The 144,179-nt window shown below is 31.8% G+C and overlaps 5 protein-coding genes across 5 annotated transcripts in view; 3 read left to right on the top strand and 2 right to left on the bottom strand.

The window, feature by feature from the left end:
- LOC134694314 (uncharacterized) overlaps positions 1–587 on the bottom strand; it is a 4,227-nt gene extending 3,640 nt beyond the window's left edge. Inside the window, exon 1 of the mRNA XM_063555319.1 lies at positions 441–587. Coding sequence (XP_063411389.1) covers positions 441–587 — 147 coding nt within the window. The remainder of the gene's footprint in view (positions 1–440) is intronic.
- Positions 588–47,662: 47,075 nt separating this feature from the next.
- Positions 47,663–51,677, top strand: LOC134694313 (uncharacterized). The gene is made up of 2 exons (XM_063555318.1): positions 47,663–47,768; positions 49,869–51,677. The coding sequence occupies exon 2, from the start codon at positions 49,878–49,880 to the stop codon at positions 51,675–51,677; it is 1,800 nt and encodes a 599-aa protein (XP_063411388.1). The 5' UTR covers positions 47,663–47,768; positions 49,869–49,877.
- A 5,769-nt stretch (positions 51,678–57,446) lies between these two features.
- LOC134694732 (uncharacterized) lies at positions 57,447–126,060 on the bottom strand. The gene is made up of 4 exons (XM_063555778.1): positions 126,042–126,060; positions 61,983–62,139; positions 60,144–60,278; positions 57,447–58,400 (listed from the first exon to the last, which is right to left on the bottom strand). The coding sequence occupies exons 2-4, from the start codon at positions 62,127–62,129 to the stop codon at positions 57,945–57,947; spliced, it is 738 nt and encodes a 245-aa protein (XP_063411848.1). The 5' UTR covers positions 62,130–62,139; positions 126,042–126,060; the 3' UTR covers positions 57,447–57,944.
- LOC134694730 (uncharacterized) lies at positions 112,159–115,248 on the top strand. Its single transcript, XM_063555777.1, has one exon. It carries the CDS (start codon positions 112,160–112,162, stop codon positions 113,957–113,959), a length of 1,800 nt encoding a protein of 599 aa, XP_063411847.1. The 5' UTR covers position 112,159; the 3' UTR covers positions 113,960–115,248.
- Positions 126,061–131,910: 5,850 nt separating the features above from the next.
- Positions 131,911–140,658, top strand: LOC134694729 (uncharacterized). The gene is made up of 5 exons (XM_063555776.1): positions 131,911–132,308; positions 134,119–134,268; positions 136,006–136,165; positions 137,126–137,398; positions 140,454–140,658. The coding sequence occupies exons 1-5, from the start codon at positions 131,917–131,919 to the stop codon at positions 140,628–140,630; spliced, it is 1,152 nt and encodes a 383-aa protein (XP_063411846.1). The 5' UTR covers positions 131,911–131,916; the 3' UTR covers positions 140,631–140,658.
- The last annotated feature ends 3,521 nt before the right edge of the window (positions 140,659–144,179 follow it).

Below are 144,179 nucleotides of genomic sequence, written 5' to 3'. Positions count from 1 at the left end.
AAGAGTTCAAGTGTAAAAGAGAGGTAATAAAACAACCATAAGTTTGTCTGACAAGGGTCCGGCCCCTTTAGTTCTCAAGACTGCTTAATGAAGACTCCAATATGACAAACAAGTTCTAGTGTGTTCTTTAGAATTTGTTTTAGCTTATTAAATGCATCAACATGTTGAAATAATGGCACATAGTCTTTTAGATTAGCAAAACATATGGAACGCAATGCAATGTATGGTAATGTCACAATACAAAAAGAAATGAAATTCGTCATCTATGAATATACATTTTTTTATAATTTTTGGCTCTTGAATTAAACAAAGAAAACATTTACTAGCAATAAAAATTATATTACTCACCTGCACAAAAGCTATAATTTAAAGCAATGAATAAACAATTACATCAACTAGCTGTTAACAACTAAAAACGAACGAAAAATATTCATACTTACAAAATTCTGCTGAAGTTTATCAGCCTCATCGTGGCTTTCTTTAAGATAAGTTGTCAAGTCATTGTATGTTTCTTTACGATCTAGATTTTGATTAGATCCTTCTATAGAAACAGAACCAACTTTACCAAGAGAACAGCAGAGCCCCATTATTTACTCCTAAAATTAGATATAGTAAATCAGCGGTTAATTTAGTAAATAATAACTTAAATTTCATAAAATATCAGACTGAAAATAAGTCATATTAATGCCGTGTTTTCTATCTTTAGCTTTGTTTTCGTCGCGTAATCTTCAACCAGTTAGCGTACTGTAACCTTTTGAAATAAGTAAAATTAACAAGTTGGTTGCATTGTTTGCACCTGTCCTAGGTCAGGAACCTGGCGGTCTGTGGTTGTCGTTTGTTGATGTGCTTCACAAGTGTTTTTCGTTTCTCGTTTTTGTAAAGAACGGACCGTTGGTTTTTCTGTCTGAATGGTTTTACAGTCTTATAATTTCTGGCCTTTTATAGCTTAATATTCGGTAAAAAGTAAAATCACAAAAATACTGACCTCCGAGGAAAATTCAAAAAGGAAAGTCCCCAATCAGTGGCAAAAACAAAAGTTCAAACACACCAAACGAATGGATATCAACTGTCATATTCCTGACTTGGTACAGGCATTTTCTTATGTAAAAATTGGTGGACTGAACCTGGTTCTATATCTAGCTTAACCTCTCACTTGTATGACAGTTGCATCAAATTCCATTATATTGTCACCGATGCGTGAACAAAATAAACATACACAATAGGTAAAAAATGTCCACATTAGGGGTACCACAGTTAACATTGTGTTATTATGTTAATCACTATAAAAACAACAAATATAACGAAGAAGCACAAAAAGGCATACATGAAATTTAACATCCTCATTTTGCATACATTATACGATCTTATTTATCTATGTAAAATGTAAAAATAAAGGTAGACATGAAATAATTTTGTCGTTCAAAGTATGACGGGATACTTAAATACAGTCACGTAAAATAGATATAACAAAAAACAGACTTAACAGTAAAATTAATAATGATAAATAAAATAATAGTGTGGTTCAAAGTATGACAAGATACATAGGTACAGAGTCACATCATAAAACAATTTGCGAGTCACGGATCCGTGTTTAAGGCCGTACATTGACCTATAATGATGACTTGGATTGAGAGTTGTCTCATTGGCACTGACATCACATCTTTCTTTATCTAAATTCATAGTTATTGACCGAACCACATTTCTATTTTCAGTTTATTTTTCAAATATTAAACTATATTATTCATAAGTAACTAAAGTGACCCAATTCGAAGTCAGTCAAATTTTGAAAAAAATATATGGGGTTTTCTAATTGTTAAATCCAGTGCCGTGACTAATAATTGCTTATATCCACGTCATATGACTATCTAAGATTGTTTGAAGTTTTTAATATATTCATGGATTAGAGATTATCAATAACCGTGGATAATTCTGTTTGAAAAATTCTTATTCATGGTTGAAAGCGGTATGTTGACCTATAGTTGTGAACTATTATCATTTTTGGTCTTTTATGATGAGTGGTCTCATTGACAATCATACCACATCTTTTATTTTTAACCGTCTGTAAATCGAGAGAAACCATATACATTAACTACAACTGTTAAGAACTAACGGTTGTAGTTAATGTATATGGTTTCTGTCGATGTTAATTAAAAAGATTTAATTGCAAAATGCATATATATTTAAAGTTGAAATACATATTTATACACGTAAAAAATGAAAATACTAGTAACACTTAATAAGTTCTTTGAGACCGTAGCGTATTCCTGAATTTACCTTCATCAGGATCGCAAAAAGCCATACATTTAAAAGCAGTAGATGAGCAGAAAGACACGAAGAGATACTTGACCAAAACGGAAATGAGGTAATATCCTAACCCATTTAAGATAACACTTTGAGCGAGGGAGCTAGAACCTAAGATTGTCGATACTTTCTTCGATTTATAAAGCAACAATTTCCGTAATGTTTATTATACATTGTGTTAATATATTTCATTGAATCGGGGGGTGTTGCAATATATATTTATTTATAAAAAGGGATTTAGATGTTAATGTACAATATTTGTCACCCGTCGATTGTCGATTGTCGATTGAATAATTTCTTACTTACACTATTTAGCTCGAAATCCGATAAAGTATAATTTGTCTAATTTGGGTTGTGTCTTTATATAGTGAACGGGACGGGTATCCCTAACGTGAAACAAACAAATACAGTCTTTTGTTTAACATGGGTATTTAAATATACATATTTTTTTTACACACTGCTGATCAATTACAATTAAGGGTAGAATCGTCGAATACAAAACTATATTTATAGGAAACACAATACTACACTTAATTTGAATTAATATCAACGTACACGGATGATGTATATAAAACACTAATGTATAGATCTTTATAAACCCGTTCATGCATTTTGAATTACTATTCAAAAAAAAATATCTATCGCTAAGATACATGGAACAATGCCATCTCATACAGGATCTTATTTGTATAGTTATTGTTCCTTGAACTTATCATCCCGGTGAAGGTCATGAAGTTACGATTCTGTATTTACTTAACGATTATCGTGAACGACTAATTAGATACGCCCACTTAAAAACGGGGGTCAGAAATAGGATCGGACTAAACCGACTTTCAAAATACTTCAAGTCACAATTTAAAAGCATTGACGGAATTCGAGTAAAAATTCAAAACTGATAACAAAAATTGAGCCAGTATGAATTTATTAACAAAGAAAATGGCATATCTCAGTTACCTATAGTAACCGTTATTGCCAGTAATTTTATTTCGTTTTGTTTTGGACTTCTTTCCATGGAATGAATGGGTCAGAAGCTTAACTAAGGATTTTGCTCATGGTTCAACTTTATTCTAAGAAATTGAAAACAAAACGTTTTATAATTCTATGCGTCCGAAGCGCATTAATTTTCTGGATTTACCTTCATCAGGAACGTTCAAAGCCATATATTTAAAAGTAAGACATGCATACGTTGTATCTAGTCAACGCTCCATTTAATTTAAGTGTCATTTTAAAAATGTTAATATGTGTTGCTCATGTTGCTGGTAAACCCATTTTGCATCTTGTCATGAGTGTGCATGACATTTTTTCCTCCACTGAATGTTTAAAGAGCAATCTATTACTCATCTTGATTAAGGTGGTACCTAACACTGCAGGGAGATAACTCTGTAAAGTCAGCTAAACGTTTTAATTACGTTGTGTTGTAAAAGGAGTATTAAGCTTTTCAATGATCAAAATAAGTGTTTATCAAACTGCTATATAACCAGTGTAATTTTTCTGATAAAACAGTTGGTTCCAATCTTTTGATTTTTTTATATTTTTGTCAAAGGGTCAAAGTAGAATGAAATTCAAACAGTGTGGCTGTGGCCATTGATTGACACATTAAATTCATCCATTGACTGGGACAATTTAGGTGAACGTTTGTATGTAACGACCACTGCTCACTGTGTACTTTTTACAGACACTTAAACTATGGGGTCACCAAAGGTTCTCAACACCTTAATAAAGTTATTCGAAAAATTAATCGGAAATAACACGATGTTTGATTTATACCAATTATATAAATCAAAACATAAAGGTTATTCCTGATTAATTTTTCGAATTATTTTATAATTTAATTAAAGGCGTTAAGAAACCTTTGGTGACCCCACAGTTAAAATGTCTATCGTAGGTACGTCGTTAACAGTGGGCGTTACAGACAAACGTTCACGTAAATTGTCCCAGTCAATGGATGAATTTAATGTGTCAATCAATGGCCAAAGCCACACTGTTTTGAATTTCATTCTAAATCCTTTGTCAAAATTTAAAAAAAATTAAACGAGCCAAATTAATTTTAGTTAAAGTGTTGGGTACCACCTGAAGTGATGTGTAATAAGTAGTTTTCAGTGTACAATTGTCTGAAATAGATTTCACAACATCCGTTTTTTATTTGGAGGTCTTTTGATTATATAATTAGAGTTATCATTGAACTTTTACATATTTAAACCAAGTCGAATTAAGCAGAAATTGACAGACGTCAGTTAGTTTTGTTGTCGTTATTTACTAAAATTGATAATTTTGATATTACGCTATTTAATTGATATACATTTGTCTAAGTCGATTAAAGAGGTAAATAAACTCATCGTAGATACCAGGACTAAATTTTGTATATACGCCAGACGCGCGTTTCGTCTACAAAAGACTCATCAGTGACGCTCGAAATCAAATAGTTTAAAAAGGCCAAATAAAGTACGAAGGTGAAGAGCATTAAGGACCGAAATTGCTAAATGTTTTGCCAAATACAGCTAAGGTTATCTATACCTGAGGTAGAAAAGCCTTAGTATTTCAAAAATTCTTAATTATGTGAACAGTAAATTTATAAATATAACCATTTCAATGATAATTCATGTCAGCACACAAAAGTGCTGACTACTGGGCTGGTGATACCCTTGGGGAAATAAACCTTTTTAAACGTCATATATCTACGTCATTGACAGTACTTAGTAATGTTATTATGTGAATGAGGGTCCTCTGTAATATGGGCTGCATGTGACAATCAAGTTTAAAACTTCAATTGTGTTTTGGACAACACCAGACATCACATGAACTGTCAAGAACAAATGCATGTATAACCGAAAACGACTTAAGATCAATTAAAAATACAACAAAACCAAGACAAGAAAAACCTCATTGAGTTAGTTGCAATAGTTGCAAGTACCGCTTACATATTTAATACTATTTTCTCTGAGGTAGTACACACCTTGGTTAAGGGGCAGCTGAGGACCGCGTCCGGGTGCGGTATTTCCTCTCTGTGTTGAATACCCAGTGTTGGACTTCGGCTGTTGTCTGCTCTTTGGTCGGGTTGTTGTCTCTTTGACATATTCCCCTGCTATTGTAAGGAGGCATAAGATATCAATTAAAGTCAATTAAATCGCATGTCACGATAATAAAAACAAACGCAACATACAGACCTGATTGAAAAATAATATTTGCCCCAGGCGCTCATTTTGTCTACAAGAGACTCATCAGTGACGATCGAGTGAAAAAGGCAACATAAAGTTCGAAATTGTTCCAACTTTTTTCATCAGAGCTTCGCTGATTGGTCTTGTGTGGACGAAACGCGCGTCTGCCGTATTAAATTTTAAACCTTGCATTTGTTTTAGCTATTATTCGTGTGTTTCTCTGTCCTATATGTTCCCCCATTTATTTGCATTGTACTCCTATCATGCTATGTTGACATTTTAATGTTATATTTAACATTGCCATAAAAGTGGGAGGTTTTGCATGCCACAAAATTAGGTTCAACCAACCATTTTTTTTTTTAAAATGTCCTGTACCAAGTCTGGAAAATGGCCATATTATAGTTCATTTCTGTGTGTGTTACATTTTAATGATGTGTTTCTGTTGTGGCGTAGTTCTCCTCTTATATTTGATGTGCTTCCATCAGTTTTAGTTTGTAACCCAGATTAGTTTTTTTCTCAATCGACTTATTAACTTCGAACAGCGATATACTACTGTTACATTTAATCAAGTGCTTTCAAATTAGGCTGATATAACATGTATCAAGACATAGGGCTCATCAGGGGTGTGCTATGAGAAATGCAATATTATAATCTTTAGCAGCCTCTGAAATATGATATTCACCGAGGTAAAAGTGACTCTTTGTCATATCTCATGGGTTTTATGAATCTTTGTATCAACTGAAAATAAAAGCGAACAATTGCTTTATTATATTACTTTTTATCTAGAGCCCTGCTTTTTATTTTTCTAGTTTTGTTCAAGATACTTTTAAAAATGTTCCGTTTGTAAACTATATATATCTCGTCTGCTTTGCGTTTGTTCATTTTTCTAAGTTGTAATATTCAATAAAGTTGACTTTGCAAAATACACAAAAAACAAGATAAAAATTAAAAGCGAGAACTTACGCGACATCATAAACATAAGTCATTGACTTTACCTTGGAATAACTATATGAAGGTACACAGACGCTGTAACAAATAATTAAATTACCTCTTGTGATTTTTCCGCGTTGAATATAATGTTTTATCACATTGGATTTTCTACGGTTTTAAACAATGAGGACACAGTAATTTTATAGTCATATAATACATTTGTATATTGATAATTAAAGTGACAATGAACAGTCTTTTGTATCTGCGAACATAAATGTGTTAGTTTTATATATTTTTCGAAATGGTAATTTGCCAATAACTGTGAACATTTCTAAAGAATGTGACTCGATTAAAATTCACAAAGAAAAAAGACAAAAAAGGTTTTTGAAACCAATGAGATTTTTTCAATACGTGCATTTTTATTTTTTCAGTTAGAGATTGACTTTTAGTTGCATTGAGTGACCACTGACATGTTCATGTTGTTAAGTCTTTAGTTTTCTATGTTTTGTTATGTGTACTAGTATTTTGTTTGTTTGTCTTTTTCATTTTTAGCAAGCGTTTTCAGTTTATTTTCTAGATGTTTGTCAAGATTTTTTTTATATGAGTGTGGCTGTCCTTCTGGTATCTTTCGCCCCTCATTTACTCTAATCACATTCTGTATGTGCCCAACTATATACAGGAACGTGTAATTCAGGAGATGATGTTGATGCTGTAAATCAATTCTTTTTATTATTTGTACATTAATCATCGGATTTTAATGAGACTGTTTGTAATGTTATTCAAGGTCGTTTTGAAACTTACTTTGTGGTGTAGGTTTGCCGTACTATGACCTTCTGTTGCTATTGTCATACAAAGAATTGTTTCACTGCAGTTATAACACAATGTTTTAGTTATCAAAGGTACCAGGATTATAGTTAAATACGGGCGTGTCGTCTTGAAAAGATTGATCAGTGACGCTTAGATGTAAATAGTTATGAAGTACAAAATTGAAGATCGTTGAGGACAAAAAATTCCAAAAAAGTTGTGTCAAATTCAGCTAAGGTATGTGAATCAAAGTCACATGCATTAGTGAAAACAATAACATACCTTGGTTAATTATTTGAAGCAATGTATTGCCTTTTAATATTAATAAGAAATTTAGTAAGTTATGTTATAAAAAAACGAAAAACTATTTCGAATTCAGTTTGGGCTCATATGGTATGGATTACAAACACATTTCCTATTTAAACAACTTGCTTCTTGTTTTAATTTGTGGTCTTTGAATCTAAGAGTTCCTGTAACGTTCATATATGATGGGTGTTTTTAATTTTATTTTGGTAGGCACATAAATATGAATACACGTTGAACTATATAACATACTTTCATTATATTTAATTCTTTCTTTTTCATTTTCACATCTCTAATTCTTTTAGTTGGCTTACATAGTAGTCTCTTATGATATAATAAATATAAGGAGTGACAATGAGATGACTTTTACTCCTAGTATAAATTTATTAAAGAAAAAACTATTGAAGGTTAAAGTACTGTCTTAAATAGAAATGTGTTATCGAAAGGTTCGAAATATCGTGAGCCTAAATCCATCAATTGGAAATACAACTTTAGAATTTTGATTGATTCAGTCGAGGATTATGTCAGGCAATAGGCTAAGCGTGAGAAGGAAGATGTAGACACTCCATCCGAATGGATTAAGGTAGTGAGGTCTTCAAAACAAATCAGAATTAAGAAACTGAATGGGTTCATCAATGCCAATGCTACGTCAATCTTGAAAGACCCAAATGTTGTTAAACACCTATCCGACCTCCATGATAAATATGTTGTTGTTCCCGCAGACTAAGCCCCAAATAACATCGTTTTTGTCTGTAAAAGTCATTACATTAATTGCTTGATAAACGAATTAGGTATAGACAATTCACTTGGAAACTCAATATATCACGACACTTACCAAAGAGGAAATCCTGGATAATCATAGATCTGTTCTTCGTTCCTTTGGTATTTCAACCAAAAATGAAGAACTGGATCTTCCATCACTGTATTGGATACCTAAACTACATAAGTGTCCTTACAAACAACGGTATATTGCTAGGTCTTCCAAGTGCTCCACGAAACCTCTTTCTAAATTTTTAAAATCTATTTTATCAGCAATCAAAGACGGGCTTCAAAGTTATTGTGAAACTGCCTATTCTAGAGTTGGCGTGAATCAGATGTGGTACTTAAAAATTCCAAAGATCTTTTAGAGTACATACAATCTAACTCTCTTTCATCTTGTAACAGTATTAAAACATTTGACTTTTCTACTCTTTACACAAGTATTCCACATTCCAAACTAAAAGACAAATTAAAAGAGTTTGTATTACTTTGCTTCATAAAAAAGAATGGCCAACGTAGATACAAGTATCTGGTCTTAGGGAGGGATAAATCCTACTTTGTAAAGAATCATTCTGAGTCAAACAAAAAGTTCTCTGAAACCGATATTATCAAGATGCTTGATTTCTTGATTGATAACATATGTGATACGTTCGGAAGACGTGTTTTTCAACAAACTGTCGGCATCCCAATGAGAGCACACTGTGCGTCTCTTCTTGCCGATTTGTTTCTTGATTATTATGACGCTGACTTCATGCAGGAACTTCTTAGGAAGAAAGATAAGAAGTTAGCAATATCCTTTAACTCTACTTTCCGCTATATAGATGACGTTCTTTCACTAAACAATTCAAAATTTGGTGACTATGTGGAACGCATCTATCCCATCGAATTGGAGATAAAGGATACTACAGATACAATTATGTCGGCTTCAGATCTTGACATACATCTAGAAATTGACAATGAGGGTCGGTTGAAGACAAAACTTTACGACAAAAGAGATGATTTCAGCTTTCTAATTGTGATCTTTCCATTTCTAAGTAGCAACATTCCAGCAGCACCTGCATACGGGGTAAATATCTCCCAATCGATACGATATTCCCGTGCTTGCATCTCCTATCATGATTTTCTTGATAGAGGGCTACTTCTTACAAGGAAGCAATTAAACCAAGAGTTTCAAATGGTGAAGTTGAAATCAATCCTTCGTAAATTTTACAGACGCCATCACGAGTTGGTTGATCGTTATGGAATAACCGTTTTACAAATGATATCGGATATGTTCCTTACGTCGTAAATACAATCCCCTTCCCTTTCATGAATGTGACCTATCGAATTAGACTATTTACCGGATTTGTAATCACATAAGCAACACGACGGATGCCACATGTGGAGCAGGATCTGCTTACCCTTCCGGAGCACCTGAGATCACCCCTAGGTTTTGGTGGGGTTCGTGTTGTTTCTTCTTTAGTTTTCTATGTTGTGTCATGCGTACTTTTGATTTTCTGTTTGTCTTTTTCAAGTAGCCATGGCGTTGTCAGTTTTTTTAGATTTATAAGTTTGACTGTCCCTTTGGTATCTTTCGTCCCTCTTTTAAACACGGCATCTTGGCTCATACCGAATCACAAGCTACAAATGACTAGTGTTAAACCATTCAATCGGGAAACCACACGGTTTAATTTACATAAATACGAAACATTTATAAAGTACATCAACAAACGACAACTAATGAACATCAGATTTCCAACTGAATAAAGGTGCAAAAAAAAATGCAGCTAAAACAATAGTATAACATCACAACATAGAAAGATACACTATACAATATCAATTGAAATAGCGTAACTCAACCAAGAGACATATTAACACAAGTAAACAAACAATAAACCGTTAAATTTGATCTATCAAATGAACATAATTTTGTTGTTGTGTATTCAGCATAAAAGGAAAACGAAAATATTTTTTACAAAATAAATAATTTTGTTGTCTACAGTACTAGAACAGAAGTGAAAATGTGTAGTCATACTAAACTCAAAACTGGTATATATCAAAAATTTTGAGACGAGATATAACTAAATAAGTAAACATTAAATTACAAAAAAGCATTTAAATCGTATCAACAGGTCAAATTAACAAGGATGTACGATTTGAGCTCGAGGGTACTCGCAGTTACTGAAAGCTAGTTAAAAGCCAAAAACAATTAACACAATAAAAAAAATGCCTTAGGAACTAAAATCAACTAAAACATATCCAAGGAAGATAATAGTTTAACGTAATGGACAGGCAAAGAAAATAAATTTAACTTGTGGTGTTTCGTGGTCTTTGAGTCTTAGAATTGCTGTTCTGTTCATATATGTTCTTTGATTTTTTCGACAGGTACATATATATGAATAAATGTATAACATTTGTATTAGACTTTCATTATGTTTATTTTTTTAATTTCCATAAAACCTGTCGATAATTCGTTTGCATGGCTTATGTAGAGGTGTTTAAAGATACAAACATATATTAGAAATGTTATCGCGTTCTGTTTTCAGTATCAAAGTACATGTAAAAAGCAATCTAAAAGTCTCTGTTTGCTCATCATAGGGGTCCTCAATTGGTCTCTCTGTTTCACTTTCTTCTGTAATTTGCGCCTTGTTTATTTCATTATCTAATTGCCGAATTCCAGTATTAATCATCTGTAGAAAATCTGTGTCTAATTTAGAGACAAGCGCCTTTAAATCTGCTTGTTGATCGGAACTGACTTTGACGTCTTTTAGCCTGTGTAACACACTTGTTATTATCTTTCTAGAACGTTTGTACCAATATCTGTCCTGTTAATTAGAGTAACATGAATTAACCTGTCTATTTAAAATAACAAATGCTGTATTTTTATTCTTTTTTAATCTAAAAACCTTTCATTTAATGCATGCAAATATTATCTTCAAACAACTAAGTATCATTCTTCTTTGTGGTTAAAACTTACTCCTAGGCCAGGTAAACAAATATAAAGCACTCAATAATTTATACATAGTTCATACATTTTATTTTTGAGTATAACCAACACTTCCATTTTTTTCAGATTGGAGTTTTTTTTATAATGTGTACCTGTATGGTTGCAACTATTCGGATTCAATAAATGTATCGAAGGAAAATTTACTTATAAATGTTTTATTCGAGCATCACTGAAGAGTTTTTTGTAGACAAAACTCGTGTTAAAATGATGATTTTATCTACATGTGTAAGTAGTGTCACAAGGGGGATTATACACCATAAATTAAGCATAAAAAATCAAACTTAAAATATAAAATTTAAATGCATATATTTTCAATTAGAGTAGAAACAAAATACGGCTTTCGTTAACATTGACAGAGATACCTTAAAGGGATCTAATTATAGAGTAAATACAATTGACAACATGGATCCAATATGAAATGTTTTCTTAAAAGATAACGAGAAGTATCATGAGGATAAAGATACTACCCCAACTTCCTCAAAACCAACAATGTTGCAACAATACTAAATTGAAGATATAGATGAAAGAACTAAAATGTGTCAGAACTGTAGTACAGAGGCGCTTCAAAACATTTAGAATGCTACTGCCCCAGGATTTCAGGCTTGTGGTGCACTATTAACAAGACAAAAGGGTCCGTTTTGTAAGAGTAAACCAGGAAGAGATGGACACTGCTGGCGAACCAACAAAAAAATTAACCCAAAAGGAGGATGATAACAAAACTCTAATAAGGGGAAATAGTTGTAAAAGAGACTATGAAAAGCTTCGACAAACTGCAAAATTGAGGGTTTAAAAAAGTGAAAATTGTAAAATAAATATACGACAAAACTACCCATAAATATATTCGCGTAAAAGGAACTAAAGACTATAGCAAAAAAACAACAACAGGGAATTACCAACTATTATCGAAATGGAGCTGAATTGATTAAACAGATATCAAAAATGCCTCCACGGATAACAAAATTCAAATTTGTAACAAGCAAGTTGCATTAACAGATGTATTTAACACAATTGCTATAAAACCACTTAAACATTAGGATTTGAAAATGTTTTATTCGAATAAGTCAAGACACCATTTTTAATAATGTTGAAAGTACCCTCACCCAATAGAAATCATAAAAGGTGAAAATAGCATAAACAGTAGACTAGTTAAATCAAGTCCTACAACCGGAGATAATATTTATGTACATCAAACTTTTAGATCATATCAGGTTCAATCACCAGACCTTAATTTTGAGAATTTACTTACGGTAGAGAAAGTTACAGAAAATTTAGCAAAATATGTCCTAGAATATAGTCGATTGACATTTTGAAAAATTGATGAATTAGAAAATCATATAAATAAGTTTAAACGACGTGCCGTTAGCTCATTTATACCAACTAAAATAGCAGTAGCCAAAACGAAGGCAATTGTAAATGTTAAGAATGAAGACAATTAGTGCTTCCAGTGGGCGTTACTGTCAGCCCCACATGAAAATAAAGATGATAAAAAACGCTTACCGACTAAACCAATATGAAAAGAGTATAAAAAATAAAAAACTTCAGCTTAATTTTGATGATATTACGTTTCCAGTATCGCTTAAGGCTATTGATAAATTTGGGTGACAAAATTAAAACTTAAATATTAATGTTTTTGAGTTTGATGGTACATGTGAAAACAGATGAAGATGGAGAAGAAAATTTTTCAAATATCTCCGTTTAGAATTTTTAAGAATATTGGCAAACAACTTTTGGATTGTGAGCCTTTCACGCCTTCTAGCTTCTCAAGTGACAGGGTACAAAGAATCAGTATATTTTTGCCGTAGATGTTTGTGCAACTATTCTAGCCAAGCTATTTTAGCAAACCACATGGAATACTGCTTTAAGAAAAAGCAAGCTCCAAATAAAATGCTAAAAGAAGATACCGTTTTAGTTTGAACAACTACCAACGCCAAATGAGGTTGCCATTTTTAATTCATGCAGATTTAAAGTGCTTTACTGGAAAATAGCCACTTGCCAGCCAGATCCATCACGAGCTTACACTAATAGTTATCAAAGGTACCAGGATTATAATTTAGTACACCAGACGCGCGTTTCGTCTACATTAGACTCATCAGTGACGCTCATATCAAAATATTTATAAATCCAAACACGTACAAAGTTGAGGAGCAGTGAGGATTCAAAATTCCAAAAAGTTGTGCCAAATACGGCTAAGGTAATCTATGTCTGGGATAAGAAAATCCTTAGTTTTTCAAAAAATTCATAGTTTTGTAACAGGAAATTTATTAAAAAGACCACATTATTGATATTCATGTCAACACCGAAGTGTTGACTACTGGGCTGGTGATACCCTCGGGGACGAAACGTCCACCAGCAGTGGCATCGACCCAGTGGTGTAAATAGTTATCAAAGGTACCAGGATTATAATTTAGTACGCCAGACGCGCGTTTCGTCTACATTAGACTCATCAGTGACGCTCATATCAAAATATTTATAAAGCCAAACACGTACAAAGTTGAAGAGCAGTGAGGATCCAAAATTCCAAAAAGTTGTGCCAAATACGGCTAAGGTAATCTATGGATAAGAAAATCCTTAGTTTTTCAAAAAATTCATAGTTTTGTAACAGGAAATTTATTAAAAAGACCACATTATTGATATTCATGTCAACACCGAAGTGTTGACTACTGGAAGGGATACCAAATGCACCAACCATCTGGATTTTGCTACCGCACAAAATATACCCACGATTACAACGATTCAGTTGTTTACTGTGGAAAATATGTTGCTAACATATATATTTGTTTGGAGTAAAAAAAAAAGGAAATTGATGAAATTGCTATAATTTATGAAACCAAAATGGCAATGGTGATGACGAAAAAAGATGAAGATAATTTTGCTGCAAGCACACTTTGTCACATTTGTGGTAATATTTTAGGTTTTAATAAGGTTCGAGATCCCAATCATCTTACTGGTACTTATCGGGGTACAGCTCACAGTGAGTGCAATTTAGCGTTTACACTACCCAAGTCGGTTCCCATTGTATTTAATAATCTAAGTCGGTACGACGCCCATTTATTTGTGAAAGAATTAGTAGTTAGGTAATGAAAGATTAATTGTGTTTTAACACTTGTGAAAAATATATTAGTTTTTCTACGAAGATTGGGAATATATTATTGAGATGAAGTTTATTGATCCCAACCGATTTTTATTTGCCTCTGTCGAAAATTTGACAAAGAATCTTACCAAGGACAAAAAGCAACGCAAAAGTGTTTTGAGAATAACACTGAACTAATGCTTAGAAAGGGAGTATATCCTTATGATCATATAGATAGTCATACCAAGCTTTAAGAAACACAGCTACCATTCAAGGAAACATTTTACAACAAACTTAGCTGTGAACATATTTCTGATAAGGATTACGATCACGCTCAGCTAGTGCTTAAGGGCATAGGATACAGTTTTGATCCTGTTTTTGCATTTTGATAAAAAAAATCCATATAGGGGTAAATTCAGTAAATAAATATACGTCATCAGGGACCGCCCATTTAGGGGAGAGCTTTCTGTATAGCACTGAAGTTATATGGTCTTCTGATTGGCAGATAATGTTTGTAATAAATATTTTTTGGTAGATGGATCAAAACTAGAGTTGAAAAAAAATAAAAAATGAATGCTGAATGTACTAATTTTTTTCCCTTCAGGGTTGAAAAGTAATGGGGGTCAGTATGGGAATTCAGTGCGAATCTACATTGTTTGTAAACAAGGCCATGTGAATGCCCAAAAATGCCGCATGACCCCATGTTTTTATTGTTGCAAAAGATAGGGCTACATTTGTACTTTCATGAATGATATATGAAAGATTTTAATTTCTAAAGGTAAATCAGGTATAAATTTATTTCCACACATAGATTAGCATTAAAGTCAATGGGAGATTTTTTACTGAATTTACCCCTATAGGAAAAAATGCACTTTTTCACTGTACTTGTCACAGGCCACACAATAATCACAAAACTCATTTCCTGTAAATGTTAATGTAAAAGAAGGATTTTGGAACCATTTAAAGCTGTTTTTTACACAAATTTCTATCTTTAACTGCGGCTATCCAGGATGCACTCAGTGTACAGTGAGAGAAGCATGAAGTATATTGTAAAAATCAGTTTTTGTGTCCAGATTGAAAGAAACAATAGAAATTACACTTGAGAGTTATGATATCAATGAAAGGCATGAATATTCTCCCCATTTACATCACATTTTACACATATTTCTTGTCATAATGTATATAATCATATGAAAAAAATGGATTACTTCCCTTTGACGGAGTGGTTTTTTTTTAGCTGTGTTCCCCATGTTAAGTTGTAGACCAAGTGGTAAATAAGCACTTTTTCTAGTATTTTAACACTGGAATAATCTGACCGCATGAAGGTATTCATTTATTTTTACATAACGCTTTGCGTTTCTTTATTTAAAGAATATACTAGACAAGTTTTCATGATTACAGGTCCTTCATCTATGAAACAAGTGTTGAAATGTTTGTAATTGGATTTTTAAGTTAAATTATTGCTTTTAAATACTCTAAATTGTAACTTCAATCTCCCAAATGTAAATTTTGGTCATACCTAATCTTATTTTTTCATATTTGGCATTTTTTTCTACTTCAGTTCTAGCTGTCTAGTTTTGGCGAAGAACCCATCCTGATGTTGGGGTAACAGGAATTTCTGCAGAGTGATTGTCAATGACATTTTGTGAAATTTACAAGTAATTAAAACACAGATTTAGTATAATGAAACATTATTGTTGTTTTATTTGGTATGAAACTGCTTCAAAAAGCCTTCGAAAAGTCTTTTTGTGGTCTTTTCATGGTATTTAACCAAAAACTTCCATATAAGGAAAAAAACTAGCTAAGAGTACACCAAGACTTTAGTTTCTAGATGTACTTGCAATACTACTCAAAGCAAACACAGAAAACAATTCATATTTATTAAACATAGTATTTTACACCATTCCTTTAAAAACAGTCAATGCCCAACTGTATATACCAAATATACATTGGCCGCAGTATGGGCTGTAGTATAAATTTTGCTCTATCTTTACAAATTTAGCATTTTTGAAGGTTGTATTGAAACTGGAACTTGAAAATTGGATACATTACATGTTTATTACAAAAAAAGATGGAAAAGAAGTAAAGAAGTCTCTTATAGGGGTAAATTCAGTAAATAAATATACGTCATCAGGGACCGCCCATTTAGGGGAGAGCTTTCTGTATAGCACTGAAGTTATATGGTCTTCTGATTGGCAGATAATGTTTGTAATAAATATTTTTTGGTAGATGGATCAAAACTAGAGTTGAAAAAAAATAAAAAATGAATGCTGAATGTACTAATTTTTTTCCCTTCAGGGTTGAAAAGTAATGGGGGTCAGTATGGGAATTCAGTGCGAATCTACATTGTTTGTAAACAAGGCCATGTGAATGCCCAAAAATGCCGCATGACCCCATGTTTTTATTGTTGCAAAAGATAGGGCTACATTTGTACTTTCATGAATGATATATGAAAGATTTTAATTTCTAAAGGTAAATCAGGTATAAATTTATTTCCACACATAGATTAGCATTAAAGTCAATGGGAGATTTTTTACTGAATTTACCCCTATAGACTATTTGTTACCTAACTCAATCAAATATGTAGTGAAAAAATACCTTCATGTGCTACTTTTTGAGTTAAATGAGCTCGAAATTTTGTATATTTGCTCAAAATTCGGATTTGTGGCTGTATTTTCCGTTTCGCAAGAAAGACATAACTTTTTTGCTTTAAAAGATAAAAACAGTTTTTTTTTTGTTAAATCATTTGTAATTTCTGTGTTCTATAAGCATCATTAAAACTTATACATTTTTATTAAAAAATAACTTATATTTATCAAATGCTCATGAATGTACCAAAGAACATCATGTTTTGCTGTATATTTATCAATTTGTTTTTCTCACTATTTACGTTTTCCTCAAAATTGGCACACATAATCTTCTCGTGTAATCAAACCAAATGGCATTTTAAAAAAGAGGGGTCAATGAACTCGTTTTCAAGTTAAATTAGTTTGAATGATAAAAATCAGTCGAAAACTGAATCTTTTCCCGATAAGTCATACTTTGACGTCTCGAAAATAACAATTAAGGTTACTAACGTCATGACCTCCCCTGTAACTGTATCGTATGCCCTTAAGGAATTTGATTGTCGAACAATGCAAAATTATCACAATCTTTACTTGGAAAGTGATGTGGCTTTATTAGAAGATATTTTTGATGATTTTAGGGATGATGGTATAAAAACTCACAAACTTGATCCCGCACACTATTTTACATCCCCATGACTATCTTATGATGCATTGCTAAAATTTACTAGGATTCGATTAGAACTTTGTCTGATCCAGATATGTTTATGATGTTTGAAAAAGCAACTAAGGGAGGTGTATCCATGACATCTCACCGACTTTGAAAGGCCAATCATCCATACATAAGCAATTATGACTCATCACAACCAACTAAGTTTATACCTTACTTAGATGCAAACAATTTATATGGGTGGGTTATGGCACGGTCTTTTCCTACAAGAGGGTTACACCACCGGCTATAGATAAGGAATGTGTAAAAATTAGAAAAGAACGAAATACCCCGAGGTGCTCAAATTAGTTCTTCCCCGCAAGCCTATGTCGAATAAGGAATTAGAAAGAGCCGTCATAGCCCTAGGAATCTCAAGTTTCAGAGGGGTGTTTATGCGAGATACCCTACCACCCAACTGTGGAGTGTGAACACGTTTGCCTCGTGTTCGTGTTGAAAATGTTTGCAACTGGAAAATCGCTTAAAGATGCAATGTTCTCGCTCTTTAAATAAAATTGACAAGTATGGATCCAGTCCAGGAAACCGCGTATCCCATCGGCGGATGCTGCAGAATTTTGATATGAACAACAATCGCATTACAAGCCTAGGATATCCTAAGGATAGCTCGGATGCCATAACAAAACGTTGGGTGACCCAACAGACGATGATGGTATACAAGACAACAATGAGCAATTTCTGTCCACAATTTCGTGGGAACGCGCTCCTTAGACACTGCTTGGAAAGCGTGCCACACCGTTAAACATTTCTTGTTCTTGAGTTGTATTAACCAACCGTATTTGGAGAACATGTCAATAATGATCAGGATAAGTTTGAATCCCTTGTTATCACGAAAAAAAAATGTACTGCTGTTGTTTTTTCTATGGTCGGGTTGTTGTCTCTTTGACACATTCCCCATTTCCATTCTCAATTTATCTCATGTCAACGAGATCAGCAATCCAAGTTTCATCTATTCCACGTACCCTCGCTTGACGCCTCTGAAACTTGCGTCAAAGGGGTTTGTGCAACTCTTCAGATAACTCATCGGTCCAGCGAAATTCTTCTTTTAACACCCAGCCCGAATCGTGCTTTGGTACCGACGATGAGTCTTACGATACTACGTTTCATTTTTTCTTGCATGGTGGAATTTGAAAAAGTATCGAGTTAAGCTAGCATCGTTTTGTCACAGACGGGGATTCGTAAATCGGTATTCTTAGCAGAGGTCTTGGTGATATGCAGCCTGATCGACTCGGTTGGTCGGTTTGGATTTGGCACCACTTTTTGGAATTTCGGGTCCTCAATGCTCTTCAACTTTGTACTTGTTTGGCCTTATAAATGTTTTGATAGGAGAGTCACTGATGTATCTTATGTAGACAAAACGCGCGTCTGGCGTACTAAAGTATAATCCTGGTACTGATGTTTGATGATTTGATACTGAGCAAGCAAAATGAGTAGGGAGACTACTATGTTCGCGGTCCTCACAAAAACGTTGATTGTTTCTATCTGTGCCAAAACTACTTCAAACTACCCCGACATTCGATCCTTGGGAATGCCAACTTTTCTGTCTCTTTCGGCAAGATGCTCATAATCTTGACCATATTCGGCGCTGTAACGATCTTATCCAAGGAACAATTTGACGATCTGTGTAATCGTTGCTGGGACGAGCTCTATGAATTGTCGATCATCGACCTCACGAGCCCCAGGTCGACTGGAAAAGACAAATGCAAATTCGATGAATTCTATGTGGTATGAACAAAACAATGGATCAGGTCGATGATTTCTTTCTGGAGAATAAAGATTTTTTTTCTTTGACACAGAGGAAACATGCAGGGTTTGAGTGGCCCTGCAAATGTAAGTACGAGTAGGACTCAGTCGATATTAGAAGAATGTGTTGGAAGTGTGGTCGCGTGATCCTCCACATGATCTATAGTGGTGAAGATGATTTTGACGCATGCAACTATGGCCGCCAGTATGGTACGGTGGAGCCTTTTTATCAACCCCACCGTCCCATCAAGAATATTCGCGGTTACCAGTATACATACCCATGCCACCCCTGTAAAGATCTATGCCTTAGATACTTCAATCTTGAAAGGAAAAAGGAGGCCGCAGCGATTACGGACGATAAATCTAGATATTGGTAACGGCGTCTGGACCTCCCCCGAGGCGCTTGGGAACGTTGGGAAAAATTCATGTTAGTAATATGCAGCATCGCCCCGACAAGATTGGACTCAGCCAGGACCTTTCCAAAGTGGTCAAGTCTGCGGTTGCGGCTCAGCGAGAGACAGCTTTACAGATCAACAAAACGATAGTACACCTTCTTGTAGCAGTGACAGTCCTCCCTCCTCCACCGCCCGAGTTTGTCGATCCACAGTATTACTCCTTTCGCCGACTACACATTTGGATTGCGATTTGAAAACGATTGTATCTTCATCGGACGCTCACCATTTACGTTTGACGGCGATGATATTTTTGTGGATGGTGTGAGGTACAGAAGAATCCTTGAGCTCTTGGAATTCATGGTGAAAAAAAATCAAGAATCGTTCGATCCTTACCACCTTGACGACAATGTACAGATCCGAAAAGTTCCGATGCCATGTATCAAGGCAATTCTGCCGTCTTGAGAACCCCGAATGCAAATAAGAGTTACAGATGGAAGGAAATTGTGTCCCACATCTACAAGAAGGATAAGTTCGTCAGTGGGCTGCAAACCGTGTTTTGTTCCTTCCAACTTCAAACAGCTTCTCGTTCATTTATAACTGTGTGCCACAGCATACCGAGCAGGAAATAATGGTTTGAGCAACGAAATTGTGTCGATTATCGATGCAATAGAAAATGGTAGACATACCAGCATCGAGAAATATAAGGCGCTTTGTCATAACGTCATTTAAACAATGTTAAATAAATGTTACAAATCAAGAAAGCATACGGTAGTAGAGGACTGTATGACACAATGGCTGGACGCATGTTTACTTCCTCTGCCGCTAAAACCCTAGGAAGTAAGGCCATAAGTGCTGCTACTAATGCAGCCTTGAGAGGTGTTGAAAATGTCACCAACAATATCTGAGTAACTACCACAAGCCGGTACCCAGTTGAACAATACCGGTGTTGAAATCCGAATCAACATCGAATCCCAGGATTTGTCCCTACACACCGCCGAAAGTGATCTTGTGGTGGAAGGTCGACTTTTAAAGAATTTACACAAGATATGCCTATGCCGATTTTGTATCGCTTGCCTATAATGTCATTATGTATCTCAAAGAGCATCAGTTACAGGCTTTCCGGTCAGCAGATCAAACATTAACGACACTGGCATTGTCACCTCTATGCTGGGAATGTTAACCGACACCGACGATTTTTCAAAATCGCAGAATCTCAGTCAACTGTGGTAGAAGGATTATTCCACACAGTTTAACTGGCGCTTAGCTCCAAAGAGTGGTAAAAAAATCTTAGATATATCATGGTTGCCTTCCAAACCGACAAAAGTGGTGACCTAACCATATATTTTCCGTATTCGATCCCTTTCAATTGCGAAATATCCATGTCACCCTGGATAGTCGACTATAATGCAGCATTGAACGAAATTAGGGTCGCCAGAGTGTTCTAAGAGGCCTCCGACTTTAAAAAGAAATTTTACAACATGGACAATCTCCTCGATGGTCGAGGCCGGGAAAAAAAATTAAAAAAAGTAATGGTAGTAATAATCCCTCGATAATCGACTTGAACCCCTTGCTTGTTATCGATGTGAGTCGTTAGTCTGAACGTCTCAAATAATCTACGGTAGGTATTCAGATCTGGTACAAATTCATCCGCAATGCTCTAGTCCACACCGAAGCGTTTGCACTTGTCATTTCCGACAGAATCCTGCAGTTTGAATCCGTTGACACTTTTGCAGCGAATTGTGAAAAACACAGACCCCAAACAAGGATTCTCGTTCATAGTATACGAAAACGATAGCCAAATTATCACGAGCTTCAATCTACCTTTACAACTGAGTGATGAATGAGTGATGAATAGAGGTATGAGAGACCATTGATAAATATTTGGACCCGCTATCAAAAGTCTCACGCCATTATACTCTTTTTCCGCCATAAAAAGTATAACGCTGTAATGCTCTTTTCTCGATGTAAAAGTTTCACGCCGTAATATACTTCTTTCCCGCTATAAAAAGTATCACGCGGTAAAATCGTATCACGCGGTAATACTATTGTACCGCTATAAAAAGTATTATGACGTAATACTTTTTTCCCGCTATAAAAGTGTCACGCCGTAATACTATTTCCCGCTATGAAAAGTCTTACGCCGTTATACTATTTTACCGCTATAAAAAGTCTCAAGCTGTAATAATATTTTCCCATTATAAAATGTGTCACGCCGTAATACTATTTTCTCGTTGAAAAAAAATTGTGATACCACAAGATTTAGACTCTTTTTATAATTGGGGTGGTCCTCAAGACAAAGATATTAATGTATTGTTTCAATCAAAAGTCACCATTCAAGTATACACATGGAAAAAATTATTGCAACACCTTATCGCTGTGGCAATTGCTCGCATTGTTGGTTATTACCATTCCAGAATAAGTCATTTTGAGAATAAAAATCAGGCAACAAACGATGTTATACACCTTCCAATATCAAGAAGACCCCCTTTAACATTTGCTAGGGGAAATCAAGCATAATGAAGGCTGGTTAGAAGTATATCCATCGCAACAATACAATCCAAAAAAGAGAGTGATGGCCATACAAGCGCCCTTAAACAAGTACTGTTCGAAATAGACTCATCGCTACTGGTTACTGTGCGATAAGACCATGTCGGCGACCTTTGCTTACGAATAGACAATAAGTTGCCTGTACCCAATGAAGTGCAAAGCTTGCCAAAGTTCGAAATGAGCATCCTGGAGGAAGATCAATTGTTCCAATAAAATTCTATTTATCTGTCTTGGCTCGATCGTAGCCCGGATTTGACCATATTGTGCATATATGGGACACAATTGGGCGTAAAGTGCGCGTAAGGACACCCCAGTTCAAGCACGTCATGAAATAAACAATGTCCTTCATCAGGAATGGTTGCTGATACCTTACCAACAAATAAGTAAACTTTAGTAGGAATCAGAAGACGTTAAGAGGCGGTTATTCGTTTGAATGGAGGCTGCGCACAAAGTACTAATTCTTTGGCGTATGACGATCAACCATGATGTGTACATTCGTCTTAAGATTCATTTTGAAATGTCTGACATTGTAAAGTTCAACTACAGTAGAAGTTTTTAAGAGCATTTTTTTGTACAAAAAACACTTCATTTTGTTATCCAAATTGTTGCTCGATACATTTTTGGTTCATTTTGATGCCAATGTTATCATAAACGATGTTTCAATATGATTTTACTATTATTTTATTATATTCCATCTAAATTAAGAGGCTGATTTTTCAATTTTTAAAAAATTAAGGTGTTGCAATATTTTTTTCCCATGTTTATATAATACATATATCATGTAACATGCTTGAAAATATCTCTTACTGGTAAGTTAAATTTCAATATTTTCTGATATAGATCAGCAATCTGGTAAAATGTAAAAAGTTTATAAATATAACTAGCAGGATACACAAGTACGTGCTTTATGAAGTAGAGACACACCTCATCCTTATAAATAGCTTCAATTTTTGTTTCAAAACAAAAATAGTTTATCCTTGTCCGAACGTATAGAACAGTTCAATTCGTCTTGTGTGATTGACTTTCTTCTGTAGATTTTTAATTCTAGTAATACAGTCTTTTTCGTTTCGCAAATCAAAAAGAAATTTTGTTAAATTATCATCTTCTTGTTCTACACTTTCCATCAATTTAAGTTTGAACATTTCCCTTTCGTCATGCTTCTATAAAAAAAAAGAAGATGTGGTATGATTGCCAATGAGACACCTGTCAACGAGAGACCAAACTGGCACGGACATTAACAACTATACCGTACCGCCTTCAACAATGAGCAAACCCATACTGCATAGTCAGCTATAAAAGGCCCCGATATTACAATGTAAAACCATTCAAACGAGAAAACTAACGGCCTTATTTATAGAAAAAAAATAAATGAAAATTAAATAAGTAACACATAAACAAACGAAAACCGCTGAATTAGAGGCTCCTGACTTGGGACAAACACATACATTAATAATGTTCATTTTCCCCCCTCTCCTTTTCACATTTCGATATTTTTGCTGATTGCTCAGCAAAGCGCTCGAGTTTTGTCCAGAACTCGTTCAATTCCTGATCGCAAGGATAAACGTTGCATCTGAAGTTTTTGAAATTATTCATTATAATTGTACAAAAATACCTTTCAGTCTTCTCCATTCATTGCTGTATAATCCAAACGAGACTACGCAACAAAGGCAGTTAGCAACACTTCAAAAAGAAAACGACTTAGGGCTCGCGTCTATTGATGTACTGACTATACAATGAGGGCATTGTATAATATATTGTGCGTATCGAATGCGCATGCGCCGTAAAACGACATACATCATTCCGTTTGTTTCACTTCAAACATCGTCAGAAAATGTCGATTTGAAAATATTTTTTTTGTACTCCACCCACCATTTTTTTAAGTTAATTTCTCAAAAGGTCATAAGAAAAGTACTTCTTTTTAGTCTTTTTACTAATTTTAAAACCTGCACTCCTCATTTCTCCGTTAATAATTTTCAAGGTAACAGTTTTACTTCCCCCAAATTTTACAAATTCTACAATTTTATAAAATTACTCCAGTTGTAAGTTCCTTCCATTTCAAATTTTCAAAAGTTCTGATCCTTTCGGTCTATTTCTGAAATTTATTCTTACATGCTTTTGATTTTTAATCCTGTACGCTAACATTGCCTATGTGAAATTTTAAAATTGTTTTTATGTACATTGAACGACAAATATATGTGACGTATAAAATTTTCTGACGCCAGACACGCGAATCAATGAATGTGTTTGTAGATATATGTTTTTGTGTTCTGTTAAATTGTCCCTTTTAAAATTGTTACACGATCATGACTGCTGTACCCATATGTTGACTATTTTTATTTATTGTGTCTGTATAGATCACGCATCATTGTAGATATAACGGAATTTGATGAGACTGTCATCAAAATTAGAGGGTTAGCGCTATAAAACCCGGTTTAATCCACCATTTTCTATATTTGAAAATGCCTGTACCAAGTCAGGAATATGACAGTTCTTGTCATTCGTTTTTGATATGTTTTTTTATTTGATTTTGCGATGGGATTATGGATTTTCCGGATGAATTTTCCTCTAAGTTCAGTATTTTTGTGATTTTACTTTTTACCTTATCCTCAAAGATATTATCATTCATAAAATCTTCATCCATCTTTTCTATAAAAGCCATATTTTTGTTTCTACCCTTAGACTAATTAAAACTCTATTTATATTTACATTTTATATCAGAAGTTTGACTTTCATTCTTAATGTATGCAGAGGTGGTGAAGAATCACCCTTTTCACACTACTTGTATATCTTGAAAATTGAAAAAAAAAGGTCGTTTCATGTTTACTTACCAGTATTTTGTTTTCGCATCCGGCTATTTCCTCTGCCTCTTCGTCTGTCAGTAGTGACATCATTGAGTATTGAGTGACTTTCCTTTTTACATTCTTAATCATCGTTGAATTTTGCATCACTTTTGCTGCCTGATAAATAAACATCACAGTAAGGAAGTGTGCTTCTTACATGTATAACACGTCATAAATGTGAATCTCAATCTATTCAAAATTTTGCTCGATATCATACATTTTTCTGCAATATTCTGTAATTTTAAGACAAAGGTAAGGTCTGAATGACTAAAGAATGTATATCTTAAAAGATGTTTTTAATTATCAAAACTAATATTTAACTACAATCGTCAAAGACTACATTTAAATCCGATTGAGCAACGAGAACCCGACCCGAAATCGTTAATGATATCAGATGCTCACTAGGACAGTGCGATCCGGGTCCACGTGTGACACTATCGTCCAATTCGTTGATGGCAGGATTGAGGAAAACATAGAACCAAAAGCATGATCAGCACAAACACCAACTCAGATGTTTAACAATGGTCAACTAAATGATGTTCACACCGGCAGCGCTTTAGATGTGCTCACTTTAACTTAACTTTGCTCAATAGCTTTAAGGGTATAAGTATCATGATAACAGCCTACAACATGTTAACATAATGTCCATCAGCGATAATATTTTATGAAGATGAAAATAAATTTCATTTGACTGGTATTTGACATGTACAACGTGTCCTGTTTGTTGTGGAATCACCGCCATGAGAGTTATACACTAAACAATAACAAAGGGTACCAAACCTGAAGTGCATGATCGCTTTTTAATTCAACTTTTGTAAGTCTGACAGACACATGTGAACAAGATAAACAGTACGATTGTTTTGTTGTGAATTGATTATAAACCGATTAAATTTATCGTTTTTTAGTTATCCATGCACAAACAGATGAAAGAAGATGTGGTGTTAGTCACCATGGACAATTCTTCGGCATGTCACAATGTGTTAGAACAGTAAACCATTATAGGTCAAAGTACACGGAACCTTGGCTCACACCGAGTTGAAAGCAATAAAGGTCCCAAAACATTTAAACGGGAAAAACAACGGTCTTATCTATATAAAAAATAAAAAAAACGAGAAACACTTATAAACAACATCAACAATACGCAACCTATGAATTACAAGTTCCTGCATAAGGACAGGTGCATACAATTTCAGCGGGTTTAAACGTTTTTACAGGTGCAAACTTCAAATTACATGTGACAACAGCACAACATCACAACCAAGAAATATACATGTAAAGTATCAAATGAAATAGCCTAACTCGATCAAAATGCATATTAACAATGTTAGGAAACGTACACTAAGCAAATAAATTTGATTGTTAACACAATAAAGAGACAATAATTATGTAAAAACGATGTAAACCAAACTTAAATCTGGGACTTGATGAAGTTTAATATAGTTTGAGATTTTACGTTAGCGAGTTGTGTGACGGGCGTATCATGCGCTCATTGTCTAGTTTTTACTTTAAAGCGTTTTGAAGTTTATATTCTTCGGTCTTTGGTTTGATTTGTTGTGAATTAAACGATTTCTGATTTTGCTTTTTAAACCTGATTTGTCGATACTTTACTTATTAGCGTTTATTCATTTCATGAACAACGATACAGAATGTTTACCTTTTATTTCTTGCTTAGAATACAACGTGGACGCATAGCTTTTTAAAGCTTCCGTTCAAATCGATGATTTCACAAGTCTATTCCAATTACCTCATGAAATTGTCAAGTCATGGAAAAAAACTTGTGTCAATCAACTGTAAACTAATGATAATCATTCGTACTTACAAAATTCTGCTGAAGACTATCAGCATAATCAAAGCTTTTACGAAGATAAAGTTTCAAGTGATCATAAATTTCTTTCCGATCATATTTTGGAGAAGGAGATGTTAGGATACACCCCACTTGTGTAGGAGTGTCGACACAGTTTCCCATTTCTTTCGCCTAAAAATAAAAACAATGAATCAATGGTAAAATGCTTTAAATTGTGTTAAAGGTCATACTTTGACCGATAGCAGTTTACTTTTAATAAAGATAATACGTTGTCATATGTGTTACTATTTCTCTGTTTAATGTTTTTTTTCTTATTTGCATAGTACTATGTCAGTTACTTCAGAATAAATATTTCTAAATTAAAACGTTCGTTCTAATCATTATGTAAAATTAGTTTGTAAAACAAGATGTATTCTGGTTGAGCATGCATGAAATTGTCATTTCATAATATTTGCATAATTATCAAAGGTACCAGGATTATAGTTTAGTACGCCAGACGCGCGTTTTAAAGTTAAAGAACATTGAGAATTCAAAATTCAAAAAAAGTTGTGCAAAATACGGTTAAGGTAATCTAGGTCTGGGATAAAGAAGTACTACATCAATACCTTATTAATGGGAATGCCGCTTGGGTTCTGTTACCTCATCCTTTTCATATAATTTTTTAAAAATGTATTCCATTTCATATTTTGCGTAGGTAAAAATATAACCTTTTCCCACATTGTTTGGGTTTCATATGGAGTGTAATGGTCTGTAATGTAAGAGTGCAATACCAAATGTTCAAAAGAGTAACATTGGTTGATAAAAACAGCCGCGAACACCAAGCAAGATGACAGACTAAGAAGTTTTTGGAACTTTATTGTTACAGCAATTTAGTGTACTGAGTTTTCTGTTCTGATAAAGTACTTAGAATTTTACAAAATTTATATTTTCTGACAAATAAAAACTTGATAAAGTTAACGTATTTATAGTGTGTCTATGGAAAAAATTGAAAAATTCATACTGCATTTTTGCACTTTTATTAATAAATATATAATAAAGTAATAATCTTGACTTTGATATAACCCGTGTAAAAATAGTATTTCATCTCTTTTTTTAAATTCTTATTTATTTTTATGCCAAAATTCTAATAAATTTAATTAAAGTTTTCCAAAATCATATTATTAAAAGGGCAAAATTCCGACATGAAAATAAAGTTTTGTATAATCCCTCCTTTCCCCAAAGAAAAACAAATTGTATATAATTATAAGCAACGGAAATAACACTTTATATGAATGTATGCATCCGAACCGTTTTCTGAATATGTCTACCTCAGGAACTGTCAAAGCCACATTTCAAAAATATTTCATCATTTAAATCGTGATTTGTTGCAGTATGTATTTATTTATTTATTTTATACATTTAAAAGGCTATTGACACGATTGTAAATTTCAATATGGTTATCATTGTTATCCACAAATTATTCGCCAAATCAATTTTAACTTTTACTTACAATATTTGGCTAGTCTCCGAAATTATACTAGTAATGTGTGTAATTTCGAATATTTATATAGTAAGCGAGAATAAAAAAAAACATGTGTTTTTATGTCAAAGAATGGATGGGGAGTTTACTAAATATGTGAATTTGAATATTCTGAATGTGTATTTTCCACACTGATAGTTTATTACAAAAGACTCCAATCATCGAATGCACCAAGACTGATATTGGAAACACGACACTTTTTAAATTGATATAAACGCACACGGATGTTGTATATATAGACCTCTGTTTTCATTATGTTGTTTATTTACCTTTAATTGGTGAACTTATTTATTGTTTGACTGTCGTCAGTACACATTATTATCTTCCTGCTGTCAGGGAGTATATTATCTACACAGATTGTTTGTGAAATAGTTATCGTTAGAACGAAACACATGTGACAAAATATAAAAAATGTATGAAAATCATTACCTCGTTAAAATTATCTTTGTAAGTGTTAGGCAGTATTTCGTTATTCTTAAGTTGTTGAATTTGTTAGCATGTACAAATAACGTTATGTCTCGTACATTACTTTACCACCAGCTTATCTCTAATGAAGATGGTAGTCATTTTTTTTTCCATTTATTTTGGTTGTGAGCTATACCCTACTAGTATGATACTTTATGTTTCTCATTGCACACACATTATATTGCCACTTCATTTTAGAAAGATGTGTGTAAAAACGTATTGAATATACTTCGGTTCGCTAGACGCCAGGTTTTGTTTAAAAAATGTTAGACATATAGGTCAATGAATTTGTTCAAATATACAATGTTAAACATAAGCCTTTTAAAGATGACATACTTATACGAATCATCTACTAAAATGTAATATGAATATTGTTTACATTTTTAGTTCAGGACTGAATAGTTAAAATATGCAATACTTTATAATATATTATGTTTGAAAGATATTTGATATATATAACAGTTGCTGTACTTCATTTAATTTTCATTTAAATGGCTATTCGATTTATGGATTCAATAAAGTGTTCATCTTTTTTTGGTAATAAGGTGTATGTCGTTAGCGTGTTTTTTTTTATTCATACGTATATGTCATTGTGTTTTGTTCTATGCAACAATGTTTTTGTAATAATTGTATAAGTATAAATAGAGGCAACAGTAGAATACCGCTGTTCAAAATTTATAAATCGATTGAGAAAAAAACAAATCCCAAGTCTAAAACATTAAAATGTCACACACACAGAAAAATATTATTATATAACAATGGCCATTTTCCTGACTTGGTAGAGGAAATTTGAGGGGGGAAATTGTGGGTTGAACCTGGTTTTGTAGCTAGCAAAACCTCCCGCGTTTATGGCAATGTTAAATATATAATACTAAAATGACAACATTACATAACAGGAACACAATAAAATTAAATGGAAGAACATACATGACAGATAAATACACAAATAAACAAAAACGACAATGCAACACTCACAGAAAAAACAATTTTCCTGACTTGGCACAGGACAATTTTCTGAAGTGAAAAATTGGTTTTGTGGCTAACCAAATCTCCCGATTTTATACCAATGTTAGATATAACATCAAAAGGACAACATTACATGACAGGACTACAATACAAATAAATAGGAGAACACATGGGACAGAGAAACACACAAACAATAGCTATCAAAAGGTAACAGGTTTATAATTTAATACGCTTGACGCGCGATTCGTCTACATAAGACTTATTACTGAAGTCCAGATAAAAAAGTTCGAAAGCCAAAACCAGTACAAAGCTGAAAAGCATTTAGGACCAAAAGTTCCCAAAAGTTGTGCCTAATACGACTAAGCCTTTCTGTCTGGGATTAAAAATATCCTTAGTTTTTAGAATAATTCATACTTTTGCAAACAGTAAATTTTAAAAAAAATGACTATGTTATAGATACACATGGTAACACTCAGTCTGTATACTTTGTTTCTGTAATAATTGTATATCATCGTGTTCTGGTATAATCATATGTCACAGAGTTTTTGTAATAATATTTGTCATTGTTTGTGTGTTTTAAAGATATTTCTAAATTTTATATTCTCATACATGTAATAAGTCAATGTTTATTATAATAAACATAGGTCATCTTCCTTAAAACGTCAAGAAACAAATTCGGAACATTGACAAAAAAGCAAAATGTGAACTACAAAACGTAACTATTAATCATACCCAACAATTTCTATATGTAGAATATATATAGTTAATATGCATGCAAATGAGTATCTCAACGTCTGTTTGACTCTTGCCATACGCTGGTTCAATTCCATAAATATTTTCCTATACCGAAATTGATGTCTTGATTGAAAGGGTACACATACTTCAATAAAATAAGTCTACCTTTATCATGTTTATACAGACCAAGCTATTTTTCATATTTTTATATTTTGAATTGAAAAAGACAAAATGCTCAATATTTATATGAAATGTGACAGTTTGAACATGTATAAAATATATCCCAGTGGTAAAGAATAAGATCACGAAAATACCGAACTATGAGAAAAAATCAAAACAGAAAGTCCCTAATTGCCAATCAAATTAAAGAATTGAAATTTTATTTAAATAAGTTTCCTGTATTTGACAAATCAGCCAACACCTCAATCGAATACACAATTATTTTGTTTGAGGAGACCAACTTGGATTATACATCAATATATATATTTAAGTCAAATAAGAATGCACTTAATTGATTTGTTTACCTATGGGAATTTTAGAACGGATATAAAATTCTAAAATTTTTAATTGCTTTATCTCACGGAATCTATTATGCCAATTGTGTCTGCAATATAATAGGCGTTAATGCATTTAAAACAAGTATGCTGTTTTAAAGATTATTTATAGCTGTTGTCCCTAAGGAATAAAATATTATCGACGATTTGACAACGAACCGGATATTGATAGCATTTATTGATTATGTTGATATCAAAATAAAGGAAGTTTAAGTTAAAGTCGTCAAAATTTACCTTGGTCTTAGAAGCAAGGAACTATAATATAAGTTTGAATAGATTTGTTGAATAGTTTTGACCTGACATATCTGTTAGCTCGACTACTAAGTCAACAAGAAAACCAAGGTCACAGAGAATCTACGATATCGACCAAAAAACTAAATGTAACCGAAAGTCAACCAATTCTGAAAATATTGATAACGAGTGACAACGACAGAAACGTTTTGGTCATTAAAACATTTAAAAAAAACTTACTTTATAACAAACGACAGTAAAAAAAAACAAAATATAGGAAGTGTGAGTGCGAATGAGACAACTCTCCATCCAAATAACAATTTATGAATTTTAAAGTAAACCATTATAGGCCAAAGTACGGTCTTCAACATGGAGCCTTGGCTCACACCAAACAGTAAGCTATAAGGGGTCCCATAAATTACTAGTGTAAAACCATTCGAACGGAGAAACCTAACCTAATCTATACAAAAAAGAAGAACGAAAACACGTTTGAACCAAAATCAACAAACGACAACCACTGAAAATCAGATTTCTGATTTAGGGCAGGTGCAAACTATTGCAGCGGGTTTAAATGTCTTATGTACTGTAACATATGTAATTTAACATATTGAACATGAAAGGCCTGATTTATCATTTTTTACAACGCGGAAAACAAAACAGTATATTAACTTAAAGGTTGTCCCCATAAAAAAATACAGAATATTGTTGTATATAAAATCTTGTCACGAAAGGATTTACATATATTTATTTATCATGAATTAGAAATACATGTATATGTATTCCATTTTCTTATCATTCTTATTAATCTATTTAGAAACATTCGTTGTCATATAAAAAAAGAAAATGTGGTATGATAACCAATGAGACAACCCTCTACAAGAGACCAAAATAACACTGAAATTCACAACTATAGAAAAAAGTAAAATCGCAAAAACACTGAACTCCATAGAAAACTCAAAAAGGAAATTCCCTAATCAAATGTCAAAATCAAAAACTAAAACACACATAACAAATGGATAACAACTGTCATATTTCTGACTGTATATAGGCATGTAGAAAATGGTGAATTGAACCTAGTTTTTTAGCTGGCTGAACCTCTCACTTGTGTCAGAGTCCAACGATGGTCATCGTACGGCATTCGGAATGATAAATATTTAACAAATCAAACGAGAAAACTAATGGTGGTATTATATCAACCATAATGTTTATCGATTATTATCTGTGTTGTGGTCTTTGACGGCACACAAAAAAATTACACGTAGTTACACTTACGTTTAATAATTTCCAGGTTGATATTTATATATGAAGAAGTTTTCTGCTTCCTAATCCTATCTTCAATATGGTTAGATTTTCCTTTGGGTAATCCTTTGATCTGATATTTTGAGGTTTTGGCATACCTCACAAAGGTAATGCATTAAAACATCATTTACTTAAATAAATGAAGGGGTGGGAAATAGATATAGGAAAGACTATATTTTTTCTCATTTTTTTATTCTAAGTATAAGAAAAATATATAAAAAGTATTTTCCTTTTATATAGTGGTGACCTTTTTTTTTAGGTCGATCCCATGCTTAAACCGCAGTCTTTTGTTAGTTGTTGAATATACAAAAAAAAAACATCCGTTTATCAATATGTCAAAGTTAAAATAAAGATAAGTATAAGACTCAAGGTGAAAGTTTCGTCTTATTATATACTATTGATACATTTGGAACTCAATCCTCAACATTTGTTCTTAAATGTCCTGTACCAAGTCAGGAATATGGCAGTTTTTTGCGTTTGTTTTTGCTGCATTTCAGTGTTTCTGTTGTTCCTTTTTTCCTCTTATAACTGATGTGTTTCACCCGGTATTAGTCTTAGTTTGTAACTAGGATTTGTTTTTCTCTCACTCAATTGATGGCCTTTGAACGTCAGTATACTGGTGGTGCCTATACATACATAGTGTTAACGGAAACATTGGATTGATGATTGCGTCTTTATCATTGAAATTTTCAACTCCGTTGATCGTCATGTTTTGACGACTTTTTGGGCCATGATATTTATTTGATGGTATATTGCTGTATTTTTCGTAAAAGTTATTGATCTGCTTCTCTTTTTTATAAGCATTTTATTTTTTTACTGTGCGCATTGGTAAGAAAATATAAAGAGATGGGATTATTTTCAAATGATCTCAAATAAATAAATAAAACTTCTACGTTTATTGGTTAATCTAAAATGATTCGTATTGTTCCCTTTATTTATACAATTCTTTCTATATTAAAGGTATGAATTCGAAATGGTGCAGAATGGATTGTCTTATGAGTTTGAAAGGTGATTTGTTTTAATTCAATTTCGTTACGTATCAATATAACAAATATAACAAAAATAACAAAAAATCCGAATTCCGAGCGGAATCCAAAACGGAAAGATCGTAATCAAATGCCAAAATCAAAAGCTCAAATCCATCAATCGAAAGGATAACAAATGTCAGATATAATGTTGCCAAAGGGAAGAGGCGTATAAAGCCCTCTACAAATGAGTACGCATACAATACAGTAAGCTATAAAATGTTCTAAAACGACAATGTATGAAAACATTTAGAGGAGACATCTAACATACTGTTTTGCACTAAAAATGATTATCAATAAAAAAAAAATACATGCTCTTGGACATGGGCTGAAAAGGCATATGTTTTTCTTCTTCCGGAAACGTTGAGCTATTTCTTTGGCAGTGTCAAATGTTAGTTCATGTATATTATTGATTAAGGTTGAAGATGACTTCGATAATTTTTACAAAGTTGATAAAGCAAAAGTTTCAATCTAGGCAAGTTCTAGTAGACGAAAACATATTGTAAAACAATTTTCACACATTGGCCAATGTTGACCTTTTCTATTTAGTTTACATCTATTATACCCTGTCGGTAAAAACTCATCGTTAACAATGACAGTTCACCCAACAGTAGGAATGCCACACACTCAAAGTTTAATCGTTAAAATCTTATTCTGCTTTTGTAAGTTTTAGGACAGGAAATGCAGGATTGCGTAAAAGCTTGCGTGTGTATGTTCCTTTCAATGTTTTATAGAAAAGGATATCTTTAGATAGATGTATAAAAGAATGGAAATATAACCTCATATTTCGAGATTTTTGAATATATTTATAGATTATCGTTGATCATCTCAACGAGATTGAATTTCTCGCTTGAGCTGGTACAGCGAAAGTGAGAAAAGCAATCGAGTTGAGATGACCAATGATAATCTATTTATCGCTATTTCACCTATGACGACGTTGTCAATTTCATGTCAATTTCGTTAGCAACGCCACGTGCATGCTTAGTTTCTAGTGATAATTTTTCCATCTCAAGCGAGAAGCATGATATGAAAATTATCACAAAAAAAGATTAAAGGAAAAATGCACAAAATAGCGATAAAACATATTACTAGTATTGAATGACGTACACTGGTATATACCTATAAAATTTATTAATCAATTTTATTTTAGAAAAAAATCCTTTTTTTAACTACCTTTATGTATTGCTGGTACACTGCATTTAAAAAAATTCTTTATTATAAAAGACTGTCATTGCAGACTGGACCTGCGATTTGAGTATATGTTAAGGGCAGGATGACAATGCATGTAAAATAATTACCGATATCCCAAAATTAGAAAAAAGAATTCCCGGATCCCGAAAGGGTCAATCCCGAAATCACGATGATAAAACACCAGATACCAAAGTCCCTCTAAAGGTCATATCCCCCTCAAATATAATATCAAAACTAAATACATGTATTATGGATAGAAAAGTACCTTGACTTGTGTTTTTTTTAAATTGCTATGTCACTGTACCTTTTGTTTTTGTAATAGTTTATTATCATTGTGTTTTTGTAATAATCATATGTCATAGAGTTTTAGTAATAATTATATGCCATTGTTTGTATGTGTTTTAATGATATGTCGAAGTTTTTTTTAAGCCTTAAACATGTTATAAGCCTATGTGTATTGCTATATAAAGCATATTTGATCTTCTTTTTGATTCATATTTGAAGGACCGATGGTTAACGGCAATTGTCAGGATCAAACGTCTTTACAGTATATGCCTGAACCACGTCAGGATTATGACAGTTGTTATACATTTGTTTGGTGTGTTTGTGCTTTTTATTTTGCCACTTGTGTAGAGAAGTACCATTTTTAATTTTCTTCATTGTTCGGTATTTTTCAGATATATTTTTTTTACGTATAACTGATAATAACATCATAGTACAGATTGTTGACCCGATGCGCATTTGGAAAATATTAAACAAAAATAACCAGCAGGTTTGATGAATTCAGAAAAAAACGCAATAAACTAACAAATTCAAGAAACAAATTATGAATATTGACAAAAAAGCAAAATGTAAACTATAAAACGTAAAATGTAATCATACCCCAAATGTAGAATATATATTTAATATGCGTGCAAATAATATCTCAACGTCTATTTGACTGTGTCCAGAAGGTTGTTCATTTCCATAAATATTTCCCTTTACCGAAATTGATGTCTTGATTAAAAGGATGCTCAATAGATGTACACATACTCCAATAAAATAATTCTAGCCTTATCATGTTTATACAGACCAATCTATTTTTCATATTTTTATATTTGGAATTGAAAAAGATCAAAATGCTCAATATTTATACGAAATTTTTACAGTTTGAACATGTACAAAATATATCCCAGTGGTAAACAGTAAGGTCACAAAATTACTGAACTCTGAGAAAACGGAAAGTCCCTAATTAAATTAAGAGTCAAAAGATTATTTAAGCAAGTTTCCTGTATTTGACAAATCAGCCAACACCTTAATCGAATACACAATTATTTTGTTTGAGGAGACCAACTTATACATGCAAATATATGTATCAGTCAAATAAGAAAAGAAACGAAATAATATGCACTTAATAATTGATTTGTTTACAAATGGGAATTTTAGAACCGGATATAAAATACCATAACTTTCTATTGCTTTATCTCACGGAACCTATTTTATCACTGGTATCAGCAATATAATGGGCGTTGATACATTTCAAATAAGTACCCCAATTTAAAGTCTATTGAAAGCTTGGTTTTCCTGTGGATTAGTATATCATAGACGAATTTCAGTAATAAGAGACTTTGTATTGACAACGAACCGGATGTTAATAACATTTAAAAGGCCACTTGAGTAACGAAGAGATTTTATATTCATAACAATCCGGATGTTACTAATATTTATTGATCATGTTGATATCTAAATAAGGAAGTTTAAGTTAAAATTGACCTTGACCTTAGAAGAAATGAACTATAATATAAGTATGAATAGATTTGTTGAATGGTTTTGACAAATTTACTAGCTTGACTACTTAGACAACGCGAAAACCAAGGCAACACAGAATCTAAGATATCAACCTATAAACTAAACATAAAGGCAATATATTCTTAAAATATTAATTATGAGTGACGACGACTGAGACACTTTGTCTTTAAAACTTAAAAACCCTTACTCAATAACAAACGACAATACAAACAAACATTTCATTATGTACTGCAATATATTTCGTTGAACGTATAAATATATAAACGGATTTATCAAGTTTTTACATCGCAGTAAACAATACAGTATATAAAGATTGTCAAGAAAAATACAGAGTATTGTTCTGTACATATAATTATGTCATGGAAGTAATTTAAATATATAAAAAAAGAAGATGTGGTATTATTGCCAATGAGACAAATGTCCACAAGAGACCAATATATTCCTATACATTTATCAATCATTAATTAAAATATGTTCAAACTCTTTAAGGGAAATTTTTAGTAGCGATAAACAAAAGAACTATGTCAATTGGACATGCTTTTATACTATGTCTGCACTTGGATTTTTACTTGATAATATTTTTGTTCGCTTTGGAGATTCCGTATATCGTCAAGTTATTGGAATTCAAATGGGGACTTACTGTGCACAAATTATTGCGGACCTGTTTTTGTATTGTTATTAGTTACAATTTATGACTAAAATTAGCAAAGACCTATCGAAACAAGATTTGATACAAACATTTAACAATACTTTTAGATATTTGGATGATATACCGGTATTGGCTCTCAATAATGACGACTTTAGTATGTACACTAAAGAAATTTATTCTGTTGAACTTACTTTAAATAAAGCTAATACTAACAATCAACACTGCCCTTTCATCGATCTTGATATCTATATCATTCATTTCCTATCGTTAATTATCTATTTTTAGATGGTGGCGTTCCCTTGTCACTATCTTATGGTGTTTATATATCTCAACTTGTACGATTCGCTCGTGTATGTAACAACGTATTAGATTTTAGCGAGAGAAATTGATGTTTGTCTGAAAATTATTACACCAGGGTTTTCGATATCACAAACTAGTCAAAGCATTTACTAAATTTTATCATCGGTATAAGGAAACAATTCGTAAATATAACTGAACATGCAGACATCTTATACATTCAGGTATTTCACATCCAATATTTTATGGTAATATTCTTTACAAAGCACAAAAATGTCAGTATTCACCCCAAAAACTTACAAAACCTTTAAACAGACTTATTAAGAAGGGATATAGTTACGATACTGTTGTCAGATCATTGAAGATTTCATATTTTGGCTTTAATATTTATTCACTTATAGGGTCTTTGCAACGGAACTAAACACATTTATTTAAAAAAAAGATAGTTGTTGGCATGACACGGGTTATGTTCTTCTTATATATTTGATGATAGTATGATACTAAACCCCTAACGGGAGGGATTGTGCCTGATAATCATATGATGAACACATAATCTTTCAATCAGTTAAATTGAGGTCTGCAGCTGGCATTTCAGTTAACTGCTAGTAGTCTGTTATTATTTATGTATTATTGTCATTTTGTTTATTTTCTTTTGTTGCATCTTCTGACATCGGACTCGGACTTCTCTTGAACTGAATTGTAATGTGCGTATTGTTATGCGTTTAATTTTCTACATTAGCTAGAAGTATAGGGGGAGGGTTTAGATCTCATAAACATGTTTTACCCCGCCTCATTCGCTTTAAGAAGTTAATGACAAATTAGGTAAATGTTGTGTTATATAACGTATACATTGTTTATTCTTTACCTTTTACGTACTGCTTCAAAATAGTCAAAAATACACCTGATAGTGATTTTTTGGTGATGAAATTCTCAAAACAAATTGTATATAATTTAACAAATGGTTAACAACAAAATAAAAACACAATTAATATATTACATGATTAATGTGGATTGCATGGTAAATGAGTTAGTAACCTTGCAACAAAAACATTAATTTCTAGAGTAGCATTTAACAGTATTGATTGAATGCTCAAATTGAGGGGAAGGTAATTTGGTATCACTAAAACAATATGTTGTTGAAATGCATTTTATTAGTATCTCACATATATTTTTTCATTAACTACTTAAATCAAACGTTTAGCTGGAGTCGCATATTCACGATTTGTACTGGCGTCCTTGACAGGACCATTCCCGATTAAAATTTATCAAGATCCTGTGAATCGTGGCTGGAATTTGAAACTTTAATCAAAATTTGTAAAAACATTTATTGAATCACGACAGCAATCAGATATTGTTCAGGAAGCGTCCAAATTCAGCCGTTTCCAGCCGAATTTGTCCCGATTATACGGTTCTCAATCCGATATTAATCCGATTTGTATCTCTCATTTGGTATAAAAACAACCGAATATGTCCCGACATCGATTATACAGAATGCGATCCGACAGAGATCCGACAGTGACAAGACAGTGAAGCGACTCTGACGGAAGATATCCGTTAGAAAACTGTGGCCATATTCGGGATGATCAGGTACTGTCGGAGCACAATCCTGTCACAGTCTGCTGTACTGCATTGCTAACGGCTTGGTCTGGACTCATACGAATTGTAATCGATTACAGCTGATTAATGATTACAATAAATTTTTCAAGTAATCATTGCAATCATTAATCAGTCAAAAATCTGTTTACATGTTATTTAATTTAAACAACGTCTTTTCAAAATACCCTGTAATCCTGATTACTTTTTGATTACATTCTGATTACAATGAAAAAAAAATCATAAATGTGTGTGAACATATTTAAGTTGTACAGATGTTATATCTGGACATACAAAGACAATTTCAAATTTTTTGACATAATTCAAGATAAAGATTATTATCATAATATGTTTGATTTATTAGATTTATTTGATATGGATGAGGAAAATGAAGACCATGAGTTTAATTGTTATTGAATAAATCAAAACAAATATAAATATAATTTATAACACATTTATAGGATTCATTTCTGATATAATTCAAATTAGAAGTGAACATGGTGAAAGGCTTAACCATGATGTTATATGTGTTATTCTCATAGGATTTTGTCTAATGCTTAGTCCGTTTCTGTGTGTGTTACATTTTAATGTTGTGTCGTTGTTCTCCTCTTATATTTAATGCGTTTCCCTCAGTTTTAGCTTGTTACCCCGATTTTGTTTTTTGTCCATGGATTTATGAGTTTTGAACAGCGGTATACTACTGTTGCCTTAATTTAACAGTCTGTTTTTTTTTCTATAAAAAAATAAAATGTTTTCACGGAATAACTACTAGTATTTTATTGAACATAGGTTTTTATCGTAAATAATTCTTGCTAGTTTTAGTTTAGGCTTAATTGATTCATTTACATCTTTAAAAATAAACGGTAACAGTATTGAAAGTGTTTGTAAGGCTAAGTAAAAGTATTATACATACATGTATATTCACAATTAAAAGATGGATATTTGATAATGAACATGATGAATGTTTTATTCATGTTATACTTTTCTTTAACCCTTATTTATAATCCTTTTTATTAATATTATGATTGTTGACACCTTTGAATTGTTAGGTAGGAAACCAATTCAAATATATTTTTATTTCAATTACCTATTCTGTACTTAATTAGGGCAATATGATAAAAGATAAAAGAAAATTTATCTAATTAGCACAAATAAAAATTGGGACAAATATATTGGTATATAATTAAATGTAAAATGAAATGATTAGGAAACAATACTATTGCAATCTTAGATACGTTTTTAACTGATAACTGAAATACTATAAAATCTGTTAGATGTCAGAAAAACTATAAACAAGCCGCTTTACAAACCTTTATTCAATCGAAGTCAAAATATTTCAAAGAATGATAATTATATAATGGTAAAGTGTAAAGGACCAAAAAAAGGACTGTTACTGAACGGTTTCCGACAAAGACTGTTCACATTTGGCAAGATCTGGTGGCAATCTGAACTCACTGATGAGTCTTTTGTAGACCAAACGCATGCATTGCATGTCTGGCGTACAAAATTGCAAGCCGGGTATCTATGATATGTTTATCGTACGTTCCACGGAAAAAAATTAGGAATTTGGATTTTGTCATGGCCAGAATTATAAAATGTTTGAACACATGAAAAAAAACGGAAAAAGAATTGTCTACATAATACAATATATTTTCGTTGGAGAAATATAATTTATGTTTACATTGTACCAATCACTAACTTATCGTTTCTCTGTGACATATGTTTTTGCGTGTGTTTGTGCTGTATTTTTGTCACGTAGTGTTGTCATTTTAGCGATATGTTTAACAAATCATAAAGCAGGAGGTATGACTAGCTATAAAACCAGGTATAACCCACCATTTTTTTCCTTAAAATGTCCTGTACTAAGTCAGAAATATGGCACGCGGGTAGGTTAATGCTGTATTTTCAAAAAAATGAAAAAATGATACTAAAGTTTCAACTTTTGATAAAAAGACGTTTTGACTCATTTATAGTGCAATTTGCTATATTTTTTAGTTTTGCTAAAATGTTGACAATATGAATTTTCATTTTCAAATTAACATGTGGTTATCACGTGACACTCAAAATCTATTTATAACCTTGAAAACAGAAAACTTGAAAGTGCTAAGGTGTAGACAGTGGATTTTTTAAGTATTGTTATCTGTGGATAGCTTATGTACCAAAGTAATAGAAAAGTGCTACTCGCCTCTTGGAATGAAAATATTTTAAGTAAATAAACTGAGATTTTTGACTGAACTGCGCCAAGAAAAGCTATGACCTTCAGATACTATAAAGTCTGATACTCAGACGGTATAAACAACATGAACCGAGTAGCAGTATTCGTAAAATATTGATATTAAGCTTTCTGTAGGTTAATTTGACGCGAAAATTCATCATTTATACACGCTAGCACTTTTTTGGTCAAAGTTAACGTGAATCACAGGTTTTCGGGTCCGACATTGTCTACAAACGCACAAGCGACTTTCAAAGGGAAGTAGTTCTGTGAACAGAAATAAAAAATTCACACATCGGAAAATTGTTGCTGATCTTTATTTTTAATGTTCTTTTTGTTGCATCTTCTCCATAATCAATTGATTCAATTAAAAAAAAACAAGCTGTTTAAATATTGTACTCGGAGAATTGATCATAATGATTATAACAGATCATTACACATCGACTTGGGGTATGAAGCCCCCTTTTCGTTCTGCTTGGTGATTATTTTTTACAATAAAATTATCAATTTTTTCTACGACTACGCACACTGTAGCTTCATCCACCAATAAAACGCGACAACCATGTAATCGCACATCAGTGCCGTAAGCGTTGTTAAACACCATTCAATCAAACAATTCTTTGAATAGTGTTTTCTATTTTGTCAGATGGTGCCTCTCATCTCATGTTTGGGTTTTGATCATCGTTTAAAAATTATACAGAACCATACATTGTACATCATTCGGTCGTTGGTCACAGTGGCAATCACACCATATATGATGACAGCTTGGAATTTTCAATTCCCTGCTTTACATTTTTCTCAATACATTTACCACATTCTGAAAAAAAACCAACATATGTTATAACATGTATAAGAAAAATAGATGCTGATCTCATAAAAGAAAATTTATGATGGTCTTACTGTAAGTATGGGACTATTAAATCAATTTATACCAACTATGATAGTCCAAGAGCAAATGAAAATGTAATAATATTTCAAATCCAGCAACCTTAATAATTGTTGACACATACCCTTACACCATGTACACATTCAATGAACATTCTGTGTCACCTAAAAGCACACTTAAAGTCCAGAATATTTTCTTTTAATGTGTGCCTTCTTTTTAAGGTACAGGAGACATGTAAATATATATAGGATGTGGTGGTTTTCTTTTAAAGAATATAGAAAAAATCATTTTGCAGATTAAAGGGTAAAGAAAAGATGATATTTAGAAAAAATGAATAGAGAAAAATTCTCTAAACAATTAATTTACCCCTCCCCAGTTCAGACCATCATTTATTTATCAGTGGCTTAAATTTATATAAATTAGAAAAATCATGAACTGGAACAACTGTTTTGATTATCTATATTTTATTCATATCAATAATATATTCTCTTTTATAATTGCAATAATAACCATCAATGGTTTGTTTTTAAGGATAAACAGCATAAAATTGGCAGACATCAGTTTAAACACATGTTGAATTAAATAAGAAAAGTGATAATATTTCTCATCTTTGTAAGCTTCATATAATTAGATAATTGAATTATTAATAATTGCTCTTCAATAAGCATTAATACTTGGTACTTTCTGAAAAGGGGGAATTAATGTTTTTTAAGGGAAATTATGATCAGTGTCTGACAGAAAAAAAAAATATCTGCAAACCCAAAGTTGTTTCATTTAACTCCAGGAAATTAAAAGTACACATTCACTGATTGATTGATTTGAAATTGTGTATTAAATGCAGCAAAACTGACTTCTTTTCCTTCATGTGGTATGATTTCCAATGAGTCACAACTGTCCACCAGATCAAAATAACATAGAAGTTTTTGTTTATGTTACAAAAACATGTTTCTCAATCATTGAAATTAGATCGTTCGACTTACAATACAGATTCGAGGATACTATTTGCTTTTTATTTGTTAATCTGAGCCAATCATTCTGGGAAGTAACTAATCCTTGAACATCTTAACCATTCTATGTCAAACTCACTGTACTTAACGCTACTCAATATGACGACGTTACTATCCATGATTTCCTTATGTAGAAAATAGTGGAATAAACCTAGTTTTATGGCTAGTAATACCTCGCATTTGTATGATAGTTGCATAAAAGTTCATTATAGTAACATCAATTTGTGAACAAAACAAACATATATAATAGGTAAACATGTCAAAAATAGAATAAGGGGTACATCAGTCAACATCATGTTATGATCTAAATCACTATCAAACAAAGAAATCTGTAAACAAGGAAAACAAAATAGCAAAGAGACAAAGCACATAAGCAATAGACATCATAGGCAAAAGAGTAAAAAAATAGGGGTACAGCAGTCAACATTGTGTTATAATCTTATTCACTATAAAACAAACAACTATACGAAGAAAGAAAACACAATTGCATATTCACGAAGCATATAAGCAAAGATGAAAGGCAAGAGAACCATAAATGACCACATCACAACAAGAAGATGTTACCAAACATGAACTAAAAAGTAAAGGTTAAAAATTTACGAAGACAAATTTGGCTGTACAAACGATACTTCACATCCTAAATACTATTGTACCAAAAGCGCATAAATCAGTACGTGATCCGTAAAAAGTCATCGAACCTTTAAACAAACTTATTAGTAAAGGTTATCTTGTTAATTTTGTAAATGAAGGCAACAGTAGTATACAGCTGTTCAATGGTCATAGGTCGATTAAGCGAAAACAAATCCGGGTAACAAACCAAAACCGAGGGAAACAAATCAACTAGAAGAAGAAAACAACGTAACAACTGAAACACTGAACTGCTACAAAAACAAACGCCAATATACATAGAAACGGGACTTCTTGACATCGATTTTGTCATTAGCAAACTAAAACATAATAAATGTATTCTTTTCGAATGCTATTTGGGATGCATAAATACACAACCACGTTTAGTTTCTATTTATAGATTGCTTTATCTATATATAACATGATCCGCATTTATTATCAGGTTTAATCCTAAATATCCTACTGCCTGTCGATACTTTTATAGTATCATTGCAGAAGTGATGTAATCTACGACTGTAATTGGCGTTTAAACACTAAATACCTAGGATGTGTTTTAATTGATTTGAGTCTCTGATAAACGATTTTTTTTATTATTAATTGGGTCTTTTTTCGGCTTTAAACGAGTTTTTTTGCAATTTGATAATGGACTTTCCGTTTGGAATTTTCCTCGGAGTAATTTTTGTTATTTTATATATTTCAGTAGCTGCAAGTACTCTCAAATCGTACTGTCGTGTTAATTTGGCACAATTTGTAATGCTTTTCTGTAATTCAGTGTTTACTTATTTTGTGTTATATCTCGTCTCACTTTTTTAATTTTAACTTCTTTATTTATACTGTAAACAGCAAATTTAGTAGTTTTGTGAATATGTTTACCTCTGTTATAACAACAAAATAAGTATATTTAAATTTATCAGTGTACGTTATCTTATTAAGCACAATTTTGTCCCAGGTAAGAGTTGTCTTTTTGACATTGTTCGTACCTCTTTTTCTATTAAAATTGAATTTATATTGTGTCATTGATCAATCTTAATCGTTCAGCTATGTTTACTTGTTTTTGTTTAAATGTCTTTTAAGTCGATAAGTCGAGTCAATGTATATTTTAGAGTGTATCTTTTTATGTTTTGATTTAAACTTATGTCACGGGTTAGGGGAATGTAGACGCTCTGTTAAAAACATTTAAAACTGTTGCATTGTTATGCACTTGTCTTAAGTTAAGAGCATGTTGTTCATTGATTGTTATTTGTTGGTTTGGTTCATGAGTGTTTCTCTAGTATCTACTTTAAGTGTAAGTCATTTAAGGGCCCGTTATAGCTTGCTGTTCATTGGGAGCCAATGCTCAGTGTCAAAGCCCGTTCTTTGATCCACACCTGTTTACATTTTATACTTTGGGACTAGGATGGAGAGTTGTCTCATTGGCATTCAAACCACATCGTATTTAACATAAACAAGACCATCATATATCATTTGTGAAGTTGATACGGAACATTTATTCTGTGTGTCCTCGCAACAAAACTGATTGATAGCCAATACACAGTTGGGCATTGTTTAATTTTGACCAGACATTTATATTGAATATAGATGTTTAAGAATCTTTAATTTAACCTGCTAAACCAAACATAAAAGAATTACACTTTGAATAGAGGCTATTTTGTCACCTTTTTTCCCTCTTTCGTTACGAGTGTTATGCTTTATGGGTAGGAAACACTTGACCTTTTACCTTTTATATTATACAGTATTTATTTATTTATTATACAGTATTTTATTTATTTATAACAGCGCATTATATAATATCACAAATTACCCTACTTAACAACATATTCATATAGATTTACAAGTATTAACAATAAAATATGAAAGCCCATGTTATGACATCTTAAATAACAAACATATCTAAAATAAATGGCATACAAAACTATACTATTAAGTTAACTGATCAACAATCAAATTTAAAATAAATGGGCATGGTAAAATAAAGGAGACATTGAACCCGTATAAATAAGAATAAGTTATAAATATTTGCTTGAAAACAAATTCCAAAAATATTTGCTGAAAAATTCAGAAAAAATATTTGCTTTAAAATTCCAAAAATATTTGCTTAAAAACAATTCAAAAAAAGTATTTGCTTAAAACTTTAAAAAAATTACAGTGATATAAAATATTTTAAGAACTATAAAAAAGCATGTCTGAATAAATGAGTTTTCAGGTGATTCTTAAAAGCGTTCACAGAATGGATGTTCCGGATATCACTTGGTAAATCGTTCCATAAAACGGCTGCTGCTTTGTCGAATCTCCTCTCCCCATATGTTTTTGTTCTCACACGCGGTGTTGTTAATATCATGGCATTTTCTGATCTGAGTGGTCGCGTTGGTTTATATATACTAACGAGTTCTTGAAGGTAGACCGGTGCCTCCTCGTGCAAAGCCTTGAACACATTGACGAGGAGTTAATATTGGCATCTGTATGTTACGGGGAGCCAATGTAGACACTTTAGGATTGGTGTTATGTGGTCGTATTTCTACGCACTCAGTACCACTGACAACGTTTCCACCAAAATTAAGATGCAAGTTTGAGAGGTTCTTCACTCGGTTTTTTGGAGCAAACACTATCAGCTCCGTTTTGTTCTCGTTCAATTTTAACAGATTCGAGCACATCCACTTGCTGATGTCAGCTGCAGCTACGCAAGCTTCGAGTCGCTTAGATATATTTGTTCAATTATCAAGTGGTTTTAACACGATAACAGTGATAGCACATACATGTATTATGTCGTTTACATATTTCGCCAATTGGTCTTTTACACAGGAATATCACAGGAAGTTATTATTTCGACGCACATGTATCCCTGTGTCCTATGGTAGAAGGCAAATATTCATAATCGGATGATAAACTGTCAATGATTTTGGAAAGAAAGTTCATCGGATGATACCATGACCTTGTTGATAGTACATGATTGTCTGGAAGTATAGATTCTAAGAACTGCCATTGTATAAAATCTTAATTACATATTATAGTGTTCTTTTATTTGTCTTCGTAAATTATTAACATTTACAGGTTTAGTAATTTTTTGGTTATATCCTTTTGGCGTGGCTCGGTACATATGCATCCAGCCAATGTGTTGTTGTGCTGTTGTCACTTTTTGTATTGTCGTCTTTCATTTTTGCTTATGGGCCATTTTGTTTTTCTTTGACCACATATTTGTTTTATTTTATAGTGATTACGATTATAACACAATGTGGACTGCTTCGCCCCTTTTTAGGCATTTTGATCTACTTGGTGTGTTTCTTTTATTAGTTCACACATTGTTCATGTTGTTGTCAATATGTTGGAATTTTATGCAACTGTTATATAAGTGAGAGGTTTATCTAGATAAAACCAGGTTTAATCTACCGTTTCTACATAAGGAAATGCCTGTACCAAGAAATTTGACAGTTATTGTCCATTCGTTTAATGTGTTTGAGCTTTTAATTTTTTGCAATGTGACAGTGGACTAACCTATTTAAACCTTGGAGTTCTGTTTATGTAATTTTACTTTTTCGGTTATTTTGTCAGATTTTTTGTTATAATAACAATATAAAATTAGTATAAGGACGGAAAAGAGAAGTAGAAAGTATAGGGAAGTTAAATATAAACCTTGTTATTGTATTCTATGAAACCGATACTGAGAAAACTCGGTCATGATATATTGTCGTGAGTGATGTGCGCTGGTCAATAACAATAATAAAACATACATCATTAATTGTGTGCAAAGGAAAATTTGACATCGGAAAAAACAAGAATAAAACAAACGTGTCCGTTTAACAAGGTAGGGAAAAACATTTTCAGATGGTGATATTCTTATAACTGTTATTCAAATCAAATACATTTTAATAAAAATTAACGTTTATATTGATTAAAAGCAAGAGATTGATTTTATGCATTGTTGAACAGCAGCGAAATATTGAGGACGCTTTTAGGTGACTACGATGGCAAAAAAAGTCGAAAACGTTGACAAATGGTAACATTTGAACATGATTGTGAGTTTGCTCTTTTATTTAAGCAAAAGTGTTTTTTTTATTGCCGATGTAGTATTTTCTGGTATAAAACCAATAGACTAAGTTTAAAGCAGGTGGTAAAATGTCATAAGAGTAAAGTAATCCTTGAAAATATGCTTTTACAAATGCAATGAATTTATGTTTAAAGATATACTAGATAGTATGGCCATTTGAACTACCATTGTGTTAGACATAACTGAATAATTCATATCTAAAAATTAATTCATATTGATGTCAACTTTTATATAAAAAAGAAGATTTGGTTTGATTGCCAATGAGACAACTCTTCATAAGAGACCAAATGACACAGAAACTAATGCATTTAGGTAACCGTCCAATCTTTAACAATGAGCAAAGCCCATACCGCATAGTCAGCTCTAAAAGGCCCCGAAATGACAATGTAAAACAATTAAAATAAGAAAACAAAACGGCCTAATTCATGTTCAAAAAATGAACCATACAATATATTTAGAGGTCATCATACTTTTAGTTGTTAGTGTGTTGGTTTAGTTACGAATAATGTGAATTTATTATAATGACTGTGATATCTTTATTGGAAATTGCATCTTAATTTTGATTACATTTAACCCATATTTTACATTATGCATATAGTAAGGTGACGTTAAATAAAAATAAAAAAGGAGATAAAACCCAACTGTATTTGTAACTATAAGTCACGGTCTACAACAAAAAGTAAAATCGGTACCGCAAAATTAGTCAATGCTTATTTAACAAATTAAAAAGGTAACTTAAAAACACAATGTAATTATATGTAAGTAACAGGTACAAGTAGTTCAGATAGCAAATTAAGAAACAATGAATTAACTTTACATTCGATTCAACTTAAATTACAGACTAAATTTTGGCACAATATTTTTCTATATTGATACATGATTGTTTTCATTCTAATCTTATTAAATCTAATCCTTACTTCAACTTGATTTAATTGTGGTTGTTTTGACCAACTGATATAAATGATTATGTTCAACATAATATAGTTTTCTCGTATACATTGATATTAACTCACAAATATAAAATATTCGTATAAAATTTAGGGGATGCGGTATGATTTATAATGAGACAATTACCAATCAGATACTAACTTTTATGGGATGTTATAAACTATAAGTCACCATTCGACCTTCAACATTGACAAAGGGAATACCGTGCGTATAACTATGTATTAAATGTATCGCCATGATGAATTATTAATCTATTCATACGAGAAAACAAACGGCCTGGTGAATACTTATTATATATATATAATAGACAATAAACGCAAATCAAATAAGGACAACAGTAACTTACTTCAACCAATGAATTTGTTTTAACTGACATGGACTAGGCACAATCAGTACACGTTCAACAGATCACATTAAAAGACCAAAAAAATCAATAAAGGCCATACAATCAGACAAAATAGTGGTTATTTGTGACAAGTTAATTATTAGTTTTTTATTGTTTGTATTTTCTGAATCTCCAAGGCCAATTTTCGTTTTACATGAATGGAATGATAAAGTTGGGTCGTTTTTAGATCATACACTTATATTTTGGTCTTCAGATATGTAGATTCCATTTAGTTTGAGATTATTGAGGTAATTATTTATATCGTATTTATATTCATTTTACCGATATAAGCAACGTACATGTATAACGACAGTCTTTATGTTTGTCCAAAACATCTCATCAATAGACATCCAAGACAACGTATGATCTTTAAAACAATGGAAAGACAACCATTGGTATTAAAGGATAAAACAAGATCCAACTCTTCCAATACAACCAACAGTTTGTAATTAAGACAAGAATAAAACAATATTGTGTTACACATAATAAGTAGTAAGAAATTGTATTTGCTTTATCTATTTCAGGTTTACAAGATGAGTCAAACGGACAGAGAACTGTCTCTTAAGATTTACCCGCATTTATGTAATATATTTGGGACTGAGGAAGTTGTGAACACAAGAAGAAAGCTATTGTGTGCATATGACAGTGTTCTACGAATTCTAAACTTCACAGTTATAAGCAGTGGGAGTAAAGCAGAAGGTTTAGACCTTAACGGAAGTGATTATGATCAAATGTTTATTCATCATCTTTTCCAGGTTTATGAAAATAAGGAAAACGTGTCATCCTCCGCAAAAAATACACCTATAGTAATGGACATCAGTGACACAAACCCAGGATTTACGAAGCTAAAGCTGTATGAGCAACGACACATGTATCATATAAACCAGTGGAGAGAGACTGTTAATGGAGAAACATACATTTCAAGTAAATTATTTCGGGAGCACGGTTTGCGAAGTAGTATGATAATTCATGGACCATGTCAATCTTTCCCGGGTGATATTTATGATTTGGCATTTTGTTTGAGGTGTAAGGGATGGGTAACACCTGCTCATCAATGGGTTTTCAGATCCAGATCAACCTGGCCAGATCATGGGTTGGTTATGTCTGTTATAAAGGAAGGCGTTTTATTTGTGCCTATTGGTTGTAAAGGATCATTGGATGAAGATTTAGAATGGCGAATATCATTTTCTATGGCAGAGAAGCAACTTATTTTTTCATTTTCTCATACTCAGTTATTATGTTACGCCTTACTGAAGATAATTTTGAAAGACATCATAAAGGGAAAACATGGTGATCTGATTTGTTCTTATTTTCTTAAAACTATATTATTCTGGGTATTTGAAGAATCAAGACCTTCTGATTGGCATCCTGGTAATATAATTCCTTGTTTTATCAACTGTCTGAAACGGCTGATTTACTGTGTTCAATATAAAACCTGTCCTCATTATTTTATTCCAGAAAACAACTTTTTCGAAAGCAGATTTACTAATTATCAACATAAATGTTTACTTAATACATTACATGATATATACAATTCATTATGGCCCTACATTTTCCATACGGATACATTTCAAGGGTTCATTAAAGAGCAAATAAATTCGTCATTCCCTTATTTGACAGCATCTTCAATTTCATGCTTATCAATGACATCATTTTGGTTTCTTTTTTTGAGATCTACAAGCATCACTTCTATTATCAATATAAACGATAAAGAACTATCTACACACATGATGTCTCTGTTTGCCATCAATTTGATGCAATCATCAGTTGAACTCAACTTTGAATCAAGTAACAATTTAGTGTACTATCAATACCAGATACAATTAAAATGCTTTAAGGCAGGGTTATATTTCGATGCTATTTCCACTTGGTCATTGCTTGCATCGTTATTTTATAAACAAAAGAGATTTCACGAATGTAAAGATATTATTAACTATACTTTGTCAAAATTTACTCCCGATAAAATTGTGTTACCTTGTAATAGTTTGCCGGAACAGACTTATTTCCAGAAAGTCAAAGAAGCAGTCGGAATGTTGTTAACATGCAAACATTTAATCATTGGTATGTTGCTGTTTAAAAAACCTTATTATTTATTGCCAGTAGAATTGTTCCCATTAATTCAACATAGATTGGCAAAGTACGCATTCAGAATCCCTGCTGTGGTGTATTTAAATATGTTATCGTTTTTGTGTGTATATCATATTGGAGATAACAGAGGCAAACTAAATGCACTGAGGGATCTAGAACTTACTATTCGAGAAAGATACTTTATTTTACCTTGCGACAAGGAAATGGTAATTCAGTGTTTCCAAATTGTTAAAAGTATGATGTAATTGTAAAACAATAAACACCTTAATCTGTATTATTCAACAAAAACAATGGAGAGATCCAATAATGTCTTTTTAATGTTAACAAATTTCCGACAACCATTTAAAATGGCATTGAAATAACCATTATACTAAAATGTATTGTACCGTTTGCGCAATACACTAGTTATAGTTAGTAGCCGTATATATTGAAAGGATCAACACCATTAAAATAGAATTTATATTTTAAATATATGATTATATTGAAGAAACTGTGTTGTATTTTAAGCTTGCCCATCGTAAGACTTGATTTTACCGTCGCAAATATCCGTTAACCTACATGTAGCTACGCTACTCGTCTATAGGCAATTTCAATTTGCGACTGAACAATTTACGTTTTACGGAGACAAGATTAAAAATGCAATACAGTTATTTCCTAATTGATCCTCAATGATCTTTGTACAACGTTACAAACATTCAATTGTGTAAATAGATAAGTTTATATATGACACAAAACAAAACATAGATGTGTATTCTTTTCGAAATTATCAAATGCAACCTATAACTGTTACTGCAATTTGTATTTTAAAAGTAGAGTGACCTATTTAAGCAGGAACTTCTTTCTACTCCTGTTTCTGGTTGGTGTTTGGTGCTCAATCTTTGAGTTTCTTTGTTGTGTGCTGTTAGTGTTGCTTGTATCGGCGATTTTCTATTTAATTTCTGTTTGACCGGTGTTATGATGGTAATATTTAATTTCACCTTGGTATCTGTTGTCTCTTATCAGCATTACTATTTTGTGAAAAGATGTTAAATATTACCAGCCGCGGTTACTTATTGTTTTGTACATATACATGTTTATTGAATTCGTATTTGTTATAGCCAATTAGGCAGAACTTTAGTAACAGTATTGTGTGATCGAACTTTCCAATTGCCGCAAGTTTCTTGTTTCTATATTTTTCTTCCGGTTTATATAATCCATTCATCCAATGTTGACTCTTTAAAATTCAAGAGTCTTATCTAAATTGAGGTAAATTAAATGGCCTTCCAAATACTTTTCGATCACTAACATCACTGAAGAGACATCAATTGTCGAAATCCGGATATGGTTTTAAAAAATTTAGCACCTCATGTTGTAGTTTACCATCTTTTCCGCAAGTTTATTGTTTTCTACTTGGTATTTAAATTAATAGAGAGATCCATTTTGTTACACCTCGTGATCATTTGATTTGGCAATCATCAATGGCCGTCAGCAGGGTTTAAGAACATAAGTTGTTCAACCTGTTAGTCAAATGCGTTTTGTTGAAATATATTTTTTCACTCTTCTGGTCTGTTGAAAAATTTGACAATTTGAATATACCACAACTGTTTTATAACAGCTGTTACTGATTTATAATACCGAACATATATTGGCCTCACCGTTGGTGAAATTTTGGGTTATTAACCGAATGATGAATAATTAGTTTCTTCACCGAACACGGTACAGCTTGTCGAAGTTGTTCATTGGTCCTGTAAAATTGAAATGAAATATTCACGTCATATGATCTTTCATTAATCAGTAGATATATTAAATGATACTGTGAAGTATGATCTTATAAACAAGTGCATCTGGCTTAGTACAAAGTCATGCAAAGGAAAATACATGTTAAAATGTAAGATCATGCAACATCACATACAATATATGTATAAATTGTTATGCTATATATTTTTTGATACAATTGTTTGAATATTAAATTAATGAAATCATTATCTTTTTATTAAAATACGAATGTTAAAAAAGATAAAATGTTTTGGTTAAATTCCTTCATCTGTTTGTTATGGGAAGACACACAAGTTTGCTGTATATTACCAATGTTATTTCAACTGAGCGGGTGGAGCTTACGTTTTGATTTGCATAAGGACAGTCCATTTGAGGATGTGTGTGAAAATAATTATTGTAGTTATAATTGTTACTGATTTCTAATCACCTATTTGTGTAATTAACACGGCTGGTAATCAACACACGCAGAACATTTGGTTCTGCAATGAAAACCATGAGAGCCGGTTGTGCATGAGTGGAGTAATTGTCACCGCTTCAAAAGGTATGTACATTTCTAAATCTCAATTTTCTTATTCAACTGATCAAAATATTGAAAATCGGAGAATGCTATGCTGTGGTGAATACTTTAACAAAGAAATACATGTATCATTTACTGTTGTACGTAGAGTTCAACTCCTACAAAATCAGTTGTCCCACGAGAAATTGCCTTAAAAAAGTGACATTTCAATTTTGAAATGGTTCTATTTACAGACCTACAAGTTCAAATTTAGTTTTTTTTTCAGGCAATGGGTATGAATGTTGTTTTTGACGGAGTGTGCGCTTCCCTGTGTCGATAGACGTCTTAGTAATTCCAAAAACTACAGTTTTCATTAAGTCATGCGTGAGGGGATCGGTTCTGATTGAGGACATCGTGAATGCGTGAGGGGAGGTAAAAGTCATATCTTTATATTCAGGCTATGAGTCGTTGAAACTTACCTAAATTTTGCTACATTGTTCATGAAAAAACACATATGTGAGTGTGCTTAAAAAAGTGTATGAGATTGGATTTTGAAATAATTGTAGGAACCTAGGTGTAATAATATGTTTCACGAAGAATAAAGACATAAAATGTTGTCAACGATTTTGTTTTCTTGCTACAAGTAAAACCTAAAAAAACGATTATTTGCCCACATTTGCAAATATGGAGACAGATTTGCAATCCAATATTTAGACTTTATTCATATAAAGAATATTTGGTGATTTATTGTATAAATCAAAATATTTAAACAATATCAAATTTTGTGTTTTTGGAATCATCTGTATATCTGCCTGTGTTGTTTCGAATATTTCGTGATTTTGGGCGAACAGATTTCGTCTAATAGGTGTCGAAGTTTTCATCGACGATATAATTTTCTTAGATATATGTGGTGATCTCTGTGACGTATATTTGACGACAGGACTACTCCCAGGGGGTTTAGTTAGCTTCGAGGGCGGGGATAACTTGTATCTCCATGGTTTTTTGTAGAGAGTCAATTTCAGTCCCCTTTTCCTTTTTCCTTTGAACAATGGCATTTTCTGAATTGAACACACAATTAATAGTTTGATTTCATTAACTCAGTGATCAGTTAACATCTATTAAAGTAAAAGGATAAATCTGTGCTTTTTAATCAGCATTGATTTGATCACATTTATTGAGTCAACAAAAGTCACAAAGCCAAAGATTAAAAAAAATGTGTGTACTTCCCCTCACGCATTCACGATGTCCTCAATCAGAACCGATCCCCTCACGCATGACTTCATGGAAAAATGTTGTTTTTGGTATTATAAAGACGTCTATCAACACCGGACAGCGCACACGCCGCCAAAAGCAACATTCATACCCATTGTCCGAAAAAAAACTAAATTTGAACTTTTAGGTCTGTAAATAGAACCATTCAAAATTGAAATGTCACTTTTTTATGCAATTTCTCGTGGGACAACTGATTTTGTAGGAGTTCAACTCTACGTACAACAGTAAATGATACATGTATCTCTTCGTTAAAGTATTCACCACAGCATAGCATTCTCCGATTTTCAATATTTTGATCAGTTGAATAAGAAAATTGAGATTTAGAAATGTACATACCTTTTGAAGCGGTAAAAATTACTCCACTCAAGCACAACCGGAAAATCCTCTCACGGTTTTCATTGCAGAACCAAATGTTCTGCGTGTGTAGATTACCAGCCGTGATTAAAGGAATTTACAAATCAATGACTGGACACTTCATTGATGAGTTTATACTAAAACACCTATCTATAGATGGACTGGTTTATTATGAGCGAACCGGTTAAACTCCGCCCAATCAAGTGAAATAAATCGAGTAATACCAAAGCTAAAAAAAGGTTCGTTCAATATAAAACTAAACTCTCTTGTCAAGATGAAATTTCGTGAAGACACAGATTAATTCATGTGCACCAATCTGACGTCAATAAACCCATAATGGCATATGCTAAATCCGTAAAAAAATGAAATTATTTCGAAAATATAGTTTATAAAACTTGTTAAGACATTAATTTTAAAAAAACAGAATGTTGATACAAATAGATAATGTTACAGAAATCTACTATTAATTCGGAACGTTAAGAAATATGTTCAGAAGTAATCAAAATGAAACGTATCTGTTGAGGAAAATTTAGAATCTTTTATCAATTAGTGCAGAAGAGTTGAGAATGTACATTATAATCCGGTCAGACAAATGTTAGATATTTATACTTTGCCGATTTTTAAGACAAAATTCAGACAAAAAGTAGTCGTTTCGAAATGTGATATACTCATGTTAACGAGGCCATTTTAATGTACTGGTAATCCATGGTTGTTCGCTGAAACATGTGTAGTAAATAAAATACAAAAATTAAAAACAATCTACTACATATAGTATTCTTTTCTTTTTTTGCTCTTTTGTCTACTTAATTTATATCTTTAAAACACATGAAGCATAATATACAAATTGTATATAAATTCACATAGCTTTTAATACAATGTCAGATAGTTATAAGTACACATTTAGTTAATCTTAACAATACCTACAATAACTACTTTATGACGAACATTCAAAAATTTTCTGGTGCAAACTAATTCATGCTTTTAAAATTTTTTTTATAGTAGAGACAATTTAGATAAGAAGTTAAAGGAAATTGGCGAACAAATCAAAACACGTATGAAATGTAAGAGAAAAAAAGAAAACCAGTAGTCATTGGTGGACTGCTCTATACATCACTGCATTTAATACATCACTGCATTTATATGATACGTGTTTCAAAACAGATGAAAAATAAAAAGCAAGATTTGTATTTTTCGTTAGTAAATTTTGAGACAATTCTCAGCCTCTGTGTCATTGTTCTTTCTGATAAACACAGAAAGTGCAAGCGAATCGATTCGCTCTAAAAATGTTTTTGTTCTTGTTTATAGCATGTATAAATAGCGACAGTTTTCTTTAGTACAATATTGGTCATTTAAATTTTGTTTGAAAGCCTGTAGTGATAACAAAAATTGGGCAACGACTTGATTAGATATAATATTTGATACAAACCATTATCTTAGTTTGTTCAATAAAGTTTACAACATCATTTATACCAAATATAAATGTCCTACAGTTATAGTTAAGTATTATGTGTGCTATGGTTCATGAATCAAAATTCTCCGAACAGAAACTGTACTTTTTCACATACCAACGATATGTGCATAATAGTTTATGGTTGTTTATTACAAATAGTGCAATGAGGACTTGAAACACGTTCGATCTTTACAGGAATTAAAGCTCCAAAGCTTGCACATATCAAAGAAATGGAGAACAACTGTCATATTATAGTCCTAGCTTGGTACACGCATTCCTAGAGTAGATTACTTGAATGAAAATCTAACAACGAGTTCTATTTCATCATCAGTGACATCTCAATTTTCAATTATTACTTTTTTTTAATAGTTAGTTGAGCAAGGTGTTCTCTCACTATGAGGTACCCATCTTAAGAACCTGTTTTGTGATTTAAAATAATCTCGATGTTGTTAGGAATATTAGTAACAATTTTTTATTGAAGATTTAGCACTTGTTATTTTTTTTAATCAAAACAGGTAATCATTTTAAGACGACCTTCAAAATAATTTCTTTGATGATTTTCTCCTTCTGATCTCTTTACTTTACCAGCAGGTTTTTGCCACACAAAACTTAAACGACAAGTTATTAAGTTCTTGAATAATTTGGTTGTCTGGATTAAGTAGTGTTGGAAACAAAAGTAAAAAAGTATCGTGTTAATTATTTTATTTCTAAAACATAAGGTAAACATCAAATATCGTGAAAATGCAAATGAGAATCAAGTAGATAAATAAGAAATATTTCAAATTCAGAGGTATTTTTCAGGGCAAATTCAAAACCATAAAAAATAAATGGATAACTTCAAGAAATAACTTGCTACAAATGTCTTTCTCATTATTATTTGGAAATCTGTAAGTTATCTTGTAGATAATGAGCTATCTTGTGTTTCATCGCTTCAAATTCAGAGTCGTGCAATATGATATAGCAGGAAAATAAATGTGATATCTGCACAAATGGTTCGTTTGGGTTTTTTTTATCGTTGAGTTGGTTGCTCATACGCGGATAATGCATCACCTTTTATAATTTTGAAAGATTCATTGATAAGTATTTTGGAATCATTCATTAGTATTAGTTAATATACGATTCTATCTCATATGCTAGATAAATGATACGGAATGTTGTTTACCTCGATTGACAACTCTTGAGTTTTTACTTGCATATGGTACCCTTTTGTATACATGAGTATATATTGGAAAAATCTTCCATTTCTGTTTTCAATAACAACGAACATTCATAAAGCAAGGCATAATTGTGCATCTGTTTTTTGTAACGATCAGTTAAGTCACCAATTTCAACACCATAATGTGATCCATTTTCACTAACTAGTTTTAAAAACTGACTAAAATCATTACAACTTTTCTCATGATCACTTGGCCCCTCTATTTCGCCGTCACCAGAGCTTTCCGCATTACCATTTGGTTGGTTTTTAATTTGGCTGATTCTATATTCAAGCATGTTCATAAAATCTGGTTGTAATTTACTAATAAGTGTGTCGTAGTTTGGATGTTTTTCTATAAAAGAAGATTCATCTTTACGGACTTTCGTAAGCTTCCTTAGTACATGCTTGATTGTTTCTTTTGATCTTTTTTTTAGCCAATCCCTTTCCTAGAAAACAAATGTTAAAACATTTGAAATAAAAGAAAATGAGCTTGATATTTCTATATCTACAAAATAAATTAAATGCATGAAACATGTGAAATGCGGCTATATGGGGATCTTTCAACTTCAAACTAAGTGACCAAGTGCTTACATGTACAGCTTTCTTTTTTTGTTATTTGTAAGTTTTCCTATGTAAAGGTATACTTATAGAATATATATATTCATTCTTACTAATTGATCAACAATATATATGTGAATATGTTTGTAACGAATGAGTTTTATAATCTGGTTCTTTTATATTTCGTCCTTTTTACGTTGATGAAAATTCGGTTAATAGTTTCTGCTCTATTTTGTTCCATTATTGTCTAAAATCAGGGCAATGAAGAACTTAATGAATATCATATGCACTTGTTTATTATGAACACTTGTATTGTATATATAGTCAATGCTTCGGTCTCTAAATTTTGTTAGTATCATTTGTAATGGTTGTTGAGTTGCAAGCTTGTACGCAACCATTCCCATCATTCAAACACATTGAAGATTAATTTTTTAAAGTTTACTGCAAAAATAAGGAAAAAACTAATTTTTCATGAAAAATAACTTCTGATGTCAGAAGAATTTAGGTAAACAACAAATTAATGTAATTAAAAGATTTAAAAACCTTATAGATTACTCGCATTACGCACAGGTAAATTTGCTCTTTCTGCTAGCTCTCCATTGTAGATCATTGTAAATAAAAATTAATGTCCCTCATAAAGGTAGACAAAAAAAATAAAGGTCTCTAATAATAGGGTCAATTACGGGAATTGCTAAATAGCCGATTGGGTTAAATTCATTTTTTTTAATTTCTTTTTCCAATGATGGACAATGTCTTAATGTTTAAAAGTAAGCTGAATGTGATGTCATCTAAAAACATGGTTACATTGGTTTTTTTACGACATCGGTACATGGTTACAATTATATTCTCAAGATTATTCTAGCTTAAAAAAACACCTATAAAACAAGTTCAATGTGTCAATCAACGGAAAAGATCTCAGTGAAATTTGAATAGATACTATCAGATTATTACATGGCATTTTTCATATCGCATGTATTATCAGCCCTAGGTTCAATATCAGCCCAAAAGCCGCATGGCTCGAGGGCTGATATTGACCGTGGGCTGATAATACATGCGATATGAAAAATGAAATGTTATGATCTTTTTATCATATGCTTCAACAATGATGAAAAAAAAACAGATTCATGTATTGATCCTTTTACGTGGTTCCCAAATAGAAGTTCTAAGAGTGAAAAGGATATGGACAAATCGACAAAAAAATAATTCAACAATATACTTAAAGAACACTGTTTGGAAAGTCTACTTTTTTTAAAGTAGCTTTCAAAATTAATATGTTTGAAACTTTAAAAAAAGCATTTATTTATTTTTTTTTTTTATGTTTTTTGTTTGTTTTTTGTTTTGTTTATTATTTTACACAATATACTTTCCAGTATCCAAATAATTGGTTTATACAATACTTTGTAATGTTTTTCACTGAAAACGTAGCATTGATATGTATTTTCCGGAATTTGCCGAGTATCACCTGAATGCCATGTGATAACAATCGAAGCATGTGATAAACTATTCATATCAGCCCGCTAAGCACCAATTCGAAAAATATGGAATTTATGTAAATTTTAATACTATTATCATACAGTAAAATTCATTTGTTAATTAGTCTAGGTAAATGATAATTTATAATATTAACCTACCTTTTTCGGTTGATTTACTATTTCCGATACTTCCTTATCTGTCATCACTGTTGCCTTTTTCGACTTTTTTAATTCTTCCTCAACTAAGCGTCTTATTAATGCAACCACACGGTCACTTTGTATCACGTTGGTTGCCTGAAAAATATACACATTAATGCCAAATCAATGAAATTGAGAATGGAAATCTGGAATATGTCAAGGAGGCAACAACCCAACTAAAGAGCAGACAATGGGTCCTCAACACTGTGAGAAAATCCCGCACCCGGAGGTAGTCCTCATGTGGCCCCTAAACAAAATTGTGAACTAGTTCAGTGAAAAAAGACGTCACACGTCAAACATATAAAAGAGAAGATGTGGTATGATTGTCAATGAGACAATTCTCCACAAAAAACCAATGACACATAAATTAACAACTATTGGTTCATTTGGTTGACTGATTCGATCGACAAATCATTCTCATATAGCGTAAACGAAGATCAACATATTTTTTAACATACAAAATCAAATCAAAGAGTCATAGGAAAATACAATTCACCCGCTCGGTACTATTTATAATTTTATTGATATCAGGTTATATTGTCCCATATTAAAGTTGTGTTTTTGAAAGTATCCTTATTAAATTATAATCCATGGATTTTTTTAATTATTTGCCAAAATGTAGTTCACACCATGCTTTAAAAAAAAAAAAAAAAAAAGATTGGGTCACGGAGCTTATTTTCATGCTACAGGTTGTTCAAAATTGACAAATTTTGTATAGATGATGCTAGTCCAAATAATTATGACGTCTTGAAAGGCTATGATAATTTTTTTCTTTGACGCCTTAATAAGATACTTTACAATATAATAAGTTAGGAATTTCTAAATTGTTTTCTTTTTCTTATCTGAAAGCATACTATTAAAGCTATTTTCTCATATTTTATCTTAAAATTCTATGGTGCAGTTTTTGTTTTATGACAGAAAATTGGATATTCCATGCATCATTTTAGTCCAAATAATTATGACGTCTTGAAAGGCTATGATAATTTTTTTCTTTGACGCCTTACTTGGGCTTATACTATCCATTATTATAACAATGCTTAAAGTTTCTCTGATAAGAATACAAAAATAGATGAATAACTTTTCTGTCTAGTTTCAGAGACTGATACTTCAAATTGACCAAATGCATGGATTTAATGTTTGCTAAGATAATCTATTTACGGCAGGTTATAAATCTGTCAATAGAGTTAAATCATATCATATGGCAATATAAAGTAAATCTGATACTTGTGTAGACATAGTCAAATCAAATATATAACTGAACGAACGTTTGAAAGCATAAGTTTATTGTAAATTTTATTTTTGTATGTTTTCTTTGTACTTATATCATACCAAACTTAAGCTTGAGCACCACTTACAGAAATCATATTTAAACGAATGAACTTTTAAGCTAATCAAGCTAATCAAGCTGTTAACTTCCATGAACAGATCATTATTAAGTATTTTGAAGCATTGTAAGTCATTTGCTGAAAAAAAACTAAAAGGTCTTATCGTGTTCTGAAACATTTTAGTAGTTTGCTTAAAACGCTAGCGCTTAAAGGTCTGAACAAAATAAATTCAGTACATCTGGCTGAACATGAAGCAGCTATTGACAAAGAACAAATCTTTCCAAACCATAAGTAAGAATTGTTCACTTCATAATCAGATATAATAATAGATGTCGCGATTCCTTAACGAAAAATTAATAAAAATGTATTTCTCATCTATAAAAGGAGACGCAAATTATAATTTGAAATAATGGATAAATATTTAAATGAATCAGCTGTGATATGATAAAAGCGATTGAAAGAAATGTATACTTACGAAATCACTCTGAATTTCATCAGCATATGTATAGCTTTCACTAAGATATATTAGAAAGTTTGTGTATGTTTCTTTACGATCTGGTAGAGACGTTAATGTGAGATTGTCTCTCGACAAAGAGCCTACTTTACTCATACATATTCCCATTATTTTTTCCCTAAAAATAGGTATAATAAATCAGAGGTAAATTAGATTAATAATAATTAAATATCTTAAATGTTAGAATATCTAAAACAAAAACAACCTTTAAAGATAATAAATAAAAGTTTTTTCATGTTGCTTATGCTTTGTTTTCTTCGTGTAATCATTAGCCAGTTACTATTTCGTAATCTATATGCATAAGTAAATGAACAAATGCATTGGCAAAATCGATAACTCAGGAACATAATTAGAAGCTATGTTTATTGAGATCTAACACCAGTCAAAAAATAAATTGAAATAAGTACTGACGAAATTCATTCAATTTTACACATAGGTCATTTAGCCAACTGTATTCTTCGTGTTATACTCAATTAGTAGGTAAATGAAAGCATATGAAAATTGTGTTTTTGATTTAATTTATATTTATTGTGATTTTTACAGGAACGTTGTCTTGTGAATTTATAGTAAATACCTTTCTTGATAATACAAATGTTAAAAGATCAAGTTTTAAGTGTCTGGAAGGGAAGTAATATTTTGACAAAATATTTACATAGCTATTAACCATTTTTTTCTCGTTTGATTTCTTTATATATCAGACTATAACATGAAGTTTCTGCTGATTGTTGAGGCATGTACGATAAGTTATTGTACTATACGTCGATATAATTTGGACTATGATAAATAGCTGTTTATAGGCAATCATACCACATTATTTTTTTATTTATCCGTTATCATGTTTTATGTACTGAATATTTGATGGATAACAACCTATCTATTTGCCATACAATAGCTCATTATTTACCATATAGTTTACCATGTTGACTGCTGTACCCCTATTTAGGATATGTTTACCTATTGTGTCTGTTTGTTTTGTTCACACATCGTTGTCTATACAATTGAATTTTATGCGACTGTCAAACAAGTACATTTTAAGAGGTTTAATCCGCAATTTTCTACGTACAAAGATTTTTGTACCAAAGAAGGAATATGACCTTGGTTGTCAATTCGTTTGATTTGTTTGAGCTTTTAATTTTGCCTTTTAAATAAGGATATTCTGTTTTTAATTATCCCCGGAGTTTAGTATTTTTGTGATTTTTACTTTTTTCAGTCATTGTACTGTGACCTTTATTAATAATGAAAATGGATAAATGCGTTGCGGTGTTTATGTAATATTTTTATCACCATTTATAAAGGGTATACAGTAAAGTTTTTGCTAATTGTTGAATTCGATCCATACGTTCACTATTTACTTACATCATCAGCATGACTGTGGCAATGATAAAGAGTTCACACATTAAAAAAATATACCACATTCATTGTGTTTGTATTGTTTAAAGAATGTTTCTTTTTAATCAGTTTTTATTACATTATGTATAATATACAATAGATTTTTTTTTATATTAAGGACCTTTGACCGTAAAAAGAATAAGTCTTAATAGATTGATCATATTGATATTCAGTTATGTAAAAGCATTTAAATGCATAATATAAAAACAAAAAGATGTGGTATGATTACCATATCGTAACAAATGATTCTTTTTGTTCGAAAAAAAAATGTCACTTTTCAATACAATTAAGTTTTACTCACAATAATTCGCTAGGCTCTGATATAGTATAATGTGTGCAGGCTGATGTTTGTGTGTTTATATAGTGAACAAAATATAAAAACGGTTTTCCAAATATGAAATCTTCATATGGATAGGGCGTTTTATTTGAATATTCTAAATGAGAATTTTCCAAACAGCTAATCAATAACAAAGACTCAAATCGTTGAATGCAGCAAGACTGATATTTTGAAACATGACACTTTCTTAATTGATATAAGCGTACACGGATATTGTGTTTAATAGACTACTGTTTTTTTGATATGTTGTTTAAATGCATAAGACATGTTACACAAATCATTATATAACATCCTATATGACAATTGCTTTTGTGATATCATCGCTGGCCATCACAAGACATGAAAGGTGTACGCGTGCAGGAGTGGGTGGTCTAGAAAAATGGGGGCTGAGAGTTGTACAAGTTCATTCGATTCTAGATTGAATATATATTCATAGTAAGCCAGTTATATATTAGTTTTATTGTTGTATCACAGCTCCTGAAAAAGTTTACTCTGTCGCTTAACTAGTCCCACACAAAGTTCTGGTTGATATTGTGTCTCGGGTGTCTCCATCAGCTTCCAATGACTCTGAAAGTTTTAGAGCGTCTCGTAGCGTGTTCGACATATACCCGACACTCTGATATACGCAAAATCATTTGTTTACATTTTATTATTTCTGTTCTAGCATGGTTTAACTGTTTGTTAATGGCGTCTGTAGGGGTAACGAGGGTCGATGACACAATTCTGGTACAATTAAAGGCTACATATTATTCTGTTTGGGCATCATTTTGGTGTCCTAGAAAACTTCTTTGAATGATTTCTTTTGTCCACAATCACTTTTGTATGAATGTAATGTCCGTCTTTGTGATTTTGAGGCTCCGCCTGAGGTCTGTATAAATGTCATGAGAGGTTCCGTCGATAGCAACTAACGCTGCTACGGCTAATATATGCCACCCATCGTGTAGTTGGTGCCATATTTTCTCGGATGGCCAAGAAATATTGGGGCATATTTAACTTCCAAAAGAATGAGAAACAAGACATTAATTGGTGCACTGACAGCATGTATAGAAACGTCAAGGAGTAAAGAGAGCATTACATAGCAAGGATAAGCTTCTCAATCACAAAATTACCATCATTAGACGGTTGATTGGAAGTGCAATTGCGCCTAACATTTCTGATAGTGTTTCTAGTGTCACAAACCCTTTATTGTTCTGAAAATGCATGAAATATATATATATAAACTGTTATATGAACTTAATTAGATGGATACGAAGGAATTTTAACGGACATAATTTCAAGATTTTTTTTGGTGCTTTTTTTAAAGAATGAATTCTTTTGATGTTTTAGTCTCGTTGACATCCCGTTAGGAAATTACTTTCAAAACATGTAATACAACGTGGAAAATATTGAAGAATGAAAAAGAATTATCTAAATAAGACTAAACTCTATAAATGTGTAGTTATGAAAAGAAAAGAAAGAAAAGAGGTATCTAAAATTGACAAATTGCAAAATTAACAGAATGGTCAACTTGACACGTAAAAGCAACACCTTTTCATAAAAATTTCTAATATTTCTACCTACCATAAGTTTTTTGTAAGATTATTAATAAATAATTAACGTCTATTATAGTTGAACTTTTATATCAGTCTATTCAATCTTTAGTAAAAGTATATAAATAATCTAAATGTGAAACTGTGTCTTTTTCTAAAAGAAATAAGCACAAAATAGATAAAAATGAATTAAAAAATGGGAAAATTTTTAAAGATCGATAGGGTACTTTTATATTGTCGAATCAAAATCAAAAGTGCACAACCAATTGGTTTTCTACTTTAATTTATTTCTAACATTTATAAAAACTTAAAAATCAGTTATATAGGATTGATATATCATAGAAGAATTTAAGTCAATAAGATACTTTGTATTGACAACGAACCGGATTTTACTGACATTTTAATGACAATTCGAGTAAATAATAATAAATTTATATTGCCAGCAATCCGGATATAACTTTATTTTTTGGTAAAGCAATTTAGAACGTTTAAACGGACATCATTGGACATAGTTAAAATAGAACTTAATTTTACTTAATTCATTAGAAATACTAAATTATAATTTTGAATTAGATTTGTTAAATGGTTTTACCATTAAATAACATCGTACTTTATTTGAACTTTGTTTTTTAACTTCCTTTTTTAAGTCTTTACAAGACAAAGTTTCGTCTGGCCGACAATGTATTTTAGCCTTGCAATGATAATTAATTGATTCTACAATTAACAACACTCGGTTGTTGAATAAGGCATAATTTCTACAAATAAAAAAAAACATACATTTGGACGAAAAAAAACATGTATTTTTTTAAAAAGCCCTTGACATCTTATTTGGTCTTCAGATATACATAAGTAGGAAAAGGGTTGATTCACATACTGTTTCAAATTATCGCACAAAAACGAGAGAAAGTGCATATTTCAAGCGACCCAGAGTCATATATTCCACATTTAAACGACGTTAATATCGTCTATTCATTTCTTTATTTTCTGACATAAAATAATCCAATTTGAAATTTATTGTACACTTTCAAATTTTAAGTTTGATAGACGAATTTGCAACTGATAAATTTACCTTGCTGTATAATCGTCAGGAATTGATGACCGAGGTTTCGCACTGGTGAACCCTGTTTAAATACAAATGTGTTTTTTTTTAAATAAAAACTAATTAAAACAAAGCTTTTATCTCCTATTTCAAAAATAAAAACGACCTTTTTTAATCAGTATTTGCCTAATTGATACAAAACTCGCCTTAGAAATTTTCCAAGTAATACTGTGTTCACAAAATTTACTGGTGTGATCAATTATCAAGCAATCCAGTCCAAGGTGTATGGCCTTTTTCATGATTGATAAAGTTTATGAAGGTTTCTAAGTTCAGAAATCATCTTTAACCACGCCATATTATTTGTGTATTGTTCCAAATCGAAACTCTGTAATCCAGTGGTGGTCGTTTGTAACTGTATAACATATTTTTTCTCTTTACTCTATAATTTATTTTTTTAGTTTAAACCCGTCATTGTGTCCTTGGTTGAATTGTGTTACATTTGTAAAGTCATTAAAATTTATATCTAACGATAAAGTGTAGTTTTAAAGCTTGTCGAAGGCCGTACAGTAACTTTCAGGTGATAACATTAAAATCATTTGATCGTTGGTGATTTTGTGTTTCAAAAGAAATCCTACAACATCTTCTTATTTTTTTGACACACAAATATAAGGATATATGTCGTCTTACAGATACTTTTAGAAAAGAAAAACAGGGACACATATACAACAGCAGATAACACAGAAGAAAACATTCACATTGATATTAAAACAACTAATATTACGAAAAAGGTGGAACATTACATGAGGTAACTTAAAATCTTAGGTAAAAAGAGAAAACCAAACATTTTACATACTACATTTTTGTACTATTCTAGTTAATACCATAAAAAATTAATACAATTAATCTTTGATTTTAAGATAATTACAAACCTGAACTGCACTACTGATCAATATAGTTCAAGTTGCATATGTTACAACACTATACTTTCAAAATATTCCGCAGATCAGTTTCAATGATGGTGGATCCGACAATCTTTAAAATGTCACTCCTATAATTTTTTTACTGACGAGTGATCAATTTGATGTAGTACATACTTTACATATGTTATCTCATTTACAATAAAACCATAAATCTCAATATAATACATAATGTAATAAAAAGTATTTAAAATTTGCCAACTGCTGAACATAATATTGAGGTCAGCAGATTTATTGCCATTACCAATACAGGAACAAAACATTATAAAATGTGTAATATTATCATGAAAATTAATGACTGAAGTATACTCTATGATATATATGAATCTCTTTTCTTTATCATCCTGCTAGCTAAGGGAAAAAAAGATCATTTCGTGTCAAACTACGTTTGCATGTTTTGTTATATAACTATATTTTTTTATGTATATTTTCTGAAAATATTACCATTTGAGTAATTAATGGAAAGGTGGCACATTGTTTTGTCTAAGTTATATTATTGTAAAAAGGATTTGGATTTGTATTCTTATTGTAATAAGCTTATTTCAAAATGCAGTTTCTACTAGAAAGTATAAGCGTAAACGAGCATTTGTGTTGATTTAACTTGATATACAGATTTGACACAGTTGTGTAATATTTACATGAATTTTACAGCACTTTATCGATAGATTTAAGAAACACAAACATTAGCAACCTGAAATTTAAATAAACAATCGTGTTGATATTGTTTACGATCAATAATTTATTGCTTTCAAATCTACATTGTTGTAAAAGAGAGACGAAAGAGCAGACAGTCAAACTCATAAATCAAAAATAAACTGACATCGCCATGGCTAAAAATGAAAAGGACAAACAGACACTAGTACACATGACACAACATTGAAAACTAAAGAATAAACAACACGAACCCCACCAAAAACTAGGGGTGATCCCAGGGGCTCCGGAAGGGTAAGCAGATCCTGCTCCACATGTGACACCCGTCGTGTTGCTTATTTGATATCAAATCCAAAAATAGTCTAATTTGGTAGGTCAAATTCACGAAAGAAAAGAGATTGTAGTTACGACGTAATGAGCATATCCGATATCATATGTGAAACGGTTATTCCATAACGGTCAACCAACTCGCGATGGCGTCCGTAAAATTTACGAAGGGATGATTTCAACTTCACCATTTGAATTTCTTGGTTTAATAGGTTCCTTGTGAGCAGTAACCCTTTATCAAGAAAATCATGATAGGAAATGCAAGCACTGGAATATCGTATCAATTGGGAGATATATACCCCGTATGCAGGTGCTGCTAGAATGTGACTACTTAGAAATGGAAAGTTCACAATTGGAAAGCTGAAATCATCTCTTTTGTCGTAAAGTTTTGTTTTCAACCGACCCTCATGGTCAATTTCTAGATATAAGTCAAGATATGAAGCCGACTTAACTGTATCTGTAGTATGGTTTATCTCTAGTTCAATGGGATAGATGCGTTCCACATACATGAAATAGTCACCAAATTTTGAATTATTTAGTTAAAGAACATCATCTATATAGCGGAAAGTAGAGTTAAAGGATATTGCTAACTTAAATTACAGTACTTAATATGAGTACTTAATTTCATATTTAAACAAAAGTAGTCATTTTGTAAAAATTCCTTTCGATACAAATAAGTACATGTGATATTAGTGCCAAAGAGACAACTTCCATCCAATTTACAATATGTGAAAAATGAACAATTATAGGTCTAAGTATTGCCCCTTATACAGTGCATTGTCTTACACCGAACAGCAAGCTATAAAGGGACCCTTAATGACTATTGTAAAAGAATTCAAACAGGAAAAACAACAGTTCGATCTGTAAATAAAACGAGAAATGAGAAACCTGTATTAACCACTCCAATAAACGACAACCAGCTCATGAGTAGAGTTAACACAGTCTAATAGATATTGAATATTGAATTTAAAAAAAGAGAGTGCATGTTTGTGTTTGTGTATTGGCTGTTTGTTTTATTCGTTTTTTGTTTTGCATCTTTATATGATCGTTATACTCGATTTGCCAAATCTTATATGTTCATTTTGTTCTGAATATGTATTTTTCTTTGAGATATTTCATAATTAACTCATAATCTACCATCTTCTATAACTTAATAGATACCTGTGCTTATGAAACTCGTCATATATACAAGTCTTAATTTTTATTCGTCAAATAAACCCTTCTTTTACAAAAAGACTTGTTTACGCTTTAATTATTTTATGGATATAGCATAATATCTGACAAAGGCATACTACTGTTTTCCAGAAAGTCAAAAAAGAAAACATTCACACCCGGTAGAAAATGTCATTCAAATAAAGGCAACAGTAGTATACCGCTGTTCAAAACTCATAAATCCATGGACAAAAAAACAAAATTGGGGTAATAAACTAACACCGAGGGAAACGCATTGAATATAAGAGGATAACAACGACATAACACTAAAATGTAACACACACAGAAACAGACCGAGCATCAGACAAAATCCCACGAGAATAACAAATATAATATCAAAACCAAATACATGAATTTGGGATAGACAAGTACCGTAACACGTCTTATCGCAATGTGAATTTACACTCACAAATAAGAGAAAACAAACGACACAACGTTAAAATGTGTGTTTATGACCCTAGTAATCCCTAGTTAATCTTAGTGACGAGCTGTACCGACTTCAATGACAAAAACGCCGAAGATTATATCAGAAAAATGCTATACTTTATTACCGTTGATATATGTGTTGAGTTGGCTGTTTTGCTATTTCAACAGCCAGTCGGAGTCTTATTGGAAACTTATTATCACCCTACTGGCCTAATAGTTGATGTTTTTCAGATGGAGTAAGATTAATTCAGAACCTTTATGAATAATATGAAAAATAACATCTGCAAAGTTCCCAGCAATATTGATCCTTTCACTGAAGGTGCAAAACCATATCATAGTACGTCACATCCAGTCAAAGAAGGGTCGAAAAAAAGTTCTTTGAATTTGACAGTTGTAAGACATTTATCTTGCATTTCATTGAAGTAAATAAACTCATCATAGATACCAGGACTAAAAATTGTATATACGCCAGACGCGCGTTTCGTCTACAAAAGACTCATCAGTGACGCTCGAATACAAAAAAGTTAAAAAGGCTAAATAAAGTACGAAGTTGAAGAGCATTGAGGACCAAAATTCTTGAAAGTTTTTCCAAATACAGCTACGGTAATCTATGTCTGAGGTAGAAAAGCCTTAGTATTTCAAAAAAATCAATATTTTGTAAACAGTAAATTTTTAAATATAACCATATGAATGACAATTCATGTCAGCACAACAAGTACTGACTACTGGGCTTGTGATACCCTCGGGAAAACATTTCTCAGTGATAAACATTTATCTTGGGTGTTTCAAAGCACCATTCTGTTTGGTCTTTCTATAAAAAAAAACTATTGGTATTTTGAGGTTCTTAAGTTACAGAAGCTTGTACACAGAAAACGAAGAGGTAAACATTGCAATTTAGTACATTTGTTTAAAGTCCATGCTTTTTAATTGAAATATTCAGAGTGGATTTAGTCTCAAAAACACATTTTATGAATAAAGTTGCCTTGAACATGTTGAAAAAGGACTCTTCCGGAATTTAAAGTGGCCAAAACAAGACTTCTCAGTTTTTTGGGGGAAATCCTTTCTCACTTATCTCCGTATCACTTATATACACATGGAAAAAAGTATTGCAACACCTTAATTTTTTAAAACTTGAAAATACAGCCTCTTTTTTTGGATAAAATATAATAAAATATTGTATAATATTATTGAAACATAGTTTATAATAACATTGGCTTAAAGAACAAAAAATGTTTGAAAAAAAAATATCTATATAACCACAATCTTAATAACAAAATGAAGTGTTTTTTGTACAAAAAAATGGATTTTACAACTTTTACTGTAGTCGAACCTTACAATTTCAGACATTTTAAAATTAATCTTCAGATGACTGTTCACATCATGGTTGATCATGATCGTTATACGCCAAAGAATAAGTACTTTGTGCGCAGCCTCCATTCAAACGGATAACCGCATTTGTAAACGTCTTCTGATTCCTGCCATAAATTAATTAATTTGTTGCTAAGGCAGCAGCAACCATTTCTGATGAAGGGCATTGTTAATTTCATGATGTGTTTGAACTGGGGTGTCCTTCCGCGCACTTTCCGCCCAATAGTGTAACATATATGTTCGATATGGTTCAAATCCGGACTACAATCGGGCCAAGGAAGATGAACCGAACTCCATTGGAACAATAAATCTTCCTCCACGATGCTTATTTCTAACTTTGGCGAGCTCTGCACTACATTGGATACGAAAAACTGTGTGTCTGTTCGTAAGCAAAGGTCTCCGAAATAGTCTTATCACACGATAACCAGTAGCGATGAGTCGATCTCGAACAGTTCTTGTTAAAAGGCTCATGTATGCCCATCACCCTTTTTTTTAGGATTATATTGTATGCAATAGGTTTCCTTCTGACCAGCCTTAATTATGCTTGATTTTCCCTAGCAAATGGTTTAGGGGGTCTTTTTTTTTTTTTTTTTTTTTTTTTATCTCGGAAGGTCTTTAACATCGTTCTTTGCCTGGTTTTTATTCTCAAAACGACTTATAGTGGAATGGGTATGACCAACAATACGTGCAGTTGTTACAGCGACATATCTGCTTCTCTCATGCTTATAATATGCCTTCTTGCTGCAGTTTAGAGTTGCCTAGAACCCATTACAAGGTGTCAATTACATAACTTTAAAAACTTGGTTATTATAAGTGTTGAAAACAATGAGGATACAAACATCTGTTTTGCTGTTTACGGGCACAGTAGCTACATGTACAGATAAAAACTTATCGAGTCGATATTTATTGATTGAACTCAGGTGATATTTAAATAATGTTTAACCAGTTCTTTTTTACAAAATTATATCACAAAAAAATAAAGAATGTTTATTTAATTTCAATTTCAATTTGCTGTTGCAATACTTTTTTCCATGTGTATATAATGATATTAAAAAAAAACTTTGTCCTCCGTATTACTTTAATGAATATACAGTTATGAGTAAATGTAATTATTTAAGAAGCAGTAACAACGAGTTATTCACTTAAAGGGAAGAGCGATGTAAATTTAAGTTTTGCATTAGGACCTGTTAAAACCTTAAGTAAGTTAACTTTTATATAGACAGTTCACTGAGCTCGACTTCTTCAATGTCTAATCTATTATTACATTTCTTTAATAAATGAATCAAAGTTACCCCAAAATGTTGGCCTAAAATGTTGAAATTCTGTAGAAAATGAGGTATGAATAGTTATCAAAGGTACTAGGATTATAATTTAATACGCCAGACACCCGTTTCGGTTACATATGACTCATCAGTGACGCTCTGATTGTAATATTTATAAAGCCAAACAAGTTCAAAAATGAAGAGCATTGAGGATCCAAAATTCCAAAAACATGTGCCAAATACGGCTAAGGTAATCAATGACTGGGATAAGAAAATCCTTATTTTTTTCGGAAAATTCAAAGTTTTGTAAACAGGAAATTTATAAAAATGACCAAATAATTGATATCCTGTCAACTTGGAAGTACTGACTTCTAAGCTGGATATACCTTCGCAAACATAATGTTCACCAGCAGTTGCATTGACCCAGATGTGTAAATAGTTATCAAAGGTATTAGGGACCTAATAACGAAGACAAGAAGTTCAGTAGTTGTATTCATAATTCTAAAGTTTTGAGTTTTTGGAGAACTTGGGCTCGAATTCTTGTAGATGTCATCTTACTTTATACTAGATCTTACTCAAACTATTGAACTGTTAATGACAAAACTTGACAGTAAAACATGAAATTACCAGTATTACAAAGAGACAAGATTCATTCAGTTTATTCAGCAAAAAAGTATTTTCAATAATCTACTATTCCGTGTGTGCTTGCAAATCTGTTATCACAGTGAACTTAAGATTAAGAATACTGCCGATATTAAAAGATATCCTTTAAACTGATATTGCCCCAGATATTTTAAAGTCGAACGACATCGAACTTTTTCATTGATAACTTCACCTATTGCAGCAGTACTACCTGCTCCTCCGTTTGATGTTTACATATCTCAATTGATAAGTAACACTGTTTTATGTTTAAAAAGTACGAACTTCATTAGCAATGGTGTGTTTCTTACACAAACACTGCTTCAACAGAGTAACGAGAAAGAAGATTGAAAATGTCACTCCAAAAGTGTTATGTTCATTATCACGAATTGATCAACCGATACGATTTATATATATATATGTCCTTTCTAGTGGCCGACATGTTTTTGTAGTCTGGATTTTGAAAGTGGTGTTATTCTATAAAGATAATAAAAATACAACCGAGTGTAGCGAGACTAAAAATAATTTTGACGATTTTATGCAAAAATACGATACGTTGTCCAATCGAAGGGTGAACGACCTATACGCCCCAACCCCCGAAATTGGCATTTCCCTTGAAGTTACGACAAAGTTGAATTTTGTAATTAGTGTCACCAGAGCCGTGCACATAAAATCATATATACCGTCTTGCTTGGTCAATTACTATAACATATTCAATATATGTAAATATGTTTGACGTCTTTGTTTAATTCCGATAATTCCGAGGATTTTTCTGATAAATTGTTTGATTATAAAGTACATAAACAAAATGTTTCAAAGAAAATAATCAAATGAATACAATGACGAGATTGTTCTTGTTAGACCCGCTTCAAAAAAACACAACTCCTTAATACTGAAATAATTCAGACTGTTAAGAAATAGAATTTTTTTAAGAATATGGTATTTTCAGAAAATTAAAGAATATATTGAGAAAAAAATAGAATTTCAACAACCAATTAACACAAGTTTTATCTCTGTTTCAGGATCAATGACAAACGAGAGGATTTTTTATTTCGGTATTATCAATTTCCACCATCTTAATAGCAATATACTAACCTCACCTGCATATGGGATATACATTTCCCAACTCCTACGATATACAAGAGCTTGTACAACGTTACCGGTGTCTGAGCAGAAAGTTGATGAAACAGGGTAATATCAATTTACGTCTTGTTCTTTTTCGAAACAAAATTTATCGGAATAAACCAAGACCTTATCGATAAATATTCCTTATTAACTTCGCATTATAATACGGTTTCTAGGTACTGACGTTGTGTATCATCTTAATGGCTTGTTATTTTATATGCCTTTGTAAAGTACTACTTTTACTGCTTAGTCTATTATTTGGTAATTAGATATAAGAAGATGTGATATGAGTACCAATGGGATAATACTAATGTGTATGGCAAGGAACTTGTTATTCCGTCATTTATATTGGTGCTATGGTAAATGTGTGTGCATTTGTCTTAGTACACAATTTTGTTAATGTGCTCATATTTATAGTGAATTAGATTATAACACAGTACTGACTGCTGTGCTTTTAATTTTGACATTAACATCTATTGTGTCTGTTTGTTATTCTCGCATATTGTTGCAATATAATGAAATGTTAGTGCGACTTTCCTACAAGTGTGAGGCTTACCTAGCTATAAAACCAGGTTTAATCCACCACTTTCTACATAGATTGTACAAAATCAGGAGTATGACAGTTGTTATCCATTCAATATAATAAATCGGATATCTTCACCGTTTTCTTGTTTGTTTTTAGTATGATGTTGGTCTGGTCACTTATTAGCAGATAATGCCACGAATTCATGTTTAAGGTTGATAGATATAAATATTTGAATCGTTCACTTTTATAAATAGTAGTTGGTTAAGGATACGTTATTGGTTGTGATGTCCTTTCTGTCGTAAATGGAACATGTTCTCCATTATTCTGGGGTTTACATGTTTGTAATGTACTATAATATTATTTATTATGCGTTTGTTGGTACTAAATTCCTGTTACGTAGTGTTGTCATTTTAGCGACATCTTTTAACATTGCCATATAAGCGGGGGAGGTTTGGCTGAGGATGAACCCACCATTTTCTATTAAAATATCCTGTTTCAAGTCAGGAAAATGGCAGTTGTTATCAAAGAGTCCTGAATATTTTTGTTGCTGCACATCTTGTTTCTAATGTTCGTTCCCTTATTTTAATCTTTTAGTTGATGTGTCTCTGTATTAGTTTGTAACCCGGCTTTTTTTCTATCGACTTTTAACTGTTAAACAACGATATACTACTGTTGCCTTTTTTTTATCATTTTCTTACAATTGTAAAAACATAAATCAGAATATTGTTTACCTTTGATACAAATTTATGGTTTTGCCGTGCACAATGTACCTTCTATTTTTGAGTTTATTTTTGAAAAATCGTCGCCTACTGCTTTCAATATTAATGTACATTTATAAAGCAACTTATAAGCGTGCACCTGCTTGTTATATCGACCAGATTTGTCAACATTTTCATCGCCATTATTTGATTAATTTTCGCTTACGCATTCTAAACAGTGACTAGAATCATAACCAATCTTCGCATGATTACTCGGCCTATCTGTTTCGCTGTCATCAAAAAATTCTGCTGTTTCGTCTGCACAACTTGGTTATTTCTTAATTTGTTTAATTCTACTCTCTATCAAATTCATAACATCTGTTTTTAGCTTATCAGTTAGTTTCTTGTAATTGGATTGTTTCTCTATGAAAGATGGATCATCTTCATTGGCGTCCTTAAGTCTGGACATTATATTTGTGACAATTTCTTTGGATCTTTTTAACCAATTGTTTTCCTGAAAACAAGAGTTATTAATACTTTATAAATGATAAAATACTCACTAGGTATGTTCAAGTCTCAGGGTTCGCATTCATTTACTGCATGTTGTCTTATGGTATGGTATTAATTGTCATTGTGTATTTCTTCGCCTAAATAATTGGTCAGCAGAACCATGTAAATATGTTTGTTACAGATTGTCGTTAGGATAAAACCATCAATAGATTAATGTACAACATAGACATTCGTACGTAGTTGAAATCAATTTGTTAACCTCTAAATTTCGCTTGTATGATGTTTATTTGCTGATGGGTTGCAAATTTGTCCATGAATACGCAACACTTCCAACGATCATTTTTGAAAAACGTCATAAAAGAGAGAGAAAAATGGAATGGAAAATCCGTTGTATAAACAAAACAATATAATGGCTGAAAAAAAAACCAATCATGAATAAAAACTCACGAAAAATAGGAACATATGCATTAGAAAATAAATAGAGCATATAATGCTAAAAAAGAGCTTTTACAACGTAGGTTTTAAGTAACCGATTTGCTACAAAAGGTTACTATTCATATAAGGGAATCAATCATTACCGATGACGGATAAATTCTGGGTTGTTACACATACACTTAATTTGACACTATCTACAAACTACATGCTTAAATTTGGTTTGACGACGCCGGTAAATGTGTATATCTATATCTTTTAAACATTCAATGTGCCTATCAACAGGAAACGTCTCGTTAGAATTGGACTGACGTGTATAACTAAACGTTTACATACCTTTTGTATATCATTGGCTATTTCCTCTGCCTTCTTATCTGACAGAGGTTTTGTCTCTTTTGACTTTATTAATTCTTTTTCAACTTTCTTTTGTACAGCTTTAATCATTCGGGGACTTTGAATCACTTTGTCTGCCTAATAAGTAAACATAGTGCTGTTTTAAACATGTTTTCTACATTAAAAAAAATCAAACATGATGATTAAAAACTGTAGTTATTTATGTTTTGTTTATTTATTAACTGATGTCTAGGTAAAGAAAACGCGAAAGACTCATGGAAAATAGAAATGAAAAAATCATTTAAACACTATAAACGATTTTTTTTCAAACCAATCTTTAAGCATTATTAACGTTTAAGCTGAAAATGCTACCAATTATTTCGAAATGGATATATACGTAGTCCAAATAATTATGACATTTGGACTAGATATATATGCTACTATAAAATTGAGAAAGGAAATGGGGAATGTGTCAAAGCGACAACAACCCGACGATAGTGCAGAAAACAGCCGAAGACCACCAGTGGGTCTTAATATAGCGAGAATTCCCGCACAAGTAGGTGTCCTTCAGCTGGCCCCTAAAATATGTATACTAGTACAGTGATTATGGACGTCATACTTAACTCCGAATTATACACAAGAAACTAAAATTAAAAATCATACAAGACGAACAAAGGCCAGAGGCTCCTATCTTGGGACAGGCGCAAAAATGCGGCAGGGTTAAACATGTTTATGAGATCTCAACCCTCCCCCTATACCTCTACCCAATATAGAAAAGTAAACGCATAACAATACGCACATTAAAATTCAGTTCAAGAGAAGTCCGAGTCCGATGTCAAAAGATGCAACAAAAGATGCAACAAAAGAAAATAAATAAAATGACAATAATACATAAATAACAACTGACTACAAGCAGTTAACTGACATGCCAGCTCCAGACCTCAATTACACTGATTGAAAGATTATGTCTTCATCTGATCAACAGAATCCGTATATCCTAGTTATACGGTGTCAAACGTTTTAATTGATTACTTTAAGAAATTTTGTTTAATCAATTGATAAATGATTACGCTGATTTTTGTATGATATCGATTACAACCGATTTCTATATTAAAAGTAAATTTCTGTTTGATGAGTTAACATTTTTTTTCAAAATGGAAGCTCATATCAAGGATCCAAAATATGGATTGCTTACCCAATGTTGTTGATAGGACAGAACTATAAACAACTGGCTTACAAGTTGGAGGTTAACCTAGCTATAACACCAAGTTTAATTTAACATTTTCTTTCCGGGGAAAAAAACTAAACCTTTTCAGGAATAGGGCATCACTTTTTCACTTATTCTGTTTGTTGATATGGTATGGTTTCGTCAGTTTTAAGGTTTTTTCCTTTTTGAATTTGCCTGAGCTTCTATATTTTTTCTTCAATGAAATTGTACTTGATTTTCATATGATGAGAATGGAAATGGGGAATATGTCAAAGAGACAACAACCCGACCAAAGAGCAGACATTATCAGAAGACCATCAATGGGTTCTGAACGCAGCGAGAAAATTTTGCACCCGGAGGTAATCTTCATCTGGCCCCTAAATTGAATGGTGCACTAGTGAAAATAGACGTCACACACTAAACTCCAAAACGTATACATGATCTAAATATGTCAAGTAGGAAGTCTTTGAAACTTTTAAACAAAACAAACGACCTAAATGCATTAATATGTTAGAGTTCAATCTAGAATAGACCAATATGTTTACTAGAATAAATTGGAATTATACGTCAAGAGATGTCAAACCCATTAAAAAATAAAGAACTAAAAATGCATATATTCACATATAGGTTACCAATGAAGCAAATTTATTATTCGTAATAACATTTTCAGTAATAAAAGTAAACTTAAAGTATTGCAAGTATCCTATTAATGTGGGTACGACTTGCAGGTAAACTAGCAATCCTAGTCAATTACGATTGGATTCGAACTCACGTGACACGAAGTCACAACCTCAACGTTAAGTAGTAAATCAATTACGATGACTACTCGACGACCGAGACCCACATTGTCTATGCTAAAAATGTTGTTTGATATAATACTAGAGTAGCAATTGTAAAAACAATGTATATTCAAATAAGTAAATAGTATATGCAAAACCAAAAAGGAATTAGATAACTTAAGACCTTCATCCGGAAGCTTTCCATCAACTTGATGTTAATTAGTCAATGACTATAGGTCAATTCAGCTGATTACTCTTCCGGAGTACCTGAGATTACACCCAGATTTTGATTTGGGTTTGCGTTGCTTAGTCTTTACTTTTTTATGTTGTGTCTTGTGTATAATCATTTCTCATGTTTTTTTTCTTTTTTAGCCATGGCGTTATCAATTTGTTTTCGATTTATGAGTTTGAATGTCCCTCTTTTAGTGACATCGTTATGAACAACAATGAATATCTGTATTTAGAATAAAGATATCATTGCTAATGAGACTTCAATTAACAAGGGACAAAATGACGGAGATACATGTATTACTTTTTTCAACAGACAATGACAGCATCTCATCTGTTTATGAATATCTATTCAAAGGGCCAATTTTAATATCGATGATTTCGCAAGTCCATATAATAATAATCTTTATTGAAAAAATACACCGATAAGGGTCTAGCAATACAAACAAACAAGGGTACAACACAATGCAAAACAATTTGATACAATAGAACATATTTAAAAAAAAAGAGTTCAATTAAAACAAATGTTAACATAACCAACCAAAGACTGACTGACCTGGGTCTGGTACCCTCAGTTCTTACGACTGTTAAAGAAGACTCCAATATGAAAAACAATTTCAAGGGTAGGTTTTAGAATGTGTTTAAGCTTATTAAATGCATCAAGACGTTGAAATAATGGCACATAGTCTTTTAGATAAGCAAAAACATTTGAATGCAATGCTATGTTAATGTCACAATACAAAAAATATGAAATACGTCATCTAGGACCATAGTTTTTGGCATATTCTAGTGTGCTCTTGAATTAAAACCAGAAATCAACTAACAACAAATGTATTCCTCACCTGCACACTAAGCAAATTTAAAGTAACGAATAAACACTTACATCTTACATCAACTAGCTGGGAAAAAACTAACGAAAGAAATCCATACTTACAAAATTCTCCTGAAGCTTATCAGCCTCTTCGTAACATTCTTTAAGATAGGTTGTCAAGTCGTTATATGTTTCTTGACGATCTAGTTTTTGGTGTGATCCTTCTATAGAAACAGAACCCACTTTACCAAGAGAACAGCAACAGAGTCCCATTATTTACTCCTTAAAATAGATATAATAATAAATCAGCGGTTAATTGAGTAAATAATAACTTAATTTCATAAAATATCAGACTGAAAATAAGTCATAGTAATGCCATGCTTTATTCATGTTTTCTATGTTTAACTATGTTTTCGTCGCGAAATCGTCAATCAGTTAGTGTACTGTAACCTTTAGAAATAAGGAAAATGGACAATTTGTCTGCATTGTTTGCACCTGTTCTAAGTCAGGAACCTGATGTTCAGTGGTTGTCGTTTGTTGATGTTGTTCATAAGTGTTCCTCGTTTCTCGTTTTTGGATAGATTGGACCGTTAGTTTTTCTGTCTAAATGGTTTAATAGTCTAATAAGTTTTGGCCTTTAATAGCTTGATGTTTGGTGTGAGTCAAAGCTCCGTGTTAAAGGCCGTACATTGACCTATAATAATGACTTGGATGGAGAGTTGTCTCATTGGCATTCGATCACATCTTTCCTTATCTAAATTCGTAGTTTTTGACCGAACCACATTTCACCTTTTAGTTTATTTTTCAGTTACCAACCTGTACTATTCATAAGTAACTAAAGTAGACAAATACGTGGTTTGTTAAATTTTCTAACGTCGGGATCTTTTAAACACACTATAAGATACGGGTTAGGCTAATTGTTAAATCCTTTGCCGTGACTAATAATTGATTATATTCACGTTATTTGACTATTAAAGATCGTTTGAAGTTGTCAGGATTATCAACTACCGTGGAAATGATGTTTGTTAATTAATTAGATTAATAAGATCCGAATACCCTTAATTCGAAAAACATGAATGATATAGATTTTTGTCAGTGAAACAAAATTTTGATAAAAATAGAGAGAAAATATACCAAAATGGTATTAAAGGCTCTCTGTACGACCAAAGACTTTGACTATATAGTAAATTCACATTGGAATGAAGGGTGTGCTATAAAACCTCGTTCAACCACTTCCTTTCATTATAAAACATATGTTACCTAGTCTGCAATATGACATACAATGTCCAAATATTTCCTAGAGAATTTAAAAAAATGTCGAAATTAAAAGGCTATATTATAATAAGTGAAACTTTTTTTGGTGAAGAAAGAATAAATGTGATTTATATTGTGACTGATAATGAGGGTCTAGATAAGGAATGTTATCGTCTCCGGGGTTTTTTTTTGTGTCTTCTTAAATTCTTTATTTTGTGGCTCATTTCTGTTTTTTGTACGTCTTGCAGTTCCTTTGACTTTGTTTTCATTTTACCTATATTGATCTGAGGTAAGAACAATATTGTTCTGATTCTGATTTATTCTGTAACAGTGGCTTTTTGCATACGACAATTCATAAAAAATGAGCTGTTCCAAGTCAGGAGCCTGTAATTCAGTAGTTACATTTACCTTCATCGGGAACGCATATATCGATATATATATGAAAGTAGTAGAAGTTCAGAATTACGTGGAGAGATACGGACATGAAGTTACATCCTCGGATTTCAAATGTTTGGCTTTGAGCTTTCCTGATGAAGGTAAATCCAAAAAAGCGCTTTGGGCGCATGAAATTTATAAACGTGTTGTTTTCAATTTTTCAAGAATATTTAGTTTCATAAATAACATCTAAATATGCATAGAATTTTGGTTAATTGCTATAAAATTGAAAATGGAAATGGGGAATGTGTCAAAGCGACAACAACCCGACAATACAGCAGACAACAGCCGAAGGCCACCAATGGGTCTGCAATGTAGCGAGAAACTCCCGCACCCGGAGGCGTCCTTCAGCTGGCCCCTTAAAAACATGTATACTAGTTCAGTGATAATGGACGTCATACTAAACTCTGAATTACACACTAGAATTAAAAATCATACAAGACTAACAAAGGCCAGAGGCTCCTGACTTGGGACAGGGGTTAAACATGTTTATGATATATCAACCCTACCCCTATACCTCTAGCCAATGAAGAAAAGTTAACGCATAACAATACGCACATTAAAATTCAGTTCAAGAAAAGTACGATTCCGATGTCAAAACATGTCACAAAAGAAAATAAACAAAATGACAATAATACATATATAACAACAGACTACTAACAGTTAACTGACATGCTTAATGTTAATTTGTTTCAATAAAGCTATTAAGGTTATAAATGATCGTAATTGTACCATATGAATCTCCTGTTCTAATCAATTGTCAAATCAATTATGTTTTACTTACAATATTTGGCTAACCTCCGATAGAAGATACTGTGTGAAGGTTGGTGTTTGGTTTTTTATATAGTGAACGAAAGTTAAAAAGTTAAAACCGTGTGATGTTAAAGTAAAAATATGAGAATATTTTAAATAACTGCTGATCAATTATAAAAGACTCGATTCGTTGAATGCAACAAAACTGATATTGGAAACTGGATACTTGACACAGTTTAAATATATATAAACATAAACGGATATTGTATATAATAGACTAATGTTTTTCATGATATTCTATATATATATATACACTAAATTGGTCAAATTACACAGTATTAAAATGTCGTCAATAAACATAACTATCTACTAGCTATAAAGAAAGTACCCGCGAAATATACTTTGGTTCGTATATATTTTTGGTTTAAGGCGGTATTAAGATCTTATATCTTTTGCAAGCGTGTCACAGACGGAATACGACCACTCAATATGAACTTAATGGGGGGGGGGGGTTTACGTTTAAAAATCTGTTGTTAAATTGCTGATAGCTTTAGGAGAATTTGTATCACAAAGTGTTTCAGTGTAAGGTCAATCCGCATCTGATTTCAGGTATTTTCGTGCTAAGAACCTCCCCCGAGGGTATCACAAGCCCAGTAGTCAGCACAAAAAAGAATTATCATTGATATGGTTATATTTATAAATTAACTGCTTATAAAATTTTGAATTTTTTGAAATACTAAGGCTTTTCTACCTCAGGCATATATTGCCTTAGCTGTATTTGGCTAAACATTTAGGACTTGTGGTCCTCAATGCTCTTCAACTTCGTACTTTATTTTGACTTTTTAACTTTTTTGGATTCGAGCGTCACTGATGAGTCTTTTGTCTGTATAATCTTCCGGTTGGGAATACCAAAAAATGTCTAGTGTAGAGTCGCGTATTTGACGTCAGAATGTAAACATCACACAGGAAGAGATATACAATATTTCTGTCGTTCAATTATTTTCAAATTATAAAAGAACAATAACATAATTAATGACATCATAATAGAACAAAATCATGATGGCAGGATGTTTAAAAGTACCGAGCCACGTCATATGTACCAAAAAAAACCAACACCCACCACACGTACTAAGCAAACTAGCAAAAATGAAAATAATACAAACAACACACTGACGGGATTTATAAGAACCGAGCAACGTCAAATGGATATCACCGAAAACAGACAAAACAGTAAAAGTAATATTTATAAAGACAAATAAAAAAATATATAACACTGTATTAAGATGATAAACAACGTCAATACACAGAATCTATACACCAAGACCATCATGTATAAAATATGTACTGTTGCATATCGGTTGTCATGAATATATACTCAAAAATGTATTTGTTTTATTTATTACATAACAAAAAAGTATTGATAATTTGTAGTTTGGTTATGTCTTCTGTACAATAAAAAAACCAGATACCAATCTGCTTTGGTTACTTTATCATAGACCAAATCTTAATTTAAAAGTTTTGTATGAGGCTTATAACAAGTATGATATACCAAAAATACATTTCTCTTCCGATTGCTGTATTTTCTAGAAAAAAAATATTGACATCACAACGTCATATAACGTGTTTTCTTTTAAATGAACCGGTCCAACGATGCAGTTGATTTATAAAAACTAAATTAGAAAATCGTGCATCAGTTTCTTTTTAAACACCATCAACTTTTTTTGGATATACGATAATAATTCATATATAGTATTCTTTTTCGTACAAGTACAAATGAAGTAGCATCCAGGATATTCTCATGAATTGATAGGTTTCAGTCTAACGTTTTTAGTAGGTTTTCGATTTGAATATTTTTGGACTTGAAGGATGTACTAAGTCATGTAAGTTGAGGTCTTTTAAATTGGTGTCAAATAATCGGACTCCTTGGTTTTTCCCCATCAATACAGGGTAAAAATAATTTGCCCAAAACACCTATTTTGCTTTACATAGAAGACTTCAATAGCTTATAAAAGGTAATTTTCCAAAACTATAGCAGGATCTTGATTTTTGTACTTTCGATTTGAGACCCAAATTATACAAATGCAAAAATAAGGTAAAAATCAGATTCAGCCTTTTCCCGCCATTTCATAAAACTCAAATATCTCATAAAGGATCTCCATGACCTTTTAATATTTTAAGCTTATTTTGTTCGTTAACTGGTGCTCTTTCGACTTGTTGTATTAATTTTAATTTCTTGATATTGAATTTTGTTAAAGTACCTCCTTAAGAATAATAAAATATTATGTTTGAAATGTGCATCTGATGCAGATAAACGTACACAAAATTTCAATACACGACAAGAATAACGGTTGAGCGTCATAAAAAAATCAATTAATAGACACTCAAATGAAAAGGCAGACAAACCGATCAAACATTTTCTACCGTTTGATAGTGATTTTTCAGGGTAAATTATATTAAGAATATTCGTGTCACACGCCCATTTTAATTTGGCCAGTGACAGAACAGAGACACACTATGCTTACGAACTTGCTGTATGGCCAAGCGCGTTAAATGTTCTGCCTGGACTTTAATTTGAGGCAAATGAAGATTGCAATTGTATTCTTTTCTATCCTATATCAGTTCCGATTAATTACAGTTATTTGTTATAAAGTATTTTAGCCCAAAGAAGGAAAACCTGATTTCAATATACGTCAGAGGGGACAAAAAGAACCCATGGATTCTCTAATCAAAGATAACGATCCGCTCCCCACCTCTTCAGGGAAAATTGTAAACTATATATTTGAATTCAATGAAACTCTAATTTGCCTTTTGAAATAGTCATAAAGTTCTAAATTATCAGAGAGAACGCGATTAGGTTATACGCGATCGTCATTAAAAGAGGGATGAAAGATACCAGAGGGACAGTCAAACTCATAGATCTAAAATAAACTGACAACGCCATGGCTAAAAATGAAAAAAGACAAACAGAAAAATAATAGTTCACTAGCCACAAAATACATGAAAATAACTAAAGATTAAGCAACACAAACCCCAACAAAATCTGGGGGTGATCTCAGGTGCTCTGGAAGGGTAAGCAGATCCTGCTTTACATATGACACTCGTTGTGTTGCTCATGTTATTACAAACCAGGTAAATAATTCGGTAGGTCAAATTCATGTAAAGGAGGGTGATGGAAGGACGCATAAACGTAACGTTCTCGTTGCCGCTATTCATTGTTACGGGACTACATATTTATTGATAGTATAAAACAAATTGTGGAACTGTAATTTTTTCACGATAATAGCCCCAAAATGAGTAAATATTGATGAAAAAATGGGAAAACCATCAAAATTTGGTACTTTTAAAGGGCCGTAGCAAAAAAAGAAGTGCACCACCATATCAGTTTTTTTTCATCAATCATCTTTATACAGTCATATAAACCCAAAAATCAGGTTAAGAAAAAAAAGTGTAATTCTTGATATTTTTGACTCCTCAGAGGAGTACATCCTTAATTCGTTTCAAAATAATATAATTAGTTATCAAAGGTACCAGGATTATAATTTAGTACGCCAGACGCGCGTTATGTCTTGCTTTTTAAACATACGAGATTCTTAATAAAAACGGGAAATGAACGATATAATCCATGTGACTTTCTTATCGGAGCTATAAAACGTGCTGCATTTAGGGATAAAAATAGTCCCGCTTGTTCGACAACTTTTTTTTAAATAAATAAACTACTACGATATCCCATTGATATACCGGGAGATTACTACGATGTCAGATGAAAAAAACGGGAGATAACTACGATTGTAGATGGATATACCTGGAAATTACTACGATGTCACATGGATATACAATGTACCGGGAGATTACTTCGATGTCACATGGATTTACCGGGAGAATACTTCGATGTCACATGGATTTACCGGGAGATTACTTCGATGTCACATGGATTTTCCGGGAGATAATTAAGATGTCATATGAATTTACCGGGATATTACTCCGATGTCACATGGATTTACCGGAAGGTTACTTCGACGTCTTGCTAGAACTAGCTCTTATTTTAATAGTTTCATTCCTTCCGCTATAAGACTTTGGAATAGTCTTCCTTTGAGTTTACAAAAATCCCCAAGTTTGGGTACATCTAGAAGTGGACTGGAAAAGTTTTATAGGACTGATGATATATTTAAACGTTTTAACTATGGGATAAGGAAACTTAATATAAGTCATTGTCAACTCAGAAAAAATGCTAGCAACCTAAAATCTCATCTGTTTAATCAGTTCTTAACAGAGAACACTGTTTGCGGAAACTGTAATCACCCTGTTGAAGATAACAAACATTTTTTTTCATTTGCCCTAAGTACAATGATGGAAGACAGATCCTTCTTGATTCCATTAACTCCATTGCTGATAATGTTGATATAAATATTGAATTATTACTTTTTGGAAACAGATTTTTTATTTTCATATGATATGAATATTGCTATTTTTAAATCTGTTCATAAATATATCAGTGACACTCATCGTTTTGTTTAAAACTTACCTATTTTTTGTTTCATTTAGTTTTCTTTTTTCTTTTTTTTCTTCTTCTCCACTTAAACATTAATTCATTTTATCCACTAAGCAAGCTTAGTGTCTCTTTCAAGCCATATATATATATATATATTTCTAATGACTTATAAAGGATATTTGCATGTTTCAAGGTTCTGGAATACATGATGAGTAATTGCCTATATATACTTAAATATACTTTGCATTTAGTAAGTAACACTGTAAACATTTATTTTCTCGTGTATGCTCATAAGTAGCATGCATGCTCCACTATATTGCATTATTTCAAATACGGTTGTTATAATTGAGTTATACCTTGAACATGTAATATGGAGAGAGCTTTTATAGGCTGTGCCTGTTGCTCAATCCTTTTCATATCTTAATGAATAAAATATGTTTAAAATCAAATTACTTTGACGTCAAATTGATATACCGGGAGATAACTCCGATGGCATATGGATCTACCATGATTATTTCGGTGCAATATGGATATATCAGGAGATTACTACGATGTCATATGAGTATACCGGGAGATTGAATCACTCTATGTCCAGAAGGACACAACATATTATGTTTTGTTGTTTCATCCAGGTTTTAATTGGATTATCGACATTGATTAGTACGATAAGATACTGCATGTTGAACATAAGGCGGTACATAACATTACATCGAGATAACTATATATCAAACCAAATCTTTTCCGAAAGAGAAATTGGTTTAAGTTTTATGATTTTTTTTCAAATATGTCAAACTAAATATTTTGTCAAAATTTTACTAAAATTACAGGACATGAATAAATTTTAGCCATGTGTTGGGTACTACTTCAAAATCGTAAATCCTTACATTCAACACAGATAATGGAACTCTCGAAGAAGACAATGCATGAAATCGAAAATTTCTATATGTTTAGTGAACTAAGATACCAAGAAAGCCCAACAGCCAATCGGATCCCTCACCGAGTTCAATACGAATATTTCTTGTTTTTCGCCGGTGATGATTTCATTGATGCTCTATGTTCAACGAAGAAAATACAACGACCTAACCAAACATATGTGTGTCTATTCACGTGCACAAAAAACCAACTTTTGCACTGAGAGAGATTCACAGATTGATTCATCTACGGAGACTTTCTTGCTTGCATCAAATGGCTTTGTTTTGTTTTCTTCCTTGAATTGTCTTGATCGATAACGCATCAGCATTTAATGCATAAACACATATGCTTTAAGGAATGATTGTAATATTTTTTCTGTCTATGACGAAATAACATAAAAAATGTAGTGATCACTGAATAACCCGCACAGCGGGTTATTTTTAAGTGTGCACCAAGTTATGGATGTTATTTCGAATAGGTAGACAAAATATTAGTCATTTCTTATAATTTATTTCTAAATTTCGCTTTAAACCGGTGTAAACCATGAAAAAAACGTTTATGGCGTCACGGTTACAAGAAAAAATTATGTCTATGAGCTGATAAACGTAACAACGTCAGCCAATCAGAAGTCGCGTTACATTCAAAATTAAATTATAATGATATATAAAACTTACTGTCTAATCTATATTAAAAAAACGAGAACCGAGAATACTAACGATTCACATCAACAAACGTCTTACAATGAACATCAGGTTACAGACTAACGACAGATGAAAACAAATGCAGCGGGTTTAAACGTTTCAACAGGTACCAACATTTACCCTAACCTGAAACAATATTGTAGCATCGCACTATAAAAAAAAACACACTATAAAATATCAATTAAAATTGCTTACCTCAATCAAAATTTTACGTGTATTTTAATTATTGAAAATCTTGTAACTAACTTTTAAACTTGCTGTTGAAACATTAAGGTAAGCTTGTACACGTGTCTTATAGACACGTTCTCGATGATACATTTTTTTCTATGTGGTCTATTTAAATTGTAGAGACTAGCAGGTCAATGCAATGGTAATGATTGTGAGCTAAATCAAGCATGTATGCCAAAGGGAATGGAATACTACTGTGTACTATTACCTATCAGCAAGTCGTTACTATAAACGATACCAATTATGTTTAATGAACCGCAGGAGATGCGGTGAAAGCGCTTACAGAAACAATGTTCGATTTATCATGTGATTTTTTTGTGTTTTTTGCTCTTTTTTTATATATATATACCACTCGTCTAAACATCAACCCAACAATGTTCGATTCGGTATAAACATATTTTCTGTATTAATTCTCATTTCTTCGGTGAATTGGTCGTCACATTGGTAAAAATGGGACATTAGTACTATGATTTGATGATTAAACATAATATTTGATCTCATTATGTTCATAACTTAAATGTATTTTTGAAGTGCAATGTTTTGTATAATACTATTATATGTAATGTAAGAATATTATACTTATCATGTGTATTACTAATTTTTTAATTAATCTGTAAAATTAGTATAACTTTGTTATATTGTTATTACAGGGTGTTTACGTTACTGATTAATAAATATCCTGAACCCTAGCAAACTGACTTTAGTTATCCTTGAGGCCTTAAAGTCAGCTATTACATTAATATAACATGTGAATAACATGTGTCAACTGTAAAGAAAACTACATAGGTCAAACAGGAAATAGTGTGTTTGAACGGGTCAGGATCCATAAACAGCAAATACGGCAACCCGAATACAGAAAAATTCCGTTGAGCGAACATTTAGATATTTGTGCTGGAGGAAAATTCAAAATTTTCCCGTTCTTCAAATGTACGGAACCAACAGAAGAATACCGTAAAGAACTAGAAAGAAAAGTTATAAAAGTGTTTGACGCCAAGCCTAATGCTTAGTAGTTACATGAAGAATAACGTTGCGTCTTACAACTTATATTTTACGAACAATGACGTTACGTCATAATACTAATGTGTTCACCATAACGACGTTCATAACGACGTTCATAGTCTTGAAAAGTCCCAAGATGGAGGAAAGCGCTAGACAATGCTGCTTTTATAACTCTTTTTGTGTATTTAATTTTTAATATATAATTCTGTACACCGCTTGAAAAGAAACTTTTTTTGTATATATTCCATGTACATGTATCGAAATGAGTGGAAGCAGATCAAAAAGTGGGGAAAATTCAGAAAAAATCCTCACGGAAATATCAGGTAAAATGACAATGTTAATTTCTAAAATTGATGTGATGGCAGGAGCATTCCAGGAAATCGGAACTTTATTACGAACACAAGGTAGGACCTTTGAAAACATATTTGATATAACAAAGAAAACAAGCGAAAATAAAAGTCCACAAGACGGACAAATTGCTTTACCACTACTGCGTGAAATGAATGATATTCAAGCAGATATAGAAGCCAGTCGTCAAAAGGAACTTATTGCTACCTTTTGGAACAGATCTCTCAACGAAAGAAAACAATCTTTTTGGAACATGATGAGATGCAAATATATTTCTATGATCTACCAAGAATGGAGATCGAAGGAAAATCCTATATTACAGGAGATATTTCTTATTCGCGAAATCGAAGGTGAATGCCAACAAGAGACGGAAATCCGTGCAAACCTAGCACTATCACGATTGGATGCAGAAATTTCACTTTTACAGACCAGAATGCAGAGATACGGGGAGAAATTTAATTCTATTGACACTGCTATGATTACTGAAATATCAGAGAGAACTAGTGGACAAATAGACGAAAACTTCAAGGGTTATGGAAACAAGCGACAAAGCGAGAAGAAGACAAATCCGCTACCATATGGCTGAAACAAGACGAATGGTTTCAAAATTATGAAGCCTCATATGGTGACAAATCCATCCTCAAACTTTAGCCAAAACATCAAACAAAGGACAAAGAACAAGGAAAAAAAGTCCTTTGATATAAGAGAAAAGAAACGCGTCGAAGAATCGCTCACAACCGAAAAAAACTGAAAGTTACGCAACAGCAGTTACTTATTACAGAGGAAAAGAACAAAATACAAAATCTGTAAAAAATTCGAAACAAACGAATGCAAAACGGAATACCTCTAAGCCGGCTGAACCCTGCAAAATCGCGATAGATCACCAAGTTACCCTGAAAACGATATATGGGATAATGAAGAGTGGACACAAATTCGTGGACAAAGAAACAGGAAAACGAGAGGACGCGGAAGAAACACAGGTAATAGAGAAACTGTAAGAGGTGGAGGCAACAGAGGACGTGGTCAACAAAGAAAAGACTCTAACAGGAGGACCGCATCTCGAGGCCGGGGCACATTCAATTCTTTTTTATGAAGAGGCCGGAACAAACAACCGCAAAACCTAGATGCTCCAGCGAACTGAATAAAACTACAAATCGAATTGACCCGAAGGTTACTAACTTATAATCTACAAAACTTGACAATTCGCAAATAGACTTATTAATCAAAAGTTTTTAATTTACACCTACACCTACTCCAAACACAACTATCTTAAAATCGGATATTCAACAATTCTCAAGACGACTCCGCCTACGGGAATATTTCGGAAACGGCAAATTCGACCATGGATCACTTGTAAGGAACAAATCTACTTTCACTCCTAACACAGAAAGAGACGAGTATTTAGATTCCTTTATAGACACTATCTCGAAACTTCCGATCAATCATCATAATACAAAACAGAATCTCTCAAGACGGGAGAAAAAAGCACTAGAAGAATTAAGGAATAATCCGTCAATTATTTTAAAAGAAGCCGATAAAGGAGGAGGAATAGTTATAATGGACACAACTTTTTATAGGGAGAACGTTTTAGAACAGCTAAATGACAACGAATATTACACCAAGCTTCGTAAAAACAATGATAAAAGTACAATCAGAAAAATTAAAAGATTGGTGAAAGAATACTCAGAATCATTCACGGATAATGAAATTGCCTATTTGTGTGACTTTACTCCGAAAGAAGCAAACTTCTATGGGTTACCAAAAATACACAAAAGTAATACAATCCAAACAGCTGTAAAACATCAGAATAAAAAGTACATTGAATCTCCCAACCCTAACGATCTTAAACTGAGACCAATAGTTGCTGGCCCTGAATCAACAACTCAAAGAATGAGTCACTTTTTGGATCTAATATTAAAAAAGTTATGTCCGCTAATACCAAGTTACGTCAGAGATGATATAGACTTTTTGAGGTATATACCTGAAACAGTTCCGAAAAATACACTCCTTACAACATTTGATGTTGCCAGCGTATGATCCGTCATTACCAAATGCCTTCAAGTTTATAAAATCGAATTTTCCGATTTTACATCAAAGTGAAACAATGAAAAATTTGGTAACAGAAGAATCGATCATGTATAGTAGAAGACTACCGAAAAATTTGAAACGCCAACTTACAAAAGCGCGATTTGATAAAGTTAATAAGATATCATCCGTACAAATTTGTGGCAATTCACGCTGTGGTGTATGTTCCAGAGACAATTATATTTACTTAGAAATCGGCAGTAAGAAATATTTCAAAAACGGTAAGAAATTTACAGTAAACGCAAATATGACTTGCAAATCAGGAAATTTAATCTATTGTATAACATGTGTCAACTGTAAAGAAAACTACATAGGTCAAACAGGAAATAGTGTGTGTGAACGGGTCAGGATCCATAAACAGCAAATACGGCAACCTGAATACAGAAAAATTCCGTTGAGCGAACATTTAGACATTTGTGCGGGAGGAAAATTCATTTTTTTCCCGTTCTACAAATGTACGGAACCAACAAAAGAATACCGTAAAGAACTAGAAAGAAATTTGTAAAAGTGTTTGATGCCAAGCTTAATGCGAAGTTGTTACATGAACAATAACGTTGCGTCATACTACTAATATTTTACGAACAATGATGTTACGTCATAATACTAATGTGTTCCCCATAACGACGTTCATAAAGACGTTCATAGTCTTGAAAAGTCCCAAGATGGAGGAAAGCGCTAGACAATGCTGTTTTTATAACTCTTTTTGTGTATTTAATTTTTAATATATAATTCTGTACACTGCTTGAAAGGAAACTTTTTTTGTATATATATAGACTTTTATTTTATTTTTAATTCTTTCATTCCTTTTTCCCGTCTCTAATTCTTTAACATGGCTTATACAGAAGTCTCTAAAGATACAAACATATATTAGAAAAGTTCTCGCGTTCAGTTTTCAATATCAAAGTACATGCAAAAAGCAACTCAAAAGTCTTTGTTTTCTCATCAAAAGTGTACTCAATCATGTCAATTGATCTCTCCGTTTCACTCTCATCTGTACTTTGAGCATCGTTGATTTCATTTTTTAATTGCTGAATTGCAATTGCAATCCACTGTAGACAGTCTGTTCGTAATTTATGAACAAGCTTGGTTAATTTTTCTTGTTGATCTGAACTGACATGGACGTCATTGAGCCTGTTTATCACACTTCTGATTGTCTTTTCAGATCGTTCGAACCAATATTTTTCCTGTAAATTAGAGTAGCATGAATTAATCTGTCCATTAAAGTAACAAATGCTTTTTGGTTTATTTTATATAAAAACCTTTCATATAATGCATGCACATAGCATGCAAATAGTACCCTTAAAAACTTCTTTGTCGTTAACAATAACTTTAAGACCTCAGTAATTCGTATTTAGTTTATACATTTAAATTTTGTGTTACCAACACTTGTTTTTTTTTCCTTGTATGGTTGCAAATATTTAGATTAGACGGTTTTAGATTCAATAAATATATGAGATGAACACTTTTTTTCCTTTTTTTATCCGGGCGTTACTGAAGAGTCTTTTGTAGATGAAACAAGCGTATAACGCAAATACAAAATTCCATAGCTGGTGTCTATGATGAGTTTATTTACATGTATATCTTTAAAATCTAACAAAAAAGTCTTTACATGTTTACTTACCTGTATTTTATCTTCGCTCTCGGCTCTTTCCTCTGCCTCTTCATATGTCATTAGAACCATCATTAAATATTGAGTAACCTTTTTTTTAACATTCTGAATTATCGTTGAATTTTGTATCTCGTGTTCTGCCTGATAAAGAAATATGATAATGAGGACGTTTTTTATGATAACACGTCATAACTGTGAAATATAGAATATTAAAGGACTTTTTGTTTTTGATACTGACTTTATCACAGTAAAATATCAGGTGAGCCCGAAAGGCGAGCGTGATATGTTCTGTGATAAAGTCAGTATCAAAAACAAAAAGTGCTTTTATTGGTATTGTATGAATAAAACAGCATGGACGATATGTTAGTTTTACGTCAGCTTTTTTTTAAAAATCTATCAGGTTGTTCAAACAATTCTGTTTACATTTTCACAACAATCGTTCATGAAGGCTAAACTAACTTTGTGAAAGTTTCAAACAATTTCAAGTGTTTTACTTCCCAAACATCTCGTGCGTTTCTGTAAAAAAAATCAAGCGCAATTTTGGGAATGAAAGGGGAAAGTAGATCCTTATCCGTTACATTCGCACAGTCATGTCATTTGCGTACTGACCCAATGTTTTTTAAATCACGGCCAGTCCACTGATACTGACATTATCAGCGAGTACACATCAAAGGAAAAATGTACACATTACCAATTATCTCGATTTATTTAAACTTTTGGTCGATAACTTATACTTTTACGCAATATTCGTTAATGTTAACGCAAAGATAAGGTCTGAATGAATTTGAATTGTGAATCCTAAATCTTATTATCAAAACTTATATTTAACCAGCCAACATCAAAAGTTATCAATTTCCTGCTGTGCATTACCTACACAATACGTATTCAAATTATTCACAAAGAGTGTCAATAAAAGAAAATGTAAACCTTTTTTCCAAATTATCCTATCTATCACAAACAAGATTTAAAAGAGGCGATAAAGATTACTATCAAACTGTTATGTCATTTCTGAGATACGGTAACTATCAATGCAAAAACCGTAAATAAAGTCAACAGTAGCATACCGCTGATCGAAATTCATAAATCGATTGAGAAAAAAAAACAAATCCGGGTAACAACCCAAATCTATTTATCTAGCTATGTCGGTGTTTCTTCTGAATCAAACATCAAACCAACTATATCGTTTAAAAACTAATAAATGAACTGGGTGATTAATTATCTAAACCATAACACACGTAAAACTACTAAATAAAAACACTATGTTAATTACTAAACTGAGCAACGAGAACCGCCACCTAAAACATGTAAAACCTTTATTGATAGCAGGTGCTCAGAAGGACATATATCCTGATCCCTATGTGGCACCAGTCGTGTTGATCATAGAAAGTTTTAATTCGCTGTTTTTTTTTCAGTTCCAATTTTGTGTTGTCAGAATAGAGAAAACATCGAATCTAAAGTATGATCAGTACGAAACCAACTCAGATGTTCAACAACGAGCAAACAACTGATGTTGGCACCGGTCACACTTTCAAGGTGACGATTTCAACTTAACTTTGATCAATAGCTTAAGGGTAATTAGGATCATGATATCAGCCAACAACATGTTTTCCTAATGTGCAATAGTGATGATACTATCTGAATATGGATATTAATTCCAATTGGCATGTACGTTACAACGTTTCCTGCTTGTTGTGGAATCACCACAATGAGAGTTTTACACTACACTATAACGGAGGGGACCAAACCGAAAGCATGATCGACTTTGGTTCTATTTCTGTAAGTCTGGCATACACCTACCCAAATGTCACTAAGATAAGCAATGTAAATAAAGATAAAACGATATGTGTGTTGTCTTGTAAATTAATTATCAATCTATCATATTAATTGTGTTTTTACTTGTCCAAGAACAATTTGTAAAATACCATTATAGGTCAAAGTACAATATCGAACAGCAAGAAACAAAGGCACCAGTGTAAAACCATTCAAACAGGAATACCACCGGTCTTATCTATATATAAAAAAAATAAGAAGCTAGAAACAATTATGAACCTCATCAGAATCAGAAACCTATAAATAACAAGTTCCTATATTAGGACGGGTGCAAACAAATGCAGTGGGTTAAGGTGTTTTCACAGGCGCAAACTTTTTTTTAATTTTTAAGTCAAATAATGTCAATATAAGTTCTTAAGGCCTGTACTTAAGTGCGTATCATTTTTACTAGTAAGATCATATAAGGGAATCATCGGCTCATAAGTTGGTGCCGCTGCACTGAAATGAGTTCATACTATTCTATCGTTCCAATTGATGAATTAAGATAATAAACCTAAGATAACAGCTCCTTCAGCATGTTTAGGGAAAGTTAAACTTCAGTGAATTTAACTATATTTTTGTCGGTGCCGATTGCCAATTTGTTCTGTGTCTATATACATATGTTGCTCTTATATGTTAGGCTATGACATTCCAGACAAAACGTAAATCAAGAAAACCACAGGAAATTTATAAAGAGCACTTTTTTCTCAGCAATTTTGATTTGTGCTAATTGTTTAAATCTGGCCCTTATTCAAATAAAAAAAAAATTTAATTTGTTGATGTTAGCAATTATATCATAGCAAAGGCAAAAACAAACACAAATTGGATAGCTTGTGATCCATTTGCAGTTCTTTTTTTACCTCTATCAATTTACCTAGGAACATGCTAACGGTTAGTAGATATAATTTCACGGTTGCATTAATATGGAACCCCGGTAATCAAACTGTTTTAGGGTTCATATTCCTAAATCTTTGGTATTATATAAAGTGTTTGTCGATTGCTGTTTATCAGTTCGTCAATGTTCCGTTTTAGACCTGGTTTTGTCGATCCTTGACTTACAAATGTATTTCTGAACAACGATACAGCATGTTGAAACCTTTTACTTCTTCCTTAGAAAACAACGTTGACGAATATATACTTCATGTATTTGAAGCTTCCGTTCTATTACCGGTAATTTCACAAGTCTATTTAAATTACCTCATCTCATAGAAACACTCTTAAATCAATCAGCTTTAAACTAATGCTCATTATTCATACTTACAAAATTCTGCTGAAGACCATTAGCAAAATCATAGCTCTCACTAAGAAGAGTTGTCAGGTGACCATAGATTTCTACCCGATCATATTTTGGAGGAGGAGATATGGTAGAACCCACTTTTATAGGAGAGCCGATACAGTTTCCCATTTAATTCGCCTACAAATACAAAATAATGAATCAATAGTATAGTGAAAAGGGGAGCCAAATCTCCTTGTTGGGGCCGTTCTTTGACCTATAATCGTTTACTTATACAAAGATATTACGTTATCACATGTATTACTATTTTCTATGTTAAGTCTGTTTTTCTTGCACAGTACTCAGTTATCAAACTATAGTTAATATTTGCGACACCATATATCTAAATTGAAGCGTTCGTTCTAATCTTTATGGAAAACCAGTGTTTTAGACAAGATGTATGGTTGAGCATACTTGAAATTGTCATATTATAACATTTGCATATTATGGTTGAAATATTAGATTAACTAAAAGATAACAGGCTGTTGGTTTTCTAATCTTATTTTTCACATAGTTTCATGTCAAGATATTTGATTGCTTTCTATATGATATGGACTATGTACATTGTTGAAGGCCTACCACTAATATATATACTAATATTATACAAGCTAATTATGTGTCCGTTGATCTAGAATTACATCATCTCCGATACATTGAACAACCATTCGATCCAAACATTTCTCAAGTGGTCAATACTTACTTTTTTTCCCTCAAAAGTGATTTATATATGCAAATCAATGATTTATAACTTGTTGTTTTTGGGGAGTAGCATACAAGAGAGTTTCTGATTACATACTCAGATATTTACAGCAATGATTGATACTGTCTGACGAAAACAAAAATTATTGATAAAGTTGAACGTATCTATATATTCTGTCTTTGTGTACTTTTTTAGGTTTTATAATATCTAATAAAAGAATAATCTTGACTCTGGTTGACTTATTATCCGTATTAAAATAGCATAGCATCTCTTCACAGCAGAAGTTTTGCCAAAATTCAACAAAAAGTATTTTTTATATATCAAAATTCAGAAAACACAATTATGTCAAAATACTTATAGAAGACATTAAAGTTTGCCCAAATTATATGACAAAATGCACAGTTCCGACATGAACATTAGTTTAGGCTAATTTCACTTCTTCCCAACATATGGGCACAATATATATAAAAAATATTTCATAATAAACTGTGTAAGTAAGTATAACCAATGGAAATAACACTTATAATTATATGCATCCGACGGTTTTCAGCATATATCTATCTCAGTAACTGCCAAAGCCAAATATGTTATAGCCAATGATGTATATGTACTAAAACAAACCATGACATCCTATACAAAGTTTCTGATAAAATAATAAGATTTTTACAGCAATGATACTGTCTGACAAAAAACAAAAAATATTAATAAAGTTGAACGTATCTATATTCTTTCTTAAAACAAAATTCAAAAAATTCATGCATTTGCGGTTTTGTAATATCTAATAAGAGAATACTTTTGACTATGATTGACTTATTACCGGAATAAAATATCTTCTCATGTCTTTACAGCAAAAGATAAAGTTTCATTTGACGAATCCATTAACTCTTACTTACAGTATTTGGCTAGTCTCCGAAATTATACTAGTATTGTGTTTAATTTCAAGTATTTATATAGTAAGCGAGAATAAAAAAAAACATGTATTCCTTATGTCAAAGAATGGATGGGGAGTTTACTTTATATGTGAATTCGAATATTCTGAATATGTATTTTCCACACTGTTGATCAATCACAAAAGACTCCAATCATGCATGCAGCCAGACTGATACTGAAAACCCGACACTTTCTAAATAAATAGAAACGCACACGGATATTGTATATAATAGACTACTGATTTTATTATTTTGTTTAAATACATTACATTGGTGAACTTACATAGTATTTGACTGTCGTCAATAAACATCATTATCTTTCTGGTATCAGGGAGAATAATCTACATGTTAGATTGTTTATGAAATAATAATTGTCAGACAAAAACACATTTGACAAATTATAAAAAAAGATAGGAATCATGATCTTTTTAACATGATTAAAATGTTATTGCTTATTGAGGGTAACGCATTATTCTTAATATTTTTTCCGAAGTGTATCTACATTATAATGAAAATTTAAGTTGTTGTTTTGTTATTATGTGCCTAAAACGTGCTGTTCAAACGTATCACTAACATGTCTATAATCATGAGGTTGTGAGTTCGTATACAACATACGGATGGTGCACTCGACTCCAACCTTATTTGACTATGATTGTTAGTTTTCCACACAAAGGTCGGTTGTTCTCTCGGGGGCACTCCGGCTTTCCCTACCAATAAGAACAAAGTGCAACGAAATAGCACAACAGTGTTGAAAGCCAGTAAATTAATCAGTCAATCATTCATAAAAAATTATAATGTGTGTCTTCCTTTATTTATATTGAAATATACTGAATGCTTAAACAAATCAGTCAGGATCAGCTATACAAACCATTTTGGATCTTATTCTTCGGAAAAAAAACGATGTTTCAATATTTCCCCCCAAATTAGGACCGTATTATATAAAATTATTGACCTGACTACACGGACATATGATTGTTCAAAGTAATCGGTATAAGCAATAGTCTCTTGTACAATACTGTTTATTCATTTCAGCACTGTTTTGACAGAGCTTTAGTTTCCAGCTAAACAGTATTGAGGTTTGATAAATTTATTAATTATAAATTCTGTGGACAAGACGTGATTTACTGTAAACCTTCCTATTTTCAAATAACATCACATTCTGATAACTACTAATAGGAAATGTTCAAATAAACAATGTTTAACACAAGCATTTTAAAGATGAAATACTTATACGAATCAACTTCTTAAATGTAATATGAATATTGTTTACATTTTTATTTTAGGAGTGAATACTTAAAATTGACAATAATCTATAGTATATTCTGTTTGACAGAAATTTGATATAAATAACGTTTGCTGTACTGCTTCCTAAAACGGAATGAAAACATGCAATTTTTATTTAAATGGCTATAAGATTAAAATATTCAAGAAAGCGTTAATCTGTTTTTTGTTATAAGTTGTATGCCGTTAGCTTTTTAAAGTTATAATTATATATCATTGTATTTTAATTGTTCTTCTTGTTACTAATAGTTTAATATCATAAATTATTGTGTTTTTGTTATAATCATATTTGATAGAGTTTTAGTAATAATTATATGCCATTGTTTGTGCGTTTTAATGATATTTTCTCGTTTTTTATATTCTTATGCATGTTATAAAAATTAAAATCACAAAAATACTGAACTTAGAGGAAAATCATTCGGAAAGTCCGTAATCACATGGGAAAATCAAATAACAAAATAACTAATAAGTCCATGTGTATTGTTATAAGCATATGTTATCTTACTTTTGATTAATATTTGAAGGACCAATGGTTTACAGCAGTTGTCTGGATCAAACGTTTAAACCGTTTATGCCTGTACCAAGTCAGGAAAATGACAGCTGTTATCCATTTGTGTGATGTGTTTGTGCTTTTTATTACGCCATTTGTGTAAAGAATCACCATTTATATAATTTCTTTGGAGTTCGGTATTTTTTAGATATTTTTTTTTACGTATAAGTGATAATAACATCATAGTACTATACTGATTTTTCAACAGATGCACATAACGACGAGTTAACAAAAATAACAAGCAGGTTTCATGAATTAAGACAGAAAACGCTATATGTTAACAAATTCCTTAAAACTTCAAGACACAAATTCTGTATATTGACAAAAAGCAAAATGTGAACTACAAAAAGTAAATATTAATTATACCCCAACATGTAGAGTATATAGTTAATATGCATGCAAATGAATATTTAAACGTTAATTTTACTGTTGCAAGAAAATACTTAAATTCAATAAAGAATTTCCTTTACTAAAACTGATGTCTTGATCGAAATGATGCCGAATAGATGAACACATACTCCAATAAAACAATTCTACCCTTATCATGTTTATACAGACGAATCTATTTTTCATATTTTTATATTTGGAAATGAAAAAGTTCAAAATGCTCCATATTTATATGAAATTTTCACAGTGTGAACATGTACGAAATATATCCCAGTGGTAAAAAGTAAGATCACAAAAATACTGAACTCTGAGAAAAATTCAAAACAGAAAGTCCCTTATTAAATTAAGAATTAAAATATTATATAAGCAAGTTTCCTGTACTTGACAAATCAGCCAACATCTTAATCGAATACACAATTATTTTGTTTGAGGAGACCAACTTGGATTAAACATGCAAATATATATATCAGTCAAATAAGAAAAGAAAGAAATTATATGCACTTAATTGATTTGTTTACGAATGGGAATTTTAGAACGGATATAAAATACCATAATTTTCTATTGCTTTATGTCACAGAACCTGTAGATCACTGTTATCAGCAATATAATGGGCGTTGATACATTTTTAATAAGTACCCCAATCTAAAGTCTATTTAAAGCTTAGTATTCCTGAGGATTAATATATCATAGACGAATTTCAATTATAAGATACTTTGTGTTGACAACGAACCGGATGTTAATAACATTTAAAAGGCCTCTCGAGTACGAAGAGATTTTATATTCATAACAATCCGGATGTAACTAACATTTATTGATCATGTTGATATCTAAATAAGGAAGTTTAAGTTAAAACTGACCTTGACATTAGAAGCAATGAACTATAATATTAGTATGAACAGATTTGTTTAATGGTTTAGACAAATTTACTAGCTCGACTACTTAGACAACGAAAAAACCAAGGCAACAAAGAATCTAAGGTATCAACCTATAAACTAAACATAAAGGCAATCTTTTCATAAAATATTAATTATGAGTGACAACGACTGAGACATTTTGTCTTTGAGACTAAAAAAAGACAATACAAACAAACATTTCATTATGTACTGCAATATATTTCGTTGAACGTATAAATATATGAACGGATTTATCAAGTTTTTACATCGCAGTAACAACACAGGATATAAAGATTGTCCAGAAAAATACCGAATATTGTTCTGTATATATAATTATGTCATGGAGGTAATTCATATACATTTATCTATCATTTATTAAAATATGTATTCAATTTATTATTCTTTTTAAGAAGCTTAAATGTTCGTAGTGGTGCTTGATTTTGATCTGTTTCTAGGTCTTTGGCGTCATACGATCCACATGATAAACAAAACATTACGCGTAGTTACACTTACCTTTAATAATTTCGAGGATGATAAATTAAGTAGTTAGTCAGATTTCTACTACACCAGCCTTTGTCGACTTCAGATGGATTTGGTTATTATTTAGATTTTTACTTGGACTCAACAGTTTGGGGTTTGTTCGTTCCTCGTAAAGGTAAATGTAAAAAAGCACCTTTACGTAATAATTATATGAAGGGCCGGATGGAGATGGGTGGCTTTTTTTAATTTGTGGTATAAGTAGAACATATAAATGAGGGTTTCTTTTTATATAGTGGTTGTCCCATTCTTTTATCTCAGTCTTATTTTATATCTTGAATATAATAAACCGTTTTATACCAATATGTCCAAGCTGATTTTTTATAAACATAAGTATATGTCTCACAGTATAAGTTTGTTTTTATTATTATACACTTTTGATTACATAGAAACGAAATATTTTATAACAACCACCATATTCCTGATTTGGTACAGGACATTTAAGAACAAATGGCGAGGACTGAGTATCAAGTGTATGTATGGTGGGTTGAACCTGGCTCTGTGGCTAGCCAAACCTCGCACTTTGTAGCAATGTTATTCATACTGCTAAAATGACAACATAACATGACAGGAATACAGTACAAATACATTTAAGAACACTCAGCATGCTCAGGACAGAGAAATACACGAATAAGCAATATAATAGTAGGTTTCGTCATATTAACCACAGAATAACCACGAATACCTTAAACAATTTAGGACAGTAAACAAAAACAGCATAAAAGAATTACGAACAGTGCGTCAAACATCAGTTTGACTTTCCTCATCAGTATTTTATCTAGTGTTGTAAAACATTATAAGATATAAAAGGCTTGAATATGGTATATTACAGATCAGCTGAGTTGCTATAATAGAGGATCTTGCAAAATCTTGATTTTTGTCGAGCCTAGGTGGTCGAGTGGTTAAGCGCGTCGGGCATAGTGCAAGACGCTTTTGTGCTATGATTTATCAGTAGTATGAGTTCGAATCCCAGCCAGTAAAGGATTAACATTTTTACGAGCTCATGCCTTGTCATTTGTTTATCTTTATTTTTTTTATACTTTGGATAACTGTTTTAGTATGTTATAAATCAAATAGGAGAATTTGAGTCTAATCCGTGTACATGAGCTTGACCATTAACGCCCCTTTTATACCAAATACATGACATAGGAGTTTAGATACTCATTGTCATAATTTTGAAAGTTTTTATTGACTAAAAACTGTTGAATAAAATTGAGAATGGAAATGGCGAATGTGTCAAAGAGACAAAAAACCCGACCAAAGAAAAAACCAACAGCAGAAGGTCACCAACAGGTCTTCAATGTAGCGAGAAATTCCCGCATCCGAAGGCGTCATTCAGCTGGCCCCTAAACAAATATATACCAGTTCAGTGATAATGAATGCCATACTAATTTCCAAATTGTACACAAGAAACTAAAATTAAAATAATACAAGACTAACAAAGGCCAGAGGCTCCTGACTTGGGACTGGCGCAAAAATGCAGCGGGGTTAAACATGTTTGTGTGATCTCAACCCTCCCCCTATACCTCTAGCCAATGTAGAAAAGTAAACGCATAACAATACGCACATTAAAATTCAGTTCAAGAGAAGTCCGAGTCTGATGTCAGAAGATGTAACCAAAGAAAATAAACAAAATGACAATAATACATAAATAACAACTTGTGTGGATTATTGCAGCAGTTTATGTAAATGTTGTGTTATATTACTTATACATTGTTTATTCTTAACCTTATACGTACAGTCAATAGTCAAAATAGGCAAAAATAAACATGATAGTAATTGTTTGGTGATGAAATTCTCAAAACAAAGTGTATATAATTTAACAAATGGTTCACAACAAAATAATAACACAATTAATATATTACATGAATAATGTGGTTAGTAACCTTACAACAAAAACATTAATTTCTAGAGTAGCATTTAACAGTATTGATTGACTGCTCAAATTGAGGGAAAGTATCTTAATATCACTAAAATAATATGTTGTTGAAATGCATTTTATTAGTAACTCACACATTATTTGTCATTAACTACTTAAATCAAACGTTTTAAGTAGTTTAAGAGGCGGCTCGGACCTTAAAATTGATAATTTAACTTTCTCGATTGGATAAATCCGATAATCCACTGGTACCAATGTTAGAATCTATATTTAACAAATGTTGGTATATAATAAAATGTAAAATGCAATGATTATGACACACTACTATAATTACAATTTTAGATATGTTTTTGACTGATAACTGAAATACTATAAAATCTGTAAAATGTCAGAAAAACTCTAACCAAGCCTCTTTACAAACCTTTATTCAATCGAATTCAAAATATTTCAAAGAATTATAATTATATAATGGTAACTTGTACAGGACCATAACCAGACACTGTCCAGAATACACAGATCATTGTATCGCCTTTTAACCCGGATTGCAGAATCTGTCACGACATACACAATGTAGTCACGATTGTAATCCGACTAGAAAAATCGGCCGAGTCTCAAACACTCTTGGTGCTTGGTCGACCTCACCAGACCATTCTCGAAGCGTAGAAATCTGTTACGAACGTATATGACTGCTTTCAGACAATTATAGGACATTCCAGATCATTGAGGATAGTAATCCGACTTTTTCACTTTTCTTATCTTATCGTTGTCTGATCTAAAACGCGTACGGGAGCCATAATCGGCACTATGTGAACGCCGCATTACATTTATCAAAGAAAGTTAAATGTATATGTATATACATTTTGATACGGAAAATAGTGTTTCAAAATATACACATTACATTTGCAGGTCGTGCATTCAGTGCCTGCACCAAAGTGTGCAATCGGAAGTGAATATTTTATTTGTACAAATGAAAAATGTTCAATGTGCCTGCAACAAAATATGCAATCGTAAGTGAAGAGTGTATTTACAAAAAAGACAAATTTACAATTTCAATGAAATTGAAGTTTCATATACAATAATTGATCTACCGAAGGTCGGTGTTTCTTCTTGAGCATTCCGGCCTCCTCCCGCAATAAAAACTGACCCCAAGAAAATAGCACAATAGTATGGAAAGTGAAGTTGAACACCAATTAATCAATCAATCATTTACAGTTTACCTTTGATATAGAGTACATTAAAACGATTCTTAAAATAAACACCAATAATCCATTACATGCATAAGATATAATTTGATTTTCATTAATTTAACAAGTGTTTTACGAATAAACCTTTTCGATATTGTATATTTGAACTCCTTATATTAATTAATTCGCTTTTGAAATATCGTTGATGATTTTTCCTGAGGTTATTAACAGCCCAGTAGTTTGCACTTCTGTGTTGACATGAAATTTATTGATATGGTCATATATACCAACTTCAATATACCAACTTCACCTGCAAGTGGGATATATTTCCCAACTTATTCGATATTCAAAAGCTTGCAGCTCCTACTCAAACTTTGTAAAACGTCATCAGTGTCTGAGTAGAAAGTTAATGAAACAGGGGTATGTTAAAGAACGTCTCGTCCTTAAAAGTTCATCGGAAGATATACCAAGACCTTGTTGATAAAGATTCCGTATCAACTTCTCAAATAATACACGATGGTCTTGATGTATAGATTCTCCGTACTGATGTTGTTTATCATCTTAACAACATGTTTTATTGTTCTTTCCTTTGTTTTTGTTCTATTATCAAGATTACTTTTACTGTTGAATGGTTATGTGATATCTGTTTGACGTGGCTCGATACTTATACATCACGTCAATGTGTTTGTATTGGCTTTCATTTTTTGGTGATTAGTTTTGTATATGTGACTCTTTGTATTTCTTTTGTTCTTATAACGTGACTCTGTACTTAAAAAGATCCCGTCAGTATGATATTGGTCTATAATATGTCATTATGATATATTTCTATTATGAATTACTACACATGTTGAACCACAAACGTCAAAATCATTCAATCGCGTAGTGGAATTAACTATTTTTGGATTCTCATAAATTCTATCTATAACTTTTGGACTAGTTTGAATCTCGGTCTATTTCTGTAATTAATTCTTACATACTTTTGATTTTTTAACCTTGTATGCTTACATTGCCTATGTAAATTTAAAAAAAATGTTTGTATGCACATTGAACGACAAATTTATGTGACGTTTAATTTTTTTCTGACGTCAGACACTCAAATCAATCAATGTGTTCGTATATAGTAGATGTTTTTGTGTCCTGTTAAATTGTCCCTTTTAAAATTGTGATACGATGATGACTGATGTACCCATATTTTGACTATTTTAATAATTGTGACTGTTTATTTAACGCATCAATGTAAATGAAACGGAATTTGATGAAACTGTTATTAAAGTGAGAGGGTTAGCGCTATAGAACAAGGTTTAATCCACAATTTTCTACATTTGAAAATACCTGTACCAAGTCAGGAATATGACAGTTCTTGTCCATTCGTTTTTGATGCGTTTTGTTATTTGATTTTGACATGTGATTATAGACTTTCCAAATTGATTTCCTCTGAGTTCAGTATTTTTGTGATATTACTTTTTGTAGATTCACGGTTTATAACAATTAGAACTTTCGAAATACTACGGCCGTTTTACCCCTGGAATTTATTATACCTTAGCTGTATTTGACTAATCCTTTCGGAATGTTGGGTTCAAAATGCTTACAACTTCCTACTTTATTTGACCTTTTTCGATTGTCACTGATGAGTCAACTTTAAATAAAAAAGACTTTTTGACTCATTTATAGTGCAATTTGCTATATTTTTCTAGTATGTTGAAAATATGAATTTTCATTTTCAAAAATAACATTCTCAAATTAACATGCGATTATCACGTGACACTCAAAATCTATTTATAACCGTGAAAACAGAAAACTCGAAAGTGCTTACGTGTAGACAGTGTTGTTGTTTTTAAGTATTGTTTTCTATGGATTGCTTATGTACCAAAGTAATAGAAAAGTGTCTCTCGCCTCTTTGAATGAAAAGAGATTTTCGACTGAAATGGGCCAAAAATACTATGACCTTCAGATATTATAACGTCTGATACTCAAACGGTATAAACAACATGAACCGAGTAGCAGTTTTCGAAAAAATAATGATATTCAGCTTTCTGTACGTTAATTTGACGCGAAAATTCATCATTTCTATACGCTAGCACAGTTAACGTGTTTCATAAGTTTTCGGGTCCGACATTTTCCTCAAATGCACAAGCGACTTTCAAAGGGAAATAATTCTGTAAACAGAAATAAAAATTTCACACATCGACAAAATGCTGCTGATCTCTATCAATTGATTCAATTAAAGAAACAAATTGTTTAAATATTTTACTCGGAGAATTGATCAGAATGATTATTACAGATCATGACATCTCGGCTTGGGGTATGAAGCCCCCTATTCTTTCTTATTTTACGACTTCGCACACTGTAGCTTTATCCACCAATAAAACATGACCACCATGTAATCTCACATCAGTGCAGAAAGCGTTGAATAGTGTTTTCTATTTTGTCAGATGTCGCCTCTTATCTCATGTTTGGGTTTAAAAATCATACATATCATTCGGTTGTTGGTCACAGTGGCAATCACACCATATATAATGACAACTTGGAATATTCAATTCCCTGCTTTATTTTTTTCTCAATATATTTACCACATTCTAATAAAACAAAATGTTTTAACATGTAGAAGAAAAATAGCAGCTGATCTCATAAAAAAACCTCATGATGTTCTTACTGTAATTTGTATGGGACTATTTAATCAATGCATACCAAATATGATAGTCCAAGAGCAAATGAAAATGTAAATAATATTTCAAATCCTTTAACCTTAACAAAGAAATATATCAACAAAGAAAAACAAAATAGCAAAGAGACAAAGCACATTAGCAATACACATCATAGATAGAGAGTCAAAAATAGGGGTACAGCAGTCAACATTGTGTTTTAATCTTATTCACTATAAAACAAACAACTATATGACTGTCTAACTAAATCGTACTGTCGTGTTAATTTGACTCAATTTGTAATAATTTTCTGTAACTCAGTGTTTACTTTTTTTGTGTTATATCTCGTGTCACTTTTTCAATACCTTTGATTACAATACAGATTCAAACATGTATTTAGTATGGCGATAAGTTTTAACTTTTTTACTCATACTGTAAACAGCAAATTTATTAGTTTTGTGAATATGTTTACTTCCGTTATAACAACACAATTATTATACATGTATTTAAATTTATCTGTGTACGTTATTTTATTAAGCGCAATTTTGTCCCAGGTAAGAGTTGTCTTTTTGACATTGTTCCTACATCTTTTTCTATTAATATTGCATTTGCATTGTGTCATTGATCAATCTTAATCGTTCAGCTATGTCTACTTGTTTTTCTTTAAATGTATTTTTAGTCAAGTTAAGCCATTTCAATTTATATTTTAGAGTGTTTGATTTATACTTATGCCATGGGTTAGGGGAACAAAGGCGCTCTGTTAAAAACATTGAAAACTGCTGCATTGTTGTGCACTTGTCTCAAGTTAGGAGCATGTTGTTAATTGATTGTTATTTGTTGGTTAGGTTCATGAGTGTTTCTCTAGTATCTACTATAAGTGTAAGTCATTTAAGGGCTCGCTGTAGCTTGCTATTCGATGTTAGCCAAGGATCCATGTCAAAGCCCATACTTTGGTCCACAACTGTTTACATTTTATACTTTGGGACCAATATGGAGAGTTGTCTCATTGGCATTCAAACCATATCGTATTTAACATAAACAAGACCATCATATATCATTTGTGAAGTTGATAAGGAATATTTATTCTGTGTGTCCTCGCAACAAAACTGATTGGTAGCCAATACACAGTTGGGCATTGTTTAATTTTAAACAGATGTTTATATTGAATTTATTTGGTTTTTTTTAAGAATCTTTAATTTAACCTGCTAAACCAAACATAAAAGAATTAAACTTTGAATAGAGGCTAGTTTGTTTCCCTCTATGGTTACGAGTTTTAGGTTTTATGAGTAGAAAACACTGGACTTTTCACCTTTTATATCACATGAAGTTGTTATTTCGACGCACATGTATCCCTATGGTAGAAGGCAAATATTCATAATCGGATGATGAACTGTCAATGATTTTAGAAAAAAGTATCGTACCTTTCTAAAAGAAAAGTTCATCGGATGATACCATGACCTTGTTGATAAAAACTTCACAAATAATACATGATGGTCTTGGAGTATAGGTTCTTAGTACTGCCATTGTTTATAATTTTAATTACATATTATAGTGTTCTTGTATTTGTCTTCGTAAATTATTAACATTTACAGGTTTAGTAGTATCCTTTTGGCGAGGCTCGGTACATATGCATCCATCCAATGTGTTGTTGTGCTGTTGTGCTGTTGTCACTTTTTGTATTGTCGTCTTACATTCTTACATTTTTGCTTAGGGGCCATTTTGTTTTTCTTTGATCAAATATTTGTTTGATTTTATATTGATTAAGATTATAACACAATGTGGACTGTTTTACTCCATTTTACGCATTTTTACCTACTTTGTGTGTTTTTTTTTGTTCACACATTGTTCATGTTGTTGTCAATATGTTGGAATTTTATGCAACTGTCATAAAATGAGAGGTTTATCTAGCTATAAAACCAGGTTTAATCCACTGTTTTCTACATAAGGAATTTGCTGTACCAAGGAATATGACAGTTGTTTTCCGTTCGTTTAATGTGTTTGAACTTTTCATTTTGCAATGTGATAGTGGAATTTCTGTGGAGATCTGTTTATTTGTTATTTTACTTTTTGGGTTATTTTGTCAGATCATTTGTTATAATTACAAATTAAAATTAGTATAAGGACGGAAAAGAGAAATAGAAAGTATAAGGAAGTTAAATATAAACCTTGTTATTGTATTCTATGAAACCGATACTGAGAAAACTCGGTCATAATATATTGTCTTGAGTGATGTGCGCTGGTCAATAACAATAATAAAACATACATCATTAATTGTGTGCAAAGGAAAATTTGACATCGGAAAAAACAAGAATAAAACAAACGTGTCCGTTTAACAAGTTAGGGAAAAACATTTTCAGATGGTGATATTCTTATAACTGTTATTCAAATCAAATACATTTTAATAAAAATTAACGTTTATATTGATTAAAAGCAAGAGATTGATTTTATGCATTGTTGAACAGCAGCGAAATATTGAGGACGCTTTTATGTGACTACGATGGCAAAAAAAGTCGAAAACGTTGACAAATGGTAACATTTGAACATGATTGTGAGTTTGATCTTTTATTTTAGCAAAATTTTTTTTTTTCAATTGCCGATGTAGTATTTTCTGGTATAAAACCAATAGACTAAGTTTAAAACAGGTGGTAAAATGCCATTAAGAGTAAAGTAATCCTTTGAAAATATGCTTTTACAAATGCAATGAATTTATGTTTAAAGATATACTTGATAGTATGGCCATTTGAACTACCATTGTGTTAGACATAACTGAATAATTCGTATCTAAAAATTAATTCATATTGATGTTAACTTATATATAAAAAAAAGAGAAGATTTGGTTTGATTGCCAATGAGACAACTCTTCATAAGAGACCAAATGACACAGAAACTAATACATTTAGGTAACCGTCCGATCTTTAACAATGAGCAAAGCCCATACCGCATAGTCAGCTCTAAAAGGCCCCGAAATGACAATGTAAAACAATTAAAACGAGAAAACAAAACGGCTTAATTCATGTACAAAAAATGAACCATACAATATATTTAGAGGTCATCATACTTTTAGTTGTTAGTTTGTTGGTTTAGTTACGAATAATGTGAATTTATTATAATGACTGTGATATCTTTATTGGAAATTGCATCTTAATTTTGATTACATTCAACTCATATTTTACATTATGCATATAGTAAGGTGACGTTAAATAAAAATAAAAAAGGAGATAAAACCCAACTGTATTTGTAACTATAAGTCACGGTCTACAACAAAAAGTAAAATCGGTACCGCAAAATTAGTCAATGCTTAATTAACAATTTAAAAAGGTAACTTAAAAACACAATGTAATTATATGTAAGTAACAGGTACAAGTAGTTCAGATAGCAAATTAAGAAACAATGAATTAACTTTACATTCGATTCAACTTAAATTACAGACTAAATTTTGGCACAATATTTTTCTATATTGATACATGATTGTTTTCATTCTAATCTTATTAAATCTAATCCTTACTTCAACTTGATTTAATTGTGGTTGTTTTGACCAACTTATATAAATGATTATGTTCAACATAATATAGTTTTCTCGTATACATTGATATTAACTCACAAATATAAGATATTCGTATAAAATTTAGGGGATGCGGTATGATTTATAATGAGACAATTACCAATCAGATACTTAACTTTTATGGGATGTTATAAACTATAAGTCACATTCGACCTTCAACATTGACAAAGGGAATACCGTACGTATAACTATGTATAAAATGTATCGCCATGATGAATTATTAATCTATTCATACGAGAAAACAAACGGCCTGGTGAATACTTATTATATATATATATAATAGACAATAAACGCAAATCAAATAAGGACAACAGTAACTTACTTCAACCAATGAATTTTTTTTAACTGACATGGACTAGGCACAATCAGTAAACGTTCAACAGATCACATTAAAAGACTAAAAAATTCAATAAAGGCCATACAATCAGACAAAATAGTGGTTATTTGTGACAAGTTAATTATTAGTTTTTTATTGTTTGTATTTTCTGAATCTCCAAGGCCAATTTTCGTTTTACATGAATGGAATGATAAAGTTGGGTCGTTTTTAGATCATACACTTATATTTTGGTCTTCAGATATGTAGATTCCATTTAGTTTGAGATTATTGAGGTAATTATTTATATCGTATTTACATTCATTTTACCGATATAAGCAACGTACATGTATAACGACAGTCTTTATGTTTGTCCAAAACATCTCATCAATAGACAACCAAGACAACGTATGATCTTTAAAACAATGGAAAGACAACCATTGGTATTAAAGGATAAAACAAGATCCAACTCCTCCAATACAACCAACAGTTTGTAATTAAGACAAGAATAAAACAATATTGTGTTACACATAATAAGTAGTAAGAAATTGTATTTGCTTTATCTATTTCAGGTTTACAAGATGAGTCAAACGGACAGAGAACTGTCTCTTAAGATTTACCCGCATTTATGTAATATATTTGGGACTGAGGAAGTTGTGAAAACAAGAAGAAAGCTATTGTGTGCATATGACAGTGTTCTTCGAATTCTAAACTTCACAGTTATAAGCAGTGGGAGTAAAGCAGAAGGTTTAGACCTTAACGGAAGTGATTATGATCAAATGTTTATTCATCATCTTTTCCAGGTTTATGAAAATAAGGAAAACGTGTCATCCTCCGCAAAAAATACACCTATAGTAATGGACATCAGTGACACAAACCCAGGATTTACGAAGCTAAAGCTGTATGAGCAACGACACATGTATCATATAAACCAGTGGAGAGAGACTGTTAATGGAGAAACATACATTTCAAGTAAATTATTTCGGGAGCACGGTTTGCGAAGTAGTATGATAATTCATGGACCATGTCAATCTTTCCCGGGTGATATTTATGATTTGGCATTTTGTTTGAGGTGTAAGGAATGGGTAACACCTGCTCATCAATGGGTTTTCAGATCCAGATCAACCTGGCCAGATCATGGGTTGGTTATGTCTGTTATAAAGGAAGGCGTTTTATTTGTGCCCATTGGTTGTAAAGGATCATTGGATGAAGATTTAGAATGGCGAATATCATTTTCTATGGCAGAGAAGCAACTTATTTTTTCATTTTCTCATACTCAGTTATTATGTTACGCCTTACTGAAGATAATTTTGAAAGACATCATAAAGGGAAAACATGGTGATCTGATTTGTTCTTATTTTCTTAAAACTATATTATTCTGGGTATTTGAAGAATCAAGACCTTCTGATTGGCATCCTGGTAATATAATTCCTTGTTTTATCAACTGTCTGAAACGGCTGATTTACTGTGTTCAATATAAAACCTGTCCTCATTATTTTATTCCAGAAAACAACTTTTTCGAAAGCAGATTTACTAATTATCAACATAAATGTTTACTTAATACATTACATGATATATACAATTCATTATGGCCCTTCATTTTCCATACGGATACATTTCAAGGGTTCATTAAAGAGCAAATAAATTCGTCATTCCCTTATTTGACAGCATCTTCAATTTCATGCTTATCAATGACATCATTTTGGTTTCTTTTTTTGAGATCTACAAGCATCACTTCTATTATCAATATAAACGATAAAGAACTATCTACACACATGATGTCTCTGTTTGCCATCAATTTGATGCAATCATCAGTTGAACTCAACTTTGAAGCAAGTAACAATTTAGTGTACTATCAATACCAGATACAATTAAAATGCTTTAAGGCAGGGCTATATTTCGATGCTATTTCCACTTGGTCATTGCTTGCATCGTTATTTTATAAACAAAAGAGATTTCACGAATGTAAATATATTATTAACTATACTTTGTCAAAATGTACTCCCGATAAAATTGTGTTACCTTGTAATAGTTTGCCGGAACAGACTTATTTCCAGAAAGTCAAAGAAGCAGTCGGAATGTTGTTAACATGCAAACATTTAATCATTGGTATGTTGCTGTTTAAAAGACCTTATTATTTATTGCCAGTAGAATTGTTCCCATTAATTCAACATAGATTTTCAAAGTACGCATTCAGAATCCCTGCTGTGGTGTATTTAAATATGTTATCGTTTTTGTGTGTATATCATATTGGAGATAACAGAGGCAAACTAAATGCACTGAGGGATCTAGAACTTACTATTCGAGAAAGATACTTTATTTTACCTTGCGACAAGGAAATGGTAATTCAGTGTTTCCAAATTGTTAAAAGTATGATGTAATTGTAAAACAATAAACACCTTAATCTGTATTATTCAACAAAAACAATGGAGAGATCCAATAATGTCTTTTTAATGTTAACAAATTTCCGACAACCATTTAAGATGGCATTGAAATAACCATTATACTAAAATGTATTGTACCGTTTGCGCAATACACTAGTTATAGTTAGTAGATAAGTTTATATATGACACAAAACAAAACATAGATGTGTATTCTTTTCGAAATTATCAAATGCAACCTATAACTGTTACTGCAATTTGTATTTTAAAAATAGAGTGACCTATTTAAGCAGGAACTTCTTTCTACTCCTGTTTCTGGTTGGTGTTTGGTGCTCAATCTTTGAGTTTCTTTGTTGTGTGCTGTTAGTGTTGCTTGTATCGGCGATTTTCTATTTAATTTCTGTGTGACCGGGGTTATCATGTTATATTTAATTTCACCTTGGTATCTGTTGTCTCTTATCAGCATTACTATTTTGTGAAAAGATGTTAAATATTACCAGCCGCGGTTACTTATTGTTTTGTACATATACATGTTTATTGAATTCGTATTTGTTATAGCCAATTAGGCAGAACTTTAGTAACAGTATTGTGTGATCGAACTTTCCAATTGCCGCAAGTTTATTGTTTCTATATTTTTCTTCCGGTTTATATAATCCATTCATCCAATTTTGACTCTTTAAAATTCAAGAGTCTATCCTAAATTGAGGTAAATTAAATGGCCTTCCAAATACTTTTCGATCACTAACATCACTGAAGAGACATTAATTGTCGAAATTCGGATATGGTTTTAAAAAATTTAGCACCTCATGTTGTAGTTTACCATCTTTGCCTCAAGTTTATTGTTTTCTACTTGGTATTTAGATTAATAGAGACATTCATTGTGTTACATCTTGTGATCATTTTATTTGGCAATCATCAATGGCCGTCAGCAGGGTTTAAGAACATCAGTTGTTCAACCTGTTAGTCAAATGCGTTTTGTTGAAATATATTGTTTCACTCTTCTGGTCTATTGAAAAATTTGACAATTTGAATATACCACAACTGTTTTATAACAGCTGTAACTGATTTATAATACCGAACATATATTGGCCTCACTGTTGGTGAAATTTTAAGTTATTAACCGAACGATGAATAATTAGTTTCTTCACCGAAGATGGAACAGCTTGTCAAAGTTGTTCATTGGTCCTGTAAAATTGAGAATATCCACGTCATATGATCTTTCATTAATTAGTAGATATATTACTAGTAAATGATACTGTGAAGTATAATCTTATAAACAAGTGCATCTGGTGCAGTACAAAGTCATTAAAAAAACATGTTAAAATATAAGATCTATAATATATATGTATTATATAAAATTATGTATAAATTGTTCTGAAACATATTTTTTGATACAATTGTTTGAATATTGAATTAATGAAATTATTATCTTTTTATTAAAATACGAATGTTAAATAAGATACAAGGTTTTGGTTAGTTCTTTCATCTGTTTTTTATGAGAAGACAAAAAAGTTTGCTGTCTATTACCAATGTTATTTCAACTGATCGGGGGTGGGGGGGAGCTTACGTTTTCATTTGCATAAGGACAGTCTATTTGAGGATGTGTGTGATAAGGATGATTGTCGTTATAATTGTTCATAATTTCTAATCACCTATTAGTGTCATTAAAGGAATTTACAAAACAATGACTGCACACTTCATTGATGAGTTTATACTAAAACACCTATATATAGATGGACTGGTCTATTATGAACGAACCGGTTAAACTCCGCCCAATCAAGTGAAATAAATCGAGTAATACCAGAGCTAAAAAAGGTCCGTTCAACATAAAACTAAACTCTCTTCTCAAGATGACATTTCGTGAAGACTCAGTTTAATTCATGTGCACCAATTTGACGTCAGTAAACCCTTAATGGCATATGCTATTTTTGTAAAAAAAAATTATTTCAAAATATATATTGTAAAATATGCGAAGACATTAATTTTTAAAATTCAGAATGTTGAGATAAATCGATAATGTTACGTAAATTCACTATAAATTCAGAATGTTTAGAAATATGTTCAAAGGTAATTAAAATTATACGAATCTGTTGAGGAAAGTTTAGAATCTTTTCTCAATTAGAACAGAGGAATTGAGAATGTTTATTATATTCCGGTCAGACAAATGTTAGATATTTATACTTTGCCGATTTTAAAGACAAAATTCAGACTAAATCAGGCAAAAAGTAGTCGTTTCAAAATGTGGTATATTCATGTTAACGAGGCCATTTCAAGGTACTAGTAATCCATGGGTGGTGACTGAAACATGTGCAGTAAATCAAATAAAACAAAATCTACTTTATATAGTATTCTTTTCATTTCTTGCTCTTTTTCTACTTAATTTATATCTTTAAAATACATGAAGCATTATATATAAATTCACATAGCTTTTAATACAATGTCAGATAGTTATAAGTACAAATGTAAGTTAATTTTAACAATACCTAATTTTGATTTGTTCGCCTAACTAATTTATGACGAACATTTAAAAATTTTCTGGTACAAAATAATTCATGCTTTTAAAAAAAATTATAGTAGAAAAAATTTAGATAAGAAGTCAAGGGAAAAGGGCAAACAAATCAAAACACGTATGAAATGTAAGAAAGAAAAAAGAAAACCAGTAGTCATTGGTGGACTGCTCTATACATCATTGCATGTATATGATACATGTTTCAAATGGTTAGATTATAAACAATACTTTAGACAATGATACTCCCGTACAAATATAATTGTGTAAATGACCCTTCTTTGTAGCAACATGTCAGCAGTGCCTGGATACGGAATTTATTTCCAACGGTAATTTACAATAGTTAAGAGGTATTGTTTCCTATCATAGATTCACTGCTGATAACTGTTTATTTTAAAGAAGCTATTAACTACAAGTTGACGTTTAGTAGTTTTTCATAGAATTCGACAGTTCTATATACGTCATCACGAGTTTGTATTCCGTTATGGAAAATATTTGACTGTTCTAATCACAATTCCAATCTATTTGTCACTGAATGAAATTTGTCCATTAATTTGTACCACACATGAGCACGTGAGATCACATCCCTTGTTTTGTTAGTTGGGTTGTACGGTTTGTTCGTTATTATATTTGAGGACTTCTTTATCTTTCCGACGTCTTTCATTTGTAATTGCCATGACATTGTGAAAAGCAAAATCAGGAAAATACTCAACACCAAGGAAAATTTTAAAACGGAAAGTCTCCAATCTAAAGTTCAAACACACCAAACGAATTGACAACAACTGTTACTATCCTGACCTAGCACATGTATTTTCTTAATTAGAAAATTGTGGATTCAACCTTGTTTTATAGATAGCTAAACATCTCACTTGTATGACAGTCGCATACAATTCTTTTGTATTGACAACGATGTGTGAACAAAACAAACAGATATGATAGGTAAAGATGTCAAAAATAGGGTTACAGCAGTCGATATTGTGTTCTTATCTTAATCACTATAAACATGATGAACATACAACTAAAAAAAAAGTATTTTTTTTTATCAAACAACAATAACACAATGACGTGATGTACAAGTAAAAAGCAACAACTGCCTAAACATTAAAGATTATATTTTTAAAGACAAATAAAAGAGACATATAACACGATGATAAGATGAAGAGGAGCGAAAGATACTAGGGGGACATTTAAACTCATATATCGAAGATAAACTGACAATGCCATGGCTAAATAGAAATAAAACAGACAACCAGACAAATAATACACTAGACACAACATAGGAAACTAAAGACTTAGCAACACAAACTCCATCAAAAATTAAGGTGATCTCAGTTGCCCCGTAAGGGTAAGCAGATTCTGCTCCACATGTGGCACCCGTTGTGTTGCCCGTGTTATATCAAAACCGGTAAATATTACATTTCGGTTGGTCACATTCGTGAATGGGAATGTAGTTACGACATAGGTGCTATCAGATATGATCCATATCTGATAGCACCTGTTGATTAACTTTTGATGAAGTCCGTAAAATTAACGAAGGGATTATTTAAGCTTTGCCATTTGGAACTCTTGGTTTAATAGATTCCTTAAAATCAGCTTCTATCCAGGAAAACAGGGTAGGAAATACAAGCCAGGGATTATCATATCAATTAGAAATATATACTTAGTATGCAAGCGCTGCTGGAATGTTTCTTCGTAGAAATAGAAATTTCATAATTGGAAAGCTGAACTCATCTTTTTTGTCGTAAAGTTTTGTTTTTAAAAATCGGACTCCCATTGTCAATTAGAGCAGACTTAACTGTATCCGTAGTATTCTTTATCTCTAGTTCGATGGGATAGATGCGTTCAACAAAGTCATACAATTTTGATTTATTCCGTGAGAAAACATCATTTGTATAGCGGAAAGTAAAATAAAAGGACTTTGCTCACTTCAATTCTTTCTCTATAAGAAATTGATAAGTGCGATTCCCTTAAGTACAGTATATTATGACCTTTTATTTCTCATGACGATTATAAGGTTACAGTTTTAAACACTGCTATAAATAAGCAAGTAAAAAAGTAGCGTGTAAATGATTTTATTTCTAAAACATAATGTAAACATCAAAATTCGTGAAAATGCAATTGGGAATCAAGTAAATAGATAAGAAATATTTCAAATTCAGAAGTCATTTTTAGGGCAAATTCAAAACAGTAAAACATAAATGTATAACTTCAAGAAATAATTTCCTACACATTTTTTTCTTTTCTATTGCATGGAAATCCGTAAATTATGTTGTAGACTATTGGCCATCTTGTGTTTCATCACTTCAAATTGAGAGAAGTGCAATATGATATAGCTTGAAAATAAATGTAATTTCTTAGAAAATGGTTCGTTTGGATTTTTGTTGTCGTTAAGTTGGCTGCTCATACGCTGATAATGCATCACCATTTTAATTTTGTAAGGTTCATTGATAAATATTTTGGAATCTTTCACTACTATAAGTTAATATACGATTCTATCTCATATGCATGATAAATGATACGGAATATCATTTACCTCGATTGACAACTTTTATGTTTTTTCTTAGCATGTTTTACCCTTTGGTATACCTGAGTATATTTTGGAAAAATCTTCCATTTCTGTTTTCAATAACAACGTACATTCATAAAGCAACGAATACTCGTGCATCTGTTGTTTATACCGATCAGATTTGTCATCAATTTCAACACCATAACGTGATTCGTTTTCCCTTACTAGTTGTAAAAAATTACTAAATTCATTCCAACTTTTCACATGATCACTTGGCTTCTCTATTTCGTCGTCATCCGAGGTTTCCGCTTTACCGCTTGATTGTTGTTTAATTTGTTTAATTCTATGTTCAAGCAAAGTTAAAAAGTCTGTTTTTAATTTTCCAAAAAGATTGTTGTAATTGGAATTATTTGTAGAGGGACAGACTTCCTTAAGCTTGTGTATTACATTTGTGATTGTTTTCTGTGATCTTTTTAGCCAATCTTTTTCCTAAAAACAAGAATAAATTATTTTTTTTAAATTAAAAAATTGTTGATATTTGTGCATCTACAAAGTATAATTTAAACGCGTGCTTTGCGGCTATGACGGAATCTTTCAACTTTTAACAAAATGACCAAGCGCTGACAGCTGTCATTTGTTTCCTGGATGCTTTCCTTTATATTTTTCGAAGTTTTGAATTCATTCTTACTAATTTGTCAACGGAACCTATGTTATAATGTTTATTAAGAATGATTTTTATATGTAAGTACTTTTACATTTCGCTATTTCAGTGTTGAAAATAATTCGTTTCTGCTACACTTTATTCGATTATTGTATAGTATCAAGGCAATCATAAACTGAGTATATATTATATACAATTTTTTAATATGAACACTTCGAATCATATTCAAAACAGTGTGGTCCTGGCCATTGATTGACGACCTAAATTATCCCATTGACTGGGACAGATTAGATGAACGTTTGTCGGTAACGACTATTGCTCACTTCTTACTTATTATAGAATTTAAACTGTGGGGTCACCAAAGGTTCTTAACGCCTTTAATGATAAAATAATTCGAAAAATTATTCAGGAATAACCTTTATGTTTTGATTTATATTATAGATATAAATCAACACATCGAATTATTCCGAATTAGTTTTTCGAATTGCTTTATTTAGGTGTTGAGAACCTTTGGTGACCCCACAGATTCAGTGTCTTTAACAAGTACACAGTGAGCAATGATTGTTACTGACAATCGTTCATCTAACATTTCATATAAGTATTTATCCGGCTCAGCCTGTCGGCTTTTTACAAAGCAGAGTCAAATTCATATGTTCTAGTTCTGAATATGCATTAAACTTGCCACTGGACGTAAATGTGTGAAGTCCTATTTGAAATCGTTATTCATTTCACATGTGACGACAGAAATTATCTAAGTGTCGGGCATCTTTCCCAAATGTTCCTTTGCTATCTAACACCTCTGAACGACATGACACATTCGGTTGTGAAACGAGAAAAAAATACCATTTTTTAAACATAGGTCAAACGAACAAAAATTCTAAAGCGACAGAAGTACAGTTGGGTCGAATTCATTTTTTGAATCTTTTATATCTAATGACGGACAAATCTGGGTGTTTAAATGTAACATGTTTAAGCTGAATGTGATGTCATCTATTAACTGCATGATTACATTTTGTTTTACGACATCGGTATATGGTTATAATAATATTTTCAAGATTAGTCTAGCTTGAAAAGAAATACCTATATAACAAGTGCAATATATCAATCAACGGAAAAGATCACATTCAAATTTGAACAGATACTTTATAATATCAACCTACCTTTTTCGAACTATTTACTATTTCCTTTACTTCCTGAACTGTCAGCAGTGTTGTCTTTTTCAACTTTTTTAATTCTTCTTCAACTATCCATCTTATCATTTCACCCACAAATGAACTTTGTATCACGTTGGTTGCCTGAAAATTATACATATTAATGCAATTTAATGAAATTGAGAATTGAAATCGGGAATGTGAGACAACAACCCAACTAAATAGCAGGCAACTGCCGAAGGCCACCAATAGGTCTTCAACATAGCGAGAAAATCTCGCACCCGGGTGTAGTCCATCACTGGCTCCTAAACAAAATTAGGTGCTAGTTCAGTGATAATTGACGTCACACGTCAAACATCTAAAAAAGAAGATGTGGTATGATTGCAAATGACACAACTCTCAAAAACAAAATGACACACACATTGAATATAGGTAACCATACGGCCTTCAACAATGAGTACCGCATAGCGCATAGTCAGCTATAAAAGGCTGTTTGTTGCACTTCGTAAATTTATCAAATTTATGGATTGTAATGGGTCATACGGTGTCAAATAATGGTCAGAAATCTTTCTCAAATTATAATACCATGTATCAATTTTGTGTTTGAACTTTAGTTTAAATGCCATCTCATTGACCATCAAGATGATGAAGACTGGCGACGGTCATACATATAAATAAGAAGATGTGGTGTAAGTGTCAATGTACCTCAGGCTTTGACTTAGGACAGGTGCATTCAAATGAAGCGGGTTTAATCATTTTAACAGGCGGCAGCGTTAATCCTAACCTAAGACAGTTGTTTAACATTATAACATAAGCAGAAACACTATAAAATATTCATTGAAATGGCTTTACTCGAGAAAAAAAACCATTTAAACAAAAACAAGTAAACATACACCTAACGAATAAGTTTGATCAATGACAAATAACACAGTATATATACAATATTAAAAAGTAGGTTCCTATAAAACATAAATATTACAGGTAGTAATTACAAAGATGTAGGAATAGTTTCAAAAATACAATATCAAAATGCAGGTGCCTATATAACATAGAAGTTACAGGTAGCAATAAAACAGACATAGGAATACTGTCAAAAAATAACTTTAATCTGAGACAATATAACCTGATATCAATAAAATTATCAATAGTAGCAAGCTGGTAAATTTTATTTTTCCTAGGACATTTTTGTAACATATAATATATTTAAAAATATGTTGATCGTCGTTTACTCTAAATGAGAATGTTCTGTGGATCGAATCAGTCAATCAAATGGTCCCCTTCGTTTTACCTGACATTGTTTCCCTCTTAACAGTTGAAAACACCTAGTACATCCGTAATCCATCTCAGAGAATGTGTTAAATAAAGGTCGTAAGAAAATAGATTCAGTGAGGTTACATAATTTAAGGTCAATAATACAACAGCGTTGGTTTTTTTTTATAAATTTGGGCCAAACTGCTTATAACGAAATAATTTAAAATTTCCGCTTTTATAAATACAAATATGAAACAAATCGTATTTTGAATTGTTGTCATCTGAATCAAAGCCAATGTCCCTTAAACAAATAATGCGTACCAAATTACTTAAACGACTGTCGAGGAAAATAACAAAAAAATATGAAAAGACACGCATACTAACAATGATACATGCACGTTTCAAACGGTTTTTAAAAAGTAAAAGAAGACTTATGGTGTATACTGTAAAAATAATTGATTACATTTCTTTTGTGTGTAATCGTTGACAATTGATTTCTTTATAAAGTACTTACATTATTTTCGAATACTGTTAAGTGAAAGCTTCAAAGTAATAAAAGTCATAAGAAACGAGTGACCGGTGAAAAGTAATGTTCTTCCAATTCTTGAACCAATGCATACAAACATCATAAACTTAGTCTTCTGTGCACGAATTTATCATTTTTTTCGTATAATCGTCAATTTTTTAAATTGGTCAGTGTTGTTGTGAAAATATGTCAGGTAATTAAAGTTCGTGTTTTGAAGCCGAAGTTTAACGATTGTCACCTGTTTGTCAACAATCGACAAAAAAGCATGGAAATTGTGCACGTGTTTAACATGTAAATTCAGATAATAGTTTATTTTAAAGACATTCGTGCGTATTGTGATCACCGGGTTTTTACGAGATGGGTCACACTGAGGTCACTTTGCATACGGAAAATATGAATAAATTATAGAATTTACTTCAGAAAAAAGTATATGCACATAAGTTTTATGATGAAAACTATCCATTGAGTTATACAAAAAACATATATGCATTCTTATTTTTGATTTGAGGTTTCTTATGACTTTAAATAAGAATCTTAAGAAGTTCAACACAATTACACTACTCATATAGCTCGTATTAATGGCGGTGATTAAGAACTTTACTAAAACATTTATTTCTGGAATAATAGGGTTTAAGACCTATGTACAAGTAACTAGTACATCTTTTTTTTTTATTTTGAATCATTTGAAACATATAGGCTGACAACTGTATACAATCTCGTAGATTTGTACTCCTTGTCAGATATATTTGATGCTTTTAGATAATTTTATTCATTATTATAACAATGCTTGAATTTTCTCTGATAAGTATACAAAAATAGATGAATAATTGGTCTGTCTAGTTTGAGAGACTGATACTCCAAATTGACCAAATGCGTGTATTTATATATTTGCTAAGATAATATATTAATTACTTCAGGTTTTAAAGCTGTTAATAGAGTAAAATCATTTCATATGGCAATATAAAGTTAATTTGATACTTGTGTAGACATAATCACATCAAATATATAATTGAACGAAAGTTTGAAAGCATTAGTTTATTGTAAAATTTATTTCTGTATGTTTTCTTTGTACTTATATCATAGCATTATACGGTTTACACCACTTACAGAAATCATAATTAAACGAATGAAATTTTAAGCTATTCAATGTGTTAACTTCCATAAACAGATCGTTATTAAGTATTTTAAAGCACTGTGAGTCATTTGCTGAAAAGCTAAAAGGTCTTATCGCGTTCTGAAACATTTTAGTAATTTGCTTAAAACGCTAGCGCTGAAAGGTCTGAATGATTTTTTATAAACAAAAACATTTCAGTATATCTGGCTGCACATGAAGCAGCTATAGACAAAGAACAAATCTGTTAAAACTGTAAGTTAGAATTATTCACTTCATAATCAATTACAATAATAGTGTCGCGATTCCTTAACAAAATTGATAAAAATGTATTTCTTATCTATAAAAGGAGACGCAAATTATAATTTGAAGATATTTAAATGAATCAGCTGTGATATGATAAAATCGATTGACAGAAATGACTGTATACTTACGAAATTACTCTGAATTTCATCAGCATCTGTATAGCTTTCAGTAAGATACATTACAAAGTTATTATATATTTCTTTACGATCTGGTAGAGACGTTAATTTTAGATTATCTGTCGACAGAGCGCCTACTTTACTCATACACATTCCCATTATTTTTTTTCCTAAAAATAGATATAACAAATCAGAGGTAAATAAGGTTAATAATAACTTAATTATCTTAAATATTAGAATATCTTAAACAAATAGTTATCAAAAGTACCAGGATTATAATTTTAAACGCCAGACGCGCGTTTCGTCTACATAAGACTCATCAGTGACGCTCAGATCAAAATAGTTAAAAAGCCAAACAAATACAAAGTTGAAGAGCATTGAGGACCCAAAATTCCAAAAAGTTGTGCCAAATACGGATAAGGTAATCTACTCCTAGGGTTAGAAAATCCTTAGTTTTTCCAATAATTTAAAGTTTGGTAAACAGAAAATTTATAAAAATGACCATATAATTGATATTCATGTCAACACCGAAAAATCAACCTTTAAAGATAATAAATAATGCCAAGTTTTACATTGTTTATGCTTGGTTTTCTTCGTGTAGTCATTAGCCAGTTACTATTTTGTAAACTATATGCATAATTAGTAAATGAACAAATAATTTAGCAAAATCGATGACCCAGGAACAATAGTTATAAGCTATTTTTATTGAGATCTAAAACCAGTTCAAAAATAAAAAGAAAAAAATAAATTTAAATAAGTACTGAAGAAATTCGTTCACATGGCAAATTTGTGTAGTTTGTGTTTTTAATTTGATATATAATTATTGTGATTTTCACAGGAACGTTGTCTTGTGAATTTATAGTAAATATCGTTCTTGATAATATGAATTTTAAAAGATCAAGTTTTTAAGTGTTTAGAAGGGAAGTAATATTTTGACAAAATATTTTCATAGCTATTAGCAATTTTTTTTCTCGTTTGATTTCTTTATATATCAGACTATAACATGAAGTTTTTGCTGATTGTTAAAGCGTGTACGATAAGTTATTGTACTATACATCGATATCATTTGGACTATGATGAACAGCTGTTTTATAGGCAATCATACCACGTCTTCTTTTTATTATTTTTTTATTTATCCGTTATCATGTTTTATGTACTGAATGTTTAATGGATAACAACCTCGCTATTTACCATACAATAGCTCATTATTTACCATATACTGTACAATGTTGACCGCTGTATCCCTATTTAAGACATTTTTATCTATTGTGCTTGTTATGTTCACACATCGTTGTCTATACAATTGAACTTTATGTGACTGTCAAAAAGTAAGAGGTTTAATCCGCAATTTTCTACTTGCGAAACCGTGTGTACTAAATAAGGAATATGATCTTTGTTGCCAATTCGTTTGATTTGTTTGAGCTTTTAATTTTGCAATTTTATTAAGGACATTCCGTTTTTAATTATCCCCGGAGTTCAGTATTTTTATGATTTTTACTTTTTTCAGTCATTGTACTGTAACCTATATTAATTATTGAAATGGATAAATACGTTGCTGTTTTAAATGTTATATTTTCGTCACCATTTCTAAAGCCTATTCAGTAAAGTATTTGCTAATTGTTGAATTCGATCCATACGTTCACTATTTGCTTACATCATCAGCATTTGACAATGTAAATAGTTGCCACATTAAAAAATATACCACATTCATTTTGTTTGTATTGTTAAAAAAATGTTTCTTTTGAATCAGTTTTTATTACATTATGACCTTTGACTGTAAAAAGAATAAGTCTTAATAGATCGATCATAATGATATTCAGTTATTTAAAGTCTTTAAATGTATAATATTAAAATTAAAAAAAATATGTGGTATGCTTACCATATCGTAATATGATTCTATTTGTTCAAAAATTAAAGTCACTTTTCAATGCATTTATGTTTTACTTACAATAGTTCACTAGGTTCCGATATTATATCATGTGTGCTGGTTGGGTTAGTATCTGCGTATTTATATAGTGAACGAAAGCTAAAAACGGGTTTCCTAATATTAAATCATCATATAGATAGGGCGTTTTATTTGAATATTCTAAATAAAAAATTTAGGGCGTTTTATTTGAATATTCTAAATAAAAAATTTCCAAACAGCTAATCAATAACAAAGATTCAAAAAGTTGAATGCAGCAAGGCTAAAAGTTCGAAACATGATACTTTCTAAATGGATATAAACGCACACGGATACTGTATATAATAGACTACTGTTTTTATTATGTTCTTTAAATATGTTAAATTGGTGAACTTAAATTGTATTATAATGTCGTCAATAAACATTATTAATTTCCTGCTGTCAAGGAGTACAATCAACATAATAGTGTGTTTCTGAAATAATTCTAGTTAGAACGAAACACATCGGATAAATTATATAAAAAAGTGTTAAAATTGTATTGGTTAGTGTTAGGCAGTAATTACTTATTCTTAATACCTTTCCAGAAGTGCATCTACATTCAAATGAAAATGTTAGGTGTTGTTTTGTTATCATGTGTCAATAACGTGATGTTTCATACAGTACTGTAACTTTTACAACACTGTGAAGTTACTAAAAGAAGAATTAAACTCTACACTGGGGTTGTGTGTTTGTATACAGCATGCGGCTGGTGCATTCGACTAATTGAATATGACTGTTAGTTGTTCAAACAAAGGTCGCCGTTTCTCTCAGTGGACTCTGGCTTCCTCTGCCAACAAGAACAAACTGCCTTAAAATAGCACAACAGTGCTAAAGGTGGCTTGCATCACTAATAAATTAAGCAGTCAATCTATAATCACAAATAATCAAGTGTGTCGTTCTTTATCAGAATTGATATAAACTGTATGATAAAAAAATATCTCACTAGATCCGCTTTACAGAACATTTTAGACCCTTTGTTTGGTCAAATTCTTCGTGGCAAACACATATTTCAATGTTTACTTCATTGAAATAACCACACGGAAATATGATTGTTCAAGGAAACCGGGATATTTATGCTCACCGTTCAAAAGTCCTTTATGCAACAGAGTAAAATCACAAAAATACTGAACTCCGAGGAAAATTAAAAACGGAGAGTCTCTAATCAAATGGCAAAATCAAATGATAAAACACGTCAGACGAATGGACAGCAACTTGGCATTTTAAATGTAGAAAATGGTGGATTGAACCTGGTTTTATAGCGCTAAACCTCTCACTTGTATGACAGGCGCATCAAATTCCATTATATTTACAACGATGCGTGAACAAAACAGATATAATATGTAAAATAGTCAAAATATGGGTAAAGCAGGCATCACTGTGTCACAATCTCAGAACAAACAAATATTTAACAATAAAAGCACAGAAAGCATCTATCAAATCTAGCATTGCTTCGCGTTTATTGTTAGACTGAACAATCTGGTACCTTTTATAAGGTTCAATAGTGGATCTCTGTTCTGATATATTTGGATCCCAGAAAGAAAAAAAACCAGTAGATACCCATAACTTTCCCCCTCTGTTTATCTTATGGTTCAAAATATGCGACTCGCCTTATTCAAGTCTACAAAATATTTCCTAACATGCAAGGTGAGATGACCTCTAGTTTTCTCCCAAATTATTTTAACCCAACCTAATTTGTGTGTCTTTCCCAAGTCAGGAGCATCGAACCTTCGTTAGACTTTTTTTATTTTATATTTATATGTTTCGGAGTTTAATGAGACATCCATTCTCACTGAGCTTGTATACATTTTTAAGTAGGGGGCTGTGTTGAAAACCCATTAGTGGCCTTGGACTCTTTTGTCGAGCTTTTGTATCTTTTACACATTTTCATTCTCATTTTTACACAATACCATTTGTAACCAATGCAGAGCTGTGCAGTGCATTTGAAATATTAATGTTGTGTGTCATCTTTCTGTTTAACTATTATACCTTTGCAACAGCATACATCGACTTTTTCCTGGCCTACTATATTTTAGCACATTTTTGTACTTTTTCATATTGATATCAAAAGAAAAGACAAAAGTATTTACCATATCAAAAACAAATTAATATACATTTTTAATAATATCAACATGCTCCTTAGTTGATCGATTGATTCTAAAATCAAATATTTCTACAAATTAATTGCTAAATGTTCCAACCTATCCGCTGCAACAAAAATTGCGAAAATTTATTCGCGTGTTTGATGTAAAATTAAAAAAAAAGTTTTTCCTTTACTTAATATGATGTCTTTACATATATATTGAAAGGAGATCGAACTGATGTACAGATACTCCAATAGAATAATGCTACCTTTCTTATGTTTATATAAACCATTCTATTTTTATACTTTTATATTTTGAATTGTAAAAGACAAACAGACCCATTTTTTACATAAAAAACGTTGACAGTTTGAACAGGTACAAAATATAATCCAGTGGTAAAAGGTAAAATCACAAAAATACCGAACTCCGAGAAAAAAATCAAAACAGAAAGTTTATTTTCAAATTAAGAATAAAAATATATAATTTCAGCCAGTTTCCTGTATTTGACAATCAGCAAAGGTACCAGGATTATAATTTAGTACGCTGGACACGCGTTTCGTCTACATAAGACTCATCGGTGACGCTCATATCAAAATAGTTATAAAGCCAAACAAGTACAAAGTTGGAGAGCATTGAGGATCACCTTTTAAAATAAAATACACAATTATGTTGTTAAGGAGACCAACTTTGACTATACATGAACAAATATATTTATCAGTTATATGAGAAAAGAAACGATTTGATGTGCACTAAATTGATTATTTCAACGGGGAATTTTAAAACGGATATAAAATACCAGAAATTGCGATTGCCATATCTCACGGAATATTTTATGTGGTGTGTAAGCAATATAATGGAGGTTGACGAATTTAAAATCAGTAGACCAATTTAAATGCTTTTTTTTTTAACTTGTCGTTCCGTTGGATTTCATTTAATATATCATAGACGAATTTCAGTAATAAGAGACTTTGTATTGACAACGACCCGGATGTTAATAACATTTAAATTGCCATTTGAGTAACGAAGAGACTTAATATTGACAACAATCCGGATGCATGTTACTAACATTTATTGATCATGTTGATATCAAAATAAAGGAAGTTTAAGTTCAATTCAACAATTTGACCTTGACTTTATTGTTTTCACCAGAAGAACTTTAATTTTGAATCATGAGATTTTTTGGATCAACTAGCTCGACTTCTAAGACAACTCGAAAACCAATGCCACAGAAAATCTAAGATACTAACCAAATCACCAAATTTTCCTTGGAGTTCAGTATTTTTGTGATTTTACTTTATACACTCTAAACTAAGCCGTCACCTCTACCAAGTCAGGAATGTTGCATTTGTTATCAAATAGTGTGTTTCTATGTATGTTGGCGTTTGTTTTTGTTGCATATCAGTGCTTCTATTGTTCCTTTGTTTTCCCCTTATAGTTGATGTGTGTTTCCTCTGTTTTAGTTTGTAACCAGGATTTGTTTTAACACCTGTATATATAAAATACTTCATCGTATGCAAACGTAGTGCACCTGTGAATAAATAACAAAAATTCTGATATACAAGGGGGAATCCATAAGAACTGAAACAAAACGAAACGGCGGAACCACAATTAGCTCCAAGCTATTATTTACAAGTTTTATTAGGAAATAACAATGCATATAAGATAAAGCGAAAACGGTTGATTGATGGTAACACTTGCGTTTGTGCTACAAACAAAAGGGGGATAGTACGTGAACAAAATGTGTATATACGTTGGATTGAAGTGGATCCAGATCTCCCTTAACCTTAGAGCGTTAAAATTTACAAAAAAAGTATGTGATTGATAGCGTCGAAAAATAAAATTAAAAAGCGAAAAAAAACCATTACCCTTCAAATCCCCCTTGAAGTTAAATAGTTGCTCGCTAACAGGTTTTTTTTAGCATTTGAAAATTTTCTAATTGGTTTCAGAGATGGTTATGAGTGGAAGCATAATAACATAGCCCCCTATTTGTCGACAGGGTTGGTATTTTTCTCACGTGGTTTTTCTCAAACAGGGGTTGAAAATCAAAAGGATATCCAAACGTGTTCAGCCGAAGACAATTTGCATGTTCGCCATGCATTGTAAACAAAAATTAAAAACATAGTCAACATACAAAAATCAACAACACAAATTAAACAACAAAACGGTAGTAATCTCAGATGTACGGCAGGATATCTGATTTTCTTTTATTTTGACTTGTATGTTGGGTTTTTTTATGGCCTTTGTGTAATATTTTGCTATTGATTAATTGCCTTGTTTATACTTTGAAATGAATAGAAGAAGAATTAGTGTAGTTTTATATTTTATATGGAAATCGTCTCCGTCTATTGATACTTTCTGGGGTTGTTCTACATTTCTGTAATCTTTTTTTTATGCCATTTCCTCTATTCGTTGTACTTTTTGTCAATTATTCTCCAATGTTTATTTTAAATAGATATAGAAAGATGTGGTGTGAGTGCCAATGAGACAACTCTCCATCCAAATAACAATTAGAAAAAAAAATAAGTAAACCATTATAGGTCAATGTACGGCCTTCAACACGGAGCCTTGGCTCACACCGAACAACAAGCTATAAAGGGCCCCAAAATTACTAGTGCAAAACCATTCAAACGGGAAAACCAACGGTCTAATACACATTATTCCTAATTATGTAAACCCGATCCACGCCCTTATAAATGGATATTTCCTCTGACTTAACATTGGGCTTTGGTTGTGAAGGAGTCTGCCAAAAGATTTACTGAAATAAAATACTAATGCAAGCTAAGATATAAGAAGATGTGGTCAAATAGACAACTATCCATCCAAGTCACAAATTATAAAAGTAAAAGTAAACCACTATATAGGTCAAAGTACGGTCTTCAACATGGAGCCTGGGCTCACACCGAACAGCATGCTATAAGAGCTATAAAGGGCCCCCAAAAAGCTACTGTAAAACCATTCAAACGGGAAAACCCTTTGAAAGGACTAAGGTCTACTTAAAAACGAGAAACGAGAAACACTTATGAACCGCAGCAACAAATGACAAACACTGTACAGGTTCCTAGCTAAGGACAACTGCACACAAATGCAGCGGGTTTAAACCGTTTTAATAGGTTCCAACCTTCACCCTTACCTGATCTTACCTGAAACAAAAGTGTAACATCACAACATAGAAAGACACATTGAAATGGCTTAACTCAATCCAAAGACATATAGTCCGTTTGTAGCTTTTAATTTAAAACACTTATATATAGATATAAAAAAGTAAAACAGACAAACCGTGAGACAAACAACATTACACAAATCGCAACATAGAAAAATAAACACTGAGCAACACGAGTCCATCAAAACCGCGTCAAATATGCGTTACTGCACTGGTTCGTATGCGGCTGTGGGTATATATATATATATTGAGAGTATATAGATTTTAAGACCCCAGTTAAGAATAAACAATTATAATAGTCTCGAATATCATACAATTACAGATCATTGCAAAATTAAATAGATGGTAATCAGCCAGTCGTGTATAGTAATATTTTTGCTTGATGCCATATTATTACAAAAATAAAATAGATCCTTATATATAGAAATTACAGTGACTTTCATGTGAACAAACATTAAATTTTCTATTGACTATATATGATTATACAAATCTTTGATATTCATGAATTTAATCTGAGACTACTATAACACAGTTATATAGTAGTCTCAGATTTAATAAAGAGAAAATAATAAACACAGTTTAACAAGTTCCGCTCCCCAGTTCATACCATCCCTTGTCATAACAATGCATGGCTTGTTCGATGCGTTCAACACCAGATCAATCATCAACAGCTAAAATGACTTGCTCTACATCAGACCAGTCCTCTGATTTAGCAACATATTCATCAATATCAGGAGAAAAATTAATGACAAAAAGTTTAAACAAATGTGTCTCAAAATGGACGATTTCGCAGGTCGAAAAATACCTGAATATTTATTATCATGTCGATTATTTATCCAATCCTTTGGATGTTTTAAAAAAGATTGAATCTTTGTCTGAAGAACTCACGAAAGAAGAAACTTCTTACGTTCAAAAAGTAAAGAAATATGTAACATTTAATGTTGAAAATTATGATAAATTCTTATTTAATAGTGATAGTCTAAAAGGAAATGTTGATCAAATACTGAAAGAATTGAAAACTGAGACGAACATGTGAGTATATATGTATAATCTATGTTTGGCATTCACTATCAATACTGCAATTTTTACGTAAGGTCCCACATGTGGTTCATGATGTTCTGAAACCTTCTGGAGCACCTGAAATTGCCCCAGTTTTTGGTGGGGTTTGTGTTGCTACATGTAAGTCTTTAGTTTTCTATGGTGTGTCACAGTTGTGTGCTGTGTATTATTTTTTTCTGTTTGTTATTTTTTCTCTTTTAGCCATCATTGGCCATATGGTGTCAGTTTATTTTCTTTTTGTCCTAATGTGGTCATGCATGCTGAGACTACTATAACATGTGTTATAGTAGTCTCAGGGTCATGCATGGTATTTTTTGTCCGTCTTTTAATAGGAACCACGGTTACCACTATGTGACGGTGTTAATAAACCAATTATCATTAATATTTATTTGAGGTGCAATAAAGTCATGAAAATCATGATTCATGTGTATTGTTTTGATAGTTCTAAACAGAATACTTAAACTTACAATGACTTAAATATAATTTTTGACATTTTTACTCTTTGAGTATGTTTGTTTTGTTCATTCGTCGTTGACAATGTAATGGAATTTGATGTGACTGTCATAAAAGTGAGAGGTTTAGCTAGCTATAAAACCAGGTTCAATCCACCATTTTCTTCATTAGAAAATGCCTGTACCAAGTCAGGAATATGACAGTTGACAGTTGTTATCCATTCGTTTGATGTGTTTGGACTTTTGATTTTGCCTTTAGATTTTTGATTTTCCTTTTTGAATTTTCCTCGGAGTTTAGTATTTTTGTGTTTTTACTTATATATATAAATACATGATATATACATACTCTTATTCCTTATATAAATTTTTATAGCTAGAATGAGTGACCCATATTTGCCACACTATTCGATAGTTTTCGTTCATTTCCACTTGCATCCGACCTACATTCAAATATTTTCACCGTAATGTATATGACCATCCTCATTATCATGATTATCCTGGTATATAATGTACTGTAAATTCAGAAATTAATGTGAGGTTCTTATTATTGCGAAAATTGCGACTGAGTTGTAAACGCAATAAAATAAACTCGTAATTTGGAATATTTTATATGAATTTAACAGGATTTTTTTCAAAATCGTAGAAATTAAAATCGCATTTAAGTCAAAAATGACAAAATCGCAATAATAAACAATGATAAATGCACATATGATGCAAGCAATAATTTCTGAATTTACAGAATATTATAAAAATGAATGTTTAGTAACAATTACCATGATTACATGAATTAGCTTGAGAGATCATTCCTATACAATTTTTCTCACAACTATTTACTTTAAGACTGCACATGATTGCCATATAAATCTTACATAATTGCCTAAATCTTTTATAAACACTTACACATTTCTTAATATGTGCGAATAACCTTGGAATTAGGGTAAAGAACAATATCAACAGTTTAAACATCACAATCTGTCAGACTAAGCCTGTGAGCCTTAACCATCTACATTTTGTATTTAGGCTAGCAAGTATTGGGTAATGCACACAAATATTACAGAAAAATAGCAAAACGAAGAAAATGTGTCCAGGGCATAAATGTGTCCAGGGCCAATATGCCCCACCCACTCTAAGTTTGAATTTTATATAGCTAGCTATAGATGTACATTTTTATTTACACTTTTGGTATTTGTTTTTTTACCTGGTCACTGAGTGACCCTAGGTACATGAAATGCTAGATGTGTCTTATGAATAACCTTCTGACGTTGAGCACATTGTACAATAACATGTTTCCTCCATCATGTCCATTCACTTTTTGTATATTTTTTTTGTAGCAATGTCAGGAAGAGAGTGGTTAAATTTACTAAAGCTTTTAAAAAGCTTGTTCAAGATATTGAATCAACAAGAATACATAAACAAGCTTATGAAGGAAACTTCACTAAATTTGTTGCAACGTTTGCTGAACTGTGTTGTCTAGAGGTTGAGTAAGTATTCAAGACTTGGGGGTGGGTACGTTAAATTCAGAAATTTTAAAGATGTTTTATTATAATGCCAAAATTATGAAATTTAGCTTAATTATTTAGGTCACAAAAATAAAAATTTGCAATTTGGATAGTGCTCAATATTTTTTGAAGCATTACATTTCCAAAAAATACAAAATGGTTTGTCCTATGTTCAACAGTGGCAAAAATTTATGCACATACATTGTTTAAATGTCTCAGTTAACAGTTACACTTAACCTCTTAAAAGATTTTGTATAACATGTATAATTGTTTAAAGTTCATGTACTTGTACATGTCGTTTGCTGTTCCAGGGAAAAAAATCTTTTCTTTACACACTAAAAAAGAGAACAAGTGCTACCAAAATTATATATACCTCAGAGTCACAACAGATGGTCCTATATATATAGTAATTCACACCAGACTACTTTGACGTACATTATGCACAGTTTACAAACAACAACAATCACATAATACAGGGACTCACCAATTTATTCATACATGTAGCACTTCAAACAGTTAGAATAATAATTTTGTTTGCTATATATTCTAACTTAGAATAATAATTTTGTTTGCTATATATTCTAACTTAGAATAAGAATTTTGTTTGCTATATATTCTAACTTAGAATAAGAATTTTGTTTGCTATATATTCTAACATGACTTCCTTCAAACGCTTTGAGTACACATGCACCTGTGGTAAAAATATGAATATATTGTTTGGGCTGTTCCGATTGTACTCCCACTTCATATGCTTTTTTATGAATGAGCTACATGTACTCAAAGTCATAGATGTATGACATCAGAATATACTGTAAATCAACTTATTTTCTCGGATACTTTATTTCGCGTTTTACCCTTTCTTGACCACTTCGCGGCTATTTAATTTCGCGATTTTCTGATTTATTTGATGAAGATTTCACATATTCGCTACGATTTATAGTTGCGTTATTTTTTTACTCGCTCGTGTCACGAAAATAAATGGCGCGCGAAAATAAGTTGGTTTACAGTAAGCATTTTACGGGAAATTACATACTTGTGAAACCAAAAATCACCACAAACGAGAAAACGTAAAAAAACGATGCTAAAACAATGTAAAATGTGCTATATAAGCCATTTTTTGTATACTTATAAGACATATAAGTACAATTAGATTCATCCAAACCTATCTAAATAATTATTGTAAATAGTCTAAGCATGTAACTTATTCAGTTCGTTTCGTTAATCTTTTACATCAATTGCAAATGTAAATAGCACATTAATTTATGGGAATGGCAAATAATGCCTTCACCTAGAGCTCTTCAATCCAAAACAATTGTTGTATTCGCCCTATTAGAATTGAAATAATTCATGGGGCTTGAATATATTGTGATTTTACAACGGGTTGTCCCTTTATGCCGATATTTTACCCCTCACTATCACTCAGGGTAAAATATTTGTCATAAAGGGCCAAACCTTGGGTAAAATCACAATATATTCAAGCCCCCATGAATTATTTCTTAAATATATTTTTTAAGTCCCCAGGTTAAAAATAAAACATTGAAATGACTTCAAATGTAGATTATTGTTTTTGTTTTAATCTTGTTTTAAACAAAAATGATAACATATGGCCATAATTGATATCAAAAGATTTCCATGAATTCAGGAATCATATAATAATTATAATATTAATGAAAACCCTGAGTAATGAGTTTTAAGCATTATTATATCACTCTATTTTAGTTTTTCATTGTCAGAGAGTGATGAAACAGTATGGGAGAATTTGATAGGAATTCCCAAAGTTATTTCAAAACCAGCCATACGCTTTCTCAAAGATGGGATTGGTGATTCTAATGATGATGATGATTATGAATGTGATGGGATGGTAGTTCCTGTGGTTCAGGTAAGTGTGCATCTTTGATTGATTGATTATTTGGTGTTTAACTCCACTTTCAAATCGAGTTTCAATCCATTGACTACTAGTATTTCACAGTGGGCAGTGTTTATCATGTTTATAAATATTAATTGGTGGAGCAAGCAGAAGTGGCTGGTGAGAATTGCAACCATCAACAGGAACACTATAATCCTAGTCAATTAAGACTAGTTTAATGCACTTGCCACATGCAGGGTTTTGAACTCACAACCTGTCTTGAGAAGTATAGGCTAAATTTTAATCACCTTTGTCCTTGTCTGTTGTCATATCAGCTGCATGTCCACAAAATATCATATTATTTTTAGATACTGCATTATATTTTGCCAGTAGCTTAAAAGTGATGAGTTGGAACTTGTGAACACATGTCAGATCTATGATAAACTTACTATACTGAATGAACTTTATATTTTTTGTTTCACTTTTCTCAGAAATTATTTTTCAGTATGACTTCATTTTTGGTCAGCAGCTGAGAAGTGATATATTGAAAGGTGTGTGCCCATGTTGGATCTGTCAGACACCTTAGACTCCCTGTATTCTGATACTTTTCATTACAAGTCAGGTTTTCTCAATTGAAATGTGTCATATTTTTCATGTAGGGGCTTTTTATAGGTCTGTTAGTGTCTCATACCATTGCCTTCAGCTTTACGTAATTGATCTGATATTTCAACTGAAAGTAGGTCAGAGTATTTTTCGTTGTCCATGATGCATTCAGGCATCTCGCGGCCGTAGCAAGGTGATGCATTTAGGCATCATACGGCGGTACCCAGGTGATGGCTTACGGCATCATACGCCTTGAATGGGTTAGTGAGATTTGTATTTTTAACTTTGGTTGGTAGTTCACTAGTTGTTTGATTCGAATCTTCTTACTTTATATGAGCACCACTACCCACAAATTCTTGCTTTAATTTACATTACATATCTTTTTGATAGGTGAAGAATAATTATGATTCGACACATGCATCTTCATGGAGAAAACAAAGAAAAATAAGTGGCCATCCTTTATCATCTTCATCAAATCAAAGAACTTCTGAATTTAAAAAATATAAAGACAAAGTTAGAGAACGTACCCATTTAGAAGTACGTTTAAATAGTACGGTGCTTGGACAACATGCAGGAGAACTGTTATTAGATCTGAGGAGACATTGTACAGATGAAGACAAATCTAAACTAACAATGCCTGGTATAATTGTTGATGGCACAAAGGTAAATATCTTCTTTCATTAATTTTAGCAAATTTATCATGTTTATGCCATTTATTATTGTTATGCCCTGTTGTTAGATTAAGGGGGCATTAAGTCTTACCCTTACTTAGCTCCAGATAAGCTGCGTATTTGCGTGATCACGCAATACAAATAATAGAAAACCCAATGCAATTGTCCATTAAAGGGTTCAACAACCCAATTAATTCAACGGAAAACCCAATTATATGCCATAACCATGAGTTCTCCACCCTTTTATTGGCTACCGTTTGTGTTATTTACCCTTATCTGTTTACAGTCGTCGCTTAAACTATTTTTATAATATTTATAATTGGAAATTTCCTGTCGTTCTAAAAATAGATCCCTGCATCAAGTAGCTGAAATGGGTCCCTGTTTGAGTTTTCCATTGCTCAATAGGTACACATGTTTTTGTAAATATTTCGATCTTCTTGGTGTTTATCATATTAGCGTGTGTCATGGAGTCATATTTTTTTTGCATTGCTCGGGATTTTTCATAACATACATCAAATTAAAACGCAAGTGAATGTCCAGTTAAAATATTGAATAGAAGCATGTTTTCGGCTTATTTTGGAAAACTGAGGGAAAGTTATAATGATGACAAGACTCAGCCAGTGTCTTTAGGAAGCGTCCATCGAACGCACAGTCGTGTGTGCGTACCATAACGAAAACATTTCTAATAAACACGGGGTTTCATCAAAAACGAATTCAGTTGGAAAAAGTGAAAGGCCCAATCAATTAAGAAATGATAAAGCATCAGAAATCAAAAGTTCTAATAAAAGACAACTAAACCCAGATTTATGTAAATTGAATAAAAGAAAATCATTCAAGTATAATTAGAGTTTATATACAGTAACTACTTTTTATTCATTTTACGGTTAATTAATGAATACACACACCATGCACACAGCCACTGATCAGGCTCTGGTCTCAGAATTTATTATATAAAGGTATAAGACGAGTGCCTGTGAATACACATATCCTTTTTTTTGAGAAAATACAAAACTGGCAAAAGGTTTGAAAAGGGACACAAATTAAACCTACAATTGCTCCTCAGTGAATAAACCAAATAAAACAGCTAGCAAATAACCCTAAACCAAATAAAAGAGCTAAACAAAGACAGAAACATATTAATTTAAGATGGAAAAAATTGGGGTTGATATTGCCTAAATATTCAATATTGTGTCGATGAAAAAAACCAATACATTAAGGAGCTTGGTGGTGAAAAACCCAATTTGATATTAACCTGAAGGGTGAATTGGAATTGATAATGCAATTAAAAAACTTTATCACCCAATTATATAAGAAAATGGTGGGTAAAAACCCCAATTAATGAATTCTTATCTGGAGCTCTGCCCTTGTCAGTACCTCTGTCATCCCAAAGTTTCGGTTATCTCTAACTTTATGCCTCAACCTAATTTTATGAAACTTATATTCAATGCTAACTAATGCAAGGCACAGCACAAATCATAGTTGTATTTGGATGGTGTCACCTTTACTATTCTAAAGTAATGCCCATTACAAAGGGAAAAATTGCAGAAGTTTCTATTTTTCTAACTTAACTTAAGTTTTGCTTCAACAAAAGAAAAAAAGAGGTACGAAAGATACCAAAGGGACAGTCAAACTCATAAATCTAAAACAAACTGACAACGCCATGGCTAAAAATGAAAAAGACAAACAGACAAACAATAGTACACATGACACAACATAGAAAACCAGAGAATAAACAACACCAACCCCACCAAAAACTAGGGGTGATCTCAGGTGCTCCAAAAGGGTTAGTAAATCCTGCTCCACATGTGGCACCCGTCATGTTGCTTATGTGATATCAAATCCAGTAAATAGTCTAATTCGGTAGGTTACATTCATGAAAGGGAAGGGGATTGTAGTTACAATGTAAGGAACATATCCGATATCATTTGTGAAACAGTTATTCCATAACGGTCAACCAACTCGTGATGGCGTCCGTAAAATTTTCAAAGGGATGATTTCAATTTCAATTTCAATTTGCTTCCTTGTGAGCAGCAACCCTCTATCAAGAAAATCATGATAGGAAATGCAAGCACAGGAATGTCGTATCAATTGGAAGATATATACCCTGTATGCAGGTGCTGCTGGAATGTTGCTACTTAGAAATGGAAAGTTCACAATGGGAAAGCTGAAATCATCTCTTTTGTCGTAAAGTTTTGTTTTCAACAGACCCTCATTGTCAATTTCTAGATGTAAGTCAAGATATGAAGCCGAATTAACTGTATCTGTAGTATCCTTTATCTCCAATTCGATGGGATAGATGCGTTCCACATAGTCACCAAATTTTGAATTATTTAGTGAAAGAACATCATCTATATAGCGGAAAGTAGAGTTAAAGGATATTGTTAACTTCTTATCTTTCTTCCTAAGAAGTTCCTTTATGAAGTAAGCCTCATTATGATAAAGAAATAAGTCGGCAAGTAGAGGGGCACAGTTTGTTCGAATTGGAATGCCGACAGTCTGTTGAAAAACACGTCCTTCAAACATAACAAATATGTTGTCAATCAAAAAATCAAGCATCTTGATAATTTCAGTTTCAGAGAAATTTTTGTTTAAATCAGAGTGATCCTTTACAAAGTAGGATTTATTCCTTCCTAAGACAAGGTACTTGTATCTACATTGGCCATTCTTTTTTATGAAGCAAAGCAATACTCTTTCAATTTGTCTTTTAGTTTGGAATGTGGAATACTTGTGTTAAGAGTAGAAAAGTCAAATGTTTTAATACTGTTACAAGATGAAAGAGAGTTAGATTGTATGTTCAAATGTTATGATTGAAACCTATACAAAAATTACTGAATTTGTTCGTTTCCATCCACTTCAATTTATGGTAAATACAATGTTATAAAAAGTGTACACAATATGCTTATTACCACAAAACACAGATTAATTTCAAATGTTTGTGGTGTCACTATTACCAGTCTAGGGCACTTACAGGAATGTAGCTATATTTAGAATGTTCTGTTGTAATTATCTTTATTTAATTCAACATATTTTTTTTTCCTTTTTTACAGATATTTTTTACTGTCCTAGAAATCTCAAGCACTCATTTCAAGAAACTTAAAGAGAATATTGAACTAGAAGAGGAAGATAAAGCCATTATATATTATTCTACTCCTCTGGACATTCTTTTGAGAGATGATCGTAATGTTCTCATAGACAATTTTATTAGACTCAATAATATAAAGTGATAGAATTAAAAGTTAGTACCCATATTTATGAATTAGTTATTTTATATATTGTCAGTACAAATTTTAGGAGTACAATACATTACTGAAAAGTAGGAAGTTAGCAGTGCAAGAAAACAGTAGAGAAAACTAAAATTTTAGTTACAAATCCCCTAAAAAACAGGCTATGACATATGTTGTACTGTTGCACTACTGTCTTATGTTAGGTGGTGGTTGTTTTCCACTCACATGTTTAAACCTGTCTCCTTCTGTATATGCCTTTCCTAAATCAGAAGCCTATAGTTTAGTGATTTTACAATGCAGTTTGTTGCTGTATATCATAATCGTTTTCATTTATTGTACACAAGGTCAGTCTGGCTGTTGATTTTTATACGACCGCAAAAATTGAAAATAATTTTGGTCGTATATTGTCTCATTTGAAATAGTTTTGTATTCGTTTTCACATTGGCGCCATTATGGCTTATTTGGTATGAGTTTTGCTCATCGTTGAAGGCTGCATGGTGACCTGTAGTTGCTTACTTCTACATTGTTTTGTTCTTTGATGGAAAGATGTATCAATGGCAATCATGCAACATCTTATTATATCCAATGCATCAAAGTTGTATAGGATAAAACTATCATGTTTATGATCCGTCTGCCTGTCCACCTTAAAATTGAACCAGGAATTTTAAATATACATGTACAAGTGCACAAGTTTGTCATCTTTATTCCTCTGAAACCACAACAGAATATCATTATACTTTGCAGATAATAAGGACATACTATGTTGATGTGCATATCAACAGCAATTATGATTGAATTTTTTTTTCTAAGAGTTATGGCTCTTTGAACTTAGAATTTTAAATACAGTTTTGATGCTACTGCCCCAACCCCTTTGAAACCATAGAATTTCAAGAATTTTTATCAGTTGAATTTTGTAGAAGTTGTGTCTTTGAGCCTGAATCAAGTGAGATTTTTATTTCCCTGTTTACAATGTAGGGGAAGGGGGTATCCATGCCTTAGTTGCTGAACTAAGGTGCTCCAGAATGGTCAGAAGTTTTTGCTCCATTGTAACATCAATCATGCTACTCAAATTAAAATCCATTTATGGGTCATATTTTTTCTGATAATGCATTATACAATAGCTTGTAAACAGGAGGAAGTGGAAGATACCAACGGTGCGTAAAAAAGCAAAAGTCGAAAAGGGTCTGAAAACCAATACATAATGGCAAAAAAATAATAAACATAGATATGTCTTTACTAGATAGATATAGGAAGATGTGGTGTGAGTGCCAATGAGACAACTCTCCATCCAAATAACAATTTAAAAAGTAAACCATTATAGGTTAAAGTACGGCCTTCAACACGGAGCCTTGGCTCACACCGAACAAGCTATAAAGGGCCCCAAAATTACTAGTGTAAAACCATTCAAACGGGAAAACCAACGGTCTAATCTATATAAACAAAACGAGAAACGAAACTGTCATGAACTTCTGAAAAAGACATCAGATGGACATCAATTGAACAAGTGGGCAGGGTCTTGTAATTCTGTACAAGTTTACTGACCGTAATTTAACTTAAAAAGAAATATGTTATTGTATTAAGTAGTTCTATATACATCTTCAGCAGGAAACTTAAAAAATGTTGATGCTCACCCCATAGATGGAATTTCAATCCATGCCTTTTTTTTTAAATGGCATTTTTTTTATGTCAACTAAAGATTTCCTCTCAGGTGGGAGGATGCATCCTCGTGCTAAATTAATAGTTACAAATGAGAACTAAATACCTTTTTTTTGAGATTTGAGACAGTTTAGAACTGGACTATTTTGTATTCAATACTTGCTTTTTATTGAAGATTGTATGTTGATCTTCACAGCTCTCTTTTTCATTATCTTGTCAAGTTAGAACTTTAAACAAAAGTGCACAAGCTGAAATTTCTCGTCTTCCTTATTTTACTGACCATTGATTTTATGTTGATTGGCCATGAAGAAAAAGTTTACTACATCTATCCCATAAACTTTACATGACCGAAAAAATGAGGTCAAAATCAAATATAAAACTGAACTAAAAAAACATGTACACCTTACAATCATTTCATACTCCAAACATTCTCTAAATATAGTTGACCTATTGCATCTAAGAAACAAACTTAACCAGGTAAACTAACATTGGTCAATGAACAAAATGAAATTAAAGTCAAGGTCAGTTCACCCCTACAAGAAACACCTTCCAGTGATCATTACATGCTTTAAGGTGGTACCCAACACTTTCACTAAAATTAAATTGGCTCGTTTAATTTTCATAAAATTTTGAGAATGTATTTACTTATGACCCTTTAACAAAAATATAAAAATTTCAAAAATTTTGAACCAACTGTTTTGTCAGAAATATTACACTGGTTATATAGCAATTTGACAAACACCATTTTTGATCATTGAGAAGCTTATTATTCTCTTTACAACACGACGTAATTAAAACGTTAAGCTGACTTTACAGAGTTATCTCCCTGTAGTGTTAGGTACCACCTTAAATGGCAATTTTTTTATGTCAACTAAAGGCATCTTCTCAGGTGGGAGGATGCATCCTCGTGCTAAATTAATAGTTACAAATGAGAACTAAATACCTACTCTTTGAGATTAGAGACAGTTTAGAACTGGACTATATTGTATTTAACACTTGCCTTTTATTGACAATTGTATGTTGATCTTCACAGCTCTCTTTTTCAGTGATATTAAGATGATAACACAATATTGACTGTTGTACCCCTTTTTTTGACATTTTTACTCTTTGAGTATGTTTGTTTTGTTCATGCATCGTTGACAATGTAATGTCATACAAGTGAGAGGTTTAGCTAGCTATAAAACCAGGTTCAATCCACCATTTTCTACATTAAAAAATGCCTGTACCAAGTCAGGAATATGACAGTTGTTATCCATTCGTTTGATTTGTTTGGACTTTTGATTTTGGACTTTCGCTTTTGAATTTTCCTCGTAGTTCAGTATTTTTGTGTTTTTACTTTTCATTATCTTGCCAAGTTAAAACTTTAAACAAAAGTGCACAAGCTGAAATTTCTCGCCTTCTTTATTTTACTGACCATGGATTTTATGTTGATTGGCCATGAAGAAAAAGTTTACTACATCTATCCCATAAACATTACATGACCGAAAAAAATTAGATCAAAATTCAAATATAAAACTGAACTCTAAATACATGTACACCTTACAATCATTTCATACTCCAAACATTCTCTAAATATAGTTGACCTATTGCATCTAAGAAACAAAACTTTTGTTTATATAGATTAGACCGTTGGTTTTCCTGTTTGAATGGTTTTACACTAGTAATTTTGGGGCCCTTTATAGCTTGTTGTTCGGTGTGAGCCAAGGCTCCGTGTTGAAGGCTGTACTTTAACCTATAATGGTTTACTTTTTAAATTGTTATTTGGATAGAGAATTGTCTCATTGGCACTCACACCACATCTTCCTATATCTATTAACCAGGTAAACTAACATTGGTCAATGGACAACAATGAAATTAAAGTCAAGGTCAGTCCAGCCATACAAGAAACACCTT

The sequence above is a fragment of the Mytilus trossulus genome, chromosome 13 (assembly GCF_036588685.1).
Source record: "Mytilus trossulus isolate FHL-02 chromosome 13, PNRI_Mtr1.1.1.hap1, whole genome shotgun sequence".
Lineage (NCBI taxonomy): Eukaryota > Metazoa > Mollusca > Bivalvia > Mytilida > Mytilidae > Mytilus > Mytilus trossulus.
The sequence above is the reverse complement of the archived record's forward strand: the minus strand, read 5'-3'. Positions and strand labels throughout refer to the sequence as shown.

What these genes read in the sequence shown, in the direction of transcription:
- LOC134694313 (XM_063555318.1), top strand. Translation starts at nt 49,878, where the DNA reads ATGAGTCAAACGGACAGAGAACTGTCTCTTAAGATTTACCCGCATTTA.
- LOC134694732 (XM_063555778.1), bottom strand. Translation starts at nt 62,129, where the DNA reads ATGGGAATATGTATGAGTAAAGTAGGCTCTTTGTCGAGAGACAATCTC. An exon ending in ATGAAATTCAGAGTGATTTC is followed by an intron (nt 60,279 to 61,982) that starts GTAAGTATACAT and finishes TATATTTTTCAG; the next exon opens with GCAACCAACGTGATACAAAG. An exon ending in TAGTAAATCAACCGAAAAAG is followed by an intron (nt 58,401 to 60,143) that starts GTAGGTTAATAT and finishes TTTGTTTTCTAG; the next exon opens with GAAAGGGATTGGCTAAAAAA.
- LOC134694730 (XM_063555777.1), top strand. Translation starts at nt 112,160, where the DNA reads ATGAGTCAAACGGACAGAGAACTGTCTCTTAAGATTTACCCGCATTTA.
- LOC134694729 (XM_063555776.1), top strand. Translation starts at nt 131,917, where the DNA reads ATGCGTTCAACACCAGATCAATCATCAACAGCTAAAATGACTTGCTCT. An exon ending in TTGAAAACTGAGACGAACAT is followed by an intron (nt 132,309 to 134,118) that starts GTGAGTATATAT and finishes TTTTTTTTGTAG; the next exon opens with CAATGTCAGGAAGAGAGTGG. An exon ending in TAATTGTTGATGGCACAAAG is followed by an intron (nt 137,399 to 140,453) that starts GTAAATATCTTC and finishes CCTTTTTTACAG; the next exon opens with ATATTTTTTACTGTCCTAGA.